Source organism: Diabrotica virgifera, chromosome 7 (genome assembly GCF_917563875.1).
Source record: "Diabrotica virgifera virgifera chromosome 7, PGI_DIABVI_V3a".
NCBI lineage: Eukaryota > Metazoa > Arthropoda > Insecta > Coleoptera > Chrysomelidae > Diabrotica > Diabrotica virgifera.
In genome coordinates this window covers 156,310,804-156,454,982 of record NC_065449.1, presented here as the reverse complement: position 1 = coordinate 156,454,982, position 144,179 = coordinate 156,310,804, and the positions used below count along the sequence as shown (strand labels likewise).

General features: G+C 34.2%; 1 protein-coding gene across 1 annotated transcript; it reads right to left on the bottom strand.

The window, feature by feature from the left end:
- Positions 1-142,349: 142,349 nt before the first annotated feature.
- Positions 142,350-143,036, bottom strand: LOC126888646 (uncharacterized). The gene is made up of 2 exons (XM_050657005.1): positions 143,027-143,036; positions 142,350-142,981 (listed from the first exon to the last, which is right to left on the bottom strand). The coding sequence occupies exons 1-2, from the start codon at positions 143,034-143,036 to the stop codon at positions 142,350-142,352; spliced, it is 642 nt and encodes a 213-aa protein (XP_050512962.1).
- Positions 143,037-144,179: the final 1,143 nt, after the last annotated feature.

The following is a 144,179-nucleotide window of genomic DNA, read 5'->3' as shown; positions in this document are numbered from 1 at the left end:
TGCGTGCTTTAGAGTTTTTTTCTTTCTTTTGTGTTGAATCATTTTTATATTTTTTTTATAGTACGCACATAATAATTGATATCCATGCTACCCACTTTTAGATAAATTGACCACGAATAATTTCTGCACTAGAACAGGATTGCAGTAAACAATGAACATAACCTAGCTTGTAATCGAAATTTTAGCATTCACCGATTATCAACGGGCAGTGTCGACATTGCCAGTACAATGATAGAAAGGCTTTCAAGAATTTCTAACATTCAACAATGTCCAGTTGCAATGGAGAATAACATTACAGTCGAACCCGCTTATTGGAATAGCCTTGGTGCCAAGCAAAAGTATTCCTATAACCGGGATATTCTAATAGCCGGTCATTGGTGGCAAGTAAACACGTTTCGGGACATCAAATTTCTATTCCTTAAACCGGGATATTCCTTTAACAGGTATTCTACTAAGCGGGTTCGACTGTAATATCCAGCAATTGTCGACAATGACTAATACAACAGGCCATTGTCAATATTGACCGGTTAGTAAAGTTATTAACTGGATTTTCGTTATTGTCCATAATATACACAGCGATGAGCACGGTAATAACCGACAAAATAACGCAAAAGGTGGAAAACATATTAAGAAGTAATAAGAGATGAAACTAGTAGAGATGGGAAATTTAGCGATAGAAACCTTTAAATTTACATTATACTGATTTTTTCTCACCTTTAGACGTGTCGAAGGAGTTTAACAACTACCACTGTGACAGTGACAGTTTTAGTTGACATACCTACTCATCTGATGCTGCTAAAGTTGGAAAACAATCAATATAATAGGTCTGGATCCCGCGTAGGAAAAAAGTTGATTAATAGCAAGCTGAAAATTTGTTAATACCTTAAGGGTGTCTAGTCGGACAAACTTTGATATATGGGAACACTGGAACAGGGGCAGTTTTAATTGTGGAACAGGTTAAAAATTTGGAACGGTGACACCACGAAAACGGCACATTTATTTTGTCCGACAGAACAGACTTAAACTCTTCGAACAGAGATTAAACTATCATGCAAAAATCAGACTGCTATTTATAACCAAATGGGCGTTTTAATGAATGGAACATGTAGAATATGTCAAATGACAGGAATTATGACAGGTGATAAATAGCAGTCTGATTTTTGCATGAGAGTTTAATCTCTGTTCGGAGAGTTTAAGTCTGTTCTGTCGGACAAAATAAATATGCCGTTTTCGTGGTGTGACCGTTCCAAATTTTTAACCTGTTCCACAATTAAAACTGCCCCTGTTCCAGTGTTCCTATATATCAAAGTTTATCCGACTAGACACCCTTAAGCTATTAACAAATTTTCCGCTTGCTATTAATCAACTTTTTTTTGGAGATATTCTTCTTTAGCGGCGAATCGATTGAGGGTAAAATTGTACATAATCCGCGCGCCTGCGCACACTGACAATATGTAGTTCTGACAGTATGTAGTTCATTGCTAATCTTTCAAGATAGGTATGTATTGTCCTTTTCATGATCATTTTTTAGTGCGTAACAAATGATAGGAAAAAGGGTAAGTCCGTGATATTCTCCTTTTCATGAACATTTTTCAGTGCGTCACAAATTATAGAAAAAAAGGTAAGTCCGTGATAATACACATTTATGACATTTATTCTAACGTGACATTTTTCTTAAATCTGACAGTTGTCAAATTTTATTTTCAATTTGGAATAAAACCAAATCAATTGTATCTATTGCATTTATAAAATGGTATTTTCTTTCATTTGTATAGTGTTATAAATTGTACAGATTATATTGATAATATTATTATTTTATTTAATAAATAATTCTTTTTTGATTATGGCGCCATCTATCGACAACTAGAATAATCACCGAACTAGAATAATTACCAAAGTATTCAAAGACGTGCCTTTTTTTCTGTCACATACAATTTAATGCGTTAGAAAGAAATCGAAAAACTGTGACGCACTGAAAAATGATCATGAGAAATACTGTAATACACATTTATGACATTTATTCTAACATGACATTTTAGTTAAATCTGACAGTTGTCACATTGTATTTTCAATTTGGAATAAAAACAAATCAAATGTGTTTCCTGCATTTATAAAATGGTATTTTCTTTGATTTGTATAGTCTTATAAATTATACAGATTATATTTGTAATATTATTATCTAATTAAAAAAAAAATATTTTTTTATTATGGCGCCATCTATCGACAACTAGAATAACTAGAATAAATGTTATAAAAATGTCACCGACGAAATGTAATCACCGACGTGCCTTTTTTTCTGTCACATACAATTTAATGCGTTAGAAAGAAATCGAAAAACTGTGACGCACTTAAAGATGATCATGAGAAATACTGTATGTATCTGTAACCCTGCAAATAAGTCATTAAAAAAATATATTAGTGGTTTTAGGAAATGTATTATTTATTATTATTCCTGTATTTTTGGATTTGTGTTTCCCTGTACTAAAATAATAAAATATTATGTAAGCATAACATTTTTACACTATATGTCGCCGTGTTGTGTAATTATATCCGAAACTTACATGTCTATTTCTAGGGCCTCGCTGGAGTAGTGGGAAATGCGTTAACACTGAGATTGGAAGGTTGCGGGTTCAATTCCTAGGCGATTCATATATTTTTTTTATTTTTGGTTGTTTTAATAAAAATTTGTTGAAAGTTGTAGATAAGAAACTTAGTTTGATTTTTAAATAAGATACAAATAACCTTTTAAGTATATTTACTTCGTTTAAATTACCTATTATATAATAGAAGAATATCTTCTTACGTGCGTACAAAGTAAACACACACATTCTTTTTTTTTCATACGCGGGATCCAGACCTATAATATGTAAATTTATAAGTTGCTATCGCTAAATTTCTCACCTCTACTAGTTTCGTCTCTTTGTATCGGACAACTTAATATATTTTCTATGTTTTGCGTTATTTTGCCTGTTATTAGTGCGCTGATCACTCTATAATTTGTAGCAAAGATAAAATACTTTGTAGTTCCCCTTATAAAACGGGACGGCAATGAAGTTATATTTTTTTAAATCGTTGACTGTGAGATATTATATCAGGTCCTGAGGGCGTAATCTCAGCGTGACTTGCACTTCGTAGAGCAGCTCTGCTCGCATCGTGAAGACACGAAAACGTTATAGCAGCTGAATTCAATAAGTTATCTTGGGAGAAAAAACTTGAGGTGTAATTGCGCCAGCAAGATGCGATACAAAAACTACGAAATGGTTCTAGGCAAATTCATTATAATAAAGAAAAATATACATACAATTAAGGAGAGAAATTGCGTAGTAGTAAATCGTATAATGTAAACTACTTGATGAAAACTTGTTTGTGAGTAAAACACTGCAGACTACTGTTTTTGAAATGATAATCATCTTTATTTTCTTTTTAATCGTAACTTTAAACATGTGCACTACATAATAATTGTTTTTTAATACGTTTGGCTGTAAAGTTCTTATTTATATTTTTCATTACTATATATTCGCAATACAAATTTCTGTTATTCTTTAGTTTCTTTCTATAGTGCTTTTTTGGGGAATTGTTCTATTCTGATGCTTTATTTTCTATTGCATTTTTTGAGCTACACATACAATTTTCTGTCTCGTGCTCATATACAATATATCCAATTTTTGACTAGGTACTTTGAAAAAAATACTTATATAGAGTTTGATAGAAGTTTTGTTTCCGTTCTTCTAGTTTAGTTTCTTCTTCTTCTTCTCTTGATTATAAAACCCTTTATGAATTTTGGACTGCTTGCCTATATCCTTTAATCTAACATGTCAGTTACTTTCAGTTTCTGCTGCATGATGTTTTTGACTTTAAGATTCTCCTCTACTTCGTCTATCCATCTTTTACGGGACATTGCGTTTGTTGTTTTCTCTGTGTGGTTTTCATCTCTGAATTACTTCTACAGCTCGATTCTGCGGCGTTTTTGCTGAACGACTAATCCAATATAGTATCTGTCTTCTTTCTAAATAATCAATCCAGTTTAGTCTTTGTGACTTTACAGATCTAACAATATCTGCCTTCTGCATTAATTGGTCTAGCCTAGTAGTTCGTTTTAATTCAACACCTATCATCGTTGCAGTGGATAGGTCCACGCATATTTCTTAGTATTTTGGGCTCAAATATTTTCAGTTTATTTTCTAGTTCACTGTAAATTATATAGGGCTTATAGGCGAGCGGGAGATACCCCTAAAATGACCAGGTACTTACAACGGAGAGGTGAATGGCTAATTTTATTCATACTTTATTTTTGAAGGTGCTGAAAACGGAAATGAGGTTTGTATTAAGTTTTTTGTGGGGGAACATTGTCAAAATCGCAATTTAACCTAAAAATAATAAAAAAAAAGAAATCACGTTTTTTGCGTTTACCTCTCTACAACTCTGTTCAGCTTTAATATTTTTTTCTGAAATTTTTAGAGTATATAGCTCTAACATTTCTAAAGACAACGGTACCTGCTTTAAGCTTTAATTCTTATTCTTATAAAAATTATGAATTTTTCAAAGGAAAAGGTGCGGATTTGTGCATTGCATAGTTTAATCGCAAAAGTTAAGTGACGAAATTTAAAATTTAGCCTTTTAATCACATTTACGTTAAAATAGAGACTACAAAGAAGTTTTTTGGAAAATTTTAGATCAAAATGTTTTATACAAAAAAATAGTGCAACTTTTATTATCGACATTAGAAATCCCTAATATAACGGTTATTTTTCGAGATACTGACCATGGGTGGTGAATGGCTACTTTTGGTCTTAGATTATGTTTTTGGCGGTGCTGAAAATGAAAATGAAATTTATTTTCAATTTTAGGTGGGGGAATATTGTGAAAATTGCAATTTTACCATAAAAATAAAAAAAGTGAAATCACGTTTTTTGCGTTTAACTCGCTACAACTCTGGTCGATTTTAATAATTTTGTCTAAGGTTTGTAACACTGTATGTTGCTCACTTTGTTGAAGACAACGGTATCTGCTTTAAGATTTTAGTCTTGTTCTAGTAAAAGTTATGAATTTTTAAAAGTACACGGTGCAGATTCGTGAATTGCAAAGTTTAATCGCAAAAGTTAAGAGGCAATATATTTAAAATGTAGCTTATTAATCACGTTTATGTTGAAACATAGAGTACAAAGAAGTTTTCTGGAAAGTCTTAGTTACAAATGTTTAATAGAAAAAAAAATGGCACCACTTTTAATATCGACTTTATACATCCCCAAAATAACGCTTATTTTTCGAGATACTGACCATGGGAGGTTAATGGCTAATTTTGGTCTTATTTTATGTTTTCGGTGGTGTTGATGATGAAAAAGAGGTTTATTTTGAATTTTATGTAACGGAAAATTGTCAAAATCGCAACTTTAACATAAAAATGAAAAAAAAAGTGAAGTCACGAATTTTTACGTTTAACTGGCAACAACTCTGTTCCATTTTAATATTTTTTTCTAACATTTCTACGGCATATATTTCTTACCTTTGTGAATACTATGAAAGTAACTGTAGTCTTTCAGTCATTTTTTTTTATAAAATAAATTTTTAAAATTAAAAGGTGCAGACTCGTGAATTGCAGAGTTAAATCGCAAAAATTTAGTGACAAAATTTAAAATTTATTTATTTGATTAGGATTTTGTTGAACCATACAGTTCAAAGAAGTTTTATGGGGAGTTTTAGGTCTAGATGTGTTATAGAAAAATATGGTGCAACTTTTAATTTTAAGAAAAACGTGGTTTAACTTTTTTATTTTTAGGGCGAAATTGCGATTTTGACAATTTTCCACCTAAAATTCAAAATAAATTTGATCCAAGACTTTCCAAAAAACTTCACTGTACTTATGTTTTATTTTTGAATTTAATTTAAAATCTATATTTCAAATTTTATTAAATTGTACTTTGCAATAATTCACGAATATGCACCTTGTACTTTAAAAGATTCCTAACTTTTACTAGAATAAAACTAAAAGCTTAAAGCAGAAACCATTGTCTTCAAAAAAGTAAGCGATATATAGTGTACAAACTTTCGAAAAAATTTGATTTCACTTTTTTTATTTTTATGGTAAAATTGCAATTTTGACAATATTCTCCCAACTAAAATTTAAAATAAATTTCATTTTCATTTTCAACACGGTCAAAAATATAATCTAAGACCAAAATTATCCATTCTCCAGCCATGGTCGGTATCTCGAAAAATAAGCGTTATATTAGGGATTTCTAATGTCGACATTAAAAGTTGCACTATTTTTTTTTTCTATAAAACATTTTTATTTAAAACTTACCAGAAAATTTCTTTGTACTCTCTACTTTAACATAAACGTGATTAAGAAGCTAAATTTTAAATTTCGTCACACAACTTTTGCGATTAAACTTTGCAATGCACGAATCCGCACCTTTTCCTTTAAAAAATTCATAACCTTTATCAGGATAAGGATAAAAGCTTGAAACAGGTACCGTTGTATTCAGAAATGTTAAGGCTAAAATATTAAAATCGAACATAGTTGTAGCGAGGTAAACGCAAAAAAAATGTCTACATGATATTTTACATTATGTAGACATGCGGATGTGTCTACATTTCTAAAAGTAGGCCTTAACAAGAATTAGCGACAACACGCATCCCTGTCTCACTCCACGTCTGATTTTAATGTTCTCTGGCAGTTTTTCGTTAAGACGTACTTTTTCTCGCTGCTTATAGTATAAATTCGATATAATCCTGAGGTCATTGTAGTCTATCTTCTTTGATTTCATGACAGGCAATAATTGTTCATGTCGTATACTTTGTCGAATGCTTTACTACAGTCAATAAAACACGCATATAAAGCCATTTTGTTTTCTTAGTCCTGTCATTTCTTTGACTTTCTTATGTAGATTAAATAGATCATATATTTTTGGAGGCATTTCTCTTCAAAGTGTTTTTCTCTTGCCTGCTTTATCGTCTTACTTGTTTCGTGGTTAATCTCCCTGTATTTATTGTTATCTTTGTTTCTATATTGTCTCCGTTGTTGCACCTCGTTGTTCATCCATTCCTCTTTCTCATTGGAGAAGTCTTTTGTATTTCTTTACAGGGTTCTAGTAGACAACTGTTTTAGTCGATTCCAGTGCTCGTCAATATCATTAGTGTTTATGTTAAGTTTGCTACAGTTTGTTCGTGATGGAGTTTGGAGGCTTTCTTTTAGATTGGATTTTTAAAGCTCACTTGTGTCTTTTGTAGCAATTATTTGATGTCTTTTAATGTTTTTACGTGTGAGTGGTGAGTGTAATCTTGGCAATAAATGGGTTATGATCTGAGGCCACGTCTGCTCCGGGGTATGCTTTCTCAGTTTTAACAGCATTACTCTAGCTAGAAGAAAAATATACCTGATACCGGCAATCATTCGGTGATACCTTCTCCTAGGGAATTTCACTAGGTTCCCGATATTCCAACATCCGATTCTACAGTTTTAGACCTCTCTCAAATTTTAATAAAGATCATCGTATTACCTACTAATTTTGTCGTTCCCATTTTAACTTTTGGGTTTTATTTGTCGGTGCTAATTACAAAGTTGAAGTTTATTACTATAGCTTAACTTTTGATGTGATATCGTGACGGCCATTTAACAACCTCGTCTGTCATCAATACCTTTATTCAAATTCCGTTGTATTTAAAATATCCCATTTTAAAATATTTTCGTCCTTGTACTAACAATCCTCATTCCAATCGTTCCGTTAGGCCATGTGGCACTTATCAAAATTCAATGCAGCTGTGTAATTAATGTGTTTATTACACATAAACCTCAGTATTAAAATCACTTTTAAACGTATTTTCTGTAATTTATTTATAGAAATTGGTATACACTATATATACAATTATTACTTTTATCGGTTTTATTGTTTCAAATTTTTTTGAAATAAATGCTAACAATAATTACCAATTAAATAATCAAAATAAGGATTAGTTCAGGAAAAGTAGATGAAAAGGGATATAAATGTACTCAGTTTTTATTCACCTAAAAAGGGCCCTTTTGGGCTCTTCAGAGATAGGCCTGTGGTCTGGTCTGAATCAAAGAGAAAACAAACTGTCTCACTAAGCAAAAGCAAAGATGATGATGGTTCCCTCTGAAACAGACTAAAATATTTTACTTTCTTTTATTTTTTTTTTGTTTTACTTCTATCCGAGTAGAAGGAACCAATATTCGATGGAATACTAGATTGCCATCTACTAGTTTTTGAATACTATTTGGCAAAGGTATATTTTGGTTATTAACTTCTTGATTGTCAATTATACCCATTATATCTTCTAGTTTTTGGTAATAAATTCAACTTTTCTTTCTTCGGGAGCTTCAAGCCTTCCGCACTGGTGATGGAACGACAAGGCAGGACAATGGATATATCTCCACTATTCTACAGCTAGTCTACAACGACAAACATCTTCAGCTGCAGGGATCTGAGGCCAAATATCAGCCCAGATCTACAAGAAATCAACAGGAGTAGCATTTGACATCAAGAAGTTACCATCGAACCAATACCAAATGCTATAAGTATACTCTACAAATTGTTAGTTTTTGGCAAGAATTTGAATATATTTGTTAATGCATTTAATAAGTCACCTTTTTATTATATCTTTATTGAACAATAAACATGATTTGTTAAAGTATTGTTTTGTTTGCTTTCATTCTGAATTTTCAGAGTTTATTTTTAAGATTAGTACAAGACGAAAACAAACCTTGGGAGACTGAACTATGTTAGGGTAAACGATGGCTATCTTGGATGGTTGAAGTTGAAGTATTCGTTTCGAATGGTATTTTAATTAGCTGGGGTATTGCAAATTTTAGAAGGCACGAATTTAGGTTGTCGTCAGAATCTTGATTCCAACAGTAGAAGATTAATTTTTATCAGATAAAAGTCTTCTTATTGTTTTAACAGATATCGCTACAGCCTCTAAAAGCAAACTATTGTTCATAATTTTTCTTAGTGAGTAGTTTCTTTTATTTTTGATTCGGAGCAGACCATAGGCCTCTCTGAAGAGCCCAAAAGGGTGAAACGTACATGAGAGGATGATTGTCACCTCTGAAACAGAATAAAATATTAACGGTCTTTTATTTTCATACACGTTTCGTTTCATATATACTAATCACAAAAGTATCGCATAATTTTTGAAACGTAAGAAAAGTTTTAAATTTTTAGCAGAATGTTATTACACCCATCTGTTGTCTCCTTTAGGTGTCTACAAACCCATAACATTTCAAGTTAAAGCGTGTTTTTGCCAAAAAAACAAACAATAAACAAAACGTTGTAAAAGAAGAATATGTACAAAAATAAAAATGTATACCATTTTTATTCAGTTGCAATGCGAAGGCAAAACAATCTTATTTTTCACTTAGAATACGGAGCGCAGTCCAGCACTTTGAATCGACGATTTTCGACTCTTATTAGAGCCATCATCGGAGAGGCGTAGGCCTGCTGCTCCATACACGCAGTGACCAACCATGAAAGCTTATCCCCACATTAATGTTGCTATTAGGGTTAAAAACTTTACCTTTCAATTGCCAGATGACGCTAGTCACCTAAGCCATACACGTCAGTTGCAATGTGGGGATAAGCTTTCATGGTTGGTCACTTCGAGTATGGAGCAGCAGGCCTACGCCTCTCCGATGAGACTCCAATAAGAGTCGAAAATCGCCGATTCAGAGTGCTGGCCTGCGCTCCGTATTCTAAGTGAAAAATAAGATTGTTTTGCCTTCGCAATGCAACTGAATAAAAATGGTATACATTTTTATTTTTATTTTTTATTTTATATTAGTATTACTTATATAGAGTAACTAGGTCCAATTTCCGTTGGAACTTTACCAAGCTGCAGACGGGGTTTGTGAATTGCATAGTGTAGAATTCCTTCCCTTTTGTCTTCACTGCAGCATCCGTCTGGGATGCATATTGTAGAAGCCTTGGAGGTGTCACAAGGGAAATGGACCAATAAGTTTTTAATTTAAAAATCTTTTATTAATATTTTTCATATTTTACAATATTATTAATGTTGCTATTAAGATTTAAAACTGTCTTAAGAATATTTATTTTGAGCATTTGTGTTCGAGAATTTGATCTGTGCACTATGTCTGCCTGAGTTTTCAATGAGGAGATGGATTCTTACAAAAAATGACTAATATATGGTCAGAACAAGCAGCCCAAATTGTAGGTTTAATTGGAGATGGACGATCGCGGCAATATCTTGCTGATGTTATGGAAGTACACCAATCCAGCGCAAGTGATTTAGGAAGGTATAGAGAAAGTTGAGAATACATCTACAGACTTTGCGTACACATCATGTTACAGCTAGATAACTGCGAAATCTTTCCACAGCCTTTGGTCCGTAATGTTCGGTTTGTAAAGTGCCAATTCGATTAGAAACAGATTAAGGGAATTTGGAATCAAAGAGAAACTGTTAATGAGAGTACATCGTATGGCACGTTTAAGGTTAAAGTTTTACAACAGGACATATGTCTATTGGGATATTAAATACTGAGCTAATATTGTTTTTATTGATGAGTCAAGATTTGAACTTTGTGGATCTAACAGTGCAAAGTGTATAGGTAGACAGCTAAAGAAGACGATAGACGAGTATTAACATTCTGCTAAAAATAAAAAAAATTTAAATTATTTTTCTATTTCAAAAATTATGCGATATTTTTGTGATTAGTGTAATAAACTTTTGGACAGCTTGGCTATTAGTGCACCCTATGTAACCCCCAGCTGAATCTTATGTTTGTGCGTTTCAGTGTTGCCATACTGTTTTCTATATTTCTTTCATATTTTCAATGGGTGCGTTCGGACGACCACAGCTGCTGGAGAGCTGAGCCAGCAGTAGCTCTCAGACGTCACCGCTGGAAGTCAGCCGCTGAGAGATTTACTAAGATTTCCCTATCACGGCTGGATACAACCACTCAGCCGATTTCTGCTGACAGCCAGCCGCTATGGTCGTCCGAACGCAGCCAATGTTAACTGTACCTACAAGAATAATAGAATAATTTTATAAGAACGTTTACTTCTCCGTCATTATACCAGGTAGAATGACAAATAAGGTGTCAAATGAAATCTTATAACCAAGGATGGTACTAAAAGTGAGAAATGAGACCTAGGTTGTCTGTCCGTCTGACCGCGAATATAACTCCTCCGTCACTATACCAGGTAGAATGACAAATGAGGTGTCAAATGAAAGTATAATCCAAGGATGGTACTAAAGGTGAGAAGTTTGACGGTCTGTCCGTCCGACCGCGAATATAACTCCTCCGTCATTATACCAGGTAGAATGACAAATGAGGTGTCAGATGAAAGCTTATAATCCAAGGATGGTAATAAATATGAGAAATTTGACCTAGGACTTCCGGTTTTAGAAATGCGACCAGAACTACTGTTTTGAAGTCACTGGAATAATACAATACTCGAATATATTATTCGACGCGCATTCGACGAGAATAAATACCGACGGACACATAGCCTATGTCAAACTTCTCACCTTTATTACCATCCTTGGATTATAAGCTTTCATTTGACACCTCATTTGTTGTTCTACCTGGTATAGTGACGAAGGAATTATATTAGTGGTCGGACGGACAGACAGCCTAGGTTAAATTTCTCACCTTTAGTACATCCTTGGATTATAAGCTTTCATTTGACACCTCATTGGTCATTCCACCTGGTGTAATGACGGAGGAGTTGAGTTTACAAACAGACAAACAAGACGGACGGACGGACAGACGGACGAGGATAATTATAGAATAGAATAGAATAGAATAGAAATATGCTTTATTGTCATGAAAAATTGTACAATTTTATCGACAAAGCTTATAAAAAGTCAAGACAACAAAACAATAACAATCCAATTTACTAAAATTACATAAATCGTCAATATATTTACAATATTAACAATAATAATGAAGTTAAACAGAAGTAATCAATTGCAAAATTTAAGTAAATTGCAAATGCATAGTCTACCTAGTAATTAATAAGTTTAAAAGTTAAGCTGCTGCATATGACACCCAAATATAGACAAAAAAAATGATAATAAAAATACTACTTGTGCAAAGGGTACTTTAATTTCTTAGTTATTGATTAAGAAAATCTTCTACTGAATAATATGGTCTCTCAGATAGGTAGGCTTTTGTCAGTTTACGGAATTTGGGGAAAGATGCTGCAGATTTAAGTTGTAGAGGGAGATGGAAATTCAACGTTTTCACATTTTTTCAAAATTAGTGAAAACAACAACATAAAAACAACAACAATAAACTTTACTTAATTGGTGTTTCAAAACTACTTATTTTTTACACATTACACAATATTACAAAGTTTCTAGCAAGTTAAACTTCACAATGACTTAAAATAATAAGTAAAAACCTATATAATACATACCTAAAATACACAAATGATACATTTCACACACAAAATATAATATCACAAAAAATTTTAAGGTGATAGTATGAAAAAATAAAGATACGGCAACGGTGTTACATGTCCTGCTCGGATCCAATGCCAAAATCTACACAGACATAATTATTAGGGTGCATTAATAGCAAAGCTGTCCAAACTTTTTTGTATCATTTCCTCTATGTCCATTAAATTACATTCACTACTAGTGTGTACGACCTTCAAATTTCGGGATAAGTGTATCCTATTTATAAAAATTTATGAGGATTTTTGTTATTAAATCGATTACCTATAAAAATATTTGAATTACTTTGTTTATTGAAACAATTACCAATTATCTAGCAATAGTTAAGAAACGCCTTTCTACTTAAAAGTCATAAACAATTTTCAAAATATAATGAAAGATGCCGCATGTTCAATTTTGCTTTGATATTTTCGTTATTATAAACCAGATGATGCGCTAAACAAAACATTGTTAAAAGCACCTGACGACACCCTTTATTCTCTTCGTTCGACTAAAATATGTTTTCATTATCGAAAATAACTCCTTTGATAAAAAAATTCAAATCAGCCATTTCGAAATCAAAGGAATATTTCCCTCTACAGAGGTCGGCACCGTTTAAAGAGTTCAAACAGAGTAAATACATGTAGGTACGACAGTAGCAGAACATAAATGCGTCAAAATCCAATCCTGTTCCTGTTTTTATTAAAAATTTCAATCATATTTTATCTCCGCACCCACGACTACCACACGGAGAGTATTTCCCAACAGTTGTCTATCCTGCCTGTCCCAATGTTAGTCGAGGGGATTGTTATAAAACATTATTCCAATTTTTATCGGCGCGAATGTACCGTACAGATCCAATTAGATTATAATAAAATTAGATACCCATGATACTAATTTGAGTAAAAACCCAATATGTACTCAGGTGCTAAAATAACAGGCTAATATTTGCCATAATTATTTGCGCATTTTTTTGTAGGTATTTTTAATTTAATTTAAATACTTTTTGGAGATAGACAAAATGACCAAGTTTAACTCTCAGGCAATGTCTTTAATCAAGTGTCATTTTAGTGGTCAAATTGGGTTACTTAAATGGCTCTCATATTATAATCATTATTTTAAATCACCTGTGGGAAAAAATTTACAACTCAATTGATTCAAAATGCCAATTTTTGTTAAGAATTATGTCCTCCTATATTTTCTTGTTTTGTATCTGAGTGCACCGGTTCATTTTTGGGAGAAAAATAGAGAACTTGTTGCCGTAAATTCAGTTCACTTAATTTTTTTTAAAAGCAATTGGACGGGATTCTGCACAAAGGATCCAAACCACAGTTTGTACTGAGATATTAGCCAAAAATTTTACGATAAAATTTCAAATTTTCTATTAAAAATAATCATCATTTAACATTAAACCGGGAGCAGTCGCGCTCACTTCTGTAACGTAAGTAGTGGCGCATAGAGAAAAAATCTCACAATATAGATTTATATACGAATTTAAATAAAATATGACCCCCTCCGTGGCTCAGTGTTAAGAGCGCCTGCCTTTGGATCAAAAAAATCCGAAAGGTTGTGGGTTCGAATCTCACCAGGGTCAGAGATTTTTCATTATTATAAATTAATGAATGAATATAGTTTCTGTCCTTGTGGGATCGGTAATCACCGGAGGGACCGCAGACGTTCGGATACAATTAGCGTCTCTTTGCAAAGACAATGACGTCGACTTTGCAAAGTAACAAGACACTTACTCAACACACACACTACACATGACACTAGGTACCTAACTGTTCAAAATTACCGTACCTACCATGCCAATGGCCATTAGTTGTCGAGGCATTAGCTAAATAAAAAAAAAAATAATAAAATATCTATTTTATATTTTTATTTACATACTTGTTACGTTAAAAATATCTATTTCTAGCAATTTTCAAGCTGATTAGTCCTCACCAAAGCCCTAAATTCCACAACAAAAAAATATAAAAAAAAAATAAAAAAAAAATTAAAAACAAAAAAATTAAAAACGAAAAAAATAATACGCTTTACTACGATCTTCTTCGAGGCACTTACGAGTGGAAAGCAATGTTGAAACATTTTTCATCAAGTTATCACGGAAGAGGATAATATGTGAGATTTTTTTCTCACGGCACGACTGCTCCCTAGTAAAAATCGTCAATTAATGCATTAGATTTGATTTCTTCAGTGGAAAGCAATGTTGAAACATTTTTCATCAAGTTATCACGGAAGAGGATAATATGTGAGATTTTTTTCTCACGGCACGACTGCTCCCTAGTAAAAATCGTCAATTAATGCATTAGATTTGATTTCACCCATACTGTTTGATTCAAGAAAACAGTTGTTTTAAACAAAAAATCCACTTTTGTGGCATGGTTCCCTTCTGCAAAACAACTTATGTGAATTCAAAGGTAACAAACATTTATTTTCCATTATTCAGTTACATAATCAGGCGTATAATATAAAAAAATGTTAATATGAAATTACTGAGATTTAATAATTTGTTCGATTTGAAAATCTCGAAGTCCCGTGAATTCGAGAAAATAGTTGTTTAAAAAATCCAATTTTGTGGTTTGGTTCCCTTCTGTAAAACAACTTAAGTGAATTCAAAGCTAACAAACATTTATTTTCCATTATTGAGTTACATAATCAGGCGTATAATCTAAAAAAATGTAAATATGAAATTACTGGGATTTAATAATTTGTTCTGTAAGTCCCTTAAATTCAAGAAAACAGTTGTTTTAAAAAAATCCACTTTTGTAGCTTGTTTCCTTTCTGCAAAATAACTTAAGTGAATTTGCACAAAGGAACCAACCCACATGGATCTGTTCTGCAGAACGCTGTCATGCGTAACGATAATGTTGGTTGGTTCTTTCGCTCATAGACGACGGTATATATCATAATATGTAGCTTGGTTCTTTCCTGCACAACTATCTACGGGGTATTTTACAACCTATGAGACCGTTAATAGGAAAAATACCTATTTGTGGTTTGGTTTCTTTCTGCAGAATCCCGTCCAATTTCTGTTTTTTGGGTACTTGAACGTTTTAATTTTAACACGCTGGTGCAAATAAGCATAAGACAAGTGATGACAAACAAAACCATTGCTATTGATGACAGATTTCTTGATGATTTACCTTTACTACATATATCGTTATTTAACCTGTGTTTAGCCAAAAATCAACTTCAAAGCTCTTCTTCTTTTTCTTCTTCTTCTTCTTCTTCTTCTTCTTCTTCTTCTCCTTCTTCTTCTTCTTCTTCTTATTCCTCTTTATAAGCCATTCTGCTTGTTCATTGGAGGATTGATATCTCTATGGAAGGTTGTCACTCCATCTTTTGCGCGGTCGGCCGATACTTCTACCGGTTGTGATTTATCTCGTGATATTTTGACCACAGACCCCACGTGTCTCCCCCATTCTGGTTATGTGGTTGTTCCATTCTTTTTTCTATTTAGTGTCCATTCGTTTATACACTGTATGTTACATTGTCTTCTGATATCTTCACTCCTCTTTCGATCTCTCAGTGAATTTCCTGTAATTCTTCTCACTAATTTCATCTCTGTCGTTTCCAGTAGTCTTTGTGTGGTGGCTGTATCGGGTCTTGTTTCTGATGCATGGTTTACTCTAAAGAGACCGAAAGCAGTAGACCGAACTTATTAGACCGAAAAGCACTTTACCGAAACCTCACTAGACCGATCAGTAGGAGACCAACAAGCAGGAGACCGAGAAGCATTAGGTACATAATACAGGGTGCTCAAACCTGACTGTAATCTGACCAAGAGTAACATCAACCTTCCGGCACCCTTTATCCAGGCTTAGGACTAGCAGCACACAGTACTGGTGAGTTTAGAGTTTTTTTTTATTTGTTTTTTGTTATCTGCAGCATTTCTGTTCTTCAGCCTTTCGAGTGTTTGTTGTACTTCCTGCGTACTTATAGTAACATCTTCATTTGTGATAATTTCTGGTGTTTCCGGTTCTAGCATCATTTGTTCTTCCTCTGCATAGAGCTTTTTTAGATAGTAGTTAATACATGTATCCTTTTCTATATGTTTTGGTTCTATTAGTTCCTTTACCTCCGTTCTCTGACCTCTTATAAAGGGCCATATTTCCTTTTGAAGACCATAAAAATAATGTTCCATTTCTTTCGAAAAACGTTCCCATTGACCAATTTTTATTCTTCTTACGACTGAATGTGTTTCGTTTCTTATAGTCTTGTAATTATCATATGCCTCTTGAGTTTTAGTTAACACGTATTTTAAGTTAGCTTTTTTCTTTTCTTTAAATTTTTCCTTCACTTCTTTACAAAACCATGGAGTTCTTCGTCTTGGAAGCAATTTATTTTAATTAATGTTTCCTTCACCAAGAACTTCCTTGGCTGAGGCTAAGATATTAGACTTAACTTTTGCCCAGCTTTCTTCGACTCCGTCACTTTCTGTGATATAAATATATGTTACTGCTTCTCTCGTTATTCGTTTTTGGAATAGGTATCTAGTGGAGTCGTCCTGTAAGCTTTCGACTTTAATCTTGGTGGTGTATTCTGCTGTTTTGTTATCACATATTATGTGTTTTCATTCTTATTTTGCACACTATCAATTGATCGCTTCCTATTTCTGCTGATGTGAGTGCTCTTACATCTAAGATATGGTACTTCAAAACTCCGAGTCAATGTTAGACGAAATATTATATACAAATGTTAGTTTTGGCCAGTTTGTCGAATATTAAAATAGTTCGGTTTCAAGTCTTGTAGACCAGCAAGTGGACCCAAATTTTTTCCGCGTTACAAAGTAGCAAGACTATTTGCCAGTGTTTAGTTACGTTGGATCTTAGTGCACTGGAATAATTTGCATTTTACTGACGAATCCAGATTCTGCTATCATTCTCCAAACGATCGTAAATGAGTAAGGAGAATGACCGAACAGAGCTTCACAGAGAGAGTGCACGTTCAGTCCCTGTTGTTTGGAAAAGGTTTAGTAAAGGTATGGTCAAGAATAAACCGGGAGATCAGAATAGTGTTGGTGATAATCGATGGATACTTGACTGTCCTCTATATTGAGAGTTACATTAGTCGAGCACGTTATAGTTTTTGGTGTATTTCTTGACAACAGTTTTACTTTAATGCAGAACAATGCACGACAATAGACAGCAATGTGTGTCAAACGAGTCACAGGAAAAACTGGTTTTAAGATAAAAAAAAAATCAGATCATTCGAGAGCAATGCTAGGTACTGCCTACGGCCACGGTATATGCCATATTACTGGTTAGGAGTTTTTAGATGAAGAAATTAGTGACGATAAAGATGGCTGTTTAGTCAACGATTTTGTTCCTGATACCTATACATTACCTCCAAGAAGTACAGGAAGAGATAAAGAACGAGAATGGCCTTATCAACGACATAAACTTACCAAGAAACCTACAGAAAACAGTTTCGGATTTTTCTGGTCGTAGTGGTTTTAAGTGGTATTCATTATCATTAGTGACAAATAAAACAGCAGTCTGTTCAAAAAATGTTCAAAATAATTGCTTTGCATTTACCTGGTCCAAAAGGAGGAGCTAAAGGGGCAAAAAATTGGAAAGAAATATGGAAACTATTTTTCACCAACAACGACATTTTAGATATAATTTTCTATAGTACAAAGTAATAAAGAAATATAACTACGTAAATCAAAATAGACTTCGAAGCAGCGATATTTACAACAAATAAGATATACTGCATTCGCTAGATTTTTATCTGCATATATCGCGAGATTTTTTTTGATATATTCGGAATAGGAAACATACAACACAAAAATTCCTACCTCACGCTATTTACTGCTAAAATCAACTTAATCTTTCATTAAAAAAAGAAGAATTATTAGAAATAGTGGGAGTGTCTACTAATCTCATAAAATTTTGTGGAGTTTATTTCTACAAAATATTTTTATTTTGTACAATAAATAATTTTCACATTTGTTATCAATACATTATTATAATGGTGTAAATAAATAATTATTGATTGGCGTAAGGTTTATGTAATTTTTATGTCTGTTTGCTATTATTAATATTGGCTATGAACAGGTGCGTTGGTTGTGTAGTAATTTCCAGTCACTTCTGACAACTGAATTTCCCAAAAAAGAAATTACTAAGGCTACGGTTCCACGGGCGAGAAATTGACGCTAGCAGTAGCCGTAGAACGAACTTAAGGTTCCACGGAACGGAATAGGAATAGCCGAACTGAACCGACTACGCACAAGTCCTGTAGTCGGTACAGTTCGGCTATTCCTATTCCGTTGCGCGGAACCTTAAGTTCATTTTACGGCTACTGCTAGCATCAATTTCTCGCCCGTGGAGCCGTAGCCTAACGTCAGTGTCAAAGTGAATCTCGATAGAGCGAATTCAGTATACGCTGTGAGCTCGTACGTAGAGGGGATATTTATAAATTCGCGAGCGCCAGTAGTGGCAAGTCTGTAAACGTTTACCGGAAATTTTACATAAATGTCAAAGTGATTAATTTAAAATTAAAATTAAAAACATTAATTATAAAAAATATTAGTTGGTCAAAGCTGTGGTATATATTTTTACCTTAAATATACTTACGTTTTAAATACTGAATTTACGTTTTTTTAATGTTCCGTAATATGTAATTATAAATTCTTAGCGCCATCTACACGATAATTGTGAAAGTATCCGAAGTAAGAAATTAATATTTCATCAATAGAACGTCAAATTGATTAGCAAAATCTTAAAAAAATCTATTACAATTTAATTACTTTTTAGCGTTGTAAATATTAAGAGATAACAATTAAATAATAAATTTAAAAATTACCGGTGAAAGTTGAATTAGTAATCCGCCAGGAGCGACACCAGCGAAGCTCAGAGCGTATATGAGTTTTGGCTTAGTTTGGACTTCTTTGTTTGCTGGCGCTTTAAACGATGCATATCTTTATCTAGAAGACACGTGATCAGAAATCTTTTGTTTCCAAATAGTTCGTAACACAATGGCAAAAAACCGGTTCGAGTTTCGTCTAAGATGCTTGTGTTTCGATAATAAAACAACACGTGATGAGAGAAAAGCAGTGGACAAATTCGCAGCAATAAAAGGAATATGGGAGTTATTAAAAAAAAATTAAAAAATAACTATACTGAATACGAATATGTGACTATAGATAGAGAGCTATTAAATTTTAGAGGATGATGTCCATTCGCACTGTGCTTGCCTAGCAAACCGGACAAATATTTTCTTAAATTTTGTTTGTAATATACATACAAGCAAAAACACCAAGAGATCCTTTTATCAGCTTTTGCTTTTTCACATTTACCTGGCTCCGCATGTATCAGAAAAGAAAACATGCGTTGTATTAATAAGTTAGGCACTGTAATGATACGGCGCGAGCAGCACGTCGACAGATCAATCCGTGGGTGCTTCATCGTTCGCGCAACACGAGACCCCACTCATTTCCATTTCTCCAAAACAGTCCTGGCAGAGATCGTACTTAAGGAGGCCACCGAGAGGAGAGTCTTGAATCTTGTAGCGACAGCTCTGGACTCAAAGGCCAACCAAGCGGTTTGAGTAGGTTGGCCGACCTGAATAGCGAAGCACCGTACTGAAGTGATTCGCATACTCGTAATTAAACGGTACCGTGGAGTGAGCGTGCTTCCGATAAAATCATATGGCTCCCGTATGATTATTAATATTTTTATTGCGTGATTGTTTGTGCCTTACACTGAAGTGAGGTGTAAGGATATTTCATTTTGTTATTAATTTTATTTTTCTTTTGCAGACATCTATCCAGGGGGCTTCTCTGCAACGGGCAATATATCATCATAATCAACCCGTACTTGTCCACTGCTGGACATAGGTCTCCCTCAGCTCTTTTCATCTTTCTCTGTTTTGTGCGGCTAGCATCCAGTTGCTGACAATACGCTTCAGATCATCAGCTCATCTGGTTGGTGGTCGTCCTCTGCTCCGTAGTGTTCCTTCTTCGTGGCCTTTACTCGACAATACGTTTTTTCCATCGGTTGTCTAACAATCTGGCGACGCGTCCTGTCCAATTCCACTTAAGCGACGCGATTTTTTCGACTGCAATAATCATATATTATATAAAATCCACGAGGAAAATAAACTTCCTGTAGCTGGCTGTATACCATAAATCACAAAAATACCAAGTTTCTTGTAAAAGGTATATATTAAATACCCTAAATAAGGGTCACAATACAAAACGTTTTCGGATTAAGGAATCCATCATCAGTGTTTTTAAAAGCCCTAAAATTAAGTATAACCTAATTAAATGAGATAAAAGTTAAAATTGACAGAGGTTTTCAAGAACAAGAGGTCATACTTACAAAATTTGCATGCCTGAGCCACCAAAATGTATCGGGTAAAAACCCTTTAAATGTAAATAATAAGGATATTTTACATATTTATATAAAATTCATTGGATGATATAGATAAACCTGGATGTTACCCAGGGCAACACAGGACTCTCCCCACGTGGTTGGAACTTTTTTTTTTGGAGAAAACCTCACATATTGGATTTCAATGGCCAACTGACAAGTGAATTCAAGAGCAACCCAAAATGACATCAAGAACTGTCAATGTAACCTAGTTGTAATATTACTTCAGCCACAACATTAAAGATTAATTTAAATGTTTTAAGATAAAATAACAGTATCAAATTTACAAATAATAAAAATAAAAGATGTTCACAAAATATGAAAGATTTTTTTCCTAAAAATAATGCATTAATTAAGTATTCAAAATAGGGAAATGAAATGTTTACGTTACAGGAAGTTATGCAGTCAACAATACCAATAGGTGTTGTATTAGTGGTATGAAATTGTCAATACGATTAGACAAATAATGGTAAAGGTCTCATACTAGGAACACAAAATAGTATGTAATGTGTACATATGTGTACGATTTTAAGAGTATTGATGAAATGATAATTGTTTAATGACTGATAACTTTCTTGGTAGTCGACCCCACATAAATTGTATAATGATAGAAAAAGTGATATGATATATATGATATCATATCACTTTTTCTATCATTATACAATTTATGTGGGGTCGACTACCAAGAAAGTTATCAGTCATTAAACAATTATCATTTCATCAATACTCTTAAAATCGTACACATATGTACACATTACATACTATTTTGTGTTCCTAGTATAAGACCTTTACCATTATTTGTCTAATCGTATTGACAATTTCATACCACTAATACAACACCTATTGGTATTGTTGACTGCATAACTTCCTGTAACGTAAACATTTCATTTCCCTATTTTGAATACTTAATTAATGCATTATTTTTAGGAAAAAAATCTTTCATATTTTGTGAACATCTTTTATTTTTATTATTTGTAAATTTGATACTGTTATTTTATCTTAAAACATTTAAATTAATCTTTAATGTTGTGGCTGAAGTAATATTACAACTAGGTTACATTGACAGTTCTTGATGTCATTTTGGGTTGCTCTTGAATTCACTTGTCAGTTGGCCATTGAAATCCAATATGTGAGGTTTTCTCCAAAAAAAAAGTTCCAACCACGTGGGGAGAGTCCTGTGTTGCCCTGGGTAACATCCAGGTTTATCTATATCATCCAATGAATTTTATATAAATATGTAAAATATTCTTATTATTTACATTTAAAGGGTTTTTACCCGATACATTTTGGTGGCTCAGGCATGCAAATTTTGTAAGTATGACCTCTTGTTCTTGAAAACCTCTGTCAATTTTAACTTTTATCTCATTTAATTAGGTTATACTTAATTTTAGGGCTTTTAAACACTGATGATGGATTCCTTAATCCGAAAACGTTTTGTATTGTGACCCTTATTTAGGGTATTTTAATATATACCTTTTACAAGAAACTTGGTATTTTCATATATTATATATTTCGGGCAATATATAATCAACTTTTATTTGGTTTGCTTATTTTTGGACTATGTATACAAATCGCCGAAATATATTTACTTTGTTTTTACCCGCGTTTTACTGAGTCTGTCGTCCTGATACCCGTCACAAATTGGCCTCCTGAGAAGTGAGAAAGTACTCAAGTAGACGTCGCAATTTGACGCCCGGAAATTAATAAAATGCCGACAGATAAAGACACAGATTCAGTATCAGGTGCCACTACAGGTACGTCGTATATAAATCGTCTTTCCAAAGAGGAATTACAGCACGAAGCTGAAAAATTCGACTTGGATTCCAAAAGAACCGTCGACGAGTTAAGATCATAACTCAGAACCCTTTTTAAAGATAGCGGAGAACCGACCGACATACTCACCCAGGAAACTTCGACCATCAAAAACCAATTACAGAACTTAACAATGCCAAAGCAAATGGGGCAATCAGAGTTGCTAAATCAAGTACGGAAGTAGAATACACACTTCGACAAGAAACATTCGGATGCAGTAGAGTTCATAGAGAGAATAGACGAGTTAAGACTGGCCTACGAGATCTATAAGCAAGATCTGCTAAGAGCATTACCAGAATTGTTAGGAGACCAAGCGTTGTTATGGTAGGAAACACCGAAACACCTACCGAAACAACATCTGAAATTGGAATTCGTGGACAGGCTTTAGCGAAGATTTTAAATATATATTTTTAGGGTCTCGGATATCTAATTAAATTATGGCTATATGCTACCGGACTATGAGCATCTAACATAATATAAACTCTTATACAAAAAAGCCGCAATCAAAAATGATATCAACACTTTCGAGCCATTGCAACACGCAATTACAGCTGCCTTTGAACAAATAATAGCGCCAGATGTTCTCCACAATGTATATGGAAATATGAAACGACCCGTGAATTTATTGCATGAACCAGTTTCTTACTCTCATACTCATTTCTTATCGTAGTTTCTATTTTTGTAACGTTTTTTTAATCGCTATCGAATTTATAATAAATGAGGTTCTATTTTTACATTATAGTGTTAATTGAAATGTGGCATGCACACCAACGCAATAGATACAAAAGTTAACTTAAAATATGTTCCACAATAAAATACACCATACATCTTTATACAGTGCATTTACCAAGAAAATGGATGCGCTCAATGATTTTATTCTTATTACAACAAAAATCGAACAAGTCGATTTTGTAATTCAATTTTGTTCTTCGGCTTATGTGGTCGTTCCATTCTTTTCTTTTTTTTTTTTTGTTTTTCACGTTCACTTTGCATCTCCGTCGTATATCTGCACTTCTAGCTCCATCCCACAGTGTCTTACCATCGATTTTTCGAAGTGTTTTCATCTCTGCTGTTTGCTTTTGTTTCATTCAGGAAAGCTGCGGCTCTGTTTTCTTTTTTCACCTGATCTTCCACTTTTGTTTCGATCTTACCCTAACTACATAGTGTGATGCCTAGATATTTAAAACTCTATGACTCGTTCTATTATCTGACCGTCCAGCTCTAATTTACACCTGATTATATTTGCTGTTATAACCATACATTTTTTCTCTTTTGGGGAAATTAGCATTGTTAAATTTTATAGCGGTTAAAATATTAATTGGGACAGCATACGTCGTAAACCATCTTCACTTTGAGAGATTAGTATTGCGTCGTCTGCATAGCAGATTATTTTAAGTTATTTTTCTCACATTTGGTGTCCTTTTTTTGTTCTTACTTAGGTAAGAAGGACCGCCAGAGACGATTCCCCAATAGCAAGATGTTTACTGGGAAGGCTACGTAAACACGTAATCGAACGTAATCGAATAACAACTTACTGGAGGAACATCAGACAAAGCGACAGAAATATGTGTACACAAAAAGAAGAAGAAGAAGAAGAATTTTGTTCTTTTTTTCGAAAATAATTATTGTTATCTTCACTACTTAATGTATCTATAATTTATTCAATAGGAGGGATTCATTTTATACCAAAATTGCAGTACATATCTGCTCGAATTTCCTTGGGCTGACTGAGTCACAAATGAGAAGGTCCTCAGAAGAATGAAGAAGGCACTGACCATGACCACGATCAAATCTCGAGATTTACAATACTTCAGATATATTATGCGGAATGAATCCAGATATGCCATCCTATAAGCCACCCTGCAAGTAGTAAAAATATTTGAAAATATTTTAAACACAACACCTTTGCAGCTTTTCCGCGCTGCTGGAAATAAGACAAAAATTTCCATGATGATCGCCTCACGAATAGGCACAACAAGAAGAAGATCTGTTCAAATAAATCCATTTAAACATGTAAAACTATTCAAAAATATTTTTAATTTAGTAATAGGTATGGAACTCCGTACTTACTTACTCCGTGACGTTACAACCCTTCATGGATTTTAGCCAACTCGACGACATGCCTCCATTCCTCTCTCTTTCTTGGGCAATCTACATCCAGTTCTCCACCCCCTTAATATCTTTAAGGTCTCCTGATATATGTATTATCTCGCTATCGGAGTCGATTGCGTCCACGTGGTCTTCTTCCTATACCAGTCTTATATTTTCGTCATAATGTCTTCTGAAGTGTGTTGCATGTTGGAGTCTTCTGGACTTTATTTTTTTTATTATGTTGGCGTCTGGATATATTTCTTCGAGATCTTTGTTAGTTCTTATCCTATATTATCCTGCTGCCTCATCAAGCACAAGCACAAAGGCCAAAAACCCTCCTTGGGATTTTTCTTTCCTAAATATGGTAGTCTCGTTTCGTTTGCCTTAGTTATCTCTACGTTTCGGTGCGCTATACACCACTACTGGTTGTATGCTTGTTTTATATAGCTGTGTCTTTGTATTTCTTGTTAGTTGTTTCGATTTGACAAGATTTTAAACGACATAAAGACATTTATAGCCGGCTTGTGTCCCATTGTTTATTTCTTGAGATCCGTTATTGTCTTCAGTTATTGTTCTACCAATATACTTGAACTCTTTGAGCGCTAGCCGATGCTGCACTGCAGGATGCTAGATGGTCGCTTGGAGGGTGGATTTTAAAGGTACCTTAAGCTAGCATGGCCACATGAGCAAAACCCAATTTAACCTATGCCATAATTTTTCACCAATTTTTCACTAATTTATTACCGCCCTAATAATTTTTCACCCCTTAACCCCACTTCAGGAGAGATGTCACTCTAGCTTAATATTCAAGCTAGCAAAATTCTCGATAAAACGGCATTGCATGAGCGGAATCCAATTTAACCTATGCAATAATTTTTCACCCATGTTAAACTAATTTATTACCACCCTAATAATTTTTCACCCCTTAACCCCGCTTCAGGAGAGATGGCAGGCTAGCTTAATATTCAAGCTAGCAAAATTCTCGATAAAACGGCATTGCATGAGCAGAAATTGATTTAACCTATGCAATAATTTTTCACCCATGTTAAACTAATTTATTGCCACTTTAATAATTTTTTACCCCTTAACCCCGCTTCAGGAGAGATGTCACGCTAGCTTAATATTCAAGCTGGCAAAATTCTCGATAAAACGGCATTTCATGAGCGGAATCCAATTTAACCTATACTATAATTTTTCACCCATGTTAAACTAATTTATTACCACCCTAATAATTTTTCACCCCTTAGCCCCGCTTCAGGAGAGATGTCACGCTAGCTTAATATTCAAGCTAGCAAAATTCTCGATAAAACGGCATTGCATGAGCAGAATCCAATTTAACCTATGCAATAATTTTTCACCCATGTTAAACTAATTTATTACCACCCTAATAATTTTTCACCCCTTCACCCCGCTTCAGGAGAGATGTCACGCTAGCTTAATATTCAAGCTAGCAAAATTCTCGATAAAACGGCATTGCATAAGCGAAATCCATTTTAACCTATGCAATAATTTTTCACCCATGTTAAACTAATTTATTACCACCCTAATAATGTTTCACCCCTTAGCCCCGCTTCAGGAGAGATGTCACGCTAGCTTAACATTCAAGCTAGCAAAATTCTCGATAAAACGGCATTGCATGAGCGGAATCCAGTTTAACCTATGCAATAATTTTTCACTCATGTGATATTAACTTATTACCACCCTAATAATTTTTCACCCCTTCACCCCGCTTCAGGAGAGATGTCACGCTAGCTTAATATTCAAGCTAGCAAAATTCGCGATAAAACGGCATTGCATGAGCGGAATCCAATTTAACCTATGCAATAATTTTTCACCCATGTTAAACTAATTTATTACCACTCTAATAATTTTTTACCCCTTAACCCCGCTTCAGGAGAGATGTCACGCTAGCTTAATATTCAAGCTAGCAAAATTCTCGATAAAACGGCATTGCATGAGCGGAATCCAATTTAACCTATACTATAATTTTGCACCCATGTTAAACTAATTTATTACCACCCTAATAATTTTTCACCCCTTAGCCCCGCTTCAGGAGAGATGTCACGCTAGCTTAATATTCAAGCTAGCAAAATTCTCGATAAAACGGCATTGCATGAGCGGAATCCAATTTAACCTATGCAATAATTTTTCACCCAAGTTAAACTAATTCATTACCACCCTAATAATTTTTCACCCCTTCACCCCGCTTCAGGAGAGATGTCACGCTAGCTTAATATTCAAGCTAGCAAAATTCTCGATAAAACGGCATTGCATGAGCGGAATCCAATTTAACCTATGCAATAATTTTTCACCCATGTTAAACTAATTTATTACCACCCTAATGATGTTTCACCCCTTAGCCCCGCTTCAGGAGAGATGTCACGCTAGCTTAACATTCAAGCTAGCAAAATTCTCGATAAAACGGCATTGCATGAGGGGAATCCAATTTAACCTATGCAATAATTTTTCACCCATGTTAAACTAATTTATTACCACCCTAATAATTTTTCACCCCTTCACCCCGCTTCAGGAGAGATGTCACGCTAGCTTAATATTCAAGCTAGCAAAATTCTCGATAAAACGGCATTGCATGAGCGGAATCCAATTTAACCTACACTATAATTTTTCACCCATGTTAAACTAATTTATTACCACCCTAATAATTTTTCACCCCTTAACCCCGCTTCAGGAGAGATGTCACGCTAGCTTAATATTGAAGCTAGCAAAATTCTCGATAAAACGGCATTGCATGAGCGGAATCCATTTTAACCTATGCAATAATTTTTCACCCATGTTAAACTAATTTATTACCACCCTAATAATTTTTTACCCCTTAACCCCGCTTCAGGAGAGATGTCACGCTAGCTTAATATTCAAGCTAGCAAAATTCTCGATAAAACGGCATTGCATGAGCAAAATCCAATTTAACCTATGCAATAATTTTTCACCCATGTTAAACTAATTTATTACCACCCTAATAATTTTTCACCCCTTAACCCCGCTTCAGAAGAGATGTCAGGCGCTAGCTTAATATTCAAGCTAGCAAAATTCTCGATAAATCGGCATTGCATGAGCGGAATCCAATTTAACCTATGCAGTAGTTTTTCGCCCATGTTAAACTAATTTATTACCACCCTAATAATTTTTCACCTCTTAACCTTACTCCAGGGGAGATGTTCCGCTAGATTAATATTCAAGCCAGCAGAATTCCAAAAAATGGCACCTCGTGAACGGAATTGTTTATAATAGGTATTATTACTGATGAAAGAAATTGTATTTAACAACATTGTGTTTTGTAAATAAAATTTGCTATTTTAGTGGCCGATGGTATGTTAGTGATAAGCCCTTGAAAAACGTCAGCCTCACCACCCAAAATCATCACCTCCACTTTTCACCCTCCGTATTTAACTCCGGAACCGTTGATTTGATAACAATTATGTATAGGACCTTTTTTTATGGAATTTTGTTAAATTTTATGTAGAACATTTTTGTATAGAACATTGTTTATCCTAAATCATAGATTTAGAAATATTGACGAAAAACGTAAAACTACTAATTTACCGACTTCTCCCCCATCTCCCCCATCTCTCCCCGCCCCCCAAACCGGACGCTCAAAATGAACAATATGTGGACCATATAGAACAATTTGGTATAATTTTTTAAAATAAGGACACAAACAATTTTTTTCCATAAGTGGTTTCCACACATTACAATTTCAAAATTTCACCCTGTCTTATTCATAATATACCATACATGATGTAGTTCGATGAAATCAGGTTGTTAAGCAACTTTTAAAAGTATAAAAATATATAGGGTGTTTCATTAAAAATAAAGCTTATGGACTATGCTAGACTTGCGTGAATCACCCTGTACAATCAAATTTAGGTTTAAAAAGCGTATATTTATATTTAAAAATGGACGGGTCTTGGCGTTTTTTAAAATTGTTTAAAACAAGGACAGAAATAATTTTGTTCCATAAGTGCCTTCCACCCTATACAGGGTGAGTCATGAGTAGGGAGCGGATTTTATGCTAAATGCATACTGCATGCATATTTCGCATATTTGAGAACTTTACTAAATTTTGCATATTTTTAAAGAAACATGCATATTTTTAAAGAAACATTTATATTTTTAAAGAAACATGCATATTTTGTGCCTATTTAAAAACATTTAAGTCCAAAAAAAATTTAAAATTTTTTAATTCAACACAAAATATTTCCCCGCACAGGCTGTCGTATGTATACAGGGTGTAACAAAAATACAGGTCATAAATTTATTCACATATTCTGTAACCAAAAATAGTTCGATTGAACCTAACTTACCTTAGTACAAATGTGCACATAAAAAAAGTTACAGCCCTTTGAAGTTACAAAATGAAAATCGATTTTTCCCAATATATCGAATACTATAAGAGCTTATTTATTCAAAATGGACATGTGGCATTATTATGGCAGTAGTACCATAAGAAAAAATTACAGTGAAATTTGATAACCCCTCAAAAATTTTATGGTGGTTTTGTTCTTTTAAATCCCCCCAAACTTTAGGATACGTTCCAATTTAATTATTATTATAGTACCATTGGTAATAATACAGACACTTGGTAATAATATGAAAATTTATTTATGATTTACATTTTTAGGTATATTTTGAACCATATTAAAAAAGAAGCCACATCTCGATAAAAGGTGCCTTATTGAAAAAATACAAAGACGCAAAAAAGTTTTAAAGAGACTGTGTTTAACTAATGGTACCGCAGTAATAGTTGAATTGGAACGTACACAAACATTTGGGGGCTTTAGAGGCACAAAACCCCTATATATTTTGTATGTAAACATATTAAAAAAGAAGCCGCATCTCGATAAAACTGCCTTATCGAAAAAATACTGAGAGGCAAAAAAGTTTTGTAAATATTAAATTTAACTAATGGTGTCACAATAATAAATTAATTGGCATGTACACAAAAGTTTGGGGGGGTTTAAGGGAACAAAACCCCATAAAATTTTTAGGGGGTGCACAAATTTCACTATAATTTTTTTTTAAGATGTTCCTACCATAAGAATGCCACATGCCTATTTTCAATATAAAATCTCTAATAGTTTTCGATATATTCGAGAAAATCAATTTTCATTTAGTAACTTCAAAGGGCTGTAACTTTTTTTATGTGCATATTTGTACTAAGGTAAGTTAGATTCATTCGAACTATTTTTGGTCCCAGAATATGTACTTTAATTTATGACCTGTATTTTTGTTACACCCTGTATATGAAGGGCTTAATGTGAAACAATAACAAGCCACACATGATTTCAAAACAAGTTAGTGTTATTCTTGGTTAAAGTAATAGTATAACAAGCCACTAACAAATTATCTCAGCCCTTCGTTAATAGATGGCCCGATAAATCTATGGTCACACTATTGCATTGGTCTAGTTTGTCTCTAGTATCTACTCGACATAATGACAAGCCCCATAAAAATGGCGAACATGGGCGGAAGCAATTCGGATAATTACTGAGTTCTGATGATTCTAGCAAGAAAAATAGTAAAGTTGACTTGACATTCGATGACAGTGACCGTAACCCTGACTATGTACAATCTAGAAGTGACTCAAGTAATGAAAATACAGTGATATGTAATTTTTTCCTAAATGTGGCTTGTCACATTATTACCATTCAAGATTAATGTAGTGGCTTGTGACGTGGCTTGTTATATTATTGCATTTGGTTGTAGGATAATGAACAAGGTCCGTCAATAAAAAGGACAAAAGCAAACACACCCGTCAAAAATTCCAACAAGTTGATGGAGACAAAGAAATAAACACTGTTTAACACGTATAGGGTTGAAACCACCACGAACTCAGTCAATAATAGAAAATTATGAATCTACATATATCTAAAATTTGGGTATTTATTATTAATGGAATAATGTAACATGCCACATTTTTTTTAAATAAATGCTGTTTTTTCTCGAGTTTCAAGTAATTTTATTAATATTGTTGTCAACTATGATCTCATAGGGCATGATGCATCGAAATATCTAAACTAAAACAATAAAAGTTGTTACTGGATTTTTTAATATTATTTTTAACATTCAAAGTCAAATATCTCATTTTTACCTTTTTGAGGCTTTTCATTGTTTCACATTAAGCCCTTCATATATATTAATTCGAGGACTACCTGAAGAGAGACGGCTCATTCACTGCCTTTCATTTTTTCTTAGAAAATACCGGATCTTTACACAAAGTATTTATTTACTAGTGCTTATCGTACGCCGTTAGAAAATGATTGTAGGTTGTAATGATGAAGGATGGTTTACCTGGAAATCCGAATTTTATTTACTTTTATTATATTTAGTACGTACCTATAATTCTGATAATTCTTTTAAATCCTCTATTGTCAAAACAATTTACACCTTTAACCATAGGTTTACGAATTTTTAACGGAAATTAACAAGTTATTTTAAATACGCCTTAATTACTTCTATTGATGTTGAAAGGAGTTTTTCAAGTTATAAAAATATTTTATCTGATCAAAGAATATGTTTCCTCGTAAAGAATTTGGAAAAACAAATTTTAGTGAATTATAATCGAAGATAATTTATAGTGATATTGTTGTTTTATTTTAAATAGGTAACTATTGGTAGCAGTTTTTGTGAATAAATTGCATATATAAAAAAATTATTTTATTTGAAAGATAATAAATAAGATTGCCCCCCCCCCTATAAAAGAACCCCCTAGAATAGAATAGAACAGAAAATTTGTGGTTTCTTGAAATGCGCATTTTTTGAATTTTTGTGCATATCTTGCACATAATATTTCGTAATTTTTTACCGCATATATATGCGCATATTTCATCAAAATTGATCGAATATAAATCCGCTCCCTAGTCATGAGGAACTGTACATGCTCCTACCTCGTATAGAGGCCCCTATGGGGAATAACAAATGACCTAATAAAAAGTGTCTGCTCCCATTGTTTAATAATATACAGGGCGAGTTTCGCATTTTGACAGAAATTTGTATTCGTCATAATTTTTGAACGGTCAGATCGATGTGTCTCTTATTTTGGTCAATCGTTACACTATTACCACCTAATCAACTGATTTATTCAAACTGGAAAAAAATCAGGCCTGGATTTAAAAAATTAGTTCGTTTTGGTCTTAGAAAAAATTTCACCCTGTATATGCTTTTTAAAAACTCTAATGCCAATTTTACAAATTAGACAAATAGGCAATTAAAATGGCATATTTATTTTTTCCCCACACGGTTACTTAATTTTTTATTAAAAATCAAATTTGTCAAAATCGGAATTTTAACCCAAAAATGAAAAAAATATATCACAGTTAACTCGCTACAACTTTGTTCCATTTTAATATTTTTTTTTCTAAAATTTTTACAGCACATATCTCTTACCATTGTGAAGATTATGAAAATTGTTGTAGACTTTTAGTCTTCTTCTCGTAAAAGTTATGAATTTTAATTTAATAAATGAAAAATGAAAAAATTTAAAATTTATCTATTTGATCACGTCTATGTTAAACTATAGAGTCCAAAGAGAAGTGTTATGGGGAGTTTTAAATCTAGACGTGTTATGGAAAAAAAAATGGTGAAACTTTTAATTTTAAGAAAAACGTTGTTTAATTTTTTTTATTTTTATGGTAAAATTGCGATTTTGACGAATTTGATTTTTTAATAAAAAATTAAGTAATCGTGTGGGGAAAAAATAAATATGCCATTTTAATTGCCTATTTGTCTAATTTGTAAATTTTTTTCTAAGACCCAAACGAACTAATTTTTTAAAGCCAGACCCGATATTTTTCTAGTTTGAATAATCAGTTGATTGGGTGGTAACATAAATTAAATATTTGTTTAAAAAAAATTAATTTTTGTAATAAAAGTTAATTTTTTTAAATCTATGGTTCACTTTACCAAACTTTTAATTCATAGTCAAATTTGATTTTTTTATAAAAATTTATGTAATCGTGTGGGGAAAAAATATGCCATTTTAATTGCCTATTTGTCTAATTTGTCAAACTCATATTAGAGTTTTCAAAAAGCGTATACAGGGTGAAATTTTTTCTAAGACTCATTTTTTCTAAAACGAACTAATTTTTTAAAGCCGAACCTGATTTTTTTCTAGTTTGAATAAATCAGTTGATTAGGTGGTAATAGTGTAACGATTGACCAAAATAAGAGACACATCGATCTGACCGTTCAAAAATTATGACGAATACAAATTTCTGTCAAAATGCAAAACTCGCCCTGTATATTATTAAACAATGAGAGCAGACACTTTTTAATGGTCATTTGTTATACCCCATAGGGGCCTCTATACGAGGTAGGAGTATGTACAGTTCCTCATGACTCATCCTGTATATAATATTAGATTAATATTATATTAAGATTTTAGAACAAGAGTCGCCAGAATTTTGCTAAGAATATCCTAAGTGGTTTTTAGAATATCATAAGAATGAAACGTTTATTGGTGTTTATCTCGATATGTATACAATGTGACATTTATTGTTTTTCCCCTGTACTCTATAACTTAGCCTACTTAAGTCAAAATATGAACTACTTAGCAGTACAAATTAATAATTAAGCATTTATACATTAGAATGCAAAAATATTTTGCGTTCAGCTAACGCGAATGTGTAGCTTGTGGAATGTTTCCCATTCAGTGTGGTTTTGGTTGTAAAATTATGAGGTTGGTTAACATTAAGTAAAAACTAACCAGAGCCCTTTCTTATTTTACTTATAAATATAGTAGGTATAGTGAAATGTACTACATGTTTTATTTGTAAATAAGCCACAATTCAAGTTAAAAATGAAATTTATTGATGTTTCGACTTCCACTTCGGAAGTCGTCATTGAAATACAAAATATTAATAAATTAAAAATAGTTTGTTTGTGTTGCTTAGTAAAAAAATTCTTCTAAAAATTTAATTTAATCTGGCTTAAACTATAGTATATATTTCTAAATAAAATAGTAAATTTTTTCAAAAAGATTCCACAAAGAAACAGCTTCAGAATAATATAAAGTACATACAGTAAAATTGTAAAAAATGATTTTTTTTGTCCTTAAATCTTAACTTTCCTATACTAACGTGGTTAAAAATTATTCATAGAAGTAAATAAATTTTAATACAGACCCACTTACTACAACAATAGTAGTAGATACAATAGGTAAACATCTGGGTGGTGGTTTTATGACTTTGAAATGCGGAAAGAATAGTATCATAAAATGCATTATTATCGGTACCCTATTATAAAAATTAAGTAATAAATGTTCCAAAGGGCTGTGTTAGCTATACTAAAAATTACATACTTGTTAATTTAAAAATTATTTTACTTTTATACTTATATATCAGTTCATTGTCCGTAGATATATTATACCTATTTGTGTTTTATTCATTATTAATGATAAAATCTAAAAATCAGTTTTTTAGACTGATCTTTTAAAAAATATTGAGAGATGAAAATTGAGTCCTATCACAATAATAATTACAAGAATAAAAAACCGCTGAACGCCGTAAAAATGAGTGGCGCATACAATATTCCAGCTACAAAAGATCTGATATGAATATTACGTGGCGCGACAATGTATTTTCATTTTGATGCAAATCAAAATTCTAGTTTTATTTTAAAAGATTTTTCCATAATATTTGCTCAATTTGAAGTAAAACGCGTCACAAAAGACTAACTTTGATACAGTTTGAATTTTGAAACTCTTTTGTGGCGCGTTTACTTCAAATTTAGCAAATATTATGGAAAAATCTTTTAAAATAAAACTAGAATTTTGTTTTGCATCGAAATGAAAATACATTGTCGCGCCACGTAATATTCATATCAGATCTTTTGTAGCTGGAATATTGTATGCGCCACTCATTTTTACGGCATTTATCGGTTTTTTATTCTTCAATTGGGAGTTTTTTAAAGTTATTTATAAATTAAATGTATGAAGTTGAATGCAATGTTTTTCTCGATTACCTACACGTTAAGCTTTATAAATGGTCTACTTTGTCCCATTACCTCCCAAATGACTTAGTGTCCATCGAATTTACACTCAATTTTTTTCTATTCGAAATATATTGAAAAAAAAATATTGGGATGGCTAGTAAATAAAATCTGATTGCCCGTTGCTAGATCAAATTTAGCGTCGTAATCACTACAACTACATAAACCATTTCGAGAATAATCGTTAACTGGATTATACTTCTGTAGCTCAATAACTTCTAAACGGTTTAACCGAATTTGATCACTAAACATGAGTTTGAAACGTATCGACAAGTAGTATCTGATGCATCTAAGGTCAAGTATTCTAACTGATTACAGGAATTATTGAGCTTGGAACCCGTTTTTTCCCATAGATAATAGATTTGGTCATACTTATAAAGCCTGTAACTTAAAAATTCGAATTTTCCCGGATATGGGGTACACATCGTTAGATTCGTCTAGAGTCCTTCTACAAACGCTCAGTAATTTACGCAATTCGTAGATTGAAATTATTAGTAATTGTCGAAAAACCAAAATTTTCAAAGTTTAGTTTTTCAGTTTTTCGGCTATAATACTGAGCCGTGTGTATGTCTGATCCTGACGGCTCACAGACCATTTGAAATCTGAAATCAACACTATTGATTGGGTGTATTTGCGGTTCTCCTGTATATTCTTGAACTGAAGATATATAGCCCCAAAAAATATACCGTTTTGTACCTACCAAGTCCTATAACTGGCTTAAGGGTGGTCAAAAATCACAAACTACACCGGTTCTGAATCGGCCCTAACCCCCTCTTCAAACACAGAAAAAAAAATTCAGATCGGTTTAACTTATCCACACACATACATACATACATACATAGATACATACAATATAAGTGTATACACTTGTATACACTTATACACATATACACTTGTACATATCCACAAACATTTTCACTTTTTTAATTAGAAATTGAGTCATATTTCTGAGCTCGGTAACTTTTGAATAGTATAACCGATTTTCAAAATTAGACATGCGTTGGAAAGGTAATGATCAGTACTATTAGAAGCCGCAAAGCTAGCTTGAATATTAAGCTAGCGTGACATCTCTCCTGAAGCGGGGTTAAGGGGTGAAAAAATATTAGGGTGGTAATAAATTAGTTTAACATGGGTGAAAAACTACTGCATAGGTTAAATTGGATTCCGCTCATGCAATGCCGTTTTATCGAGAATTTTACTAGCTTGAATATTAAGCTAGCCTGACATCTCTCCTGAAGCGGAGTTAAGGGGTGAAAAATTATTAGGGTGGTAATAAATTAGTTTCACATGGGTGAAAAATTATTGCATAGGTTAAAATGGATTCCGCTCATGCAATGCCGTTTTATCGAGAATATTGCTAGCTTGAATATTAAGCTAGCGTGACATCTCTCCTGAAGCGGGGTTAAGGGGTGAAAAATTATTAGGGTGGTAATAAATTAGTTTAACATGAGTGAAAAATTATTGCATAGGTTAAATTGGATTCCGCTCATGCAATGTCGTTTTATCGAGAATTTTGCTAGCTTGAATATTAAGCTAGCGTGACATCTCTCCTGAAGCGGGGTGAAGGGGTGAAAAATTATTAGGGTGGTAATAAATTAGTTTAACATGGGTGAAAAATTATTGCATAGGTTAAATTGGATTCCGCTCATGCAATGCCGTTTTATCGAGAATTTTGCTAGCTTGACTATTAAGCTAGCCTGACATCACTTCTGAAGCGGGGTTAAGGGGTGAAAAATTATTAGGGTGGTACTAAATTAGTTTAATATGGGTGAAAAATTACTGCATAGGTTAAATTGGATTCCGCTCATGGAATGCCGTTTTATCGAGAATTTTGCTAGCTTGAATATTAAGCTAGCGTGACATCTCTCCTGAAGTGGGGTTAAGGGGTGAAAAATTATGAAGGTGGTAATAAATTAGTGAAAAATTGGTGAAAAATTATTGCATAGGTTAAATTGGATTCCGCTGTTAAATTAGTTTAACATGGGCGAAAAATTATAGTGTAGGTTAAATTGGATTCCGCTCATGCAATGCCGTTTTATCGAGAATTTTGCTAGCTTGAATATTAAGCTAGCGTGACATCTCTGCTGAAGCGGGGTTAAGGGGTAAAAAATTATTAGAGCGGTAATAAATTAGTTTAACATGGGTGAAAAATTATTGCATAGGTTAAATTGGATTCTCCTCATACAGTGCCGTTTTATCGAGAATTTTGCTAGATTGAATATTAAGCTAGCGTGACATCACTCCTGAAGCGGGGTTAAGGGGTGAAAAATTATTAGGGTGGTAATAAATTAGTTTAACATGGGTGAAAAATTATTGCATAGGTTAAATTTGATTCCGCTTATGCAATGCCGTTTTATCGAGAATTTTGCTAGCTTGAATGTTAAGCTAGCGTGACATCTCTCCTGAAGCGGGGTTAAGGGGTGAAAAATTATTAGGGTGGTAATAAATTAGTTTAACATGGGTGAAAAAATATTGCATAGGTTAAATTGGATTCCGCTCATGCAATGCCATTTTATCCAGAATTTTGCTAGCTTGAATATTAAGCTAGCGTGACATCTCTCCTGAAGCGGGGTTAAGGGGTGAAAAATTATTAGGGTGGTAATAAATTAGTTTAACATGGGTGAAAAATTATTGCATAGGTTAAATTTGATTCCGCTTATGCAATGCCGTTTTATCGAGAATTTTGCTAGCTTGAATATTAAGCTAGCGTGACATCTCTCCTGAAGCGGGGTGAAGGGGTGAAAAATTATTAGGGTGGTAATAAATTAGTTTAGCATAGGTGAAAAATTATTGCATAGGTTAAATTGGATTGCGCTCATGCAATGCCGTTTTATCGAGAATTTTGCTAGCTTGAATATTAAGCTAGCGTGACATCTCTCCTGAAGCGGGGCTAAGGGGTGAAAAATTATTAGGGTGGTAATAAATTAGTTTAACATGGGTGAAAAATTATAGTGTAGGTTAAATTGGATTCCGCTCATGCAATGCCGTTTTATCGAGAATTTTGCTAGCTTGAATATTAAGCTAGCGTGACATCTCTCCTGAAGCGGGGTTAAGGGGTAAAAAATTATTAGAGCGGTAATAAATTAGTTTAGCATGGGTGAAAAATTATTGCATAGGTTAAATTGGATTCTGCTCATGCAGTGCCGTTTTATCGAGAATTTTGCTAGCTTGAATATTAAGCTAGCGTGACATCTCTCCTGAAGCGGGGCTAAGGGGTGAAAAATTATTAGAGTGGTAATAAATTAGTTTAACATGGGTGAAAAATTATAGTGTAGGTTAAATTGGATTCCGCTCATGCAATGCCGTTTTATCGAGAATTTTGCTAGCTTGAATATTAAGCTAGCGTGACATCTCTCCTGAAGCGGGGTTAAGGGGTGAAAAATTATTAGGGTGGTAATAAATTAGTTTAACATGGGTGAAAAATTATTGCATAGGTTAAATTTGATTCCGCTTATGCAATGCCGTTTTATCGAGAATTTTGCTAGCTTGAATGTCAAGCTAGCGTGACATCTCTCCTGAAGCGGGGTTAAGGGGTGAAAAATTATTAGGGTGGTAATAAATTAGTTTAACATGGGTGAAAAATTATTGCATAGGTTAAATTGGATTCCGCTCATGCAATGCCGTTTTATAGAGAATTTTGCTAGCTTGAATATTAAGCTAGCGTGACATCTCTCCTGAAGTGGGGTTAAGGGGTGAAAAATTATTAGGGTGGTAATAAATTAGTGAAAAATTGGTGAAAAATTATGGCATAGGTTAAATTGGGTTTTGCTCATGTGGCCATGCTAGCTTAAGGTACCTGGATTTTAAAGGTGGGTAGTAGAGGGGCGCTGCATCCTGGACGCAGTGAAAGAGTGAAATGAAGTCAGAAGTCAGTCTCCAACTGACTGCTGAGGAATCGTTTGTTTCATTTGTTACGTTACATTTGGTTTGTTTTTCAGCATATCGTCCTATTAGAGGTAAAACTCACTAACTACACTTTTCAGAAAGTTTAGAAAAATCGACTTAAAGGTACAAATTGTTTTTTAAATTCACCTGACTTTAATATTGAATTTTTTTAATGCAACTGCAAAGAATAAATAAAACAGATATTTTAAGCCATGGTTCGTCACATAGTGGGTCTGCTGTGTTCCAAATTGCCCTTCTTTTATACTCAGCACTTATTACGCTTTCCTCCGTAGCCAGGCTACTCGGATGGAATATCAAACACGACTGATATGGGTGGATAGACGCCTGGCGAACCACCGGATGGTTAGATGGTAGTGGAAAGCCACTCCGGCTACCATCGTTTTGTTATTCGTTGTATAAGTAGCTAGATGGTCGCCAGGCAGGTATCTACCATCCACCATCCTACCAAACTTCCTGCAGTGCGGCATAAAAGTCATGGATGGTGATGTTCTGCTGGCTCATATATAGTTTTACTTTCTTTGATTTGGACCGATCTTATCCCAGCATCTCTGCTTCCTTCCCGAACCTGACGAAACTCATCTTTATGCTTAATATAATGTTTGCTATTGTTTATAATTTAAAATTAACCAATTTTATTCTATAAAATAATAGCGCCAGATGTTCTCCACAATGTATATGGAAATATGAAACGACCCGTGAATTTATTGCATGAACCAGTTTTTTTATTCTCTATACTCATTTCTTATCGTAGTTTCTACTTTTGTAACGTTTTTTTTTATTCACCATCGAATTTATAACAAATTAGGGTTCTATTTTTGTATTATGGTGTTAATTGAAATGTTGCATGCACATAGTGAGATAGATACAAAACTTAAAATATGTCCCGAAATGAAATAGCTTATTCAACTAATTTTCAGTGCACAGGGAAGAATTTCATGTAGTTGGTCCATTAATTACAAAAAAATTAATGAAAAATTTTCTTTGTAAAAGGTATAATTATTTTTAAAAAATCCCTAAAAACGGCTACAATTACAACAGAACGTTTTCGCTTTCTAAAAAGAGCATCATCAGTGTTCTTACATGCTTTACAGGCTAAGCCAAGAAAAATATATCGGCTAAAACCGTTTAAATACCGACTAAATATCTCACATTACAAAGTTAAATATTAAATCCAAAGGATGGATGAAATCCCCAAGGATCTGCCCTAAAGCATTATATGACCTTCCACGAAGCACGTGGGTTATTGAGTTATAATTATATGTCTTCACATTGAGAAAGGCGAAAGTTGTAACGGTTCACGTTACGAAATTAGCTCTTTGATTATTTTTATAATTATTTTCCCTTAATCTTATTTAAATTCTCTAGTTTTCTCGTAAAGGACTACTTACGTGACGTCATACCTCGGTGATGGAACGTACTATATACGCCACCTATCGAGAATTATTTCGTGTTCTGAGAGAATTTGACGTTTACCTTGGCGGAGAAACGCATCTCGTTCGCCACTTGGCTGTTGGCTGTCTCGACGAAATGGCGGGTTGATAATTTTAACTAAATTATTTATATTTAACATCTCCAGTTTAATTTTAAAGTGAAAAGTAGTTATTACCAATTGTTGTTTTGGAGAAAGGAGAGAAGTGTAAAACACAAAAGGAATCTGGATAAGAATCACCCGATAAAATATTTATTTTTTCATAATAATTTTTTTATTTATCGCCTGGTTTTTTTGTGATGAAACATTTGATATATTAGGTTCATTGTTAAATTTCTTAGTCAACTCATTATTTGGATTTTATGTAGATTATTATATGTTTATTGAATATTCATTCAAGGAAAATTATATATTAATGTATTTTTTGGTTAGACATAACCAAACATATGCAATTCTCAATTAATATTGGAAATACTTATCATTTCTCTGTAGGTTTTAAATTTATTGAACATCCAATATTTTTATAAATTCAATATAGTTTTACAAATATATTCCCTCAGATAAATCATATTCAAATTTCAAAATTCAATGTCATTATTTGTTCATATCTTCACACCCAAAATAGTTCAAGGTTGCGACATTTAGTGTTGTGCTTTAAGTGACTATTGGTTTTTATATTTCAGATATTTGGTTTAATGCACTATTTTATTAATTTTTTTTTAAGTTATACTTCTTTACCGGCGGTAGAGGGTAATTTTTTTTATATGTTAAAACCTATCAGCCCGGCGCATGCGCATTATAACTTTGTTCTGATTGGATGTTCAAATGACATGTCAAAAATTATCCGAATCCGATATGGCAGCTGTGGTTTGGAGGTAAAGGTAAACAAATGTATAATATATTAGTTTTATTGTTGTGAGGACAGAAACAACAAAGTTTATAATATTGTAGTGACTTTTAAATAGTTTTTAAAAGCAACAGGTACGTAATAATTGTTAATGTATCATGGGTATAAACCTACCTATTTGATCTGCCAAAATACATAGTATGTAATACTTTTATTTATATAATTTGATTACCATCAAAATTTCTATCAATATTGACCTAATATATTGTTTTTTTACTCTATGTTTTGTTGTATTTTTTCAATTCTAAATCATTTCAATTCAAAATTAAAATAATTTGATCAATTTTCAAAATATCAAAATATCACAAGTTTAATCCGTTTAGTTAGTCGATCTTCGTAAATAATGACACATAGTGTCCGTGGCTAAGCGGAGAAGGCGAATGAATTCCAATACCAACCGCTCTTATCAGCGCTGGTTCGAGTCCCAATAGAAACTTGCTTTTTTGTTTTTTTTTAAATATTTTATGATTGTAAGTATATTTATTATATAATTGTATTTTCAGAAAATACGTATTTAGTTAAAAAAAATTTCGACAATTAATGTTCAGACATCATTTGTGGCTTGTTTAATGTGTTTCTGTGTGTTTTATTCTTTTATTATTTTAATTTTTGGCACTGTTCTAATAAAAATGTTTGAGAAGTAGTACAGTAGAACGTCGAAAATCCGGACAGTCAATAATCCGGATTTGTATCTAGCAAAAATATCTGATATTTTTAAAATAAATTAAGAACTTCGCTGCCAAAAACGAACCTCTTCCGCAGTTCAAAAATATTTTACACATTTTTTTAAAAGCCCAAATAGTGTCTGATGTTTTTACTGTACACATGTTGCTATTATAAATTAATTACAATACAGTGTTTAAACAAAAAAAATTTTTTGATTACTTTCATTTCTAGACATTTCATTAATGTCATTTTCATTAATGTCATTTCTAGACACTTTACTGTACAAGAGAAAACATAAAATTTTAAAACGTTTGTTGTACTTTAATGTGTATACTGGCCTTTTTTTGAGGTAATTTCGATAATCCGGATAATTTGATAATCCGGATGGGGTCCGGTCCCAATTAATCCGGATTATTGACGTTCTAGTGTAAGTATAAATTAGTAAGTATAAAATATTTAAATAAAATATAAATAAAAAGTATATTAATTTCGTTTAAATCATATAATAGAAGTATAACTTCTTACGTGCGTACAAAGTAGACACACATTCTTTTTTTCAGATTTAGTTTACCTTTGTTTTTTATATGACATATTTGTATATTAATATTTGGTTTCCCAACTATTGTTTCATGGTAAGTTACTTGTGTGCACCAGGTAATCAGGCCTAGCAAATTAGGGTTTTATACTTTATTATTAGTTTGATATTTATTTTGTAATATTACTTGCTTGTTTCTTAAATATTTATGTGTTTATTCGCTTTATTCCATTTGTTCGGTTAATTTAGGTAATCGTTTCAGTATTTACCTTAGCTTCATTTCTATAACTTATATTAATTAATTTTGCTTAAGTCATTATTGTATTATTTTCTCTTCGTCAGGCTTGCGCCTATTTATTTATATATTTTCATATTGGTCGGGGTTAATTTAGTTTTACGTAGCAGGCGTACTATAACCATTTGGTAGAAATCTCATGTGAGTTGTACCCTATGTATAAGTAAGAGGTATATCTTTTTGTACATACATATAACAGGACTGTTGTTATATTGTATATAATATTTAACGATAACTTATATCATTTTAGAGTCACATAATATGCACTTTGTGTAACTCAGAGATTGTCAAAAATCTAGTAGTTATTTTTAATAAATATTTACTTATTTTGTATATCATTTATTTTTATTACTCCTTTATGTTCATTATTACTGATTTAATATATTTAATATTTGACAGCAATGTAAGATACCTGGGAGAGTGATCGAAGATCATTTTCTTGGCGCCCATGATTTGTTAGTTTTATTTAATTGGTTCTTCTTTAGCACTTATTCATCTTTATACATTTTCAGTACATTATTCTTATCTTAGTATATACCTTTCCTAGTCATCAGCGTCTACTTTGAGCTACTGTTCTTCGACAGGCATGCAAACGAGCCGTACCCATTCTCGAGTGTCAAGTTGTTCTCTTGCATCTCTTGCTAGCCAATTCTATTCAGTTTGCCTCTGTCTCTTCATACTTCTACTTATATCCCTTTTAATTCCCCTTTCCTCAACTTCATCATCTTATCAATATTTCCCCCTACATATTACTTCAGCTTTTTCTTAATACTTCTCCTACTTCGACTTCCTCAATGTAGAAGCCCCTTCATTTTATTTTCGTAATAGCCACAACTATTTAGTTATCTAGTTCTCTTTTCCTTACTTCTGTTGGAGTATATCCCTCTCTTTACTTTCACTCCAACAGAAGTCTTTATTTATTTTATTTCAAAGTCAACCCTGTTGACTGATTTGACTTTCACCTTTCTCAATGTGAAGACATAGAATTTTACTCACGTGTTTCGTGGAAGGTCATATAATAAATGCCTTACGGCAGATCCTTAGGGATTTCATCCATCCTTCGGATTTAATATTTAAAATTCTAGTGTGACACATTTAGTCGACATTTAAACGGTTTTAACCGATGTATTTTTGGTGGCTTAGCATGTAAAGCTTAGAAGAACATTGATGATGCTCTTTTTAGAGAGCGAAAATTTTCAGTTGTATTTCTTTTTTTTTTTTTAACTCTTTTTAGAATTTTTTGAAATAAATGTACATACCTCTTTTAAAGAAAATTTTTCATCAATTTTCATATTTTTCACCTAAGCACTTTAAAGTTTTCACATGCAATATTTTCGATATAACGTCGTCAGTTTGATTCACCTCGACGCCACCTTATGCACGAATAAAATTTATTTAGACAATTACTACTTACTGAAGTAGTATTACTGAAGCCTTAAAAAATTGCGAACATGGAATACTCCTAAATGGAGATCGCCTAAACAACATCTGCTATGCAGACGACACCGTTCTTTTTGCAGACAGTTTGAACAGTTTACAGCAACTAACAAACAAAGTAAACAACGTAAGTGAAAGATTTGGACTGCAAGTAGTTATATCAAAAACAAATTTATGGTCATCATCAAAAATAAAATAAGAGACGCCCAACTGCTTATCAAGAATGCACGTGGACCGAGTAAAACAGTATACCTATCTTGAAATAATAGTAAAGTAAAGGAACAATGGGATCACTCACAAGAAATAAAATGTAGAATAGAGAAGGCTAGGAGTGCATTTAATAACATGGCCAAACTCTTTAAAAGCCACAACCTTAATCTGGAGATAAAAGTAAGGCTCCTACGATGTTATATCTTCTTAATATTATACTACGGAGTTAAATCCTGAACACTCACTGAAGCGATGGAGAAAAAACTTGAAGCATTCGAGATGTGGCTATACAGGCGAATCCTAAGTCTATTATGGATGGACAAGATAACCAACGAGACCGGGATACGAAGAATGTGGAAAGAAAGATAGGTGATGTATACCATTAAAAGAGGAAAGTTAGAAAATCTCGGACACATAATGAGAAACGCCACTAAAATACAGATTACTGAAGGTAATCCTTCAAGGCAAAGTATTCGAAAGGCGAGGAATTGGGAGAAGAAGAATATCATAGAATATCAAGAATATCACAGGATATCATAGAATATCAAGAATATCAAGAATATCAAGAATATCAAGAATATCAAGAATATCAAGAATAACCTGAGTAAATAGTTGTCCACAACAAATAATCTCTTTAAATCAGTTAATTAAAATAATTATAGCCAGAATGATCGCTAATATTTGAAACGAATAGGCACCAAAAGAAGAAGAAGTAGTAGTTGCAAATAAATTGGAAATTGATTACCTAAATTAAGATAAATAGGTATGCAGATATGCCAGTATGACTTTAAATTCAGTGTACCTATATAATATTTGCTTTTAGGTCACAATATCTCGGTTTGTTTTAGTTGAAGCTGCTAGAAACGCATTAATGTTAAGTACAATCCAGATTATCTGCCAATAAGTATTATCTGGGTTATTATAAAAATGTACTATTTACACTTAACATTTACTTAATCAGATTTACTCAATCAAAATGATAAAATACTTTTGACGAAAAGGATGTCAAAAGGCTATGTAAAATTACAACAGTTTAGTAAATGAAAAATTTAACAGAAAACCAGTGGACAGTGGAACTAACGGAAAAAATAACAGAAATGTTGACCAAAATAACACACGAGGGTGTTGTTCAAGTTCTTTAAAAATTAAAACAAGGAATAGAAGTTGGACCAGATACATAACAGGAGAAGTGCGGACAGCCTCAGGAGAGAAGGAAACATTATGGCTAACAGATTTTTGTAATAGAATTAATTTGGAAGTTGGGCAAATGATACATAACGAGAAAAGTAGTATATTAGAACTTGTTTATAAAACAAAGGATATGTCCAACAATCCAGAAACTACAGGGTCATAAAACTGCTTAGTCACACCACGAAAATGTGCATTATGCAGTATAAAATTAGTGTAAACCAGAATAAAAACACAAACAATTTTCATTATAATGCGGCTGATGAAAGAATATAAAAATAAAGATACAAACTCTCATACAATTATTCATCGTTATTGAAAAAACATTATATAGTTCCTTGAAAGGTTCTGTGATGTACTTGCAATACGGGTTCCCAGTGTGTAGGTATGTAAAGTTTGTAGAAATGTGTTTAAGTGAGTAACAACTATTGTTAGGAGAGATGTGGAAGACACTAATTAACTCCATGCGAAAATAGGGTCAGAACTCAGTTCTTAGTCATTATTTATATTCTGTTCAATCAGAATATGAAAACTACATGGAAAATGTAATGATGCTTCATGTATGCTGATGGAAATGTATTTAAAGGAAAAACTAAAACATTGGAGACAAACCATTAAGGAAAAAGGTATATAAGTTTATACACACCGTTATTACGCGTCAACGCCCTTCCGGTAGGGATCTATGTAGGAGTATCACCAAGCCGCAAGCCCTTATCCCTGAGCGTACCGCTCCTCTATAGACCGATCAGACACCTTGCTTATTCGAGACTAAGTCGTAGATTCTATATAGAGTTTTATACTACGAAGTTGGCCTTTTAATTTGTCGATGTCCGGGCCAGGAATCGAACCACGATCGTAAATCCACTAGAGTTGCCGATCGAGCGCCTCAGCTCACTAAGCCATCTGGCTGACCAGGTTTATAAGTCATTATGACAAAAACAGAGCGGCTAGCTCTTTTATTTGAATCTTTTAGTTTAGATTATTGGAGTATCCATTAAAAATGGAGTTACTACACATAAAATGATGACTTTGGATAGTATATAACCCGGTCTATATAGACATTTGAAATAACAAAAATTGCCGGAGAGCCAAATTTTGGTCGAGCTAGGGTATACCATAACAAATAAAGTTTTAAAAGTCCCCATCGATCCCATATGTGCAACAAAAATATTCGGGGTCAAATGTCAAAATTTGAGATTTTTTGGATTTTTTTCGAAAACGGTAAGTTTTATCAAAAAAGAACCTTAAACCGAAGTTGTAGATCTTAAGATTCTCTACAGAAATAGTCCTTACTATTTTTTTTTTCTAAGAGTTGCCATTCCTGAGATATCGCGATTCTAAGAGTCACATTATACATGATATGCTCACGTTTCCACACCACCTGTGAGGTAGTGTACTCGGCGCGTTTTTTTAACGTGATTTCCCCTGTAGGCCTACTGTACTAACTGTTTTGACAATTTTAGTATAATTTAAGGAAACAATACCGGTCAAGTTCTAGATATTACCTTATTATTGATATTGATTATTGATATTGCTATTGATTATTAGGTTAACTATTAGGTATATTGTTTTGATTTCTTTAGATATTTTAATCTGATTCATATTTTTGAAAGTCTATTTCAACAGTCAAGTCTTCTTCGATTTTACCTTATTCCTCTTCCTCTTGCTGGATGTTCAAAAAATGCTCAAATGTGACTGAGTCATTGGTCTCTTCATTAAAATCACAGAGGTCTTCCTCTGTTGTACTAAACTGGACATTTGAGCAAAACTGACCTTGGCAGTTGGTACACGCTAGAGAACACAGAAACCCGACTTTTTTACATCCACATTTGGCACTACAACCTTGTTTGCAATTGCAAAAAATAGTGTTAATGAGTTTTTCTGGAGCAGGTGGGAGTAAGGTTTTAATCGGTTCCAGAGTATTATCTATTAATTTCCAACCCCAGTCTTCTGGATTCAGTTCATTGCCTAGCCATGTTTGAACTTGATAATATACTCGATACAAATGTTGAAAAGCAGATGCTGATGTTGGAGGAAGACATGATAGTTGTACTTGTTTCTTGTTTCGCGTATGTTTTACAAAAGTTAAGTATCCGTATTTATCAAGACAACTAATTTTTTTGGAGCTCTAGAAACCGCAAGAAAAAAGCGAATTCTTTCCGTAATTATTGTTTGCGGTGTGGAATCAAGTTCTGTAAAACTTTACAGCAGTCAGTCAAATCTTTTTTTTTTCGAATAATTTAAGTACTAACGTTTTGCCCCTTCTCTGTACATTGCTGACGTAGTGTCGCAGCCGATTATCGCATGTAAAAATAAAATGTACTTTTGGCATTTGGGATAAGCCGATAAACTTTTCGAAGAATATATCTCTGTTCGCTGTTGAGCCCTTCGAGGTTTCAGAAAGTAAATAACTTTACCTACTGGAGTCCTTGCAGTAAGCAGTACTAAGAAATCAACATCTTCACCAACTACAATTGTTGTGTTTTTGCCTTAAAATTTTCAATGGCTGTCTCAATTATAAGGACATCTGCGTCATTTGAGCTTGTTTCACTTCAATATTCACAGCTGTTAATCTGTCAGTTAAAATGGAAATGAAACGAGATCTATTATTAATGTTAGCGAAAAATTGTTGTTAATCCGTTGGAACTGTTATATTTTCATCAAAGATAATCTCGGAACCCGATTATGTTTTTGTAGTTCGACGACGTTGTTCTGCAGCTTTAATATTCTTTGTCGAGTCACTGTAGCCGTCAAATACCATTGTCAATGTAAGCCCGTAATGTCTGCTAAATGGTAGACGCTTGTAATAAGTACTTATATTCACTTGAACTGAACCTATAGCACTAAAAAAAAGAGATAATATGAACAAGACCTGCGGACAATACTGTAGCCATTATTTACAATAGACAATCTGTTCTTTTTTAACCACTGGTATAGCCAAATGTTTTTCAAGGCCACGTGGATATAGGAAATTCAGTTTGGGACTGATTATCTTTTGAAGAATATTTTCAGAATAGTATAATATATTTGTAAAAGAGACAGAAACAGGCATTTATACTTGTCTTAAGTGCCACATTATGTATACGTGGCTTATATGTGCATATGATGTAAAAAGTAACTATTAAAATCGCGATATCTCAGGAATGGTAATTCTTAGGAAAAAAATTGTAAGGACTATTTTTGTAGAGAATGTTAAGATCTACAACTTTGGTTTGATGTTTTTTTTTATAAAACTTACCGTTTTCGAGAAAAATCCAAAAAATCTCAAATTTTGACCTTTGACCCCGAATAACTTTTGTTGAACACATGGGATCGATGTGGACTTTTAAAACTTTATTTGTTATGGTAAACTCTAGCTCTTCACCAAAATTTGGTTCTCCGGCAATTTTTGTTATTTGCCAACTATTTTGATGTCTAAGTTGACCGGATTAAAAATGATTGTGAAAATATGAATGAGATGAGATAATCAGGATGGATGAAATGGAGGAGGACAGTTGCATGTAGTGTGAAAGAAGATACCAATGAAACTGAAAAAAGAACATTCTGTAATGAGCCATAAGACGAGATATTATAAACGGAACTGAATTGTGCAGTTGTGAAGAAAGAGTGGCAACGACCGCATGTGATATAAATTAGAATGCTTGCTGAATGAGTGTAATAACGAAAGAGGATATAATTAAGAATGGTTATATTAAAGGAAATCTAGGGGTGCCACCAATTGATGTGAAAATAAGAGCGTATACCTGTTAAAAAGGTAATGGTATGCTCCATGTCAAGAAACTAATCACCCAGTATGCTATGTCACTTATATGCAAGTTCCTAGAAGGAAGAACCTAACATAATCTAACTTGGCGAGAGAGTCTTAGGAAGGACATGTCGGCGAAGGAGATGACAGATTAATACTGTATAACCAAGACAGCAACTATGGTTTTATTAGCAGTTTCATTTAGAAGCATTCTTCTTCTTTTTTAGCCCATTTTTATCCAACCTTAGACATAGGCCTTCCCCAAATCTTTCCATATCTGTCTGTCCTTGGCTGCGCTTTTCCAGTGAGTTCCTTCAGCTTTTACAATATCGTCGTTCCGTAGAATTTGAGGTCTTCCTCTTCTTCCTGTCCACGGTCTCCAGTTTCATGGATCTTTCCATGAGTCATTTCTATTTTGTTTATGTTGGGCTTTGTTAGTGTCCATGTTCCTGATCCATACGTCAGAATAGGAAGGATGCACTGGTTAAACACAATGGTTTTTAGGTACTGTTGTATTTTTGTACTTTTTAGTATTCATCTTAACTTTCCAAACGCTGCCCACGCCAATCTGATTCTTCTTTGTACTTCAATTGGTTGGTTCGCTTTACTAGCTTGGATTATTTGACGCAGGTATATATATTCGTCAATTCGTCAACAGCTGCAATATCTACATTATTTATATTTATTCTGTCACTTGTATATCTTATGATTTTTGTCTTGCTCTTGTTTATTTTTAATTCTATCATCTCTGATGCTTGTGCTATTTGAGTCAGCATTGTGACTAGTTCTTCTTGGTTGGTTAAAGACGTCTTCTATACTTAAGGTGAGGAGCTTTGGGGATATTACATCTCCTTGTCTTACTCTTCTACAGATTGCTATGGGATTAGCTCTGTTTGTTTTATTTTTCCATTCGACTGTCATAGTTGCTGTTCTATAGATGTTATATGAGAGTTGCCTGTACCTAGAGTCTATTCTGCTGTTATTTAGAGCTTTTTCTATCGCCCTAATCTCGACACTATAGAACGCTTTTTCATAGTCTACAAATGCTAAACATAAATCTAGGTTGTATTCGTTTGCCTTCTCTATCAATATTTTCATAGTGAGGAGATGATCTATGGTACTAAACCCTTTTCTGAAACTTGCTTGTTCAACGGGCTGATAACTGTCCATTTTATATGTTAGTCCATTGGTTATAATTTTAATAAAGTGTTTGTACATTTGTGAGAGTAGTGGGATATGTCTTTAGTTTTTTAAGTCCCTTTTGTCTCCTTTTTTGAATAACAGCATTGTAACACTCTCATTCCAATCATGAGGCATTTCTGCCTTGTACAGGCGTAGATTAAATAGGAGCTTTAGCTTCTCTATAATAGCTTGGTTACCTTCCTTAAGCATTTCAGCAAGGATACTATCTGGACCGGTGGCTTTGTTATTTTTCATTTAAGATATAATCCGGTCAACTTAGACATCAAAATGCTTGGCAAATAACAAAAATTGCCGGAGAGCCAAATTTTGGTGGAGAGCTAGGGTATACTATAAAAAATAAAGTTTAAAAAGTCCCCATCGATCCCATGTGTGCGTCAAAAGTTATTCGGGGTCAAAGGTCAAAATTTGAGATTTTTTGGATTTTTTTCGAAAACGGTAAGTTTTATCAAAAAAAAACCTCAAACCAAAGTTGTAGATCTTAATATTCTCTACAAAAATTGTCCTTACAATTTTTTTCCTAAGAGTTACCATTCCTGAGATATCGCGATTTTAAAAGTTACTTTATACATTATATGCACATATAAGCCACGTATATACATATGTGGCCCTTAAGACAGGTATAAATGCCTATTTGTGTCTCTTTTATATAGTATATTATACTATTCTGAAAATATTTCTTCAAAAGGTAATCAGTCCCAAACTGAATTTCCTCTATCCACGTGGCCTTGAAAAACATTTGGCTATACCATTGTTTAAAAAAGAACAGATTGTCTATTATAGGCAATGGCTACAGTATTTTCCGTAGGTCTGGTTCATAATATTATCTGTTTCTTTTAGTGCTAAAGTTTCAGTTCAAGTGAATATAAGTACTTATTACAAGCGTCTACCATTTAGTACCGTTACCGTTATTTGTACAATTTTATAGTTTTAAAGATGTCTCAGTTTTGCTTTATTTGCAATAAACTTTTACATATTGGATATTGAAGTGAAACAAGCTAAAAATGACGCAGATGTCCTTATAATTGAGACAGCAATTGAAAAATTTAAGGCAACAAACACAACAATTGTAGTTGGTGAAGATGTTGATTTCTTAGTACTGCTTACTGCAAGGACTCCAGTAGGTAAAGTTATTTACTTTCTGAAACCTCGAAGGGCTCAACAGCGAACAGAGATATATTCTTCGAAAAGTTTATCGGCTTATCCCAAATGCCAAAATACATTTTATTTTTACATGCGATAATCGGCTGCGACACTACGTCAGCAATGTACAGAGAAGGGGCAAAACGTTAGTACTTAAATTATTCGAAAAAAAAAAAAAAAGATTTGACTGCCTGCTGTAAAGTTTTTACAAAACTTGATTCCACACCGCAAACAATAATTACGGAAAGAATTCGCTTTTTTCTTGCGGTTTCTGGAGCTCCAAAAAAATTAGTTGTCTTGATAAATACGGATACTTAACTTTTGTAAAACATACGCGAAACAAGAAACAAGTACAACTATCATGTCTTCCTCCAACATCAGCATCTGCTTTTCAACATTTGTATCGAGTATATTATCAATTTCAAACATGGCTAGGCAATGAACTGAATCCAGAAGACTGCGGTTGGAAATTAATAGATAATACTCTGGAACCGATTAAAACCTTACTCCCACCTGCTCCAGAGAAACTCATTAACACTATTTTTTGCAATTGCAAAAAAGGTTGTAGTGCCAAATGTGGATGTAAAAAAGTCGGGTTTCTGTGTTCTCTAGCGTGTACCAACTGCCAAGGTCAGTTTTGCTCAAATGTCCAGTTTAGTACAACAGAGGAAGACCTCTGTGATTTTAATGAAGAGACCAATGACTCAGTCACATTTGAGCATTTTTTGAACATCCAGCAAGAGGAAGAGGAATAAGGTAAAATCGAAGAAGACTTGACCGTTGAAGTAGACTTTCAAGAATATGAATCTGATGAAAATATCTAAAGAAATCAAAACAATAGTTAACCTAATAATCAATAGCAATATCAATAATCAATATCAATAATAAGGTAATATCTAGAACTTGACCGGTATTGTTTCCTTAAATTATCATAAAATTGTCAAAACAGTTAGTGGAGTAGGCCTACAGGGGAAACCACGGTAAAAAAAACGCGCCGAGTACACTACCTCACAGGTGGTGTGGAAACGTGTGCGTATCATGTATAATGTGACTCTTTGAATCGCGATATCTCAGGAATGGCAACTCTTAGGAAAAAAATAGTAAGGACTATTTTTGTAGAGAATTTTAAGATCTACAACTTTGGTTTAAAGTTCTTTTTTGATAAAACTTACCGTTTTCGAAAAAAATCCAAAAAATCCCAAATTTTGACTTTTGACCCCGAATAACTTTTGACGCACATATGGGATCGATGGGGACTTTTAAAACTTTATTTGTTATGGTATACCCTAGCTCTCCACCAAAATTTGGCTCTCCGGCAATTTTTGTTATTTGAAATATCTATATAGACCGGGTTAATAGGGCAGTTTCGATTTCATTGACGTCTATATCGGGTAGAATTTCAAAGTTGACATATTTAATTTACTCCTGTCGCCAGGGGGGGTACAACGGCCTTCTGTATTCAGATGGACTTACCTAAGTTTTTTTTTATGTATTTTGACCTGTAGAACACGAATTTTTTGGGTAACAGTTGATCCGGATGTCGATAAGATTGTTATAAACCAAGAAGTTGAGGAATCACATAACAGCGATTTCTCGCAAAACAAAACATTTTTTTATATTTATTGGGCCATTCTAACCAAAAAATGTTCCTACAAATTTTTTCGTAGGATGCATAGTTTTCGAGATAAACGCAGTTGAACTTTCAAAAAATCGAAAAATTGCATTTTTTGAACCCGAATAACTTTTGATTAAAAAATAAAATAGCAATTCTGCTTACCGCATTTGAAAGCTCAAGTCAAATTATATCGGTTTTAATTATTTGTATTGCTAAAAATTTATTATTTTATTGTTAAAACAAAGCTATAAACACCTAGTGCTTGAGTGATGTTTTCAATGATTTCTGATTTAAAATCGAACGAGTAGGTAGAGGAGGTAATAGTGCAAGAGGGGCTATTTCTACATAGCATGCATTTAAACGCATGTATTAGGCACGGGAAACACTATGTTTTTATAGGTTTTTTTAACAATCAAAAAATAATTTTTTAGAAATGCATATATCCAAAACAGATATAATTTGACTTAAACTTTTAAAGGCGGTAAGCAGAATTGCTATTTTATTTTTTATTCAAAGGTTATTCGGGTTCAAAAAATGCAATTTTTCGATTTTTTGAAAGTTCAACTGCGTTTATCTCGAAAACTATGCACCCTACGAAAAAACTTGTAGGAACATTTTTTGGTTAGAATGACCCAAAAAATACAAAAAATTGTTTTGTTTTGCGAGAAATCGCTGTTATGTAATTCCTCAAGTTCTTTGTAAATAAAAATCTTATCGACATCCGGATCAACTGTTACCCAAAAAATTCGTGCTCTACGGGCCAAAATACATAAAAAAAACTTGGGTAAGTCCATCTGAATTAAGAAGGCCGTTGTACCCCTCCTGGCGACAGGACTAATTTTCCTTTTTAGATTTTCTTTTAAGTTATTATCCTTTCTTGTGTCATGTAATTCGCTATAGAAAGATTCTACTATATTTGTTATTGCTCCTATGTGATATTATGACGTTTTTTCCTAGCGATGGCTTTAGACATTTTACTCCGCGATACCGTTCTACTAGTTTCTCTAATTCTGTTTCATTCTATTTTCTGATGTCTTTCCTTACCTTTCTTTTAATGGTTTTGCTTAATTCTTTATATTCTATGCTGTATCTACTGTTTGTTGCTAGAAGTTGTTGTCTTGTTTTCATAAATTTTGTCGTTTCTCCGCTTACTTTGTTGTCTCTTTGTTTAGTTTTCCTAGCAACCTTTATTCCTGTTTGTATAAGGGTATTCTTTAATGTAGTGTCAATCGCATTAATGTGTGTCGTATTATTTAATATTAGGTTTTCCTTAATGATTTTACTGAACGGTTCGCTATTTAGATGCATTAAAAGAGTTGAATTATTTAATGATATATCGACACCTAGGTATTCCCTTGCGGGGTTTATCTTTTACGCACTCTTCTCTGACTTATTTGTTTACCTCTTTGCTTTTTTAGTCTCTCTATAGGTATATTTTGCATCATTTGACAATAATTTTGATTTTCAGCAAATAGTTTATTCAGACAACCAAAACTGAATTTTCATCAATACGTATGATGATTAACTGGTACCTTCTATAATATTATGCTTGGCGCCTATTATCTGTCATTAGAGATGTTCTGTCCCATTGTTCTCCTATGTCTATTGTAATAATTATTATCATGTCCTTATTGTTATTTATATTAAAAGACACACAAACGGCCCTATTTGAATATACTCTTGTTTAGATTGTAATTTATTCGGTTTCCAAATCAGTAGCTGTTTATGGTTTAAAATAATTACCGATTAGAAATTTATTAGGAAGCGGTTTTCCTTATTGCGATAGGTACTCTATTTTCCTACAAAATTTACATATATTATATAGCCCAGTAAATGAACGGGAAATAAGGCGATACCGTGTAATTTTCAGGGTCAACTCCAAATTGCATGAAAATTTGGATTTAGGTACTACTTACCCTCCACTTTAAAGTTGAACTTGTGCCGTTGGTTGCTTTTACTTGGGGGTGACTCACCCCTTCTCGCGGGGTGAGTCACACCGCGAGTCAAAAAAACGCGCGTTTAAAATAAGTCTGGAAATGGATAAACTGACTATTAAGCAACTTTTGTTATATAGAGTTTTTCAGTCAGTCAATATTTTTGGGTTATTTGCTATTGAATATGTTTATTTTCGACAAATAAAAATACATTTTCAGACGTTATTCGCAAAGCATTTTATGGAAAAAATTTTCTTAGCAAAGATGTAGCATAAAAGATAACGAAAAAAGTTGTGTATTCATGAACAAATACCCAGAAAAAGCAAAGTTGTAGCTTATGAAAAATACTAAAATACGTTCTTATTCGTTAAATTCCAAATGGAATATTTCAACGTGAAATAACCAAAAAATGAAGCACTTTTCGGGAAAACTCATTGCAACTTTTTAAACTCTATTAATAAGCTTTATTATTATTTTTTTTATACAAGTGTCCATTAGCATCAAAAAGCGAGTTACGCTCAAAATAAAGTTGGCTCCTTTTTTATTGGTAAAAATAATCGTGAAAATCTCCTCCTATTTAGCACCCTAAATGAAATTAATCGTTACCGCTTAACAAACAATTAACATTACTTATGAATTTTTGTATGATGAGTAAGTTTCGCCGGTTTAGAATGATTATTGTTGAAAGGGTTATAGTTGAAAAGCTTGAAGGAGTTACTAATCACGAGTGTATGCAAAATTTGAACAGCCATATCTTAACCAATTTTTGTTTACAGAAAAACAAAATAAAGCTAGCATATTTATAAAAGCAAAACTTACATTTTTTTAATCTCTGAGATTTTTCGTATCACTAAAGATGGTATCACTTTTTAAGTTGTTTTGAAAAAAAATGGCATTTTTCCAAAAATTTTAGAAACAAATTAATACTATTTTTTTTTCAAAAATAAGCACTGAGCCGGTCAAATATACTGATCGTATAAACAATAGACACATCATCATTCTCTTTGCCTTATCCCTATGCGGGGTCGGCTTCCCTAATTGCATTTCTCCACACAACTCTATCTTGCGTCATATCAATGTTAATCCCCCTTACCAACCTGTCCTGCCTTATCATCTCCCCCCAGGTCTTCTGTGGTCTTCCTCTCCTACTCCTTCCAGGAATCTGCACTTCAGCTATTCTTCGTATTGGGTGATTAACGTCTCGACGTTGAACATGACCAAACCATCTTAACCTATGCTGTCTCATTTTGGCATCAATTGGTGCCATACCTAGACTTCCCCTAATATACTCATTTCTAATTTTATCTTTCTTTGTCACTCCACTCATCCATCTAAGCATTCTCAATTCCGCCACATGCATTCGTTGTTCCTCTTTCTTTTTCACTGTCCAACATTCAGTTCCGTACATCATAGCCGGTCTTATGGCTGTTTTATAGAATTTTCCCTTCAGCTTCATTGGATTTTTTCTGTCACACAACACACCACTCGCTTCTTTCCACTTCATCCATCCAGCCCTAATTCTACTGCATGCATCTCCAACTATTTCTCCATTACTCTGTAATACCGATCCTAGGTACTTAAAACTATTGCTTTCCACAATCATTTCACCATCCAAAGATACCATTTTATTTGTAGTAGCTCCATCTTTAAATGAACATTCCAAATACTCTGTTTTTGTCCTACTAAGTTTTAAACCCTTTTCCTCCAGAGCTTGTCTCCACTATTCCAGTTTTTGTTCCAAGTCTCTTTCACTATTTCCTACTAACACGACATCATCAGCATATATTAAGCACCATGGAATGTTACCCTGTAGTTTCGCTGTTATCTGATACAAAACTAATGAGAATAAATACGGACTAAGCACAGAGCCTTACACCAAGGCTCTGTGTCTCCTACTTTCACATGAAATTTATCAGTCTCTCCCACACCTGTCCTAACACTAGTCGTTACTCCCTCATACATATCCCTCACAATCTTTACATATTCACCAGGGACTCCTTCCTTATTGAGTGCCCACCACAGAATCTCTCGAGGAACTCTATCATATGCTTTCTCAAGTTCAACGAATACCATATGAGCGTTTGTTTCTTTACTCCTGTATTTTTCCATCAACTGCCTTATAATGAAAATTGCATCTGTTGTTGATCTACCCTGCATAAAGCCAAATTGATTCTCGGATATTTCGGTCTCTTCACGTATCCGTCTATCAATTACTCTTTCCCATATTTTCACGGTGTGGCTAAGCAGTTTTATAGCCCTGTAGTTTGTACATTGTTGTATATCTCCCTTGTTTTTGTAAACAGGTACCAGTATACTGCTTCTCCATTCGTCTGGCATGTGTCCAACTTCCATAATTCTATTAAATAGACCTGCTAGCCACCTTGTTCCTGTCTCTCCCAATGCTCTCCATACTTCCCCAGAAATATCATTTGGTCCTACCGCTTTTCCTTTCTTTATTTTTTGAAGCGCTTGAGCCACTTCCTCGTTGGTTATTTTGGTGACCATTGCTGCTACTGTCTCCGTTGACTCTACAGGCTCTCTGTCAAATTCTTCATTTAATAAGCTGTCAAAGTACTTTCTCCATCTCTTTTTGACATCCTTTCGTGAACTAGTATTTTATTATTTTCATCTCGGATACATCTAATCTGATTAAAATCTTTTGCTTTCTTTGCTCTCTGTTTGTCTATTTTATATATCTTCGTTTCGCCTTCCCTGGTATCAAGTTGATCGTATAGGTCTGAATACGCTTCTGCTTTGGCTTTTGCTACTGCTACATTCGCTTCCTTTTTCGTCACCATATAGTTTTGAAGATCTGTGTCGGATCTGGTTTCTTGCCATTTTTTCAAACTTTTTTCCTGACGTTTTCCCAAGTATTTCAATAGTAGTCTCTCTAATACTACTGGCCATTTTTCTCCAAATTGGGGCTTCTTTCATGTTCCAACATATTTTTTCTACTATTCTTCTCCTGAATAGACCTTCTTTCTCATCTTTCAGCAGCCTGGACAACAGCATAAACAATACACATACATATAAAAAAAATGATAAAGCGGTAAAAATTAATTTTATTTAGGGTGGTAAATAGGAGATTTTCACCATTTTTTTATCAAAAAAGGAGCAACTTAGTTTTGAGCATAACTTGTTTAGTTTTGATGCTATTAAAAGCTTTTATAAAAAATAAAACTAAAGCTTTTTTAACCACTTCAAAAATTTTAATAAGTGTTTTCCGAAATTTGTTTAATTTTTTGGTTATTACACGTTGAAATATTCGATGTGAAATTTGACGAAGGGGAACGTATTTTTCATGAGCTATAACTTTGCTTTTGTGGGGTTTTTACACTTCATTAACATTTTCCAAAGAAAGCTAGATTTCTGAAAAACAAATTAAATAAAGCCTCATAGCTGGCATATTACTTATTAGGATGTTTCGAAAGTGTAACTCTCGCATTGACGAAAAAGAGCTGTTTTCAACAATACCAAGTTTGCAAAAATAAGCAACAATAGCAGAACCGAACAAGGTTCTCACTCACCCTCCACCTCTTATTGCCAAAGGTAGTCTTAAACTTGTGAAATCAAAATATACTCAGAATTTTTTGAAGAATACGATGATTGGATTTCCAGTGCCCTTTTATTAGACAAATTTTGTAAAATATTATTATTTAATTTTTTATATTTAATTACTCCCTATAGCGGTGAACCTACAATTATTAGGCAAAAAATTTCCAGGTGTTTTCCGAGGCAACTTTTGTTATATTTTTTTTTTCTCAAAACGGTACTATAAACAGTTCCTGAGATATGGCCAAGATTCATTCTTATTGGGACACCCGGTACATTGTAAATCATGATTTGGGAATGCTCCTCGTAACATTCAACGGCTCAACGTGTCTTGGTTTGTTTATTTCTATAGTCCGTCCCACCTTGACTTTACAGTATAGGAAACATAGGCAATGCAGTCATTACGAGAGTTTTTAGCGCGGTGATGCCGATTTTATCAAAAAGAAGTTGTAATCGAACATTAGAAAGATTAAATTAAAACTGTTTTAGAAAGATAATCTACGAGTTTAGGATTCTTATGCGTTTAATCTTGTTAGGAAAAGTGGAAGGAAAGCGAGGACCAGGAAGGCGACGGATATTCTGGCTGAAAAATCTACCTACGTGGTTCAACATGCACAACAACCACAAATATTTTTAGAGCAGCAGTGTGCAAAGTACATATCGCCATGATGGTCGCAAACATCCGAAACGGATAGGCACTACAAGAAGAAGAATGCGTTTAAGTGTATTTGATATACTAGAGTTATTACGCCTATGAATCCTAAAATTGTAGATTGCCTTTCTGAAACAGTTTTAATTTAATCTCTCTAATGTTCGATTACAAATTCTTTTTGATAAAATCGGCATCGCAGCGCTAAAAACTCCCGTAAATTGCCTATGTTTCCTATACTGTAAAGTCAAGGTGGGACGGACATTGTTCTTCCGCTATAACTTTTCCCATGCGTCACAATTCATTTTCAAACAGATTAAGTCAAAACATAAAGTGAAATGAACTTTGATGTGTATATACAATTTTTATACTGTATACTGTATACTATATACTATATTCATTTTCAAACAAATTAAGTCAAAACATAAAGTGAAACGAACTTTAATGTGTATATACAATTTGTATACTGTATACTATATACTACACACATTGGCGTACGTTTCACTTTATGTTTGGACTTCATTTGTTTGAAAATGAATCGTGACGCATGGGAAAAGTTATAGCGGACGAACTATAGTGCATCTTTATTGCAATTTTAGTATAGTGATGTTCTCACTTTAGTAGGTAGTGATTTAAAATCAAATGCTTACTAACCGATGAAACGATACCCTCTAAATTCATTATTTTAAAGTAATCTTTTAACTAGAAATTGATGAACTGACTTTCTGGGAAATGAAAGCATTCCTTTTTTAAAAGTTTTAAAAGCTTCCCTTCCTATTAAATAATTTGTTTAAAAAACCTTTAATCGTATTTAGTTGCATTTTTAAAACGTTAGAAAAAACCTAATGGAAAATATGAGCTGCTTTTTGAAGCTTTGAATTAGTGCCTTTGTGGGTAATTTAGCTTATTTGGTAAATTGAGTGCACTGATGAAAAATACGTTATAGGAAATTTAAATGGGTTTATGTAATGAATACGAGTAATGAGCAGAGTAAAATTTATTATGAAAAATATAATTGAGTGATGTCGTCACACCTCGAAAAATTAAAGTGTTTTGAGACTTTTACTAAAGTACATCGAGAAAATGAGGATAGTGATGCATACATGTGTAATATATGCAGTCTTTTACAATGAGCTAACTGTAAAACAGACTTATATTACTTGATTATATATTAAGATATTACTTGTCGTATATCTAAGGAATACTTGTAGGTATTCACAATTCATTTTAACAAATTTAAATTTGACAAGCACACTTACATTTTAATTGGCCATACAGAAAATTTAGTTAATTTTAAGAAATGAAAATAGGTACATAACAACGGTTTTTTAAAAGTTTGTATAGATAATTTAGATTAATTTAATAGGTAATAATTTCACATCCACCCTCATACCATTGCATCCAAAGCTGACTGTTACCTACAACCATCATTGGCAAAGTACATTTATTGAATGGGAGATGATATAACCTCAACTATAACAACAACTGTTGGTTGTAGAGACCTTATCAACAAATTACTCTTAATTGTCTTCTGCCAACGATTTCCGGAATGGAAATATAAACTCTAAAGTATTTTTAGGTAAGATATGTAATAAATATTACAACCTAAGTTCTCCTGCCAGAGTGGCAGCGGCAAAACTCCCCCGATACGTTTAAAGGTGGGGAACTATCAATAAAATGTAAATTTATATGTTTCTATTGATAATTTCACACCTTAACTAGTTTCATCCCTTCTTATTTTAGAACGTATTACGTTTTCCGTCTTTTGCCGGTTAGTAGTGCACTCATCACTGTATACGTCCATTTAATTAATGCAGTGTGGTCCAACCTCAAGCACGCGGGCCGCATGCGGCCCGAGGCTCGTTAAACTGCGGCCTCCGCAAACACATTTCAAAAATATTGCTATTAATAACTTTTACCTGTTCCAACCCTGTCTAACTTTCCGTAATCTTAAGGAAGTAGTTAACCTTGAACACCCACTCCCGATGAGGGGTCAGTTAGCTTCAGTCAGCTGCACGTGTCGTGTTGAATTAGCAGTGGCGAATAAATTGAATGTTAAATTCAGAATGAGTAGTGCCAAAAAACGCAAAATTTTCGAAGAGAATCGTACGTTCCAAGGAAAATGGGAAAATCAATATTTTTTCATCGAATTAAAAGGCAAACCTCAGTGCATTATTTGTTGTCAAGTACTCGCGGTATCCAAAGAATACAATATTAGGCATTATGAAACCCAGCACAAAACAAAATACGACAAATATCAAGGTGAAGCTCTCGCAATACTCTTGTAAACGAACTTAAAGCTAAATTGAATAAACAAAAATCTCTAATTACAAAACCGATACCTGTTCAATCATCAAATTTAGCAACATCATATGAAGTATGTTTAGAGCTTTTCAAAAGTAAAAAATCATTTAGAGATGGAGAAATGATCAAGCGGTGTGCCGTTAAAATGGCGCGATCCTTTGGAGATGAAAAGATCCAAAAATTTTGAATATGTTTCAATTTTCCATCAAACTGTATCTAGAAGAGTTGATAAGCTGAATACTCATGTATTTAAAAAAATGGACGACACAGTTCGTGATTGTTTGTACTACTCCTTAGCCCTGGACGAATCTATTGATATTACTGACAAAAATCAGCTATTAATTTTTCTTAGATGCATCAGTGAAGATTTTTGTGTAACTGAGGAACTTGTAAAACTGCACCACATGGAAGACGGGACCAAAGGTATAAATATTATTTGAAGCAGTTAGTGACGCTGTGAAAATATAGGCGGTTTTCAAAAGTACTCTTACGTTTGCACCTACGGAGCAGAAGCAATAACGGGACACATAACGGGATTGGCTGGACTTTTGCGGGATAATGGGGTTAACTGTGTTATGTTTCATTGCATTATCCACCAAGAGGCTCTCTGCTGAAAGATAATTAAAATCAACGATTAGGGCTTACAATACCGAACTAAAATCTGAATACCGGTATTTGATATTTGAAATTTGAAATATCGGGATACCGGTATTAAAACCGGTATTCTAATGTCTAGTCTAATTTCTAAAAATACTTACTTATACTAAATTTACATTCAAGATGCAGTAGAAATAAACAAACCAATATACGTTAAATACCACTAGGAGCACCCCCGAATAGTCCCGAATCATAATTTAGAATGTATAAACGTTGGAAATCATGATTTGAGATTTACAATGTATATTATACATTGTAAATTATGATTTGGGAGTGCTCCTAGTAGCATTTAACGTGTCTTGGTTTGTTTATTTCTACTGCATCTTGATTGTAAATTTAGTATAGGTTTGTTAACTGCCCAGACTTTGAAAATACTCTTTAGGAAGGTACTGATGTGGCAGGTATTGCTTATGTACTGTGACAGGTATTGATGATGTGGCAGGTATTATAATAAAGCTCAGGGAAAATGGATTTGTATTTTTCCCAAAATTCCATCGGGTTAATTTTTCTTGCAAAATGTGGCAATTTCGAAAGAAAATGTGGCATTGGGTAGTAGACGTAAAACATAAACAATCGCTTTATATTGCCGACACCGCCGCTTCTCGATGGTGTGTAATAAACCACATACGGACCGCCGTATGTGTAATAAAAAATATGCCTTATATACAGCGTGTCTACTTAAGTTGGAAACATATGGGAAACTTCTTTATTATTAATTTTACGAAAAAAAGTTATTCTTTATAAAAAGTTCTGCATGTCCCAAAACCTAAGATTCAATAATCAGATATCAAGTTTTCTCAATATTATACGAGGTATGTCAAAAAATATGAATTTCGGTCAAGGGTAAAGTACCTTTATTTCTCTCAATATCGAAAATTCTTATGATAAAAAGTTGTTTGGAATTAAAAACTAAGATCAAATATGCAATTACATGCTTCTAATTGAAATAAAAATTTTTTCTCAAATTTATGGATACCCAACATCGTTGTTAAATATTACAAATATGATAACTCGTTTATTATTCATTTTACAAAAAAAAGTTATTCTTCATAAAAAGCTTTGCATGGTCTAAAACCTAAGACACAACCATGCTATATCAACTTTTATTAAGTTTATACGAGGTGTGCCAAAAAATATGAAATTCTCTCAAGATTATAGTACCTTTATATTTCACAATATTTCAATTAGAAGGATGTAATTGCATACTGAAACATAGTTTTTAATTCTAAATAACTCTTTTAATAACGCTTTTCAATATTGTGAAAAATAAAGGTACTTTACTCTTGAGTGAAATTCATATTTTTTGACATACCTCGTATAAAATTAATAAAATGTGATATCGGATGGTTGCATCTTCGGTCTTAGGACATACAGAGCTTTTTATAAAGAATACCTTTTTTTCGTAAAAGTAATAATAAAAGAGTTATCGTATGTGTAATAAATAAAAACGAAGTTGGTATCAATAAATTTGAGAAAAATTTGTAAAACATTTTTTTCCAATTAGAAGCATGTGATTGCATATTTGATCTTAGTTTCTATTTCCAAACAACTTTTCATAATAATAATTTTCGATATTGAGAGAAATAAATGGACTTTACTCTTGAACGAAGTTTATATTTTTTGACATACCTCGTATAATATTGATAAAATTTGATATCTGGTGATTGAATCTTAGGTTTAAGAGCATGCAGAACTTTTTATAAAGAATCACTTTTTTTCGTAAAATCGATAACAAAAAAGTTTCCCATATGTTTCCAACTTAAGTAGACACGCTGTAGATTTTAATACAACGAAATTGTTTGTTTATCTTCAAAAAAAATTCTTGTAATTAATTAATATTATTTTAAAGTATATTTATATTGTGCAATTATTATCAACTAATGTAATACCAAAATACCGGTATTTTTAGATAAATACCGGTTTTTAATACCGGACAAAAATCGTCCGGGATTCCGGTATTCGGTATCCCGGAATCCCGGTATTGTACGCCCTATCAACGATACTATGAAAACTGTAGTGCAGATAGTAAACAGCTTAAGAAAAGGAAACAGCGCTCAGAGACACCGAAAATTCATCTCTTTCTTGGAGGAATTAAATACTGAATATAAGGACGTCCCCCTACATTCAGAGATACGCTGGTTGAGTGCAAGTAAATGCCTTAGAAATTTTTTTTCTTCAAGAAAAGGTATCTTACTGTTGTTTAAAATGGAAATTGATATTAACACGGACCTATTTATGGCAAAGCTTAAAAACAAAACAAGAAAAGACGACTCGGTTGCAGGTTAATGTTACCACTTTTAAGTGTGGATACAAATCCATCGGCTGTCGGTAGGACGGTCGGAGACGGATCGTGTCTGAAAATTTTGAAAGGCGAAGGCATACGCACGCTGTGGATACTAGTATTTCTGTTACCACTTTTTGGAAATGTTACAATGGTTACTTGTTATGTACTTACCTATTACAGTGTGCGTGCAATTAACCATGGATACGTGTCATTGACGACATTTTTTTTTAATTTTTGACAGATTGATTATCCAACTTAAAAATAGGTTTTCTAATTTAAAGCAAAAAATTTTCAGATAAAAATGTTCATCAATTTGTACAGCTATATGGACAAAAATTTGACAGTGTAAAGTTAAAAAACAGAATTAGTGCAATCACTGAAGGTGGTTATGAGCTATTACCTCCGATTTCGTTGAACTTCCATCGATTTGCTGGAAAATTGGTGAGTGGTTATAGGATATCTCAATGAACAAAGTTGATATGGTGCCAACTTGCGCTTTTACCCTGGGAGTGAGTGCCACCCCTTCTCGTGGGTGAAAATTATTTTATTAAAAATAATCCCATAATTCGATAGAGGGACAAATTCTAAGCAAAATTTGTTATATAAAGTTATTAAAATAAATCAAAACTTTTTGAGTTATTAAATATCAAATATTTTAATTTTTTGTGAGAAAAATGGATGTTGTTGACCGATTTTTCATAAATAGTTCAAAAACTTTAAGTTTTTACAAAAAAATTATTACCACCAAAATTGAAGCTAATAAAAAATTAAATAAACCGCTTACTAAAAAATCTTTTAATATTAACTGAAAGTGAGTTATAGCTAACTGAATGTATATTTTTTTCGGCGAGTACCCAAATCTAAGTATTCAAGCTTAAATAACAGGAAAATGATGCATTTTATAACATAAACCCATTACATTTGTCAAAGTATTTGGAAATATCTATCAAATGAGTCATCGAACAAGTTAATAGCATTAAAATTTATGCTCCAAAAATTTTTCAAAATTTATCTTTTAAAATTTTTCCAAAAAATGTTATTGTTGTTTTTTTTTTAAATAACTCCGATAATTTTTAGGATATTAGGTTCGCCTTAAAACCATTTGAAAGTTAATTCCAAGTGTAATTAAACGACGTTCAATTTATTCTTTTAAACCCCTTACTTTTTTAAAACTTACTTATTTAAGCCGTCCTCTTGTACCTTACGGTGTCGAGGTAAGTGGAGAAATCAGACGTCTCCATGCCTTTCGGTCAGTAGCTAGTCGTTCTGCTTCTCTCCACCCAATATTCCTTTTTACGCAAGCCTTTCCAATATCTGCGTTCCACGTTCTTGCTGGCCTGCCTCTTCTTCGTTTGTTGTCGGATGCCGCTTTCCATACCCTCCTTACAGTTCTACCTTCAGCTATTCTCGTCATATGTCCGAACCACGATAACTGTTTCGTTTCAAGTCTGTCTAAGGTCCTTCCAATACCGCACCTTTCACGTATGTCTTCATTTCTTATACGATCACGTCTGGTCACTCCGGATACCGCACGTAAATATCGCATTTCGCATGCTTGAATTTTACTACGGATGTTGTTATTCATTGTCCACGTTTCACTACCGTAGAGTAGCACCGGCTCGTATACAGTTTGGAACACTTTCATTTTTGTTTTCAGGTTTTGTTTTCTTTCTTCCTAATAAAACTTTTATTTAGCGCATAGTACAGTTTTGTTGCACTCATTACCCTGCTGTTTATTTCTGGTTCTATATTTCCTTGTCCATTCATTGTTGATCCTAAATACTTGAAGTCCTCTACTTGTGTAATGGTCTCATTATTCAGCTTTACATTTATATTTTCTTGAGTTTTCGATATTACTAAAGCTTCTGTTTTTTCAATATTTATTTTCATCCCAAATTTCTTAAAGGCTTCATTCCAAACATTTACATTCACTTGCAAGTCTTTTTCTGATTTTGCCACAATTACCAGGTCATCGGCATATATCAACTCTGACACGTGAACTTGTTGAAGTTTATACACCCCTACCCTAGTTCTTTTTATCTTACCCCTGCATTCTTTTGCAATTTCGTCCATTAGAGTGATGAATAACAAAGGACTCAGAACACCACCTTGTCTTACACCTGTCCTTGTGTAGAATTCTAGAGATGAGCGATTTTTCGTTCTTACATTATTACGTGTACATTTATATATACTCTTTATTGCTTGGATTAACTTCAGTTTCACATTTATACGGTTTAATATTTCCCAGATCTTGTTACGTGGCGCCCGATCAAATGCTTTTTCCAAGTCCACAAAACATAGAAACAACTTACTGTTATGTTGTAGGGCTTTTTCTGTTAACTGTCTCACCGTGAATATGAGATCGGTTGTACCTCGCCCTGGCGTAAAGCCGCATTGGCTGTCATCCAGTGTGGCCTCGATATTTTCTCGCAGCTTTTTTTCTAGTATTATTTCATAGATTTTACTAGCAACTACCAACAATGATATTCCCCTGTAGTTAGAACACTTATGTTTATCACCTTTTTTGTATAATGGTAGAATAGTGGCAAGAGTCCAGTCTCTAGGTATGCATCCGGTATGCCAGCAGCTCCTTATGATTTTCCATAGTAACTGTAATCCTTCTCCTTCCATATATTTAATTAGCTCAGCCTTAATATTATCGTGTCCTGCAGCCTTGCCATTTTTTAATTTTAAAATTGCTTCCCTATATTCTTCGTATGTTATGTCATCATTATCTTGTTGTTCATTTAAATTGTACTCCTCCCTGTCATTTTCTATTTCGTTGTTGTCTTCCGTTAATAATTCCATAAAATGTTCTCGCCATCTTTCGGTAATCTCTTCATTTTTTAATAATATGTTACCATCTTTGTCCTCTAAACCTGTTACTCCGTTTGATTTCTTTTGTCTTAGGTTTTTTAGGGTCCTATAGAGCAACTTCGCGTTACCCTTACTATCACTTTCTATTTTATTTCCAAATTCTTCCCATTGACGATTCTTAGCTTCTTTAATTTTATTTTTAACCATTATTCTCTGTTCCTTATATTCTTGATAATTACCTTCACTTTTATTACTTATATACTTTTTCCACAATTTTTTCTTCTTCGAAACTTCCAATTTTATGTCATTATTCCACCAAGCTGTACCTTTCAGATATCTTCCTTTCGTTACACCACATACTTTACTCCCAGTTGCATACACCAGCTCCTTAAAAATATTCCATAATATTTCTATATCCTCCTCATTTTTCCAATTTGTTTTTCGTATTTCTTCATTTAATTTACCACAGTATTCTTTTCTAATATTTTCAGACTGAAGTTTGTATACTTTAATACTTGGTTGTTCATAGAGATCTTCTTCATTTTTAATATTAAATGTCTGTTCTCTCCTTGTCTTTATTTTAGCTTCAACGAGAAAATGATCTGAACTGATCTCATAACCCCTTTTAACACGAACGTCCGCTATTTCATTTTTATATCTGTTCTGTACTAATACTAGGTCAATAACGGATTTTTCGTTCCGCGAATCCATCACTCGTGTGTATTTATGAATCTCTTTGTGTTGAAAAAATGTGTTACTAACTTGCATATCATTCATGATGCAAAACTCGATAACTCTTTGTCCATTATTATTCCTGACTATTTCTCCATATGGTCCTACAGGGTAGTCATATTCATTGCTTGACCCTACTCGCCCATTAAAATCGCCTACTATTATGACCTTATGACTTATTTGGTCCATTTCGTCCTGCAATTGTTCCCAGAAGCTGTCTTTGAGTTCCTTGGCTTCATTTTCCGACGGTCCATACCCTACAATAATTGTTGTCTTCTCGTTTTTACTGAGATCTATTCTAAGGAGTCGTTCCGAAATATTTTTCCATCTGGTGATATTTTTATGCTCATTTCTGTGAACCATTAGGGCAACTCCTACCCTCGCACGTTCTGACCCCCTCCAACACCTCCAAAAATCATGTAGTGCTCATTTCTCATTTTAATACATCCACTTTCTTTTCTCTTTGTTTCAGTTAATGCTAAAAAATCCATTTTTGTGTTTTCAAACTCATCAATAAGTTCATCTTCTTTACCATTTAGACTTTGTATATTCCACAATTCAATTTTCCAATATTTATTTTGCTTTTCATTTTTTGCATTCATAGTTCTTTCATTGTTTGTATCTTACGGTTTAGTTTTTGTATATTTTTGTCAAGACTCGTATCGATTTTGTTAAATTCTCTCATGTCCATAACCTGTGCCACGTTCGTATCCATATCCATCCTCGAATTTGCATTAACTAGTAGTTTTTTGAACTAGTTGCTGCTACATTATCTCTGACTATTTCTATCTTATTCGTATTATGGTTCCATCTCCATTTGGTGTCTTCAATAACGATAAAACCATAACCCATTTTTATTCTTTTGCCATTTGCCTTTCCTTTTGCTGCTATATGTCTAAGGTTTTTCTGCATATCAATATCTTTAAGTGTTAAATCGCATTCAATGTATACGCGGTGTTGTTTATAACTTCTTAGAAAACTTTTTGCTTTTAGTACTCTTAGTTTGTCTTCAAACTTATTAAACTCAATAATGCACATATTGTCGTTGATCTTTTGTACCTTATTTAACTCTGTCATTATTCGTAGCTCTTTATTTAAAAAGTTTCCTATTTCATTCTTAAGCTGTTCCGTATCAGACGTACTTATTGGCAAACCCTTCAATATTAAATTATTTTTCTTTCTTTCTTTCTGACAGATTTCTAAAGTTAGCTCTAATTTGTCCATTTTTTGTTTCATACTCATCATTTCCTTTTTTACATTTTCATTTTCTTGAATTATTTGTTTTAAAATAAAGTTATTAAAATAAATCAAAACTTATTGAGTTATTAAATATCAAATATTTTAATTTTTTGTGAGAAAAATGGATGTTGTTGACCGATTTTTCATAAATAGTTCAAAAACTTTAAGTTTTTACAAAAAAATTATTACCACCAAAATTGAAGCTAATAAAAAATGAAATAAACCGCTTACTAAAAAATCTTTTAATGTTAACTGAAAGTGAGTTATAGGTAATTGAATGTATATTTTTTTCGGCGAGTACCCAAATCTAAGTATTCAAGCTTACATAACAGGAAAATGATGCATTTTATAACATAAACCTATTAAACATTTGTCAAAGTATTTAGAAATATCTATAAAATGAGTCATCGAACAAGTTAATAGCCTTAAAATTTATGCTCCAAAAATTTTTCAAAATTTATCTTTTAAAATTTTTCCAAAAAATGTTATTGTTGTTTTTTTTTAAATAACTCCGTTAATTTTTAGGATATTAGGTTCGCCTTAAAACCATTTGAAAGTTAATTCCAAGTGTAATTAAACGACGTTAAATTTATTCTTTTAAACCCCTTACTTTTTTAAAAATAAAAGGTTAAATGGCCCCGGTTACATGGTTCTCGTAGCAAAATTTAAGCTTTAAACGTTTCTATCTCGGTTATTTTTTATACTACAGAAATAATAAAAAAGGTGAAATATTTGATACAGAAAAAACTAAAATTTGGTTATTTTTTAAGTATTTTGAGTATTTTTGGAGTTATTATCAAAATAAAATGAAAATTACGATCATTTTAAAAATTCTGATTTTTTTAAATTATACCTGTTTTTCAAAAATGTTTATCCTAAACCGGTCAAAATTGTTGATGTTATTACATAATATGCTAATATAAAGAAATTATTGTAAGGATTACTATAAATTTCATTTTTTGTGGAAATGGCGTATGTTTTATTTTTTATTTTTCCTAAAAAAATCGAAAGGGTTCTCTTATTGTCATCATAACTTACTTAATTTTAATGCTATTAACTTTTTCTGAAGCTCAATTGATAGGTAATCCGAAGTGTTTTGGCAACTGGTTAACAGGTGTATTTTATAAAATGCATGGTTTTCCCGTTATTTAAGCTTGAATACCTACTTATATTTGAGTACTCGTCGAAAAAAATTTACATTCATTTACCCATAACTCACTTTGACATTTACCCATAACATTAGTTTAGTTCTTTAAGTGAGGAGTGTATTCAGTTTTTTATTGTCTTCAATTTTGGTAATAATAACTTTTTAAAAAAGCTTTTAGTTTTTGAGTTATACCTGAAAAACAGCTTTAAAGCATGTATTTTTTTACGAAAAAATAAAATCTTTGATCCTCATTAACTCAAAAAGCATTGATTTATATTAATACCTTTATATAACAAATTTTGCTTAGAATTTGTCTTTTTATCGATTTATGGTATTATTTTTAATAAAATAATTTTCACCCCCGAGAAGGGGTGGTTTCCACCCCCAAGGTAAAAGCGCAAGTTTGCATCATGTGACCTTTGTTGTTTGAGGTATCCTCTAAACACTCACCAATTTTTATGAAAATCGACAGAGGTTCAACGAAGTCGGAGGTGAAAACCTTCAGTGACTCCACTAAATTGACATTCTTTATAATGATCCATATCATATTAAAAAAAAATGTACAAGAATTATTGTATCAATATTTAACGTCTTCAGAACTTCATAATACATTTCAGGAACCCGTTAAAATGGCAAACCTATTTTTAATAATACCGGCTACCAGTGCATCCGTTGAAAGAAGTTTTTCAGCAATGAAACGGATTAAAACATGCTAAAGAAATACTCAATTGAAAGATCGAACGTCGTTATTTTCTTTAATTTTCATTGAGTAATGCTTTTTAACAAGATTAATGACAGAACCCTCTTTTTACGATTCTGTTATTAACATTTTTCCAGATAAAATAAACAAAAACTTATATTTGCCAGGTTCTTTTAAAATAGATTTTTTTACATCTGGGTTTGGAAACACTTTAGAGAAAGTCACGCGTCGTCACTGATTGTACATGCTAAACTTCAATGTACCCTTCAGCCCTTCATCTATTTCGTTTAGATTTAATTAAAGAATTTTAACTATCAGTAAATAGATTTTTCGAGAAAAAAACTCTCATTTCCAACTGTGTAGTATGGCTGTGGTAATTGACGACCAACAAAATCAATCAAGGTGTATATACCGTTTACCGATATAAAAACTATAAGATTATTATAGACATTTTAATAGCCACTTAATCAATTATATGTAATCTGCAATAATTTCTTGTTCATTAAAGTCTATATAATCAACAACAATAATTAATTCGTCAATAAATTCTTAAAACTGCCCCGAGCTACGGGAATCACAGTATTTTTCTTATTTATCCGATCAGAGACATGCCAAAAAAACTTTGGTTCAAGTGTTAATTTACAGAGAAAATACTTCCGTGGCGCCATTTCGAATGCGACCTCCTTTGCTAATCGCTCCCAAGTAACATCTCGGTAGTGCGTATTAGAGGTGGCGCTGCACGAATCCTAACGTAGAACCGAATCCCGTTAATAAATCTATGCAGACTTTTTTCAAAAGCATTCTTTTGGTAGAAATAGCTAAAATTTGTAATAATTATAACAGCCAATTTATACAGGGTTAACGTCAATCGCCGTATCATTAGCCTGATGTGGCATGTGCTAAAGTTTCTACTGAAAGTCATCCATAACCAAACATATCACAAACTGGAAATAGACATTAATGATACGCAATCTGGGTTTCGCAAAAGTCTAGGAACTCGTGAAGCTCTTTTTTCAATTAACATACCTATACCAGTGGCGGCCGGTGAGGTAGTGCCATGGAGTCATGGCACTACCTTATTTTTATGCAGAAACATATTTTTTTTATCTTTAAACCGTTTTAATGCCCGTTTATTTGTTTGGGCGAATTTCTTTTCTCTTTATAAATTATATAAAATTTGGCAACTGTGTAGTGTAATACAACCCTCGCCACTCACAGCGGACGGGATGTGCTCGCCTGAAAAGAGAAAGATTTTACGGGCATTCTATGTAAGTGACAGAGATTGAGCTATATTGCACTTTTAATACACGTTTAAATGAGACTATTTGTGCCTGGCTCGACAAGGAAGATCTAATATTTTTTACTATGATCATAGTGAATTTTGCATCTACGAATGGATCGTAGATGCAAAATAATAGATGCTATAATAAAGCATTTGGCAAAGTGCGAGAACCGAATCCCGTTAATAAATCTATGCACTATGCACACTTTTTTCAAAAGCTTTCTTTTGGTAGAAATAGATAAAAGTTGTAATAATTATAACAACCAATTTATACAGGGTTAACGTCAATCTTTATTTGTCTCCCTAAAAAAAAACTCAAAAGAATGCGGCGACTACCGTATATTAGCTTGATGTGGCATGTGCTAAAATTTCTACTGAAAGTCACCCATAACCGAATATATCACAAACTGGACATAGACATTAATGATACGCAATTTGGGTTTCGCAAAAGCCTAGGAACTCGTGAAGCTCTTTTTTCAATTAACATACCTATACAAAAGTGGACGCCTGGACGCCAATCAAGATATATACAGTAGGAAAAATGAAAGAATACCCATGGACGAACATATAAAACACTCTGTATTTTCCTGTCACCTTGTCAGACAAAAAATTAGCCAGCGCAAGTACATGTAATAATTATTGTTACATGTACTTGCACTGGACAATTTTCTTTGGGACACGGTGACAGGAAAATATAGCGTGTTTTATATGTTCGTCCATGGGTATTCTTTCATTTTTCCGACTGTAAGCGTATTTTATTGACTATAATAAAGCATTCGACAAAGTACGACATGAACAATTAATTCATGTCCTGGAATCACTACAATGACCTCAGGATTATATCGAATTTATACTATAAGCAACGAGCAAAAGTACGTGTTAACGATCAGCTGTCAGAGGAAATTGAAATCAGACTTGGAGTGAGACAGGGATGCATGTTGTCGCCAATTCTTTTTAATGCCTACTAGGAAGAGATCTCAAAATATCAAGATGCTGAATGCCCTTGTATTCTCAATATTTCTACACGGAGCAGAGACTTGGACTCTTCGCGCATGCGAGCGCCAAAAAATTGATGCCTTTGAGATGTGGTGCTGGAGAATAATGCTGCGCATACCTTGGACAGCTCATAGGACAAACGTCTCCATTCTAAACCAAATCAAGATTTAAAAAAAGGCTGTCCACAATATGTCTCCAACGAATACTGCAATTCTTTGGTCACGTGTTTCGCAGAGGTAACGACAGTTTGGAGAGATTAATTGTTTCTGGAAACGCTCCGGGGAGAAGATCAAGAGGACGATCACCAACTAGATGGTCCGACCAAATAAGGAATTCAGCTGGAAACTCATTCTGCGAAGTTCTTAGAGCAGCTGAAGATAGAGACCAATGGAGAAACATTGTTAGGAATATTGGAAGAAATTACGATCCTCAGTAATGGGGAAACGACAAGAGAGAGAGAGAGAGAGAGAGAGGAGGAGATCTTGAAAAAAGCTCTTGAGGGTGAAACAGATGGAATAAAGGTAAATGTAGTTCCCATTAACATTAGATATGCGGATGACACTGTCATATTAGCTGAAAATATTGGGGATCTTCAGAGTCTGGTAACCAGAATAGCGGAGTTTGGACAAAAATACGGTGTCTAACAATGAACGTCAAGAATACAAAGTTTATGAGAATATCCAAACCTCAAAGAAATAACGAGAATCTCTTCATAAACGGATCCAATATCGAACGAGTCGACCAATATGCATACATAAAAAGGGAAATCCCTCTAATTGGCTGTATACCATAGTGAAACTACTATAGAAGTAAAAACGACTTCCTTTTGTAGCTGGTAGATAGGAATGTATAAATTTTATTAAAAAATTTTCTTAAAAGATCAAAGTTGGACAAAAACTTTATATCACAGATTAACGAACCTTTTCGGTCTTAGCAGACCATAATCAAGTTAAAATTTGGATCATTTTAATTGAAATTAGCTACAGAAATTGGTCACGTGACAATTCAATGGTCATGTTGTTGTGGTCTGCTAAGACCGAAAATGTCCGTTAATCTGTGATGTAAAGTTCTTGTCCAACTTGGATCTTTTAAGAAAATGTTTTAATAAAATTTATATATAACAGCTACAAAAGGAGGTCTTTTTTACTTTTACAGTAAATATGCATACCTTGGAACAATGATCAACTCCACATGAGATTACTTACAGGAAATCAAAATAAAAATAGAAAAGGTTAGAGCAAAAACAAAATGAGAAAAGTGCTCTGCACAAGAGATTTGAAGTGGGAGCTAAGAGTTAGGTTGGCTAGGTGCTACGTTCTCTCGACTTTGTTTTATGGAATAGAAGATTGGACCTTGAATGCTGCATCAATGAAAAACTAGAATCATTCGAGCTGTGGGTGTACAGAAAAATTCTGAAAATATCGTGGACAGAACACGTCACAAACAAAGAGGTTCTGAGAAATATCTCGGACATATTACACGTGGAGCGGCGTTATCTAACTGCCCTACGAACTACCTGGGCCCATTAATCCCAAATACCTGCTGCCCCATCGCCGAGAAAGTTGGGGATTATGTCTTAATGACCGGAAATTCCTAATTTGATTATATGTAGTTCAAAGTAAGAATATAAATATCTTCAGTGATTCACTTCAGTTGCCAGTATTATATATATAATATATAATTTGATTATTGCCAATATATAATTTGATTATAGTTCAAAGTAAGAATATAAATATTTTCAGTGATTCACTTCAGTTGCCAGTATTACGGTATAGTGTCCGGTTTTGTCCGTTAGTGTTTAACTTTTAAATGGCGAATCCAACGACTTTGTTTAGTCAAACGGGAGAACTTTTATTAATAATTAATGAATATAAATATTCAAAGGCCAAGGTCTACAAAGATGGAAAAGTTAGATGGCGATGCATCAAAAAAGTGTGTCAACAAAAATTGTACACAAAGGAAGGTGATGAAAATTAGGTTATTCTTAAAAAAGCATCGGTGGAGCATAATCCTGCTCCAGATATCCACGTTGACAGGCAAATTTTTAGTAATTCTACAAAGAGGAAAGCTGTAGAAGATTTATGTGAAAGACCTTTAAATATTGTTCACAAGGAATTGAGAAAGGAAAATTCAGCAATTTACCGCTGACGACGAAAGACATTTCTTGCGTTCGAAGAAATATGTATGCTGCAAGACGAAAATCCACACCATCATTGCCCAAGTCACAGGAAGAAGTTCTACAAGTGTTAGTGAACTTAAATGTAAAAACAAATACAGGTGGAAACAGGTTTTTATTATTATCTACGAAAAATAATTCCGCAATTTTTAATTGTTTCACAAATTTTTACTTTTTGTGTAATGTAGATTCTTTGTATGTAGATGGAATTTTTCAATACTGTTCTAAATATTTTTGTTAGATGTTTACTATACATGGCTACAAAAATGGTTTTTATGTTTCTCTAGTATTTTGTTTGTTACCAAATAAATCACAGCAATCGTACAAAAGTTCTTTTGATACATTAATAAAAATATGTACAGATTTGAATTTAAATTTCAAACCGAAGCGAATAATTTCTGATTTTGAAATAGCAATTCAAAATGCAGCCAAGTTAGTGTGGCCCGACATTATTATTTTTTGTTGCAAAATTTCAATTAACACAAAATTGGTACGGAAAAATTCAAAATTTAGGTTTGTCCTCGGAATATAAAAATCAAACTGTTATTGGAAAATATTTAAAATTGTTTTTCGGCATTCCTTATTTAAATCCAAATGATCTTGGTGACGTTTTTTCTGATAAACTTTTTAATATTATGCCAGAAGATGACAGAGTTTTGCAATTTTGTGATTACCTAGTTGATAATTATTTAACGGAAGATTCAACATTTCCACCTTACATGTGGGCTTCAAATTCATCATCTCTTATATTTACTACAAACGCATGTGAATCATTTCACTCGCAATTTAATGAATGTTTTTATAAATCACATTCTGACATATTTAAATTTACAGACATTTTGTTAAATTTTTAAGCAGAAGTATATGTGACAATAAAGAAGAAGAATTTATACACTGAAGCCATTGGGTGCCAATTGTTTAACAATAAAATGACATCTCAGTCGTGTAACTATAAAAAGACACTTGAGATGCCAATTTAACTGCTTGGGCTTCGACTATCTATTTCAAGTGAAAGTACATCGTTATACGACCCCAGTATACGTTTTACCAACTACCTGGGCCAATAACTTTCATACAGCTGATGGCTGTAGTGTAAATACAATAATTTCCAAAAATCATTTTTGAATTAGGTATCGTTACTCTTCTTCTTATGTAGTAAGTCTACTGTTGAAATATGCCAATTTTTTCGGTTTTGGTGTTTGTAATTTTAAGGGAAATGTTTTTTCTGCTACCATCATCCTTTTGAATTTGTCCCTGTGTATCCTCTTATATGATCTCGTCTATATCGTCGAATAAGCAATTCTGTATGTCTTTTTGTATTTCGTCTTTCCCATTAATGTGTGTATCATTTTCAATGACGTCTAGTACAGGTGATGATATTTGATTTATTTTAATGTTCCTACAAATTGATATAAAAAACACTTAAGTAGGCAGGAAAATTAAAAATGTGAAAAACTAGAATAAAATTAAAATAAAGTAAACAACGTGCCCGTAAATATGAAAAAAAATTTTCAAACTTTTAACCAGTTAGCTGTCTCATAATATATTTCATTCTAACGAAATCTAAAAATCATCCCCTCTATCATATACAGTGTCCGAGAAAATGATATCAGTATTCCGTGTTCTCAACTTTTATCTATTCTTGCTGATCCAGTTCCACGATCTTTTTCTTTTCTTGTATTGGCCTCGAAGACTTTTCCAGCGTTTTTTGATATTCTGAATTCTAATAAGTTTGTGATGTTAACTTGATTGTTTTTTCAGGTATTTCCTACTGGAGAAAGTATGCAGTCGCTCGCTTTTCAGATTAGAATATCTCATAATTCATCATCATCATGGCATCTACACACCCAGAAGAGTGATTGCCGCCATCTTTTGGCTCTTTCAATTCATTTGTCGCGGTGAATTAGTCCGCAATAACCTTTTGGTTTTACAATTGGTTGTGTGACTTGGCATCTTCTACAATTTATCTCCATTCGTTCCTGTTTTTGCTTATGGTTACCCATTCTCTAGCTCCCATTTTCTTAAGATCCTCGACTATCTGGATCTCCAATCTGGTTTTGAGTCTTCCTTTTGGTCTCTTTGCTACAGGTTCATTTGGTAATTTTCTTGACAATGGCTTCTGGATGTCTCCTTTGTACATATGTCCCATATATCTGAGTCTCTGTGCCTTGATAAATCTGATGATGTCTTCTACTTTCAAAATTTCTCTTACTTCGTAGTTTATCAGTTTAATTGGACCTTCTATCCTCCGAATTATTTTTCTGTCTAGGATCCTCAATCTTTATTTATCCTTTTGTGTCAGACACATTACTTGTATGTATGTGTCTGATAGGAAAAGAAGGATATTATCTCATTACTACATATATAGTCATGAGACAGACGTTAAAAGCCTTGTGATAAAATTTCGTACCTATTATGTACTGAATGTTACAGAAGATATTTTAAAAAACGTTGGCGAAATGTTTAAGGTAAAGTGGAATTTTCCTTGCTGCAGTACAATAATTGTACTGCAATCAATTATTGATGGTAAACACTGCCTTTCTCACCGTATAAGATGAATAAGGTGTCCTCACACTTCAGGATCTCTATATTTAAGTTATAAATTTTTTTTCTGATTGTGCTTTTATCACAAGACAGATTAAAAACGGGACCTTTCCAATCCCATGTAAAATACACTGGCCTGGATAAATATATTTTTGGCCCAGTTTTTCATGGTAGAGTGATGGTGAGAAAAGATAATGTATGTATCAACTGAGCAAACGGTTGAAAGTGAATTTGGGATTTTGACAAATACAGGTTTTAGAATACACATATGGAACCCGATGCGCCGATACTATACGCTGTGAGCTCGTACGTAGAGGGGATATTTACAAATTCGTGAGCGCAAGTAGTGGCAAGTATGTAAACGTTTACCGGAAATTTAACATAAATGTCAAAGTGATTAATTTAAAATTAAAATTAAAAACATTAATTATAAAAAATATTAGTTGGTCAAAGCTTTTGTATATATTTTTACCTTAAATATACTTACGTTTTAAATGCTGAATTTAAGTTTTTTTAATGTTCCGTAATATGTAATTATAAATTATTCTGCGCCATCTACACGATAATTGTGAAAGTATCCGAAGTAAGAAATTCATATTTTATCAATAGAACGTCAAAATTATTAGCAAAATCTTAAAAAAATCGATTACAATTTAATTACTTTTTTGCGTTGTAAATATTAAGCGATAACAATTAAATAATAAATTTAAAAATTACCGGTGAAAGTTGAATTAGTAATCCGCCAGGAGCGACACCAGCGAAGCTCAGGGCGAATAGATAGTCTGATTATGACAGCCTACTGTCTACGCAATATGTTGATATGAGATTAAAGAATCACATTGTTAGCTTCTGATCATTTTCTTTGATTATGTAAAGTAATGTTAAAATCAGTTAGGCCACTCTTGCACTAAGCGCCTCAATGAAGACATTAAAGAAATGCCTACAGGAAAAATGCGACCTGGGCGATGTACTTAGGAAACTGAAGTAGTTTGAGCAATACTTAATCGAAGTAAACAAAAAAATACCCCTCTTCATTTCACCACAGGGAAGATTGTCATAACAAAATGCCCACATATAAATTAATGAAAAGCAATGAGAAAAACTTGGGTGATACTTGGCCAGAAACAAAAAATGCGATCCGTTTTTGCTTTGTTGATTTCACTAAGGATATTTTATCTAAGTCTTTATTGTCTTTTCCAATTTGAAAAAATGTGAAACTGTTGAATTCTCGACGTCCGTCTGTACGTCCATAAACACAAACCTCTTGTCAGTATACCAGAGTTATTGACAAATTAGGTGTAAAATGAAAGCTTATAGCCTATAGATGTTATTAAAGGTGACAAATTTGACCTAGGACTTCCAGTTTTAGAGTTGTAACCGTATAAGCACTGTCTTAAAGTAGCCGGAATAGTACAACCAATATATTGTTCGACGCGCTTTAGCACGACGAGAACAAATGTATACTTTTGGTATATCATTTCCAGAGATAGTACATGTGACATATCAATCGAACTTTGGGTGAAAGTATAACACTTACGAAGTCCAATTACTGCTTTTTCCACACAAAATTACACGCAACTCCGAATGAACCGAACTATTTATGCGTCTTCTTATGCGCCATCTCTACAATACATTTGTGCGTGTCCCAACGGTACCCGACGTTTTTCCATAGAGTTAATCTGCTCTATTGGGCATTATTTCTACCTGTTAATAAGGTAAAAGATTGATAGGTTTTAGTAACGTTATGGGATCGACCGGATGCGAATTTTGATTTAGATGTAGAATTAATTAAAAAACTCCGAATATTAGACGCCACTTGTTTTAATTATACTACGCGGTGCATTAGTGTACTTTAATCACTAAAATAATAGTCCATGTGTATTACTGTTATGCTCTTTTCTAGATTTTGCTTTATTTAAAGTGGTGGGTTAGTCCGCATACCTATATCATTTAGGCACAGACTCTTTAGTTAGAGAATATTTTCTGAAGTGTATTAACCCATTAACTCCCAAATTATTATGCATAATATTTATCAGCCATCTTGTTTGTGCCAACGTCTTTGCATTTTTGAATTATGACCCGATATATAAAAAGGATACTGGGAGTTAGGGTTAACATAATTGCAAGTACAGTTTGTCTAATTTACTTACCGTTGCACGTCATTATCTATGTCACAAATCTAAGTTGACATTGTTGCCATAGTATAAAAAAATCCTGAATCCATTTTAAATTAAATAGGTCACATAATTATTGCAAACCTGGATTAACAAAAATCAAATTAATATTAAATGTAAATAAATAAAAACATTAGAAATAGAAAACTAAAATTAAGTTATAATCTTACCTTAAAGTAAATAATAAAAACAATAAATATAATAAAACAAATACTTAGAATAAAGAATAAAAAAATCTAAAGTGTCAATACCGCAACTGTCAAATAAATGTTACCAATTTATGCCAAAATGTCACCTTCGTTCGATTACAGTTACGGTATGTTCCGAACAAATGTTTTTTTTTCTCTGATTCTGGCTTTGGTTTAGAACTAGAACCTTTAGCCACGTAATTGTATAACTTATCACTAAGTCAGGGAGTAATGTGTAGTGTGTGTGTTGAGTAAGTGTGTTGTTACTTTGCAAAGTCGACGTCATTGTCTTTGCAAATAGACGCTAATTGTTTCCGAACGTCTGCGGTCCCTCCGGTGAGTACCGATCCCACAAGGACAGAAACTATCTTTCATTTATTAATTTATCCGAACAAATGTGCTTCATAAAAACGCTTTATAATCCATTTATATCAATTAAACGAAACATATTATTATGTCTTTCTTTAAGTTAACATATGCGCCTGTATAATAAAACATAGCTAGTGGCTGTAATTCCAGTGTACTCGGCAGAAGGACTCGCGGGTGGTATTATGTGACGTCGCGGGCTATGACGCGGATGACGTGCAACGGTAAGTAAATTAGATGGAGTATAGGTATGTATGAATTAGTTCAATACAGGCATGATAATTAATATTTACGTCTAATCAAAATAAGTTTTTTATGATACTGTATAAAGTAATTTTTACACACTGTTACAATACATTTCACACAATATGTTGGTGATCTGACTTTACAATTTCTCCTTGGCATCGTCTCTGATTTTCACGTTTTTCCATGAAATGTGCTTTCCCATATAATCTTACGTCCATCAAAGAGGTGAGCAATGACCACTCTGTAGAATTCTAGATGTTTCTACGATAGAATCCGAAAAGCAATTTCCAACTTTAACTCTTTGAGTGCGACTGAAAAGAGAACTTTTAAAGCAACAAACCATTTGTAATGTTGTTCTGAAGCTATTTTCTTGTAGCATTTTTATCATTAACTAGTTTTGATGGGAAATAAGCCACAATTTTACTAAAAAAAATGATTTTATTAAATATAAAAAATATTAATGAATTAAACAAAAATGTTGTTGCTTAGTAAAAAATTCTTTTAATAATTTATTTAATCTGATTTATTTATATCGGCAATTCAGACATACAATACACATTTTTAAGTAGAAGACTTTAAAATGATATTGCCAATATTTATGGGTTGCGTTCCTGGGACGACTTTACTGAAAGCTAGTTCATTCGATTACATGAAATCAACCCCATCTTAAGAATATCTGTCACAAAATATGCCACCGTTTCATGTGGTTGTCCTTTTAAAGACAGATCACAAGTTATGATTTTTTTGTGACTTATATTCTTGAGTTGGGGTTGATTTCATGTAATCGAATGAACTACCTTTCAGTAAAGTCGTCCCAGGAACGCAACTCATAAAAATATTGGCAGTATTATTTTAAAGTCTTCTACTTTAAAATGTATAATACCTATATGTCTGAATTGCCGATATAAATGATTAAATAAATTATTAGAAGCATTTTTACTAAGCAACAACATTTTTGTTTAATTCATTAATATTTTTTGTATTTTTACAACGGCATGCGATTTGGACGTCGAAACGTTAATAAAATAATTTTTTTAGTAAAATTGTCGCTTATTTCCCATCAAAACTAGTTAAACCATTTGTAAATGAAAACCTCATGTCACTATTTTTTAAGTAGTAATTGATAATTTACTATATCGAAAGCCTTCGAAAAATCTGTGTATTTCTATCTTATCCATTTACATCTATTTGTTTGCCATTCTCCATGTACCTGATATGTAATATCGTACTGGTAGGTAACCAGATTAATAACTGTTATTGAAAAGATTTATTCTTACTAAAACCATGTTGATGTTCCAAAAGAAAATTCTTACCCATCAATCATAATTCTTTACTTAACAAGCAGTCAAATACCTTAGGTATGGCCGATCTAACTTAGGTATGGCTCAACTCAACTCACAATGGGACCACGCTCAAGAGATTAGATCCAGAATTGAAATGGCACAGTCTACATTTATCAAGCTGAAATCCTTGCTGTGCTGCAGTGATCTCAGTTTGGGAACAAAGATGCGAATAGTGAGGTCCTACGTTCTTCCGGTGCTACTGTATGGAGTTGAAGCCTGGACACTGACGCAAGCCACTGAAAAGCGGATTGAAGCCTTCGAGATGTGGATCTACAAGAGGATACTAAAAATATCTTATGTGGACCATGTCACCAACATTGAGGTCCTACAGCGCATGACAAAAGAAAAAGAAGTGCTTAATTTAGTAAAACAACGTAAGCTTGAGTACCTTCGCCACGTGATGCGGAACGAAGAAAAATATCGAGTTCTTCAACGCGTCATGCAGGGCAAAGTATTTGGCAGGAGCGGACCGGGACGCCGTCGTATCTCGTGGTTGAAAAACCTCCAACAATGGTCTGGGATAACCTCCGCGGAGCTGTTTCGCAGAGCAGTCAACAAAACAATGATAGCCTTGATGATCACCAACATCCGGACCGGATAAGGCACTGATGAAGAAGAAGATGGCCGATTGTACTTATATAGAAACTTCGATAATTCCCAATGGTCTATTTAGCACCATTTTTGAAAATAGGTGCAATAGTAGGATCTATTAAAAGGAAACACCAGGCCAACACTATTGAACGTCCACATTTTTTAAGAAATATATTAGGCAGTCCATCTGGACTCAACGATAACTTATTAAAGGCGGATCCACATTAATAAAAATTTATGTTGTACGTTGGTATGGACTGTTTGTCGCATAGAAATGAGCAAAAATATTTTCGTGACAAACAACGCACGCTGTCCGTCGTGCAGTCGGTTTTTCAGTCGACGAAATTTGCGCCGCACTGCAATGTTAGTGTGTACTTGATTATCCACTTGTTGCTAAGTGGATTCGACGGTACAACACACGAACTAAATATTTACGTGGTAAAAATATTTGACCAGATTTAAATGTGCGCCACAAATATTTTTTTTATTTTAAATTACAACACATACACAAATTTTTATTGATTTGGATCCGCATTTAGGAATTTTAAGAAGTTGATTAAGGCCATCGGTACATAATTCGCAAATATTTTACGGGTATCCCTACTTTATCTGTCTTTACACGGCAAATTACGTGTAGTAAATTTCACAATGTTATGATGTAAATATTACTAGAATGTCATTCTACTTGAAAATGTCATCATTAACTTAAAGAGATGGCTTTTGAATGTTCTTGGACAGCTGCTATTTTTATAATTGCAAATTATTAATTCAGTTAATAAATGTGATAATTTTTTCACTAAATATGTATTCAGTGATTGTAATAATTTAAATGTACAACAAAAACTAATACTCAATCGAGAAAAGAGGAAAGGTGTTTAAGTGATTTTTAATAATATATTGTTACTATGTAACGCTTACAATTTTGAATGTCTTTAACAACAAAATACTTGGATCACAGAATATATTATCCTGATGTATTCTCTGCTTGGATCTTCCACAAATAATACACAATAAATAGCTTTTTATTAAGTTCACGTCTTAAATCAATTATTCATCAAATACAAGAATATTATTTAATCAAAAACTCAAAACCTTCCCGATGCCATGTCAAATATTTAAAATTGTCACAGATTGTCACTGTCTGACTGACAGTATGCTGACAATATTCTATTCGACTGGGTGCGTTGTATAGTCCAGAAAGCCACAGCGCATCCGCTAGGAAAAATATATTTTAATTCGGATTTTTTGCACAATCTTACTCAAAAAGGACTCCTTTTAACAAATTTGCATGTTGCCAGGACCAAAAGGTGGTCAAGAATTTTTTAAACGTTTTTTTTTTGTTTTTTTCCTAAAATTATTATTTTTGCATGGAAAAAAGTTTTTTTAGGTTTTTTGGATCATTCCAAACAGAAAAGGTCTTTAGTGACTTTTCTCTAAAAATGATAGTTTTTGTCATATAAGTGATTAAAAATTGAAAAATTGCGAAATCGGACATTTTTAACCCTCAAAAACTATGTAAAAAACTGAAAATTTGAATGTTGCCAAGGTAGGTAGATATTCTTTAAAGATCGATTGATGAAATCCCGAAGAGTTTTTTACAATACAATATTCAAAACGCCTTTGTTTTTTAATTGCTAATCAAGCGTGCGCGACACTATTTTCCACCGACAGTATGGTGCAAATGAAAGGAATAAATTCGTTATTTCGTAAACTGGCGACTTTAAGGAAAAATCCCGAAACAGGTCGATTTTTATTTTTAAGTTATAATATTGTGGCATATATGGTATACTAGTGACGTCATTTGTCTGGGCGTGATGACGTAATCGATGATTTTTTTAAATGAGAATAGGGGTCGTGTGGTAGTTCATTTGAAAGGTTCTTCAATTCTCTATTCAGTAATGTAAACATTTACATAATTATTTATACAGGGTGTCCTACTACTTCTTTTTTTGTCAAATAATTTAATTTAATAAAAATGTTTTGGACACCCTGTATAAATAATTATGTAAATGTTTTTATTACTGAATAGAGAATTGAAGAACCTTTCAAATGAACTAGCACATGACCCCTATTCTAATTTAAAAAAATCATCGATTACGTCATCACGTCCAGATGGATGACGTCACTAGTATACCATATATGCCACAATATCATAACTTAAAAATAAAAATCGACCTATTTCGGGATATTTTCTTAAAGTCGCCGGTTTACGAAATAACGAATTTATTCCTTTCATTTGCACCATACTGTCGGTGGAAAATAGTGTCGCGTACACTTGATTAGCAATTAAAAACAAAGGAGTTTTGAATATTGTATTGCAAAAAACTCTTTGGGATTTCATCAATAGATGTTTAAAGAATATCTACCTACCTTGACAACATTCAAATTTTCAGTTTTTCACATAGTTTTTGAGGGTTAAAAATGGCCGATTTCGCAATTTTTCAATTTTTAATCGCTTATATGTCAAAAATTATCATTTTTAGAGAAAAGTCACTAAAGACCTTTTCTATTTGGAATGATCCAAAAAACCTAAAAAAACTTTTTTACATGTAAAAAATAATTTTAGTATAAAAACAAAAAAAAAACGTTTAAAAAATTTTTGACCACCTTTTGGTCCTGGCAACATGCAAATTTGTTAAAAGGAGTCCTTTTTGAGTAAGATTGTGCAAAAAATCCGAATTAGAATATTTTTCCTAGCGGATGCGCAGTGGCTTTCTGGACTAGTATGACAAAGATAGATTTGGAAATATGACCACGGACATTGTGTTCATTTTTTTCGAATCCTGAAACAACCAATAAATATTTTTGAAAAATTTAAACGCAGACGGAAAGACTATATTATTACCGAGGGCAGAAAGTCCCTTGAATAAATTAAAAGTTTATTTTGAATTAGATATTTTAAATTAAATATCACACTAAATTTTCTTTAAGTTTTTCACCCCTGTAACTTATTAAAATAAACATTACAGAAGTTCTCAGGGACTTTCGGCCCTCGCCAATAACGTAATATTTCATTCTGCGTTTAAATTTTTCAAAAATACTTATGTTTTCTCAGGATTCGAAAAAAATGAATCCCCATTTGAATAACATTGTAGCCGAAAATACGTACCCATCCTCTTAAATATTTAAGTTCTAGATATTTCCATGCAGATGATATTCTTACTGACATTTTTATCAACAACTTCAAAGTCAACAGTATCTTAACTGTCAACATATTGTTTAGAAAAATTCAAAATTCCTTAAATAAATAAGCAATATGCTGGCTGACAATTAGAAGGTGAATGGTAACCATAAAATAACGAACTTGGTAATCTATGACTCGACCGTTTATCGTGTAGAAATTTCTAAAATAAAATGACTTGGGGACATCTTTTATTTTATTGTCAAAAGATCTAATATAGTTAGCAAAGCATTCATTAGACAACGAGTTGAAATATTATTATTGTAAGAGGTACGTAAAAGAAATTCTATATCCCTATTATAGCTTAACTTTTGATCCGCCTTCCGCTTTAAAAATTCTTTGAAAATAAACTTCCAAAATTTTATATCTGTCAGTGTACATCATCTACACTCTTCTGTGTACTCAATATTTATAGCAAAAATAAGTAATTAAAAACCTGAACTTATATTTTTAAGTGGATTTTCATATTTTTATGGCATTTTGAGCGTGCTTATTGTGAATCACCGGAGTGTGTAGTTCGGCCGCACTCTTTGATCGGGCTATAAACGAATTTAATAAGAGACTTTTATATCTGCTGCCGTCACTTTCTGGTATAAAAGTCAACAATCTTTGGGGTAAAAAGTATACGAAGTGTATATTGCTCACATCGTTTTATGATTAAACATATTTGCAAATTTTCGACTTTTATTTGTCAAACATAAACTATAAATAAACCAGGGCAATTAGGAAAAAATAAATTGATTTTTAAATACAGCACCTAGAGCAGTGATGCTCAACATGCGGCCCTTTAGCGATTTTTATGCGGCCCGAAGGATAATTGTGATTTTTTTTATAACTGCTCCCCTAATGGGCTCTGTGATCTCACGTGTAAAGTAAAATCACAGTAAAATCTCACGTGTTTTTCAAATTATTTGATAGTGTTCCGATATGTTTGAGGCATGTTTGGGCGTGAGACAGAAAATTGAATGACTTTAATTTTTAAATTATATTGAAATTTTTAAGAATTCTGATTAAAAAACAGGTATTATTAACTTTTAATAATAAATTATTAAAGAAAATTAACAAATACTCATTTTAAAAATAATCAAGACTATTTACCACATTGGAATGACCCAATTACTAATCACAAGAAAAATCCAGGTCCGGATTAACAAAAAAAATTAAAATAATTGTGACCTTGAAACAACAGCATGTACCTATATTGAAATTTTCAAAATTCGTTTGCTAATTTGAAAAGAGCACAAAAAACTATGTTTAATTAATGGCTTCAATTTTTTGCGCAGACAATTTAATGACCTTAATTTTGTAATTACATATCGCCGGTCCGGAATAAGAATGATGTAAATGCAAAAAGTCAAATTTCTCAGGAGAGCAAAAAAACTATTTTTAAATATTTACAAGAGGGATTAAATGAGGAGTAATCATCCAGGAGTATCGGTATGGCGTTTATTGTTACAATAATATATTTTTATCCCTAATGGTTCGTATTTCATTATCTTAATTTAATTCCCCCATTTCAAGCCTTTTTACAGTTGCGTCATTCTTCATCTAAAAATTTTGAAATGTTAAATTGTAAAATTGTGATTAAATAAAGGGTATTCTTCCGGAGCATCAGTATGGCGTTTATTTCTACAATGAAGACTTCTATTTTCATCCCCATTAGTTCGAATTTCATTATCTCTACTTAATCCCCCCATTTTCAACCATATCTACAGTTACGTCATTCTTGATCTAAAAAGTCTTCTGTACAAAAAAACTATTTTTAAATATTTGTTATGCTGTAAATACTTATAGCGATGGCTCTTATTTTCATCCCTATTGGTCCGAATTGCATTATCTTAATTTAGTCCCCCCATCTTGAACCCTATTTACAGTTGCGTCATTCTTCACCTGAAAGAAGGTCCAAAATGGGGCGTATTTCAATAACGACGCAACTACCCTGTGGTGGCTCAGCACATAGTTACAGTTCTGTTGATTTTGTGTCATCTGTATACAGTATTTTAGAAGTTAATTACGCAATAAACAGGAATTGACAAAATTTACAGTTACGCCATTCTTATTTCGGACCAGCGATATATCGAAATTTTTGTTTTAAAAGTTCGAGTTCTTAAAAATTTCGACATAATTTCAAAATTAAAATCATGAAGTTGTCTGCGCAAAAAATGGAAGCTCCATTAAAGCTCTTTTGAAATGTGCAAAACGGGTTTTGAAAATTTAAATATACAGGATGTTGTTTCAAGGTCACAATGGATTTATAATTTTGTTTAATTCTGACCTGGATTTTTCTTGTGATTAGTAGTTGGGTGGTTTGGGTTTAAATGTGACATATGTGTACCAAATATCAAAAAAATATAAAAAGTGGTTTTAAAGTTATGGGTCTAGAAAGAAATGGGTAAAATCGATAAAATACCTTGTAACTCGGTTATAAAGTCGGTGAAACAATAAATTTAATATGTCTAGAACCGCCTCATTTACCTCTATTCACCATTCAAGAATTTCCGTTTCCCAATTAAACACACTGTATATTACTTCATCTTGATTGCGGCCCGCAAGCTGTGGCAATAGCCACTATGTGACCCAGGAAAGAAAAAGGTTGAGTATCGCTGACCTAGAGCTAGTGACTTCTATCGGTTCTGATCACATCTTCGTATTCAGCGCTCCAAAAAACCCTCAGCATGCATTTAATGCAGAAAACCCTCGAAACTCCAGAAGATGACGTGATGCAGTGACTGTGAGCCCCAGGTGCTCTGGGACACAGTTCTGATGGAGGACTCGTGTTCAGCGACTCCAAAAACCTATAAGTAATGTGTTTGTATCAATTTAGTGCCGGTAACAGCCGAACCTCCAAATGACGTGCCTTAACAATAACAATGGACACCAGATACTCCGGGGGTCGGTTCTGATGGCGTATTCGTGTTCAGATTCCGCAAAAAAACCCTGGTGTAGTGCCTTATGCAGTAACATTGGGCAAATGGTGCTACGGGGTTCGGTTCTAATGGCACAGCGACCCTAGAAACTTCCAATTAACTATAGATCAGTGCCATGGACGCGTAAGCGCGTCCGTAAGTATTCAAAATAGAAATAATTTCTCCCGGTACAGGAGCTGAGGTTGGAAATATTAAAGCGGAGTTGAAAGGATTAATCTGTTATCTGTTTGCATCAATTTAGTGTCGATAACTCCCGAACCACAAAAAACAAGAAAACATGTCGAAAATATTACTTACTTTTATGAACATGGAATGTAAGAGGCACATATGGCTTAAACATCTTGCGAGAGAAATCGAAAAGTTCCAATTTGACATAGTAGCTTTGCAGGAGACGAAACAGCTGGGAAATGATATATTAGAAATAGAAGATACAGGGTTTTTTAAGAGCGGTGGAAAGAATCGAATATTAGGCACAGGTTTTATGATAAGAAAAGAACTAAAAGAAATAATAGTAGAGTTTAAACCGGTATCAAACCGCATATGTACTATCAGGATCAAGGGAAAATATCAAAAAATCACCCTCATAAATATTCACGCTCCATCCGAAGAAAAAGATAACGATGTTAAAGATTTTTTCTACAGTGAACTAAACAGAACAATCGAAATTATACCCAGATATGATATGAAAATTATTTTAGGCAACGCTAATGCCAAAATAGGGAAGAAAAAAATATTTAGACCGACAATAGGAAAGCATAGCAAACGCAATGAAACTAATGAGAACGGACAATTTCTCATAGATTTCGGAAGAGAAAAAAATATGATCATAATGAGCACATATTTCAAAAAAAAAGAAATACATAAGGAAACATGGATATCGCCAGATAGAAAGACTAAAAACCAAATAGATCACGTGCTGATTGAAAAAGAAATACAGCAATGTATAAAGAAAATAAGAACATACAGAGGACCAAATGCCGACTCCGATCATTACATGGTGGGCATCAAAATGAAGCAACTGATACCAGAAAACAAAAAGAAAATAAAGGTAAAGAAATATGTAAATAAACCAATTCGATTAGCAACAAAGAAAGGACAAGAAACGTATGGGGAAACAATGGAAAAAAACTAAAAAAGATACAAATCGAAGAACGAACAGAGAATAACTGGGACATCATAAAGCAAGTAATGAACAAAGCAGCAAAAGAGTGTAATAAACAGGAGAATAAAAAGCGAAAGAGTGGTTCGACATAGAATGCCAAAACGAAATAGAACTAAGAAGATCATTAAGGATGGAAATGATAATGGAAGAAACGACAGAGACGAATAATAAATATATAGAGCAAAAACATAAAGTAAAGAGATTGCTGAGAGAAAAGAAGAGAAAACACGTAGAGAATAAGTTAAAAGAAATAGAAGAGAACTACAGAAATAAAGAAATAAAAAATCAAGGTGCCAGAAATGAGAAAAGAGGATACCAACAAAAACCAATATTCGTTAAAAACAAAGCTGGGAATAATATAAGCGGTGAAGCAGAAAGAGTAGAGAGATGGAAAGAGTATTTTGACGAGTTACTAAATGGCAAGAATAAGTCAAACCAAAGAGAATACATGGAAGCAGAAGCAGGAAATGAACACTTAGAAGACATAGAAGATAATTCACCCAGCATAGAACAAATCGAGGAAATCATAAAAGATTTGAAGAATAACAAATTTCCTGGAGGCGATAAATATAACAGCAGAGATGATAAAATATGGTGGAAAATTGCTACATGAGTGGATATACAAGATCATAAAAGAGATTTGGAGAATAGAACGAATACCAAAAGATTAGAAGGAAGCAATTATTTGCCTACTACACAAAAGAGGAGACAAAACAGAATGCAGTAATTACAGAGGAGTAGCATTACCAAATACCATATATAAAATCCTATCAAAATCCATAAAAGATAAACTTTAAAAAGAAGCTGAAAATATAATAGGCGAATATCAGTGCGGATTTAGACGAGGAAGAAGCACAATGGACCAAATATTCGTAATCAGAGAATTACAAGCAGAAAGCTATGAACACAACCTACCAACGATAGCGCTATTCATCGATTTCCAGCAAGCATACGATAGAATAAAGAGGAAGAATCTAAAGGAGGCGCTTGAGGAATTGGGAATTAGCAGAAAGTTACGCAACATGATACATCTTACTTTAAAAAATACAGAAAATAGAGTCAAGATAAATAACCAATCATCAGACACATTTATAGTAAACGAAGGAGTAAGGCAGGGCGATCCTTTGTCATCATTGCTTTTTAACTTATGCCTAGAAAAAATAATGCGAGAAGCCAAAATCAATAGAGAAGGACTCCTATATTAAAAAAGACACCAAGTTTTGGCATTTGCGGATGATGTGGTGCTGCTTGCAAGAGGAATAAAAGAGCTACAGGAAATAGTACAGAGAATAGTAAAAGCAGCGAAGAAAATGGGACTCCACATAAATGAAACTAAAACAAAATATATGGAATGGACAGATGGTCAATTCAGGAATGGACGAAAGCTTAAAGTAGAAGTAGAAGAAGGAACATCATACGAATTCGAAATGGTAGAAAGATTTACATACCTAGGAGCAATAGTATCACGTAAACCGAACATTAAAGAAGAAATACAAGCTCGAATAATGGCAGGCAACAGAAGTGTACATGCGCTTAATGGAATGTTGAAAAGAAAGTATTTATCAAGAAAGGCAAAAATACAGTTATACAAAACAACTATGCAACCAATAGTAACATACTGCAGTGAGACATGGACAATGACAAAAAATGAACAAAGTTTACTGGAGATCTGGGAAAGGAAAATCCTGAGGAAGATATATGGAGGAATAATAAGGGACGGTTTATGGTAAAGAAGATCAAATGATGAGTTAAAGGAATTATACAATCAACCTAATATAATAGGAGTGATAAAGGCACGGAGACTTAGATGGCGAGGTCACATAGAAAGGATGTGACACGTGTCTTATCAGTGACACTGTACACCAGATGCTCCAATGATCGGTTCTCATTGTGTATTCATATTCAGTGACCCCAAAAAACCCCGAGTAATAAAACCTAGCTCTTAATTTACTTATTTTGATATGTCTATACACTTTTGGATTCATTTTATGTATTTTATAATGCAAAAATGCATTTTCATCCATTTTTCTATTTAGACTTGTTTCCAAAATGACCTCCGACGCCCCTGAGGCTCTGACGTCCCTGAGGGGGATAAGGAATTTTGAGAAAGATGAAGAAGAAGAAGAAGAAGACTTTTTCCTGGCACCATCCTGAACATAATGCAAAAAGTTGTAAGTTTCTAGGTGCTGTGTTTTTTTAAACTCTGTTTATTCTGGTGAAATATTGATATTGACGATTTTTACCACTGACGCAAGTGAATGAGTTTGTATTACCTACTTCAATTTTACTTGCAAGTAATATCTCAATTTTGGTTAACGCTGTAGAAATAATAATTAGTCGTATATTAAATCGTTTTAACACGTTGACGGATAGTGCATCAAATGTATAAGCAAGTGTTGTGACACTATATTTAGGTATTTTGCAAAGTAGAATAGGGAAATTGCTGAATTTATTTTAGCACTTATAGTTTATGGAAGCAATGAGTTTTTTAACATTTTTTGTAAACATGTGGAAGAAGATTATGGACATCGTGTCACATTTTATATGCATCTGTGGATGTAAAGTGACATTTTTTGACGCCCTATTTTTATCACAACCCGTTAATTTAAAAATGTCGTCTATGGACGTTGTGTCACATTACATCAGTCATCAGTGGAAATTAGACGTCTATACACGTTCTGACGTCAACGTGTTAAAGGTGACTAGCAGATCTTTCAAATGAGGTGCCCGTTACCTTGGGTTGTATTAAAAAAATCGTGGATTACGCCATTACGCCAACACTGATGACGTAGTGTTCAACACATACTTATATATGTTACCGGTCAAACCCGATTTCAGGACAAACTAGTTTGGCCTAGGCCAAACTAGTTTGTCCTAAGCGCGTTAGGATAAACTAATATGGGCTAGGTCAAACTAGTTTGTGCTATCGCGGGTAGGCCAAACTAGTTTATCCTGATATAATAAAGATTCACACTTCAGGATAAACTCGTGCGGCCTAGTCTAAACCAATTTAGCCGAGTCGAAAGTAATTTAGCGAACATGTAAGGACTTTGATATGCGGGGAATTCCCAAATCACGTCCCAACAGGGATGGCAAAAAAAATATAAATCGATATATTGTATCATATGATACATCGAATGAAGATATTGATACATGCTGCAAATCAATATATTCTTGTATAATGAAATAATATATAAAATAATAAATAAAAGGATGAGGTTTTCTCCAAAAATTAAAAGAAAAGGTACACTTACGAATTAAATCGAATACGAATTAATATTGTTTTCACCAATTTTAAGCAAATGTGAAAACGTTGAATTATCCACGTCCATCTCTCCGTCCGTCCGTCCATCTGTCTGTCTGTCCGTTAATTCAACTCCTTCGTCATTATAAGTACCAGGTAAAATGAAAAATGAGGTGTCAAATGAAAGCTTTTAATCCAAGGATGGTTTTAAAGGTCAGAAATTTGACCTAGGCTGTCTGTCCGTCCGACCACGAATATAACTAAATATTATTGTTTGTTTGTTACGAGTAATTATAATTATTTATTATTTATATTAAGCCGTACTAGTTCGCTGAATTACTTTCTTCTTCTTCGCTTTTTCCCATTATGAGTTTGCTGCTTTTGTCTTCCATAGTCTCCTATTCTCCCAGTCGCCATCTCTGAGATCTCTATCTATCATAGCATTTCCTATGTAAGTTTTCCATCTAACAGCAGGTATTCCCCTCCGTCTTCCTCCCCGCGGTTCCCAGTCCAGTAACCTTTTCCGCCACCTGTGCTCCAGCATCCTTTGTACATGGCCGTACCATTTCAGGCTCTATTTTTACTACCACAACTTTTTTGTATTTGAGCATTCTACTTCTATTCTGTTTCATATTTCCTCTGTTCTTATTCTATCCTACCTGGTAATTTGTAGACACCATCTCATAAACTCCAGTTCAACTGTTCGTATTTTATTTCGTAATATTGTTGTCACTCGCCATTTTTCCGCTCTTGTAGGGTAATATTCAGCACTATGCCCTGAAAAATCCTTTTTTGTTTTCTTTAGTTAAAGTGTTCTTCCATATCGCTCCATTGCGTGCTTTCGTGACTTGTTTTCCTCGTACTATTTTCATTTCTATATCTTTCATACAAGTGCCATCTCGGTTTATCATTTAGACTAAATACTTAAAAGTCTTACAACTCTTAATAGTGTCTTCTAAACTTAAGTTTATATCAGCAACCAATCTCTAATTAATTACTTTCGACTAGATTAAATTGGTTTAGACTAGGCTAAACTAGTTTATCCTGATATAAAAACATACATTTCAGGATAAACTAGTTTGGCCTGAAGTACCTATGCGTCTCTATATCAGGATAAACTACATAGTTTGGCCTGAAGTATGCGTCTTTATATCAGGATAAAGCAGTTTTGCCTAGGCCAAACTAGTTTGGCCTAAAGTGTGTGTATTTATATCAGGATAAGCTAGTTTGGCGTACGCGCGATAGGACAAACTAGTTTGACCTAGGCCATACTAGTTTATCCTAACGCGCTTAGGACAAACTAGTTTGGCCTAGGCCAAACTAGTTTGTCCTGAAATCTGGTTTGGCCGGTAACATATATAGCAATTTATGACTATTCAAAAATTAAAAATGACGTGTTATATTATTTTTTGTCGTCTGTTTATGAAATAATGAATTTATTCTTTACTTTTGCATCATACTGTATATAACTATTCAACCTGAATAGCCTGGCTAATGTTAAATCATGATAATGATTCAAAAAGATTTCTTGATTATCGTATTGTAGTCCCTAACAACACCTTGTTTTAATCTGATAGTCTAAAATAGAGCCATTAAAAGAAAACATCATAAACCAAAAGATATCAGACGCATTTAATCAACCCGCCCGTTGAATTAGCAGCCACTCCTCAAATCATATTTATATGTGTTTAAGTTGATGGCAATGCACTAATGGAAATATACAATTAAAATTTTATGAGTTCACTTTTAAGCTTTACGGCCTTTGGACATGAATTTATTGTCAATGCTCATTTTAGTATGACAGATAAAAATGACTGTTTTCATGCACTTTTAGAACACACGGTTTATTACTCCGAGATCGTTATTCAGACAGTGTTCGTGTTCATTCATCGCATTTCTTTTGGACGCAGTTAAAATTTGCAATTATTTCAGGTCAATGATACAATCATCGTAAAATGAAACAATGGATTACACTCCGATCCTCAGATATATACGAAAACTACCTATCGCGGTTAACATTGTCCGGAAGTTAAATTTTTTTGCCAGTTTAAATAGACTTCCTTTGGCCTTCTCGAGCCATGTCAATAATCTGGTTATATTGAAACGAGAAACAATATTACAAAAATTCTTTAGATAGAGGTTAAGCAAAAATATGAATAAAGCGTAAGTCTAATAGAACAAAATCCGTATAAATAAAGTGCTTAGAATCTTTAAGTATAATATTAAACTGTATTAAGAGTTGGCTATGCATTAAAAATAAAACTGGCTTGAATTTTTAATCATTTTAACACCGTCCAGTACATGTTGTAAATGAATATATACTCTGGTCTAATAGCAAAATACAAGTAAAAGTTATTTACTAGCAATTTTATTGCTGGAATCGAATCTTATGATTGTATATATTAATAATATAGGTATGCAAAGTCCGCAGATAGTGTGCTGCTTTTTTTATAAACAAAATGGCGCCCGAAAATCGTGTTTTTTTCAATTTTTGCTCTATAACTCCAAAGATTTTAACTTTACACCAAAAACACTCAAATAAAAATTCACCATAATTAAATTGTGCATAGAGACGTGTTTTTCCGGATTTACTTGGATGAAAATTTTCCCCGGAAAATGCGGGTTTTTCCAACAAAATCTTTAATTTTCAACTAAAATTTTAGATAAGTAATTGTTTATAAAAAATTAAATGACTTGGTAATATAAAAGCTCTTTTCGTATGGATAATATTCCAGAAGCCGATGGGAATTAAATGAAAAATTTAGTAACAATTGAATTGATAATTAAAAATTTACGGTCCCCATAATAACCACAATAATTATGATACATAAGAATAACTATGATTTTTGTATAAAAGACACTGTACCTATCTAATATACTTTACAGAGTTAAAATTGGATTATTTAAGCGGCCTCAGAAATATTTTCAAATTATAATCAATTTTTTGGCTTATAAACAATTAGAATATCTCGGGAAATAAATTAAATCATGAAAACGGCATTGGAAAAAAAGCGGCAGGTTGCTTCTTTTAAAAGAATAAACGTTGAATTGTGATAAGTGGTTCCTGAGATATAACCGGTCAAAATTGACCGGCATTTACGGCAAAGATATAAACAACAGGATCATAATTTTCGAACCATCACCATTTTAGTTTGGTCCTCTTTCTCCACACCAATTTTCGTATCTTTAAAATACTCATAACATATATTATTATAATAAAAACTATCGATATTACGAGTGAAAATTGCAAAAAATAGCAAAATTTCAATCAAAAATTAGGTTGGAGAAAATGTAATCTCAAAGTTCAGAATCCGTATACGTTAAAAAAATGCATTTCCTCGGGTTTCCATAGAGCAATTTTCTTCATTCTTTTTTTGTTCCCAAGTAACTCGAGTAGAGCGATCTAAATAACGCATTAATAAATGTCAAACTTGCTTTTGTTTTGTTATAATATATTAATTTATTTATAAGAAAAGAAAACTACATATTTTTTCCAGTTGTAGACGTTTTTTTCTGGTAAACTTACTACAACTGTACCTTTTACCGTTAAAAACACAAATATTCTCATTTGAAAGCTGTATAATTATTTAAACAATTTTATTTAAACAAATTTAATTTTTTTGTTATAATCAATAAATTATCTTATTATAACAAAACAAAAGCAAGTTTGACATTTATAAATGCATTAGTTATATGTCTCTACTCGAGTTACTTGGGAACAAAAAAAAGAATGAAGAAAATTGCTCAATGGGAAGCCCAGAAAATGCATTTTTTTAACGTATACCGATTTTGAACTTTGAGATTACATTTTCTTCAACTTAATTTTTGATTGGAATTTTGCTATTTTTGGCAATTTTCACTAGTAATATCGATAGTTTTTATTATAATAATATATGTCATGAGTATTTTAAAGATATAGAACGATAAGACGTTCTAGATAAGAGAACGAAAATAAAAAGGTGATAGTTCGAAAATTATGATCCTATTGTTTATATCTTTGCTGTAAATGTCGGTCAATTTTGACCGGTTGTATCTCAGGATTCACTCATCACAATTAAACGTTTTTTCTTTTAAAAGAAGTGTCCAGCTGCTTTCTTTCCAATACCGTTTTCATGATTTAATTTAATTTAATATTTCCCGAGATATCCCATTTGTTTATAAGCCTAAAAGTTGTTTATAATTTTAAAACATTCCTTAGGCCGCTTAAATAGTTAAATTTCAATTCTGTAATATACATCAGATAGGTACAGTATCTTTTTATACTATTTAGAAATATTTTGGAATAAATTATTTATGCCAAAATATTACCTTCGTTCGAATATAGTTACAGTGTATTCAGAACAAATGTGCTTCATAAAAACGCTTTATAATCCATTTATACAAATTAAATGAAACATATTATTGTGTATTTCTTTGAGTTAACATTAACAGAAACCTTTAAATATTATTTCTACGCGTATATAATAAAATATGTCTAGTGGCTTTATTGCTCGTGTATTCGGCAAAGTGATTCTAAAAAAGAACACACCTACCGCCTAAATATTTCGTGTTGGTATCATGTGACGTCACGGGATATGACGCGGATGACGTGCAACGGTAAGTAAATTAGATGGAGATACATAAAAATAAGTATTTGAAAATAAATATTTTGCTCCACGAGGGAGAATTTTTTACTTTCCTTTAATGGCCGTGAAAAAACTTTTTCCGTGTTCCGAAAACATATGTATCGAACTCATGAATGTAAGTTGATCATCCTGTAGAATCCAAATAAATTGCGTTTCTTCTCCAATACATAAATATGTGTGCAATACCTCTATAGTCAAACATATCATCTGTATGTAGTTGTATTAAAACTCATGCATTTTTTGTATTTTTGTTTCTCTCATTCTAGCTCGAAAACATCAAAGCTTTATTAAACTTTTTCCTGACATCTGATCCAGTTTTTGAATTCACATCATTCTAGTATATTTTGTTGTTAAAATTTAATACACCTATACTCTTTGAAAGTCCTGTCATGCATAAAACACTTTTAATTGCATTGCCATTCGTGTTGCGGACGGATCATTGCAAATAAAGGGTATATGCAACCGGTAAAATCTGATGCCAAAAAGCGGCTGAAAAAAACATGCAGTAACAAGATTTATTGACAATAGGCATTTCAGGACATATTAGGTTTCATAAAATATAATGAAAATGAAAAATTGTTGTTGGGCGAAGGAAAATCATTCGCTCACTGACTTCTATAGTGGCACATTTTCAAAAAATGGTGTTTTGTAATAACCACTACTTAAAAATCACGAAATTTCACTTTATAGGTGAACGAAACCGGCATAAACCTAGTTTGCATAGAATCCCTTAGATAGAGTTGTACCACGTGCATTAGGGTGCATCGAAAAAGGAAAAAAAAATTTTTTTGCGATGGAAAAGTAATACCTCAAAAAAGTTGCATAATCAACGGTTAAGTATTCTGGTAAAATTTTTTCGAAATTGGAAAATATCTTCTGCCCCCCCTTCCCAAGACAATTAAAAATTTTGAAAAAATGTTAACAGACGAAAAAAATTTATATCTCGAAACGAAAATGTAATAGCTCACAAAAGTTGCCTAACACACTATTTAGTATTTTAGTAAAATTACGTTGAAATAAAAAATATTTTCTGCCCTCCACGGCAACTAAAACTTAGAAAAAATACGCGAATATGCGAATTTCTTTTGTAACGGAAATGTAATGCCTTATAGAACTTGAATAAATAAATTCGGTTTAAATTGGAAAATATTTTCTGGTTTCAGAAGGTAATTAATAATTTGACTTAAGAAAAGTATACTAGAACATTCTTTTTATAACAAAATAGCCTAACTTATCCGTCTCCCTGACGTCACCCAAGTTTTTTAATACTAAAATAAATATAAATCAAACTACAAAATTAGTAATTACAAAAAAAGGTAATATGGTAAAAGCATTCTATTCGACGACGTCTTCCAATTTAGCATTAAAGTGAGGCATATTTTTTCTGGAATCAATTCGAGTTTTTATAAATCCATCCCTCAAATACGCTCCACAAACTGCTAGAGTAGCTTGTGTCACAAGCTTGACACATCGTTCTACACATTGTTTGTGGCAGTGATCTTTCTCAATCTCAATGTTAAAAGGGTCTAAGTTAGGATTCTTCCCTCCCCGGGGCTGTAATTTTTTTCCTCGACGTTGGTGGGAGGGCCGAGTAACTGGTCTTGGTCTCTGTTTTTGTGAGGAGGGCACGACCAGTGAAACCAAATACAGTCCCAGCGTCCAGCGACTGTGCACTGGGTGGGCGCCGGACACCGCCGCTGGACGCTAGAGGGCGCAGCAACTGGGGCGAGCAGTTGCTAAGCCTTCGCCTTCAGCGTTTTTGTCTACCTTCCAACTTTCCTGTGGCTACACAAACCCCTCTTTGCTTTGATCGTCTCCCCCCACTTGGATGGGGGTCGAGGTTTTCCTCGACCTCCGCCAAACTCTCTTCATTTTCTTTAAAATGACCATCACACCCTAAATGTAGCCGACATGTCTTACCTCCACCTAACCACTTCTCCCACCACATCCCTAACCCAATCCCGCGTAGCTGGGGAAGCAGCAGTTGCGCGGAAATTCCAGGCAGACTGTGGATACAGACTGCCACTGCGCCCGGAGGCAACCGTGAGAAAAAGCCTAGAGGGGAAAACCTCAATAAAAAATCCGTAATCCAAGGTGTGGGACACCGTGCCGAAGGATGGATGACCACACGATACGTGGCCATGAACGGTTCCCTCGGGGCACCTGGCGAAACCTCGTTGCAACGTAGCCTTACCACCACACGCGGGGCTCTGTGGTGGCGAAAAACTAGTTCCCTTGCTACTCGTGGGACCTATAGGAGCTCATACACAATTAAAAAAAACGCGGGCGACCAGAGCGGTGAATCTGGAAGGATAACAGACCACTTTAAGAGGAGGAGTTCTATAAACTACCCCCCTGAAGCCATTTATACTAAAAGAAAAATGTCCACCGGCGACAAGCCGGAAGAAAAAGTATACAAAAAGAAGACATGCTATGAGGCAATCGAGTTACTCGACTACCTTGCGGACATATCGAAGCAGCTTTTAAAGTTTGATTCGCTAGTTAAAGAGCACACTACCACACCGAAGCCCATTAAGGACTTGTGTAAGAACCTCGCAAAAAGACATTCTTTCCAGAAGATGGATCTGGTGAAAGACTGGCTGGTTAAGAACTCAATGGAACCAGTAGAGAAACTGTTAATAGAGAAGGAGACCCAGGTTGATATGGGAGCCAAAAAAACCGTGGAATGCGGTACCCAAACCGACGCATGGCACGGTCCCCCCAGCGCGGTCAGGATGACGAGTTTTGATGGAGTAAACTCTTACGAAGACTTTCAGAGGCACGCTCGCTTTGATTGGCCTGATTGGATCTTTAAAAAGACAAGCGTTGAAGTGCGGAACCCCCTTGACTCGGTCTGCAACGTGAAAGTTGTGGCCTTAGAGTCAAACGACCCAAATATGGCCCTGTCTATACAGAGATTATACAGGGACAGATACCCGGCTCTCTCCACCCTCGAAGGCGACTTCGAGGTGATGGAAAACTCCTATACGGTGAGAGTAGGCGGCGTAAGGAAAACGACGGAGGAGAGAATCGTTAAAGTAAAGGCCAATACACCGGAGAAAATATGGCTCGCCCTGGAGCGGGTCAGAGAAGAAACCAAGGCGGGAGACTCGGTGGCACTACATCACCTTAGTTTCATGCAGGTGCATGATTTGCGGAAGATGGCTGAAGTCATCTTCTCGAAGACGGAGGTAAGTAAGGTGCAGATCCATACTACGGCCACAAGGAAAGAAAGGCTCACCTATGGATTCATAGTCTCGAAGAAAGATTCGTCTTATTCACAATTACTCGAGGGGGTGGAGAAAGCTGTTGGGGACTCGAAGGCGAAAGATGCCATCCGTAGTCTGCGCAGCACTAAAGATGGGAACCTTCTTATTACTCTGGATAAGGACCAGGATGCAGCCAACAGCATCAAAACCGCCATCACTAACAAGGAGAGCGGGTTAACGGCCAAGATGGTGGGTGCGGAGAAGCAGGCCATCATACATATAAGAGGCATGACCGAAAATACTGAGGAATCACATCTAAAGGCAGCCATTAAAAAGGAATTGGGCACCTGGGAGCCCAGTTTCCTAATTAAGCAACTCAGACCAATGCGTAACAGTACCAAGGCGGCCACGGTGGTACTAAGCGCACAGGCGGCCACGAAAATATTGGAAGTCGGACACCTCAAGGTCGGCCTCGTACGCTGCGAGGTGGAGAAGAGGTACATTGTGAAAAAATGCCAAAGGTGCTGGAGCTACCTCCATGAAAGTAGTAAGTGTAATGGACCCGACCGCACTGGGTGCTGTCAAAACTGCGGCAAGAAGAGGCATGCTTTCGATGCTTGCAAAGAAGAGGAGTTCTGCGCGGTGTGCGAGCAGTCGCACCGCATCGGCAGCGGGAGATGTCCTGCCTTCCGAGAGGCGCTTCAGAAAGTAAAGGCGGCGGACCAAGGTAGATCCTCCGAACCTTCCCCACCACTATTCAACCAGCGGCCGGCCACCGGAAATAAAGTCACTAAAACAAAACGCGCGGGGACTCCGTCTAAGGAAGATATTCCTACCCAAGATATCGCTGCTACTTCTCGCACGCAACAGGAGGAGACCGAAATAAATGAGGCCTTAAGCCGTCGCCCTCCTACTACAGAAGACCTGGAGAGGATGGATGACGAGGTGTTCAACGGAGGAGTGTTTACCGATGAAGGACTTTTGGATAATTACGATGTGATGCTAAATGAGGCCACAGAGAATTTGCGTCGTGTTAGGGAGACGACGAGTTCCCCCTTTCCACCCCCCCACCTAGGAAAGGGAACCTTGGATGTCTCAAACCCCCCTTAAGAACAATGCAGCGGTAGTGGCAGCACAAGTACGCTACCCCCCAAGGAGTCTTCCCATCAGGATGGCTCTGGGGCCGAGGAAAATGTAAGAAATGTCGATTAGTGTTCACCTATTCTGCTTTTACACTTCGGGACTATTGGTTGGGTAGTTTTTCGTTACTAGCGCGATGACGACGGCGGCGAACAGACAGCTCAGGATTTTACAAGTGAATGTTGGTAGAGCCAAGGTGGCGCACGACTTGGTCTATGCGAAGGCCTTAGACATCGGGGCGGATCTGGTGATCGTACCAGAACCCAATAAAAATATCGCTAGTAAGTTTGGGTGGGTGACGGATGTGCTCCGCGACGTCGCTGTCCACCTTATCAATAAGAACGTGAGTATAAAAAAGATCCAAAGGAAGGAGAGTGTAGTCAAAATCAACTTAGTTGATGTGGCTATTATAGCCTGCTACATCTCTCCTAACGTCAACATGGCGGTCTACCGAGATAAGGTGGACAGCATCATGGAAGCTGCTCTGGTGGAAAAGGATTTCATCATAGCCGGGGATATAAACTCGAAATCCGTTCTATGGGGTTCCCCAAGGAACGACAGTAGAGGAGAGGTATGGAATGAGTGGATCTCCTCTCTCGATCTGGTCACCGCGAATAACGGTAAGCCTACTTTCGAGAGGGGGGATTCGCGCACCCATATCGACGTTACGCTGGTGTCAACCAAGTATTCCAGTAGGGTCACGAAGTGGGATGTGCTGGATGACAATCTATTCACATTCCACAAGTATATCTCCTACGAGATCGGATCCAGGGGGTCGACCAGTGGCGGTAGAAAGGTCATGACTTTCGATAGGGCAACCTTCATCGACCGTGTTAGGAATCTCCGCGGGGAGGTCCCTGACTTTGCCAGCCTTAGAGATGTCATGATACGCGCGCATAGGGCGAGCACGAGGCGCAGCCAGATTCCGTATACGGTACCGTACTGGTGGAACGAGGAGGTACAAGCAACTAGAATTAACTGTTTCAGACTAAGACGCATCGCACAGAGGGACAGAACCCTGCAATCCAGGGACACATACAAACAAGCCAAAAAGGACCTCACCAAGGTCATCAGGAGGTCCAAACGTATGTGCTGGATGAACCTGTGCGATGCGCTCGAGGACGACATATGGGGCGAGGCCTACAGGATTGCCACTAAGGTCCTGCGTGTCGAAGCCCCATATAGACTCACCGAGAGTAGAACGAGAGACATTGCGGGCATCCTCTTTCCCAGGAAGCCTGATTTGTTCTTCGTGCCCGCCACATGTGAGCGCCCTGAAGCCGTCACTTCCATGGAACTCACCAGAGCAGTGGAAGCGATCAAGACTGGGAAGTCGCCGGGACCGGACCGTGTGCCGCCGGAGGCCGTTAAAATTTTGGTAGCAGCGCAGCCTGAGTTGGTCAGATCGGTACTGACCCAGCTCCTCACGGCTCAAATTTTCCCTGACGTTTTGAAGAGGGCACGCCTCACCCTAATTCCGAAGCCCGGTAAAAATCCGGAGGAGGCCAGCTCCTACCGACCGATCTGTCTCCTTGATAGTCTAGGCAAACTCTACGAAAACGTAGTTAAGAACCGCCTACAAGCGGAATTGGATGCTATAAACGCCATCTCTGATAGGCAATTCGGATTCAGGAAAGCCAGATCGGCGGTAGATGCTGTTAAGTTCATTACAGACCGCGTTAAAGCCACGGCGAGGAGGTGGGCAGTAGTGATCATGTTCGATGTTAAAAATGCATTTAACTCGGCAGGTTGGGGACATATAGTCCGCAGGATGGAGGCCCTCAACGTGTCGAGTTATCTGACAAACGTGATCAAAAGCTACCTAACTAATAGATACGTGTCTGCAGGTAACGACGACATTAAACTTACGGCAGGTGTTCCACAAGGGTCCGTCTTAGGCCCGACGCTGTGGAACATCCTCTACGACGACGTCTTAAATATACGATACGGTCGGGACTGCATCGCGGTTGCATACGCTGATGACCTGGCCATTCTCGTAACCAGCGATATGTACTGGGAGGTGGTTAGTACGGCCGAGATGTGTTTCAGGCGGGTGAATGCCTGGATGAACGAGAACGACCTTGAACTCGCAGGCGGTAAGACAGAGGTGGTTATCCTAAAGGGACCTAGGGATAGACCGGACCTGTTGTTCCATTTTGGAAACAGCGAGGTCAAGTCGAGCCTCTGTGCCAAATATCTTGGCGTGGACCTCGACAAAGGGCTGGGATTCACCAAACACCTCGCAAGGGTGGTGAGGAAGGCCGAGGCACAAACTGCAGCTCTCCGGAAAATAACACCAAATATCGGAGGGCCAAGTAGTGCCCGGAGAAGACTGTACCTACACGTCGTACAGTCTACCCTTCTCTATGGGGTTCCGGTCTGGGTTGAGGTTCTACGTCACAAGAAATACAGAGATATGATAAACAAGGCACAAAGAAAGCCTCTGTTGAATGTAGTAAGCTCATACAAGACTGCATCAACCGTGGCTCTACAGGTGATCGCGGGCGCCCCTCCCATACATCTGCTAGCTAAGGAACGCCAGTTCCTATATGAGCACCGCCACGGCCACTTACCCGAGGTAAGATCGGCCGCACGACAACAACTTCTGGCGGACTGGCAGCTGGAATGGGAGGCGGAATCTACCAAAGCCCAGTGGACCAAAAGGCTGATCCCGAACGTAGAGTCGTGGTACGCCTGCGAGTTCAAGAGAGTAAATTTTTACTTTACACAATTTTTGACCGGTCATGGATCATTCAGGGCATTCACCCACAGGATCGGGAAGTCGGACGACGACCTGTGCCGGACCTGTCGCGTGAGGGAAGACGCAGAACACTGCGTTTTCCAGTGCAGCGTCTTTGCTCACGAGCGGGTCAGGCTACGTAGTAGGTTTGGCGACATCGGCCCTAACAATATTGTTAATTTTGCGGTCGGAAACAAGGCGGATTTCGAGGCCATAATTGACATTATAACCGGTATAGTTAAGAGAAAATCCGAGTTGGAACGACTGGAGCAGAATGGGTGAGGCGGGTCAACACAATAGTTGTAAAATAAAAAAATAAATATAAAAAATAAAAAAAAAATAAAAAAAAAGCAAAATAAGAAATAATAAAAAAAATAATCCGCGTCAGAAAAATATGACCCTAATTCTTCTAGGGCTCATTCTATCCGCCATACTACAGAACAGTCACCCAAGCCCTGCCGTCTTCAGGCAGGGGTTGGCCCACCTTCCTCCGTGTAGGAATCAGACTTTTCTCTATTTAGTCCTACCGTTTCTAGGCTGGAAAATAGACCCTTAAATGAACCAATGCTTCTGGTTACTTTCTTTCAGACAGCTCGGGATATCCCCATGCATCGCTCCCTAAGGAGCACGTCCAGGGATATTCCGGGTCGGAAGAGGGGGTGGTTTTAGTTGGTAGGCGGCTGGTCATGGGGGGCATGCGGGACGCACGGGCCATATTGTGGCTGGCGCGCCCTAGCGTGTTCTCCTTTCCTGTCCGAGTCCAACAGTACTAGGGACACCTTCCCTAGTCTGCTAAGAGCGTTCCACCTCAGTCCAAAAAAAAAAAAAAAAAAAAAGTTAGGATTCCTAATAAAATCTCGCAGATTGTCACTAGAAAATCTAGAGAATATAGGTGGTTCTGTAAGGTCATATTCTTGTTAGTTAATTAAGTCAAAGTAGTCGTTTGAATCAAACTTTTTATAGGAGAAAGTTTGAAGACCCTCACGTTCTTTGATTTGGTCACTGGCAAACTTCTTTTGATGTCCAAGGGGTAGATCATTTGAATGTTGCAGACATACAAACCACTGAAGCGGTTTCTTAAGATGTTCTTTATCAGCCGTATTACATTACCCTTAACACCAGTATTTACGATTGTTTCGTCACATGCAATAGCTGGATTTGATACTTTCTGATATACGACAGCGGATACCCATATCCGAAATATTTGCACCCTGGCTCATGCACAAGTGTAATGTATTCTTCCACGATCGATTGACCATAAAACTTGGTACTGTTTTTTACTTGAGCTAAAGTTTTGTCTTTGCGTAACTTTCTTTTTTTACCGTTGTTCTCTCTGATTATATTTGTTTTTGTTTTCCCTATCAATCGAGCTTATCACCATTTTTCTGGGACCTCTTTGATTAGAAATTCCCGCTCATCGAGGCACTTTTTGAGATTTGCTACAAAGACAATTAATCAGAGTGTCACATTTGCATGCTGCAAGATCGAAACGTGTAGTTTTACTTTTGTTCTTAAAGCATTGAATTTTATTTTTGTAAAATTCGCTCTTTTGCCTGTTCTTAAATGGTTTCATATATTGGTTTTCTTGTATGTTAAATTATTGGAATTAAAGCCTTTTTCCATATTTCCTCTAATTTAATTGCAACCTGTTCGGCAATACCAGAAAATTATGGCTCTCTCTTGCTGAGTTTTTTATCCTCTTGCAACCACAAAACTTCATCGCTTGTTTGTATTTCGGTAAAACATTTTCAGGTATATTTGGTGGTTGCCCAAAAATGGGGCGGTCCACAGCACATCTTGATTTTATTCCCCATGGTCCTGGTGTATATATTTTTAAAATCTTTAATTTACAAACAACAGTAATAACAAAGTAAGGCATCGCACCAAACATAAGTGAAAATTACACGCACGGACTCATGAAGCAAGACATTTCAAAGGGGTTTTGGAGACTGAAAAAACAAATAAAACTTTAAATATGGTTTAAATTTGTAATTGACAACATTTTAAGTTTTCTTTAATTGATCTTAGATCGAGTTAGCACATATTTTTTCCAAATAATATAAATTAATAAAATTTCCATTAAAATCAGATATTTAATAAAATTCAAGGTCGTTGGGGGGGGGGGGGGGGGGCAGAAAATTCGCTTAGAAAAAAAAATTAAAACTACTAATGTGCTGAAAAATAACACTAGCAACTTTTTCACGCTATTAGATATAACATTTCCAATTTTTATTTTTCGATGCACATACCGGCACATATTAATATGCCGTCGACTTTCGGTGTATTTGTGTTGTTTGTACATGGAATACCGGCACATTTTAATAAAACTAATGTTATGCCACTTTATAATTTTTATAACCTTCAATAAAAATATTTTATGCACGACCGGGCGATAAAGTCCATATTATGTATACATTTGCCGGGCGGTAATTTTAGATGGCGGGTGTGGTTAGTGAAACACAAAGTTTTTATTTATTGTATTTCATTTTAATAAAGGAACTATAACTTTAGCAATCAAACATACGTTTCCTACATCTATAATTTTATATTTATAACACAATTTGAACAATTATTTATAGAAATGTTAGGGTTTCCTACAAATTTACAGTTGCCTTTAACATCGAATAATATGACCATAGAGACGACGCGCAACGGCTTAAGGCATTTAGACTTTTTCAGAGAATACGCAAGAAATACTTTTTCTGTATAATTACCGTCTTTAACATTCTGCAATTTGCACCAACTAACAAATTCATCGTAGACCTTATCGCATATATTCTTAGATTTAGCGGATAGTAAACTTAATTTTGCATCTTCTTCTGCTTTAAAAATTTCCGGTGGTGTTCCAGAAAATGTTTCATCGTCACTAGTTTCCATTATAAAAGAACTTCTTAAAAAATGTGTTATGAAACTTTCAATACGATAAAAATAATGGCGACTTGACTTATTTACTTTGTTGCTAGGGTAACGCGAACATAGGTATACGAGTAGAGATTACTGTTCTATCATATTATTATTTCTTACACATATTTCTTTCAATATAACATTTTTTATTAACTAATCAATACAAATGATTCGGTGAATTGTTATACAGGATGACTTTTAATAAATTGAGCTATAAAATTCATGCAACTTTTGAAACGGTATTTATGATAAATTGCTCGCAAAAGGTGGAAAGAAAAAGAAGCATTAAAAAATAATCACTAAGACGATCGTGCACGGAATTTTGTATATTTATTAATAAATGCTCATTAAAACAGTCGTGCATAAAAATGTGAATGTATTTCGGGCGTAAACAGCGTTTATGGACCTTACGTGTAGGTCGCGGTCCACAAACGCCTATTTTACGCCCTTGATACATAAATAACTATTATGTTTTAGTCTGTACCAGCACATTAAAAGTTGTGCCAGTACGTATTTAAATTTTTTGGCAAAAACCCATTATTTATGTCATCAAAATATGAAGTTGTGTCGGTATAGAATTTCCTTTACTTTAAATGCTTTACTTTATGCAATGAAAGAACAAAGTTGTGTCAGTATATGTTTACTTTTTCTTATATTTCACTTAAAATGTAAGAAGGAGAAGAATGTAAGAAAAAAAGCGAGAAAAAGGAAAGTCCAACCTTCTCAGTGGATAAAAAACCAAATTAAACATCTCCAAAACTCTGGATACTATTATCAAATGTACAACATGAAGATATACGTTCCAACCAGATCAGTTAAAGAGCCGTGTGGGATCACAAAATACAGGCAAACATGTACCAGAAATTCACAGAAGAAGAGAGACTAGCGTTTCTTAAGTTATATTGAGATTTGGGAGACATTTCCAAACAGGGAAACTAGATAATAGCATTGATGGAACAGGTTACTGTAGCAAAGAGTGGTGGAAGAACCAATAACAATTCTTTTTGTTTTGTTAAACAATGTACAAAAGTAAGAGTGTGCAAAGTTTTTTTCACTTCGACTTTAGCTATTAATTTAGGTCTTTAGGCAGAAATCTTTAAGTTAAGTGATGTTTCAATACTGAAAGTGTTCTTCTTCTTTTTACTTCTTATATGTAGGCTTTGAAGCCTGTTTCTTCTTCATTATTAGCCTCCTAAATTGGTTAAGTTATCGCACCATCTTTTTCTTGGTCTGCCAATACTTCTTCGTCCATTTGGTGACTTATCTCATGCTATTCGTACTATACTATCGTAATACTGAAAGTCGAAAACGATAATCCTAGCATTTTTCTATAAAACTTCCTTTAAAGAATCTTATTATTTTAAAACCGTCATCTTATTCAAAGGAATACGAACCAGAACTCCCAACAAAATATTCTCGTTTAAAGATATTGGAATTAAGAGGGTCTATCAGAATAAAATTCCAATTGCCAGAAAAAAGTATGAAGACTTAATCTATCTTATTCGATCCAATGCAATTATTAAAAGCCACAGTGAATTTTACATCAACTTACATTTCACGGTTTTATTCTTGTAAAAGTTTTTAAGATTGTTTTTTACACATTGATGATACACATGATACACATGATTTACACATGATATTAGTAAGGTAAAAATATTGTTGTGCTCATATAGCGAATAAAAACAAATCTTTTTTGCGAATAAAAACATGATTAAAAAAACGTTTATTTTATGAACACTTACTACTTACTACCTTTGCCAAACATACTACAAAATTCATACAATGGCAAAAAATGTAATGTAACCCTTCATTATCAAGTATTTGGTTTCTTCTGTCGACCTTTTATCCATAAATGGTAATTTTTGAATGTTATTTTATGATGTCATGAGACTTCATAGTCAATTATCTCATAACTTCATTTTTGCGGTTGTGCCACTATAGAATTCAGTGGGCAATATGAGGAATGTAACAGGGAGAGTCGAGAATTCAAGCTGAGAAAAAATCTGAAAAACACTGGAAATAAGATATTGAAAAACTTGCATGCTTGTTAATTTTTTAGCGCACATATTAATCAGGATACTACAAAGCAACATACAGAGTGGACCACTAAAAGCAGTCCATTCTGATATTTTGAGATATTCATTAGATTTTGTGAAAAATGTTGAAACATGTCGAAAATACTAAGATGTACCGTATAATCATAAATCAAACACTAGAAAATACTAAAGAATATCCAGAGGGTCGAAACGTTGAACAGTTATGTAATTAGTTCCAAGAGATAATACTAAATACAGCGACAGAAAATATGTGGAACCAGTAAAAAGAGCAATAAAAAAAGCAAATTGGATGGTGGAATAAAGAAATAAAACAACAAATTAAAGAAAGGGAATTTGCTTGGAAACTATACTTACAAAACAAAACACCAGAAAACTATGAAGAATATAAAAAACACAGGATATTACTAAAAGAACTGGTTACAAAAGCAAATAAGGACAAATGTACAGCATTTGGAGAAAGAATCGAAAATAACATTAAAGAAAATCAGAAACTGTTCTATGGAGTTTTAAAATCAATGAGATTTAGTTGAAAACTGGTCTACAAAATGCCCCCCTAACAAATAAATTTGATGTGGTTTTGCATATTTTTAGATTGTCTATAGGGACCAAATTATAGAGGGCGGTACCTTTAAATTGGCGGACTCTATACAAACATATTTCCCTTGGAGAAAGGTATTAGCCAATGCCTCTTCTAAACTATTCACACTAATTCCGAATTATGCATTTGGAAAAATGAGAGATGTGTTTATAATAAATATCCCAATCTATTTAACCTTTAACTACCCGCGCATCAAGTTATAACATAACTACACGCGTGGCGTACTTTATACGCCACAATAAAATACACTTAAAAACAGCGGATTTGTTTAATTTTTTTTTAAATACACTTAGTTGTTTGTTATAAACCTTATTCGGCATCAGTGACTATTTGGAGTTCCTTCTCAGTAAGCCAATTGGGATTTATAACTGGAATCAAGGAATAACTGGATTCCATGATAAATAAAATTACTAATAAAAAATTTTTTGAAATGTGATTTTTTACCGGAGAAAAAGTATTGTTTAAAACGTAAAATATATTTTGTGCCATAATGACTAAAAAACCATTGAAAGATGTACTTATATTACTACTTATATTAATATAATCGTGGCGTATATTGTCCACCACCGGAGACAACAAATAATAAACTGTAAATTACGATCTTTCCAGAACGCCGATTATAACGAAACTAAAACCAAATTGTACAGCACATTCCAGTGATAGGTTAGAGAGATAAACAAGGTCAAAATTTAAATTTTAAATATATTTGCAGTAGAATTATTATATCTGGCGTACAAAATACGCCAGCACGTATAGTTAAAAGTTAAAAAGGAAATCTTTCAACCAGTGCTTTTACCATTTCAAGTGCAAATAGACTAACAAATGAGAAAGTTCATGGATGAACCGAAGTGAAAGATGGAGACCATGAATCATGAAGTCCCGACCATCTTCGAAAATGGAAATAGGCGGGAGGTGGACAAAAACAGGTAGACAAAAAAACTTGGTTGAGCCAGTGAAGACTCCCAATGCGATGTACCGAAAACCTCGAAAGAATTGTTACCAATTAGATAGCAGAGGCCCAGAACAGAAGAAGATGGAAATATCTAGAGGAGGATTATGTTCAATAATGGACAAATCGGGGCCGATTGATGATGATGATGTCTATAAGTATCTAGACCACCTGATTAAATTAGAAAAAGGCCACCAAATAACAGAGCTATGTACGAGAAAGGTCCTAACATGAGCAGCATACGGTAGACCGAGGAAAGCTTTTAGAATTATAATTATTCCCATGTGCTTGAAAAGGCATTTTATTTTATGCTTGATAAGTCAAAAATATATTTTTTTACAAAAATATATTTAAAAGAAAAGCAAGAAAAAAACACGAAAGGTAGCAATTTTGTTTTTTGCCCAATAACTTTGTCCCACGGGGATATAGGTATAGTCATTGCTTCACAAAAAAACTTTCATCCTTCCTCTTTAAAATGACGTTTGGAAGAAGTCCCTATGATTTATACTTTCCAAAATATTATTTTCAAATTTCGCCACTTACAGCCATTTTGGTCCATTTTCCTTGTTACTTCTCAAACATTGTTCTGTAACTTTTTTCTACGTAGCTTTAGGTATAAGCAATGTTGCATTTAATAGAAAGAAAAGTCAATTACCTTTAAAATAGTCTACTGTAGAAGGCTGTATGGCTATTTGTAAGCAAGATAATACCATATTATGGTTGTTCAAAATTTTATACTTTTAATGATTTTTTATATATTTTTCGATTATTTTTAAATTTCTCATTATAAATTTTTTGTTGTATATTTAGAATATATTAAATAATAAAAAAGAAAACTTATTTTCTTTACTTTAAAATGGTGTATTATAATAAATACTATGACCATTTTTAAACAAGATATACATTTTCAAAATGTGACATATACACATGCAGTAGGTCCCACTAAGTTGGAACCATATGGAAAATTGTTTTATTATTGACTTTATCAAAAAAATTATTCTTTATAAAATGCAGTCCAATGCATAGTCCAAAACCTAAGATGCAGTCATCAGGTAATAAATTTTATCACTAGTGTACGAGGTATGTTAAAAAATATGAATTTAGCTCAAAATAAAGTAAATTTTTATTTAACAATATCGAAAAGAGTTATTAATAAAAGTTATTTGAAATTAAAAATTTTGTTATATTATACAAATATATTCTTCTAATTAAAAAAAAAATTAATTTTTATCAAATTAGGGATACCCTTGGATATTCTAGGGATATTTTTTTTAACAATAGACCTAGAATTTTTCCAATACACCATTTTAAAATAAAGAAAATAATCTTTTTTTATTCCACAATGTATATACCTAAATTTACAAGAAAAATTCATAATGAGGAATTTAAAAAATAATCATTAAAAATCATAACTTGCTTAAAAAGAACCGTATAACCTTACACAATAGACCATTTTAAAAATAATTGACTTCTCTTTCTACTAAACGTGCTATGGCATATACCTAGAAATGCGTAGAAAAAAGTTACAGAACAATGTTTGCGAAATAATGGGGAAAATGGCCCAAAAATGCTGTGAGCGGCGAACTTTGAAGAATATTATTTCGGAAACTATAAATCCTTACTTACTTACTTACTTACTTACTTAGTTAGTTACTTACTTACTTACTTACTAGCCAACGCCCACCCTTGGCATGTTAGCCATTTGGTGGCGCGCTGACCAATATAGACGAGCCGTTTCTAGTAGGCGATCTTCATCCTTCTCGGGTGGGTCTGTTATCAGGGCTGGGCACACTGGGAGGTGAGCAGCATCCATCTGGGGCTGATTACAAAGTGGACAGTTGTCATTTTCGCGGACTCCGATGCGATGTAGATGGGAAGCCAGGTAGTCATGTCCCGTAGTTGTTCTGAACACGGCTACACTAATGGGTCTCGGCAAGTTGCGAGGGATTGGTGACTCTATTAGGTGGGCCCAAGATTTTCCAGCACCGGCTTGTATTTGCCGCTCTTTTATCTTCGCTTTGATTCCTCTTCTAATGGTGGATTTTGCTGACGTGTACGATTGGAAGCTAGGGGGCTGTGGAAGAGTAGTGCCTTTTTTGCAAGTTCATCCGCCGCTTTATTCCCTTCAACACCGACATGACTAGGATCCATTGTAGAGTAATCAGCCACCCTTTTTCCAGCAAGTTCGATAGTTGAACGCGGCAAGATATTGTTTTAGCACAGTCGGTATATCGATTTGTCGACAGAGCGAGGATTGCGGCTTGGCAGTCGATGAAGAAGGCAACTTTTTGGGAGTGTTGGAAATTCTCAAGATTTTATGCAGCTTCGTGTATAGCAGCTATTTCGCCGTTGTAGTTGGTGAGAGGGGCACCCACAGCTATGGAGCCTTTGAAGAATGTTGAGACATATCCTACTCCTGCTCTTCCCGAGTCCGGCATCGAGGAGCTATCGCAGTAGATGTGGAGCCATTCATGCGCTGGGTACTTGGTGTGTATCGTCTCTATGGCGGCTTTCCTTAGGAAAATGTCTGGCGATAAGTGCTTCGGGTCGTTATGGTTTTCGAGAAGCAATTCTGTGTTTGGTAGACAGCGGGCCAGTGTAGTTTGCGCTGGGAAGGGGGCGGCTTCCAACAGGTCAATGTGGTATTATTCCATGATTTGGTTTGCTACTGTAAGCGGAGTGGTTTGTGTTTTAAAACGTGAGGCTGCTTGTCTATATTCGTCCCATTTTTGTGGAAGTATTCGTCTCTGCCTTTCCCAGAAGGTTAACGCGTGTTGTTCTCTGCGGCATTGTATTGGTTCAATACCGGTCTGGGCTTCCATTGATGTAATCGGTGTTGATTTTGGAGCACCGGTGATGACGCGAAGGGCAGTGTTCTGGGCGACTTCAAGCTTGGAGGTGGTGTTTGTACTCGCAGTTATTGTAGCTTCACTCCCGTATTCTAATATTGGCCGGACATAGGTTTTGTATGTTGCTACCAGGACATCTTGCGTGGCGCCCCACTTTGTTGCTGTGAGACGTTTGAGCAGTCGACATCTCTTTCTGGCTTTCTCTGCAATGTCGTCAATTTGAGGTTTCCACGTCATTTTCTTATCTATGTACACCCCCAGGTATTTTTTTACATCCTGTCTTTCCAAATCAACTCCTTTGTATGTCAGCTTGACAGTAGTCTGTTTTGTTGAAACGGTAAGTACTTGATATACGGTTTTGGTTGTACTGACAGTTAGGCAGTTTTTATCCGCCCATTTTTCTAGATTTTTCAGAGTCTGGTTCATTACTCCCTCGAGCGCTCTCACACTGCTACTTGATGCCCATATTAGGAGGTCATCGGCATACAGGAGGGCTTCCATACCAGGTGTCTTTCTGATCATTGCGAGCACATCGTTTATCATTAAGTTAAACAATTGACAGCTGATGACAGCTCCTTGTGGCAGCCCTTGTCTTTGCAGTCTGAATTTGGAACAGTGGTTGTGAAATTTGACTCTCTGATACCTTTCCCCGAAAAAGGATTTTATCCAATTGAATAGTTTGCCGTCAACTCCAGACTTCGCTATCTTGTGTAACAGCAAACCTCTCCATACTGTGTCGTATGCAGCTTTGAGGTCTACTAGCACTGCCACTGTTGACATCTTACGGTGGAAAGCATCCTTGACTTTTTGGGCGAAGTCGACTACATGGTCCATGGTGTTCCTGTGTTTCCTGAAGCCAGCTTGTGCGTCGTCAATCAGTTCAAGATGGGTTATGGCTCGGTATAGTCTGTCCAGAACCATTTTTTCGGCTACTTTGCATAAGGAGCTTGTGAGGAATATTGGTCGGTAGCTATCAGTCAGGCTCGGGTCTTTTCCTTTCTTTAAGGTGGGTATGACGTCGCTCTTCCTCCATTGACTTGGGACTCTTGAATTTTATGTTAGATTAATCAAATTCAGAATGGTGCCTTTGGCTGCGGCTCCCAGATATTTAAGCATTTCTGGGTACAACTCGTCAATGCCTGCTGCCTTTTTATTTCTTGTGTAAGAGAGAGCCGTTTCCAGCTCCAACATCGAGAGGTCTTCTAAACAGATGTCGTTTATACTTTTGCTCATCCGCCGGGGAGGGGGATAACGCAACAGTATTGCTCTCTTCCTCTTATTTATCTTAATATTACTCACTTTTATGTAGTGCTTACAGAGTTCGTTTGCTATATCGGCATGTGTAGTGAGCTCTCTAGCCATGCCTCTCATTGGCATTTGCTGTTGCTTGGGAAACTATAACTCCTACATACTTTTACCACACCTAATTTTAAAGAGGAAGGACGGAAGTTATTTTTCGCTAAAGCAATACTATACCTATACCCCTGTGGAAAAAATTATGGTGCAAAAAACAAAATTGCTTTATTTCGTATTTTTTTCTTGCTTTTCGTTTGAATATATTTTGGTAAAAAATATTTTTGATTTTTAAATGTGATATTTTGATAGTAAATTTAAACTGGAACAATTTTCCTGTAGACGTGTTTGTACCAAAAGTGCATAGAACCCACCCTAATTCACCCTGTGGCTAGGGATTAATTCACCCCTTTTTCAAAAACGCACCCATTTAAATGGTAGCACTCTGCGGTTTTTTTTAAACTTAGAGGTCCCTTGACCATATGAGATAATAAAATTCCGTTAACGTTGTAGTTCCTTTTAGCTCTCTTATTTTGAATATAATCAATAGCCTATTAGCAAGACGAGAACACGAGAAGAAATTATATAAGTACTTTCGGTGTTTATATCACTTCTGGTTAAAAAGTTTTAGCCGCAAGTGCAGCATTACAGTCGCAGATATAGTAAATGTGTATATAAATCGATGCTTATTGAAACATTGATCTTGAATATAATTAGTTCGGGTTTTTATCTCATTTCCGGTTAAACAGTTATCGCCGGAAGTTCGGCAAAAATAACTTAAAATTGTCCAAATCGTATATCAATCGGCACAAAGTTGCACGAAAAGTTCAATTATCGATTTCCGATTCTATTTCCGGTCGCATTGGGTGAAAAAGGACTTACGAAGTCCAGTTTCGTTTTTTATATGTGTACTATTATTACTATTACGATACCTAAAAAAGCAAACGCGAAAAGATGTAGTGACTACCGAACCATTAGCTTGATGAGTCATGTTTTAAAGATATTTCTACGAATTTTGCACTCTAGGATGTACCAAAAAATAGAAGAACAGCTTGGTGATACACAGTTTGGATTCCGCAATAACCTTGGGACCAGAGAAGCACTGTTTAGTATTCAGATTATGGTACAGAGATGCAGAGATGTCGGACATCCGGTTTATATGTGTTTCATTGACTTTGAGAAGGCCTTTGATCGGGTAAAACATACGGAAATGATTGCTATTCTTCAGAAAGTGGGTATTGATGATAAAGACCTACGCATTATCAAAAATCTTTACTGGCATCAACGTGCAAACATCAGGATTGGCTGGGACACGTCTGAAGAACTTCAAATACGAAGAGGAGTAAGGCAGGGCTGCATTTTGTCCCCACTAATATTTAACATCTATTCTGAGTTTGTTTTCAATAAAGCAGTGGATAATGCTCAATGTGGTATCAAAATGAATGGCGTCAATATTAATAATTTGAGATATGCAGATGACACGGTGTTAATTGCGAGCAATTATGAAGAACTTCAACATCTGATTAATAGGATTACCACAACGTGTGATGAATATGGACTCAAGCTAAACACCGCAAAGACCAAGGTGATGGTTGTCAGTAAGACGCCAATACAACCGCAAGTAGTAACAGCTTATGGTGAACAATTAGAAAGAACTAACAGTATCACCTACCTTGGTTGTAATCTAAATGAGAACTGGGACATGAGCAAAGAAATTAGAATACGTATAGAGAAGGCCAGAGCTGAATTCTTTAAGATAAAGAAACTTTTATGTGGAAACAACATTACTTTGAATCTTAAAATTAGATTAGTGAGATGTTATGTGTTCTCTACTCTTTTGTACGGTGTCGAAGGTTGGACTTTAACAGATACTCTTCTCAAGAAATTGGAAGCCTTTGAAATTTGGGTATACCGAAGAATCCTACGAATAAGTTGGGTGGATAGAGTTCGTAACGAAGTTGTTTTGCACCGGATGGGAAAAGTCACAGAAGTCGTCAGAACAGTTAAAAATCGAAAACTTGAATATTTTGGCCATGTTATGCGACACCCAGAGAGATATAATATACTCCATTTAATAATACAAGGCAAGGTAGACGGAAGAAGAGGGCCAGGTCGAAGAAGAACGTCATGGCTTAAAAACCTGAGAGAATGGTATAACAGATCCTCTGCATCCCTTTTCCGAGCTGCCGTTAACAAAATTACTATAGCCAATTTGATAGCCAACGTTCGATAATCGAGCACGTCACATGAAGAAGAAGAAGAAGTACTATTATTAAGATTTACAGTAAAGACATTTTTTTTAATTATTAACAAAATCCAAGTTATTATAGATGTTGATTCCGGTCAGCTGCAAAATCGCCATTACTATCTACTATAAAATGAAAAAAGATCAACATTTTTTAGTTTTGAGTTTTTTATCAAGTTTTGAACCTATTGACAGGTACGTACATTAAAACTCTTTCTCGTGTAGAATCTGCATATTTTAGAACGACAGTATTATAGAGTATTTTAGAGTACCGTAAAACGGGGCTACTTGAAAATAGCGGGGTAATTTGAAAATAAACGCAATCACCTTTTTAAGTAAGTGCTGTCACTGAACGATTCGCCCGATTTAATCGTATCCAGTGCCACTTGAAAAGGCATGCCTGCCTACGACTTATCATTGTTGTTTATGCTTGCTCTGTGTTTACCGGTGTTGCGTATATGAAAAGAAAAATATCACAAAAATAAGCCATTTTTTGTGACCTGCATACTTTCATTTGCTGAATTGCTATTTATATCGGTAAGTTGTTAATATTTCGTTTGCCTAACTTGCATTACCCCCTAATCCCAAATGTTACCTTTCTTTAGACCTAATTTAAATTTTGACACCAGTGGCGGCGACTTTATAATTTAATGTCATTTTAGGGGCTATTTGAAAATGGTAAGAATTTATAAAGAAAAGTCGGAAGCCAATCCTATCGGAATTATAGTCAAGAGGACTTGAACAATGCCGTGCGAAGGTATTATATGAAAAAGGAAAAAAAAAGAAAATTCGCAACTAAGCGAAGAATACAATATACCTACCATATGTAACTTTATATAGAAAAATTTACAATTTGCACCCCCAAAATCCTGGTCATCCTACTGCGTTATCAGATGCATATGAAAAAGCCCTTGTTAAAGTTATTAGTAGAGCTTCAGAATGGGGTTTCTCCTTTGAGCCCTCCCGCTCCTTTAAAAACTTTTAAAAATAATCGACCTGGTGCAAAGTGGATGGAAAAGTTCCTAAATCGGCACAAAGAACAGCTGTCGAAGAGAATGTCGCAGTTGATTAAACAAAGTCGAGCTAAAGTCGACCATAAAACGATTATTACATATTTTGACAATTTGTCAAGAGTATTAGAAGATGTGATTTCCGAAGTTGTCGTCAATTACGACGATTCCTAAAAACTGTGTTTTTGATCGATTTTAACGAAACTCAGATACAATCGGTTTTTATTTTATTTTTCTATTTCAAGTACAGAGGGACTATTTGAAATACTACGTTTTTAAAGGCTTACTTTCAAGTAACTCCATCGAGGGGCTACTTGAAAATTAACAATTAATATTTTTTTGCAAAAATGGAGTAGCCAAAACACTTTTTTAATAAAGAAAAATTATCTATAAACCATTTCGACAATCAAAATAATTTTTACTTTCAAAAAACCTTTAACTTATTTGGTGGCAGCACGAAGTTTCAAAAAAGTTTTATCAAGTAGCTCCCTTTTACGGTACCTAGGGTAAATTTTTAGAAAATATTTCAAAAGCTTTTGAATGAGATGTCACACATCTATACATTAAAAAAAACTTACAAGTTAGGGCTAACCGCTAACCTGAACAGAGACCATGTAAAGTTCTAATCTTTGATACCATAACATATCACGCACACTTGCTTAACGCTTATCTAACCTCCTGGTGTATTAATTTAAAACCGTTTTACCTATGCTAAAATCATAATTTCCATACGGCAGTGGATTATCGATTATATCGCGGCATCGTATATACTGCATCGGTTATTAACCACTACTAATCCGCACCTAATCTTGTTCATGTCAATATCCTTTCCCGGAACTTGAAACCCTGTGGTCATCCTTATTCACACCCTCTTTCACTCAAGTAAGTTAAATTATTCCCTTTATGCAGTACCGGACTATGCGGTTTCGATTCTTCGAAAAGTTGTAATGTTGGATTATTTAAAATTATAACAGAAGTGTTTTAACCTTTAACTACATGCGCTGGCATATTTTGTACGCCAGATATAAGAATTCTACTGCAAATATATTTAAAAATTTAATTTTTGATTTTTGCTTTACAATTGGTTTAAGTTTCGTTATAATCAGCGGTGTGGGAAGATCGTAATTTACAGTTTATTATTTGTTGTTTCCGGTGATGGACAATATACGCCACGATTATAGTAATATAGGTAGTAATATAAGTACATCTTTCAATTGTGTTTTGCTCATTATGGCACAAAATATATTTTTCCTTAGAAACAATACTTTTTCTCATGTAAAAAATCAGATTTCAAAAATTTTTTTATTAGTACCTAATTTCATTTATCATGGAATCAGATTGCAGTTATCAATCCCAATTGGCTTACTGAGAAGAAACTCCAATTATTTGCTGATGCAGAATAAGGTTTATAACAAACAACTAAGTGTAATTTAAAAGAAAAAAAGTAAACAAAGCCGCTGTTTTTAAATGTATTTTCTTGTGGCGTATAAAGTATGCCACGCGTGTAGTTATGTTATAACTTGATGCGCGGGTAGTTAAGGGTTAATAGTCTGTGAATTAGAGTAGTTCAGGAACTGCCACTTCCGGAAATTACTCAAAAACTAAGATTAATTGATATATAAATGAAATACTCATCTTATATAATGGTTAAAACGTACCTTATCTGAAAAAAATTTTTGTTTCGTTTAATTGTTAAGTTTTAACAGATAAGTCAAAAAGTGTATACCTATTCGTCGGCTTACTGCCAAAACCAACCAACTCCTTTTTTCAAGTTTTGAGAAATCTACCTTTTAAACTTTAATTTGAAATGAAAAATCGTCTGAACTTAAAAAATTAAATATATTTTTGAATAATGAATGAAAAATATTTTTCAGTTCCTAAATCATTTTTTAAATTCAGACGATTTTTCATTTCAAATTAAAGTTTAAAAGGTAGGAAATGGAAGTTCTGTTAACTTAACGAAAATCAGTAGAATTTGTTTTTAATATAAACAGTGACTCCACAATATAACAACTATAACTTTTTAATACATGTACTGCCCGGATTAGTAACCCGCATCCACCACTGGTGAATTACCAATTGCGTACTGCCGGTATTACTTCTTGAGATCAAAGCGCCGACAGAGAAGTGGTTTTACTTTGGAACCTCTATATAATGTGGTAAAACGGTCCCATCTACAATTTTCATTTTTTCTTGATAAGTTTATATTCCACTACTATTAGACATTTATGCCTGATTGCACCAACATATATTAAGCCTAAGATGTATCTTAAGCTTAAATAAAAATGTAAATCATTTTGCTGGGACCACACTGGCATCTAATGCCGTTGATAATTGCATTATTTGACATATTTCTAATTCACATAATGCGATAATTAACGGTATTAGAACGCTAGTGTGGCCCCAGAATCAAAATATAAGCTGAGGTTAGCTGAGCTGGAGCTTAAGATCTGTTGGTGAAACCAGGCATTAGCATCTTATTTAGCATAAATTTGTTTGTACTTGCTAACTACTTAGTTAAAGCATCCTATCTTAATCAAAAATTGTGAAGATAGGAATTTTTGGTTAAGTAATTCATGTTAAAATCATTCAACGGGTGAAATTAATATTGACCTAGTGCTCTAAAAATAGTGGAAAAGCCACAAGAAATAGCGGAAATTACTGTAAGTAATATGAATAGCTGATCACTTCTCATACAGATGTTTAAAAAATAATTGGATGTGACAATTTTTGTTGATTTATTGAAATATAAAATATACGTAACACTTTTGTCTCTTTTTTTTTAATAAACTTATCTATAATAAGAAAATTTATGCTACGATGGTATGCTGTCTACACTCGTGTTTCTACTATATCTTTAGGTCTACCGAGGGATGCAGTGTATCAAGTTGTAGATATTATATTACAATGCCGACAAAAAAATCTTTACAAACTGAATAAAGCGCATAAATCGCATAGATAGAGATTGCAAAGAATTATTATTTTAATTTTACAAAGTATTACTTAGTAATATTAATTTAATTTGTAATATCAATTTGCTGTTTTAGTTGAGAATAAGCAAATTTTGAGGCCTATTCCCAATTAAAACAGTAAATTCATATGACAAAGTATTAATTTTTAAAATTAAATTAATATTTCTTTTGATTTATGGGATTAATTCATTTTATAAAAAGTGTTTTTGTCGGTACTGTATACATGTGGGCTAATCACCATAATCTTTTCTCAGAAGGGTTTGCACACAATAATAAAAGACACCTTTGTAGGCGCAATGTTTATGGCTAAGTACTAATAAACATTTATAATTACTACTTTTTAGGAATATACAATAAACTTTATGCAAATTTAGTTTCTTTCCTTTCCAGGGTATGTGCAAATATCAGCCTCTCTTTTCAAATAAAATGGTAGGTTTACTTTCATTTCATTTTATATATTTATTTTTCTCGTTAATGTTTATTACTTGTGAATAAATATTTTTTTTTCTACAAGAATTTTCTTGCATTTCATTATTTTGTGCAAATCCTTCAGGTAGATCGCACTCCCTAGGTAGACCGCATACTATTAGCAGTACAGTCAAATTTTAATTGTCATTCCTATTTAAACTAAAAAAGTCCTATCTGAAAAATTAATAGTTCTAGATAACCTATAAATTATTTATACTTAGTTAAAAAGTCCTATCTATCAAATGTCAAAATTGGGGTTGTTTTAGTGATTGCCGGTAAATGAAACAAAAATTTAATCCTAATGAACTACTTATGTGCAGTGACGGTTTAAGCCATCATGGGGCCCTAGGCGGCCATAAGAAGTAGGCCCCTTTGTAGAGACCACTTACTTAAAACAAATTTATAAATATTTATGTTGTTTTGGGAAGTGGTACTACAAAAATAAATTACGAAAATGTAAAAAAGATCATTTTTCTTTTCTTTACTTCTGTTAAATATTTAAGTAAAATAACTGCATCTGATAAATTTATAGTTGGATCTTCTACTTCTAATGTTTACCATCAGCACTAAAATGGTATAAAAATTTGGACCACATAATGGTTAAAAGAGCTATTTGATACTTATTCATTTTCCTATATAACATTTGTAAACTTTAATAGCATCAAATATGGCTGACCTGACCATTTATACCAGTAAACAAGTCCTGACATTCGCAACAACTTTCAGTAATAGTCAATTTACTCACTGTTTTTGCTCCGAATCGAAGAACCACTTGGCTCGACATGAAATTTGGCGTGCACATAACATGTCAAAGAAAAAAAGTGATATTGTGCGGAAATGGTTAAAATTCTTATGAAAAATATAGCATACCTATACAATTACAAAAAAAAAGAATGTGTGTGCACTTTGTACGCACGTAAGAAATTATACTTCTATTATATGCTTTCTGAAAAATAAATATACTTTAAACAGTTTGTTTTAATTTTTTTTAACACCAAACTAATTTTGTGCTTACCGCTTTCAAAAAAATAAAAAAAAGTATAGGATTGCACTGGATTCGAACTCAAGACCTCTCGATCTCTGGCCGAATGCTATACCAAATACGCCACGAGGACTGTGTCTGTATCGGTTCGGACGTACCTAATGACAATTCACGGTAACAAACAGACAAGGTGAAGTATAATAAATATACAATACAATGTATTAATATTACTCTTTTACTTCTGAGGAAGAAAAATCCAAAGACACAAAAATTAAAATAAATATATTTACTAAAAACACTAATATATTTTTTTCACACATTTTCTTGCACTGATATATTTATATATAACTAGAAAGATTTACCAACTAAACGCCATACTGTCTGTGTGCGCATGCGCGCAGTATTATAAAATTTTACTCTCAATCGCGCCTAAAGAAGTATAACTTCAAAAATGGTGTACAAAAAAATGGTGTATGAAGTATGTAGACCCAGTATAAACAGACCTGCAGCTAATTAAAAGTAGATTCTTAAATTCGACAAATTCCAAATCGAATATTTCAACGTGAAATAACTAAAAATGGAAGAACTTTCCGGTGAAAACTCATCAAAAAAGTGTTAACAAGCTTTATTTTTGTTTTAAAAAAAATTTATAGTATCAAAATTAACCATACGATAAAATACTTACTTTTTGTGAAACTTTTTTTTTGTTGAAAAATGAACATATCGTCCCTTAGCTAACAACGCCGCATAAGTCATTTTTAACAACTTTACAGGAGACGAAAAAAACTACTTTTTGAAACACCGCCTAAGTTAAAAAAAATACCGTTAGTAAACACCGCTTAAGTTATTTTATTATCATTTCTTTCTATATTAATACGCGTAAAAAATGAATAAACATTAATTTATTATATAGCTTACCTCTTAATCTTTTATAAAAACTTCTTGGATACTAGACTTTTCAGCAGTAAAATGCACGTACAAACATATAATCACAGAGCGACTTGTGCGGTGTTGACCACGATACAGGTGTTGACGATTTGCGCGGTGTCACTACTTTTTGAATTACGGCATCTGATTGACTGAAATCTAAATCATGTGACAAATGGTTAGATGCGCAATGAGCAGACCTATCCAACGGTATGTATATTAGAATGCATCGAAAAAGCGAAAAAAAAATTTTTTTTGCGATGGAAAAGTAAGACCTCACAAAAGTTGCCCAATCAACTGTTAAGTATTTTGGTAACATTTTTTCGAAATTGGAAAATATCTTCTGCCCCCCCCCCCCCCAAGACAATTAAAAATTTTGAAAAAATGTTAACAGACGAAAAAAATTTTTATTTCGGAAAATGTAATAGCTCACAAAACTTGCCTAACACACTATTTAATATTTTAGCAAAATTGCGTTGAAATAAAAAAATATTTCTGCCCCCACTAACTAAAATTTAGAAAAAATACATCAATATGCGAATTTCTTTTGCAAGGGAAATGTAATACCTTATAGAACTTGAATAAATAAATTCGGTTTAAATTGGAAAATATTTTCTGGTTTCACAAGACAATTACAAATTTTACTTAAGAAAAGTGTACTAAAACATTATTTTTATAACAAATAGTTAAACAAATAGTCTAACTTATCCTTCTCCCTGACGTCACCCAAGTTTTTTAATATTAAAATAAATATAAAGCAAAGTAAAAAACTAGGTACATAAATATTACAAAAAAATATGGTAAAAGCATTCTATTCGAAGATGTCTTCCGATTTAGCATTAAAGTGAGGCATAGTTTTTCTGGAATCAATTCGAGTTTTTATAAAGCCATCCCTCGAATACGCTCCACAAACTGCTAGAGAAGCTTGTGTCACAAGCTTGACACATCGTTCTACATACATTGTTTGTGGCAGTGATTTCTCAATCTCAATGTTAAAAGGGTCCAAGTTAGGATTCTTAATATAATCTCGCAGATTGTCACTCGAAAATCTAGAGAATATAGGTGGTTCTATAAGGTGATATTCTTGTTAGTTAATTAACTCAAAGTAGTCGTTTGAATCAAAATTTTTATAGGAGAAAGTTTGAAGACCCTCAAGTTTTTTGATTTGGTCACTGACAAACTTCTTTTGATGTCCAAGGGGTATATCACTTGAATGTCGCAGACATACAAACCACTGAAGCGGTTTTTAAGATGCTCTTCTAACAGCCGTATTACATCACCCTTAACGCCAGTATTTACGACTGTTTCGTCACATGCAATAGCTGGATTTGATACTTTCTGATATACCAGGCAGCGGATATGGGTCCCATATCCGAAATATTTGCACCCTGGCTCATTTACAAAAGTTATGTGTTCTTCCACGATCGATTGACCATAAAACTTGGTACAGTTTTTTACTTGAGCTAAAGTTTTGTCTTTGCGTCGGTAACGCTCTTCTTTTACGGTTGTTCTCTCTGATTATATTTGTTTTTGTTTTCCCTATCAACCGAGCTTATCAACATTTTCCGGAACCTCTTTGATTTAATAGAAATTCGCGCTCATCCAGAGGCACTTTTTGAGATTTGCTGCAATGACAATTAATCAGAGTGTCACATTTGCATGCTGCAAGATCGAAACGTGTAGTTTTACTTTTGTTCTTAAAGCAATGAATTTTATTTTTGTAAAATTCACTGTTTGCCTGTCCTTAAATGGTTTCATTAGTTTCATATATTTATCATGATAGGCTTTTAAAAGCTGAATAATTCTTGTATGCTAAATTATTGGAATTAAATCCTTTTTCCATATTTCCTCCAATTTAATTACAACCTGTTCGGCAATACCAGAAAATTCTGGCTCTTTCTTGCTGAGTTTTTTATCCTCTTGCAACCACAAAACTTCATCGCTTGTCTGTATTTCGGTAAAACATTTTCAGATATATTTGGTGGTTGCCCAAAAATGGGACGGTCCACAGCACATCCCCATGGTCCTGGTTGATCTATTTTAAAAATCTTTAATTTACAAACAACAATAATAACAAAGTAAGGCAGCGCATCAAACATAAGTGAAAATTACACGCACGGACTCACGAAGCGGGACATTTCAAAGGGGTTGGGGAGACTGAAAAAAAAAACAAATAAAATTTTAAATATTTGCAATTGACAACGTTTTACGTTTTATTTAATTGATCTTAGATCGAGTTTGCACAAATTTTAGTAGTTGGGGGGGGGGGGGCACAAAAATACTAATATGCTGAAAAATAACACTAGCAACTTTTTCACGCTATTAGATATATAACATTTCAAACTTTTATTTTGTCGATGCACCCTAATGTATATGTCAAAACCGTTAATAGTCGACTTGAGCGGTGTTGTAAGCTAAGGGACGATATTCATATTCACTAATAACTCGAAAATTATTGACTTGACTTAAAACTTTATATAAACAAAAGTTGAATTAGAATTAGTCAGTTTATCCAGTTCCGGACCTATTTTGACTGCATATTTTTTCACCCCCGGGAAGAGGACTCAACCTCAGAGCAAAACCACACATCGGCACAATATCACCTTTTCTTTATGTTAGCTATGTGTATACCAAATGTCAATCCAAGCTCTTCTTTTTTTTGCAAAATTGATTACCAAATTGAGGGAATGATTAGAACATGGAATATAAAATGCCGTTGGAGATAACTGCTTAATTTTGACTGAAGTTAATTTTGAAGTCGGTTGTATTTTCCTGACATATTTAACAGAAGACAAACAAAAAGTTGTGTTTGATTGAGAATCATAAATTAACCATTCTCTTTTTTCTTTGTGTCCGTTAGCGGTATTTGATTTATTTAACATTTTATATTTTTTATATATTACTACTTAAATAATTCAATATTAATAGAATAGAATAGAATAGAAATATGCTTTATTGTCATGAAAAATTTAACAATTTTATAGACAAAGCTTACAAGAATCATAAATAAGAACAATAACAAATAACAAATACAATTTACTAAAATGATATAAATCGTCTATATAAATAAAAATAATGAAGAGAAACAAAAAAAACAGTAACAATCTATTGCAAAATTTAAAAAAAAATTTGCAAATTGCATATTCTACCTTAAGAAATTTAATAAGTTAAGTTAAGCTGCTGCATATGACACTCAAATATAGATTAAGATTATACTTATAAATAAGAATACTGTACTTTCTTAGTTATTGGTTAAGAAACTCTGCTGTTGAATAATATGGTCTTTCAGATAAATAGGCTTTAGTCATTTTACGGAACTTGGGGAAAGATGTTGCAGATTTAAGTTGTAGAGGGAGATGGTTGTAAAGTTTTTTTGCAGAATATAATATAGATTTCTTTACTAACTCACTGGACGGGATCGGTAAATAGATGTCAAAGGTAGAATTTCTGGTGGAATAGTCATGTCTAGGTCTTGCTGGAAAGACATGTAGATGTTTACGAATTAAGCAAACAGTTTCTAAAATATATAACGAAGGTAGTGTTAGAATCCTGTGATCTTTGAAGTAGCTTCTGCAATGTGTTGTTCTTCTGAGGCCAAACAGATATCTTATTTCTCTTTTTTGTAATTTAAAAATAACATCAGTTTGGGCAGCCGTACCAGAACCCAAAAAAAAAAGACCATATCGAAGATGTGACTCGAACAAAGAAAAATATGTTATTTTGGAAGAGGCTAAATTCATTTCCTTCGAAACAGATCTTATTGCAAAGCAAGCTGAGGATAGTTTCTTGCTTAACACATCAATATGAAGGGACCATTTCAGATTTCTATCTAAAAAAATACCAAGAAACTTTACAGAATCAACGATACTGATCTGGCTGTTATGAAGAGGTAAGGGTTGAAGAGCTCCTTTATAGGACAATGCTACTGTTTTATCTACGTTAAAGGAGAGTAAATTTGAATCGGACCAAGATTTTATTGTAAGTAGATCAGAAGTTATAGTAGCATGAAGAGTTGCGATATTTGAGTTGCTCCAAGTGATACTGGTATCATCAGCAAAAAGAAAAACTTTTCCATCGATTTTTAAGCTAGTGATGTCATTAATAAAGATAAGGAAAAGTAGAGGACCCAATACTGAACCTTGTGGTACCCCACATACAACATTTTTGAGACTAGAGTCTGTATCATTTGCTCTAACCAGTTGTTTCCTATTATCCAAGTAAGATTGAAACCAGTTCGAAGAAATACCTCGAATTCCGTAGAAATCTAGTTTTTTTATCAAAATGTCGTGATTCACACAATCAAAAGCTTTGGCATAATCACAAAAAACAGTGGCAGTGTGCAGATTATTGTTTAATGCTTGATAAACCTCATGTAGTACAGAAAACATGGCATCTGTGGTACATTTATTATTTAAAAAGCCGAACTGATTTTGTGATAAAATATTGTTATCAACGAGAAAGGACATAAGTCGGGCTTTTATGAGTCTCTCAATAATTTTGGCTCTCAATTAACGAATGCATTTGAGCGGGACGCGGGCCCCATCTAATGCGCGGGTCCTAGGCGGCGGCCTAGTCCGCCTAATGGTTAATCCGGCGCTGCTTATGTGCAAAAAAGCAACAGTCTGCTTTTTAAAATGAGGATGGCACAGTATTAATTACAAATATTACCTTTTCTCAAAAGTCTAATATTGCTAGTTAGGACGTTTTTACTTAGTAGGGCAGTACAGTTGTAAAAAAATTTCTTTTTGAGAAACTAAAAATAAAATAAATTTTACAATGTTTTTAGGACACTACAGTCAGTGCCTGTCGCTTCACCCTTTCATGTCCCTCCCGACACCGTAAGTCCGTATTCACGCCAGGTCAGCAACGCCGAGATATCCAGAGATTCAGATAATAATTTAATGAGAGATCGGAGATGAGGCTGACGTCACGAGATGGCCTTGAAGTACAATACACACGTCCGCAGCCACCACACCACAGCTGATCAGATTAAAATTTCACCTCACGATCAGTGATCTTTACGGCCTACGCTGAACCATGAATACGAGCCACGATAGATAGACTCGGAAAATAAAAAGAAGAGTGTTATATATTGAACCTGTAAGAGGAGCCTAAAGAGTTATTTCTCGGTGATGGAGAGCAACTCGACTAGGGAATAATAAAAAGCTTTTAACGTTTCTTTTTTAGTTGAAATGGAAACTTGTAGTATCAAGTCAATAATCTTTTTAATAGGCGTTTTTGTTGCTTGATGATGAATCGATAAACTTATATAGTTGTTCCATTTTACCTTTGCCCAAACGAAATGTCATGATTAATTTTCAAATTCAAGTTAATTCCAAACATTAACTGAATCGTACGTCGATTTGTAATATAATTGATACGTAGGGGAACAAGGGGCTTGTTGTAACAGGGGTAAGTAGTAACTCTAGTAACACGGCTTTTTTATAGGTTATTTAGCTGTTTTTGACTAATTTAGCTGATTCAATTTTATCCTCTTATCGTCCTGCAAATGACACCGTCTAGCCCAGGGGTGGGCAAACTTTTTTTAATAAGGGCCACAAAAGGTTTTTGGTCTATTACCAAGGGCCGCAATGTTTTCAAATTTTTAACTTGGGGGGGGGGGTGTTAAGCAATGTTTTTTAATTTGTGTAAAACTATGGTATAATTATTTTATTTTTAAATTAAATAAACATATTCAGTACAATTCAAAGAATATCCGAAAAAAAGGTTTCAAGACCAACTATTGAAAAATAAGCCAAAGGTGGCAAATTTTTGACACCTAAACAAAATGAATTATTCAGTAGACATCAGAACTCGTTATTGGATCATTTGAAACAAAAACTTCAAAAATATTTTATTAGCTTATGAGTTTCTCGAGATAACACTGCCGAGTTTTTTTAGTTTTGACGATTTTTGCGTTTTTGATATCACTCAGAAGTGAAAATACCGAAATAGTGAAAACCAACACATTTGATATTGTTACCTCACGAAATAGAGAAATATATGAAAAATTTCAGGTGGATCTGTCAAGTAGCCTTTGAGTTACAATGTCCACCGCCTATAAAAAGCAATTGAGAAGTTTTGAGAAAAACACGTTTAGTTTTGACAACTTTTATTTTCAATTTCTTCTGTCTATCAAATCGTAAAGTGATGCACATCGGAATATGTTTTTAAATCGCAGAGTAATTTACAAAAGCTCACTAGCTCAGCTTTCTCACTACGCTCAACAAGCTGCTGCAAAGCGAGTCGAAGGTAGGGATATTAAACAAGCTGTATTTCCGGTAGTTTTCCTACAGTCAAATTGAAATTTTCAGAGAATATTTTTGAAATTATGTATTTTCATACAAAATAATAAAAGAAATCGAAAATTTCAAAATTTTCAAACCATATCCCTACCCGCTATATCACAATCGCACTTATTTAAGCACGGTATTTGCCGCAAATATACAGGTTGTTTCATTGAGAAACGGGAGTACTTAAATTGTGAATAGAGGTCACTAAGGCGGTTCTAGATATACTACATTTATTGCCTCAATAATTTTTATAACTGAGTACAGGGTGTTTTATCGATTTTGCTCATGTATTTCTGGAAGCATAACTTACGAACCACCTTGTATATTTTTTGATATGTGACATAGATATCTCTCATTTAAAATCCAAACCACCCAACTTTTAACCACAAGAATAATCCAGATCCGGACTAAACAAAATTATTGGAAAATAATTGGACTAATTCTTTGTTTTTTATATGATCAATGAATAGTTTGAATTTCATTCCAAAGTTTCACTTTCGATAAACACTTATAAATTTAGCAAAGTGGCAGTGTTTAATTTCTAAATAATTTCCTCCCCTAATTCACAGCATCTTTTAAGAACCTTTTCTAAACTTAATTATCGAATACTGTTGTTGATTGTGGTATATTTGTTGAAATTTCATTGAGGGAGCCGATAAATCTCTGTGCCAAAAACCCAAATCATTGCCCGCGTTATGTTGAAAATTTGCGGAAAAATCACCCACTGCGAAAGTGATAATATTAATAGCTGCATTATCTATCTATATTTAGTTATCAATATTAGCAATAATTAGAAAAAATCTTGAAATGAAAATAATTCACTTTTTCTCCCCGGGCCGCAAAAAAATGTCTAAAGGGCCGCATGCGGCCCGCGGGCCGCACTTTGCCCACCCCTGGTCTAGCCAGTCATCCTCCGATAGTTGCAAATAGTAGTTTTGTGCACGTGCTTCATTTGGATGAGGTAATATAAAATTTGACACTGATAAAATTTTGGTTATCGATATTGTTTTAAACGGAAATGAAATTTTCGGTGTTAATTTCTTTTCTAAATTTAGTTATACTTTGATGTTTCTTAACGATTTTAGGATTAGGAAGATATTTTTACAGTTATTTTAATAAATATACAAAAGTGTGCTACGGGGTATGTTGTAACAAAACGTTGGGGCTTGTTGTAACGTGTTACAAATTGCACTGAATCTTATAGTGGAGTCACTGAAGGTTTTCACCTCCGATTTCGTTGAACCTCTATCGATTTTCATAAAAATTGGTGAGTAATTAGAGGATACCTCAAGGAACAAAGGTGACATAATGCCAACTTGCGCTTTTACCCTGGGGGTGGATGCCACCCCTTCTCGGGGTGAAAATTATTTTATTAAAAATAATACCATAAATCGATAGAGGGACAAATTATAAGCAAAATTTGTTATATCAAGTTAATAATATAAATCAACACTTATTGAGTTATTAAAGACCAAAGATTTTATTTTTTCGTAAAGAAATGGATGTTTTAAATCGGTTTTTCACTTATAACTCAAAAACTATAAGCTTCTACAAAATAGATATTATTACTGAAATTAATGATAATAAAAAACTGAATACATTCCTCACTTAAAAAACTAAACTAATGTTAGTTCAAAGTGAGTTATTGGCAATGGAATGTGTGTTTTTTTCGACGAGTACTCAAATCTAAGTATTCAAGCTTAAATAACGGGAAAACGATGCAATGTATAAAATATACCTGCTAATCATTTGCCAACGTACTTCGAAATACCTATTAAATGAGCTTCAGAACAAGTTAATAGCGTCAAAATTAATCAAGTTTTGATGAAAATAAAAGAACCCTTTCGAATTTTTTAGGAAAAAGTGAAAAATAAAACATACGCAATTTCCACAAAAATTAAAATTTATAATAATCCTTACAATAACTTCTTTATATATTAGCATAAGTAATGATTTTAATAATTTTTACCGGTTTAGAATGCATATTTTTGAAAAAAGATATAATTAAAAAAATCATAATTTTTAAAATTATTGTAATTTTCATATTCTTTTGATAACAACTCCAAAAATACTCAATATACGTAAAAAATGATAATTACCCAAATTTTAGTTTATTCCATGTCAAATATTTTACCTGTTTTACTATTTCCATAGGGTAATAAATAACCGAGATAGAAACGTTTAAATCCTAAATTTTGCTATGAAAACCATGCAACCGGGGCCATTTAACCTTTTATTTTTAAAAAAGTGAGGGTCTAAAAGATTAAATTCAACGTGGTTAAATAGCCCTTGAAAATAACTTCCAAACGGTTTTTAGATAAACCTGATACCTTAAAAATAAACGAAGTTATTAAAAAAAACAATAACATTTTTTGGAAAAATTCTTAAAAAATAAATTTTGAAAAAGTTTTGGTGCATAAATTTTAATGCTATGAACATGTTCGGGGGCTGATTTAGTAGATAATTTTAAGTACTTTGACAAATGTTAAATAAGTTTATGTTATAAAATGCATAATTTTCCTGTTATTTCAGCTTGAACACTTAGATTTTTTTACTCGCCGAAAAAAATATATATTCAATCCCCTATAACTCACTTTTAATTAACACTAAAAGGTTTTTCTAGTAAATGATTTATTTCGTTTTTTATTAGCTTCAATTTTGGTAGTATTAACTTTTTTTCAAAAACTTATAGTTTTTGAGTTATTGATGAAAAATCGGTTAAAAACATGCACCATGTCACCTTTGTTCCGTGAGATATGCTCTAACCACTCACCAATGTTCATGCAAATATATGGAGGTTCAACGAAATCGGAGGTAATAGTTCATATCCACCTCCAGTGACTGCACTATTACTAAATTTGTTATTTACAATATAAAAACATATTGTTTAGTTTTTTTCTTCCAGAATGAGGCAATATAAAAGAAAATCACAAAAAACAACTCAAAGCCAGGAAGTGACGCCTACGAGTTAGCTTCAGCGGAAGTTTTAGATCATAAATGTAGCATAACGGAAGCAAGTAAAACAGCACGGACTGTGTCATGTATCTTTATACCGATATATAAAAAAAACAAAAAGAATTAGAGTCTACAAGTGGGTTACACTAAACCAGGGATAGTTTTTACAGCCGAAGAAGAAAGTAAAATGGTTTCGTATATTCTGAAGTGCGCCGAAATATATTTTGGACTAATTCCCATGAAGATGCGAAAACTGCCTTACCAATGTGCCGTGAAACTCAGTGCTCAGCAACTTTCTTCTTCTTGGTATCAAAATTAAACAGTTGGTCCAGATTGGGTCCAAAATTTTATGCGTAGAAATCTACATTTATATTTAAGAACAACGGACGCCACGTTATTAAGTCGAGTAACATCTTTCAACAGGACCGACGTTGGTATTTTTTTCGAAATATACCAAAAAATTCGAATTTTCCCACTGTTACAACCTGCCCCAATAGATCTAACAACTAGCCCCAAACGCAGGGTAAGTTGTAACAATGCACTTTTTTTGGTAAAATTCTAGTTGATTAAAAAATACCAGTGTTTTTAACTTTTCTTCAGTTCAATTTTATTCAGAAAGAGTTAAACTAGGATTTAGTGTTTAATTAGTGATAATTGGGAAAATCGCTGTCAAGATATATTTGATTTTATGAAAATTGTTACAACTAGGCACTACTGTCAATGTAATAATTGGGAAATTGTTATTATCCCTCTAGACGTATTTTATAAATTTATTTCGTTGAAGTGTTTAATCTTTTTTCACTATTGAGAGGATTGATGGACCCAACAACATCATACTGACTGTTACTTGTATAAAGACAAATACATATAAACCGGTACTACGTAAATAAAAAAAATAGTTTAACAGTAATCTCGAAAAGAAACAAATAAGTTTCCAATCGACAGAACTGTAGCCACACTCATATAGTAGATAATATAATGACAATTTGCACGTTAAAAAATATTACTTGTTGGGTCACTTTTATTCCATATGAGCAAATATTAAAACTGTAAGAGGAGCCTAAAGAGTTTTAACAGGCTTTTTTGTTGCTTAATGAATCATCATCATTTGGCTCTACAACTCTATGTGAGTCTTGGCCGCGTTTACTATTTCCCTCCATTGTTGTCGGTCCTGAGCAGCTATTTCCCATTGCTGTACTCCCATTTTGCGTAGATCGCTGGCTACTGCGTCCTTCCATCTCTTTCTTGGGCGACCAACTGACCTTTTTCCATCGGGCCTTTCCCAGAATGTGGCGTTTAGAAGTCTTTCGTCACTTGATCTTAGTACGTGACCCGCCCATCGTATTCTGTTTGATTTAATGTAGCGTACTATGTTTTCATCTCCGTATATTGTCTGGAGTTCATCATTGTGTCTTCTTCTCCATTCTCCTGTTGTCTCTTCTCTGCAAGGCCCATAGATAGTCCGCAGTATCTTTCTTTCAAGTACCAGTAATTTTGTTGTTTCCCGCTGATTCAGAGTCCAGGTTTCGCTTCCATACGTTATTGTGGGACGAATTATTGTCTTATATACTCTTATTTTTGCTGGTCTTGAGAGTATTTTTGAATTAAGTAGGGTCCTTAACGAGTAATATGCCCTGTTTCCTGCAATAATCCTGGCTGCCATGTCCTTTTCATAGTTATTTTCAGATGTTATGATCGCTCCCAAGTACTTAAATTATTTGACGACTTCAAAATTGTATTCATTAATTGTTACGTTTTGTCTAACCCTTGGTCTTGGGTTCTTCGTAACCACCATGTACTTGGTCTTGTCCTCGTTGACCTTAAGACCAATTTCCTTGGCTCCGTTCTCGAATAGGGTGAAAACTTCTTTTGTATCTCTGGTGGATTGTGCAATTGTGTCCATGTCATCCGCAAAGGCTAATAGTATTTTTGATCCTTGGGCGGCAAATCCGTTTGTCAGTTGTGGCTGAGCTTTCCTTACTGCATATTCCAGTGCGAAGTTAAACAGCAGGGGGGCGAGAGGATCTCCTTCTCTAAGTCCGGTGTCAATGAGGAATTCCTCCAACGTGTTGCTGCCAACTCTGATTCGTGCGAAAGCGTTCTCCGTGCTCACCTTTGCTAATCGTACCAGTTTTCAGGTACTCCCATTTCTACCATAGTCTCCCACAATGCTTCTCTGCTAACAGAATCGTAAGCTTGTTTGAAGTCCACGAAGATTTGGTGTACATCGCGGTTGAATTCCCAGTTTTTTTCCAACACCTGGCGTAGGACGAAGATCTGGTCTATAGTCGACCTTCCCGGTCTGAATCCGCTTTGGTAGTCGCCTATTATTTCCTCTGCGTATGGAGTTAATCTTCTAAACAGTATTATGGATATAATCTTGTATGTTGTATTAATTAACGATATTCCTCTATAGTTCCGACATATTTGTTTGTCTCCCTTCTTGTTAATAGGTATTATATGGCTTTCATGCCAGTGTTTCGGTATTTCTTCTCTTTCCCAGACTTCTCTTATAAGATGATATATCTAAAGATGTAGTTTGTCTCCCCTTTTTTTAGTAGTTCCGCCTGTATGCCGTCTGGGCCTGGGGCTTTATGGTTTTTTAGGGACGAAATTGCGGACTTTACTTCAGCTAGTGTGGGCCCTGGTATTTCAGGTTCGGCTAACTGGTACTGTCTTTGTTGCCCTGTCGTTGTGGGGTTTTCTGTATTTAAGAGTTGCTCAAAAGCCTTTCTCCATTGGCGGCTTATCTCTTCGTCGTCAGTGAGCAATTGTCCTGCATCGTCTTTTATAAATCTTGGGCTGTTGATCGTGTTGCCCGTCATTGTTTTTATGCCCCTATAAAACTGTCTAGACTGACCGATTCTATGTTCCTCCTCGAGTTGCTGTATTCGTGCTTCTAGGTACTGTTTCTTTTTTCTTCTCAAAAGTCTTCTCGTTTGAGTCCTTACTCTGTTGTAGTCTTCCCTGTTCTCTTCTGTAGGTCGCGTTAGTAGCTCCAGCCTCTTGATTGCTTTCTGCTGTAAGCTTTGTTCGCACTCATGGTCAAAACCTGGCTTAATGAATCGATAAACTTAAAACTAAAACTAGTTGTTTTTAAATAGAGTAAAAGAGTAAACAGAATACTAAAATAATGGGTATTTTTAAATGCTATTGTGAGAGATGTTCATTTTGTGTAATTTATATTAGTCGAAAAAAATTTGTTTTATTTAAATTTATTTGAATTATATACTTTTCAAGTAAATCTCGTATTTAACTAAAAAGTTGGAAGAAGTTTTAGAATATGTTATACCCTAGTTATTAAATTTGGTTTCAGGGCAAGCCAAAACATTGATTCCAGATAAATAGTGAGCAAATTCTTAAGGCAATTTGCAAAATTAAGAACAGAGATTATTCTAAAGCTATTTTCTAGTATTGTTGAAGCTATTTTCTGGTTCACAGACATTCTTCGGTTTCGATTTACCCCTCCGAATCGTGATCAAAATACAAAACGTTGACCAATTAAACAAATTTTGATTTTGTTACTTTTGATTTTGTAAAAAAAATTTCTAGTAATTTAATTCTATGTCTTTTTTCAGCATTTGAAGTTTACAGTAAGAATTACCTACAATAATTACAAATAAAATGGGAAATACAGTAGAACCCCGATTATCCGTGTGCGGATTATCCGTGCTGCGGATTATCCGTGCTATGATTTTCTATTACTAAAATTGCATTTTTGAGGTTTTATCAAAATAGTGTCACCGTAAATCACTTCACCAACACTCTATGCGACGACAGGGAGACTCATAATGAAAGATTTATTTTTTCTGTTATCATTTTATGGTATGTACCTATGTATGTATACACGTACATATTATGTATTACATATAAGAAATCAATGTTCGGATTATCCGTGCTTTTCAATTATCCGTGCCAACCTCCGGTCCCGAGGAGCACAGATAATCGGGGTTCTACTGTATATTATTATTTAATTTTTCAGTGTTTAAGCAGAAAGCCATTTTGTTAAATAGAAATAAATTGGTGTGGTTTCTAACAATAGCAGCATTATTATTTAGTTTACAGGTAATAGTTCAAATATGTAGAGATATAGAACAACCGATGTAACGTATTCTATCTGTAACGTTACAAACGTCACATCTTTGGTATTTTATTCTTAAACTATTATTTTACTTTATTTTCTTTAATATATCATTATCAATAATTTTCTTCTATTTGTTTTACCAGTTTTCTTCGTTAAAAACTCGTTGGCGCCCTCGTTTATTATCCTCTTTTATTATCCCCTTTTATTACTCTCTTTTTTATCTTCTATTTAATATATCTCTTTTCATCTAATATCTCAATCATCAACTGAACATACTGAACGTACCCTGTATATTCTGACTCTGTAAGCATTTGTCTTTCAATACGGAAGACGCCTGTACTGAACTAGTACTTGGTTGTCATTTCAAAAGTCGCACTGTCATGAAAGTGTCACTTCATCCCTACCAGAAGACACGAAATGGAAGGGAAAAATTATTCCTTATATAGGCATGTAATTTGACAATTAAAACATTTTTATTTCAACAATCAACTAACTCTCTTGGGTTAAGAATATTACGTATCATATTTTAATTACATTTCTACATGCATACCTAGCTTCTTATAAAATTTTTTCAAATTTTTTATATCTAACCTCCAATGTCAAAAGCATGGTTTTTGATATTTTAGTTTTAAATATATCATCTTTTTAGTTTACATATATGCACATTTAGTAATCAAAGTTTACCTATTCTCCTCATCTAAATTTCACTTAATTTATTCTTGTCATCTGCTACTCTTTCTGGCGATTAGAATGGCAGACGGCACACGTTGGTTTATCTTCTTGATTGTTGATATGTGTGTTTTTATCTTATAGTTTTTTCGACAGAAATCAACCTTTCTCTCTTCGGGAGCTTCAAGTCATCCACACCGGTGATGGAACTAAGGCTGACACAATGGAGACCAACAACTAGACTGCAAACGGTAATTTTATTGTTGTAACGAAAATGTGTTTCCCTTTGGTCTCGGAAGACAAGGTGGATGTTAGCGACGACCAGACCCGATGCGTTTGCCTGCTGAGTTGTGACTCAAGAAAAAAACCACAAACAATAAATATGCTTGTGTTTCTTTTACTTTGACTAGCTGTCAATAAATCACTAGGTCTGGCGTACACTTTCGCAGTTTTAAGAAAACAATTTCGATGCATTCTTTGTTGACATAATGGTCTGATATGATAACTAATTTATGTGGGTGAGGAAACAGATGTTGACAGAGTAAAGCCATTTCACTCTTAGCATTTTTGTGTTTAATTTAATGTGAATTTAAATGGACTAAGTTGTTTCGCTTTTGAGAAAAAATATTAAAATTAAAATTAGCGAAATAATAATTAAAGCGTATCGCTATACACCCCCTTCCGAGAGACTAAGGCTAATATATACAAATTATAATAAATTGAAAATAGAAAAAAATGCAAAGTTTATACGAGGAGAACGAAAAATCACTTAATACACTGTAAGCTGACACTCTCTTGGTAGTTTCCGGTAAATCTTGCTCTTCTTCTCGGCCTGTTGTCTATTTTGCTGGATACTGTCATTTCTTTTGTTTCGTGATGGGTAGAGTCGTGAAGCTCGTACGCTGGTTTCAATCTGTCTATGGAAATTGTTGATTGTTTTCCATTTACCCGGACGACAAAAGTCTTGTCACCTCGCTGAACAACTGGAAAAAGCCCGCGATATGGGTTTCCTAAGCTGCTTTTGATTGTATCACGGCGGATGAAAACGTGAGAGGTGGTTTTCATGTCTTTAAAAATGAAGGTACTTTTGGATCCATGATGCGACGGTTGCGTAGGAAGGAGGTTTTCGAAATGGTTTCGAAGCGTTTTTAAATAAATGTGAGTATTGTCGTCGGTGTTTCTTTGTGACGAAAACAATAGTTCACCTGGCAAACACAATGGTTCTCCGTACACGAGTTCGGCGGCGGAAGTACCTAAATCTTCTCTCCACGCTGCTCGTATGCCCAGTAACACTGAAGGTAGGCTTTCGGTCCATCGGATGTTTTCATGACATCGAATTGCTGCTTTTAACTGTCGATGAAACCTTTCTACCATACCATTTGCTTGCGAATGATAGGCGGTTGTCCTTAAATGGGAAGTTCCAGTTAATTTGCATATTGATTTGAAGAGATGCGATTCGATTTGCCGGCCTTGATCTGTTGTGATGCGCTTGGGAGAGCCGAAACGAGCTATCCAACCAGAAAAAAATGTTCTGGCTACTGTGTCTGCTTCTTGATTAGGCACCGGGAAGGCTTCTGGCCAACGTGTGAAACGATCGACACATGTCAAACAGTATCTGTTTCCTTCTGAAACCGGCATCACTATAATATCTATGTGGACATGTTCGAATCGGCTGGAAGGTGGTAGAAAACTTCCAGTAGGTGAAACAATGTGGCGCGATATTTTCGATTTTTGGCACTGTAGACACGCTCGAGTCCATTTCCTCACATCTGATTTAATGGATGGCCAAACATATCGCTGTGTGACCATCTTCACAGAACTCTTGATTCCGGGATGTGCTAGGTTATGCATGGTGCGAAAGATTGCCATTCGAAGTGGTTTCGGTACAAATCGTCTGGCTGTAGATGTTGATATGTCACAGTACAAACTAACGTTTTGTTCGGAAAAGCGTATTTTCTTCATTTGTAGTGATGTTTTCTCACTTAAAAAAGTTTGCAGTTCTGGATCAGCTTCTTGTGCGAGAGCTAAGTCAGTGATGTCGATATTTTCTTGATGCTATCGACTCGAGATAGTGCGTCTGCCACAATATTTGTTAAACCAGAAATGTGCTGAATGTTAGTGCAAAACTGTCCTATATATTCTAAATATCTAAACTGTCTAGGACTACATTTATCTAGCTTCTGAGTAAAGGCGAAGGTGATTGGTTTCTGGTCTGTGTATATCGTTATGTCCTTGCCTTCGATCATATGTCTGAAGTGTTTTATGGCTAGATATATAGCTAATAGTTCTCTGTCGTATGCACTATATTTCTTTTCGCTAGGTGAGAATTTCTTAGAAAAGAAAGCTAAAGGTTTCATACCTGTATCCTTTTTTGTTGTAGTACAGCTCCCGCACAAAAATCAGAAGCGTCACAAGTGATGGAGAAATCAAAATCGTTTACAGGGTGGCTCAGTAAAGCAGCGTTAGCTAAACTGTCTTTGCAGTCGTCAAAGACTTGGATTCGCTGTGGTGTCCATTCGATTGGTGCTTTTCCTTTGACATTACCTTTTAGGGCATCATATAGTGGTGCTTGTAGCTCAGCTGCATTGGGTATGAACCTTCGGTAGAAATTTAACATACCTAGAAATCTGCGTAGGTCTTTCACTGTTTTTGGCTGAGTGAAATTTTGTACAGCTGCTACTTTTTCTTGTGGAGGTGTGAGTCCTCCATCTGATACTGTGTGTCCCAAAAAGGTAATCTCGTTTTTGCCGAATTGACACTTCGCTGGATTTATCACAACGCCAAACTGCTTGAGCCTTTTGAAAATCTCTTCCAAATGCGACATATGCTGCTCTTTGGATTCTGATGCAATGAGAATGTCATCGATGTAGGCGTAGGAGAAATCTAGACCACGTAAAATCTCGTCTATGAAACGCTGGAATGTCTGTCCTGCGTTTCGTAAACCAAAAGGCATATATAAGTATTCGTACAGCCCAAGTGGTGTGGTAACGGTGGTTTTTTGTATGTCTTCGGTAGCTACTGGTATCTGGTTGTATGCTCTCACTAAACCTATTGTAGAGAAAATTGTCTTACCAGCTAGCACCTGACCGAAATCTTCGATGTGCGGAATTGGATATCGATCTGGAACTGTTTTTTGGTTGAGACGTCGATAATCTCCGCAGGGTCTCCATTCCTCACCTTTCTTCGGGACCATGTGCAGTGAAGTAGACCAGTTACTTTTCGATGGTTTTATGATGCCTAGTCGTAGAAGATTTTCGCACTCTTTTTTAGCCCATTGCAGTTTGTCAGGTGCTAATCGTCGAGGCTTCGAAAAAACGGGTGGACCTGGTGTTGTATCGATGTGGTGCTTGGTTTGATGTTGAATGTCTTTCACGATACCGGCGGGTCGCGTGATTTCCGGAAATCGTAGCAGCAGTTCATGGTAACGCGACGCTTCCGCGATAGTCTTTACGCTGCCGTCGAAACACTCTTTAACGAGTCCCTTTGTTCGAAGAGTTGTCGTACTGTCTACTAAGCACTGGTTAGCAATGTCCACTAGGAGCGCAAAATGGGAAAGAAAATCAGCACCGATAATGGGCTTTGAAATGTCCGCCACTACGAATCGCCACGTAAAATCACGCCGTAGTCCGATGTTTAATGTCAAGTTCACATAGCCGTACGTCGCGATTTTAGTGTCATTGGCCGCGTATAGTTCGTATGAAGTCTTTTCGCGTGCACCCCGTACCTATTTTCGCGAGAAAACGCACAGATCGGCTCCGGTGTCGATTAAAAACTATTTTTTTGTATCATAGTCTGTGACGAGAAGGCGGCGAGACTTTGGGCTTCGATTGGATGCCGCATTTACCGACTGCCCGCGACGTTTCCCTGCTGCTTGCACGGAGGAGAGCACTTTTGAGCTTGGTCACCAAAACGGTAGTGATACCGACATAATATGTCACTATTATGTTCCCTACTGTAGCTACTGTCTCAAGGATATGGTCTTCGTCTTGAGTTGCTGCGGTTTCGGCGGTATGTGTTAGCTTGTGCTTGAGCATTTGACAAGCTGGATAGCTGGATTTTCATTTCAGCTAATTCGGCTGTCAATTTCTCTATGGTACTTTCAAGAGCGTTAGAAGCTTCTGAAATTTGGGCCCTAGGAGCTATCGCTTCAGATATTGTGTCAGCTAGCACGGCAACTGCGTCCAAACTAGCTTTAGCTTGAGTAGCTAGAATAGCCTGTGTAGACGCTGGCAGTCTGCCTAACCACAGAGACCTTACAATATTTTCTGGTACCGTTGTGCCTGCTAAAGACTGTAAATGTCGTAAGAACTGCGAAGGTCTTCGATCGCCCAGTTCTTCATGCTCGAGTAGTCTTTTAATCTTTTGTTGCTGTGATGCACTAAGTCTCTTAATTAATTCTGATTTTAATTTTGCATACCTCTCTGTGGCTGGTGGTGAAACAATGATGTCCCTAACTTCTAATATGTAGGCTGTGTCTAAATTGGCAACTGTATAGTTAAATTTGGTTGCGTCACTTGTTATATTTGCCAGTGTAAATTGGTTTTCTACTTGCAGGAACCATATTTCAGGATCGTTGGGCCAGAAAGGTGGGATTTTAACTTAAATCCGATCGACTGAAGCACTGGTGTTGGCACTGGTATTACCGTCCGTCATTTTCGATGTCCACTGTATATTATTAACCGGCAAAAATATATTATTAACACTAACTTTTTTTAAATTTTTGCGGCGGTTTAAAATACTCGCGGGGGTCACCAATATTCCGATGGGTGAGTTGCTGGAATTTAATTAAAAATGAATATAATAAAACAAACGGTAATTTTATTGTTGTAACGAAAATGTGTTTCGCTTTGGTCTCGGAAGACAAGGTGGATGTTAGCGACGACCAGATCCGATGCGTTTGCCTGCTGAGTTGTGACTCAAGAAAAAACCACAAACGATAAATATGTTTGTGTTTCTTTTACTTTGACCAGCTGTCAATAAATCACTAGGTCTGGCGTACACTTTGGCAGTTTTAAGAAAACAATTTCGATGCATTCTTTGTTGACATAATGGTCTGATATGATAACTAATTTATGTGGGTGAGGAAACAGATGTTGACAGAGTAAAGCCGTTTCACTCTTAGCATTTTTGTGTTTAATTTAATGTGAATTTCGAATGACTAAGTTGTTTCGCTTTTGAGAAAAAATATTAAAATTAAAATTAGAGAAATAGTAATTAAAGCGTATCGCTATAGGTGTAACGATGGCTATCTTGGATGATTGAGGTAATATTTTCGAATATTATTTCAATTAGCTGGGGTAGTCCATCGCTTATTTCGTTTCAACTTCGAGAAGGCCTTGTTTCAAATGAAAAGAATTGCAACGACTTTTAAACATTGTGAACGAAACAGGTGATAAATATGGGCTAACAATTAATACTCATTATGGCGCGTCCGCATTGGTAAAAATTTGCGACACAAATTCTTGCTACGAAACATTAGTTCAATACGCACGAAAAATTTACCAATGCGGACGCGCCATAAGACAAAACAAATTACATTTTTAATTAACTAATGTTTGACGTTTCGATTTCCACTCCAGAATTCGTTCTCAAAAAAAGAAATATTCTGAAAAATTCTGGGAAGATTTTATAACTCGATTTTTTTGCCTAAAATCGCTAAAAAAATAAAAATACTAATAGGGAGTGCAGATAGATTTTCACTTCGGATAAAATCAAACAAGATAGAACTTTATGCAATTTCATTAAGAAATGTTTAATAAACAATATATCAAAAGTTCTACTCGAGAAGTGGGTGCT